This window comes from Magnolia sinica, chromosome 11, assembly GCF_029962835.1.
Source record: "Magnolia sinica isolate HGM2019 chromosome 11, MsV1, whole genome shotgun sequence".
Lineage (NCBI taxonomy): Eukaryota > Viridiplantae > Streptophyta > Magnoliopsida > Magnoliales > Magnoliaceae > Magnolia > Magnolia sinica.
The window spans coordinates 71642422-71786600 of NC_080583.1; the positions used below are offsets into that span (position 1 = coordinate 71642422).

The following is a 144179-nucleotide window of genomic DNA, read 5'->3' on the forward strand; positions in this document are numbered from 1 at the left end:
CTAATTTTACGAGCACTTTAGTTTAGCACTTGCTAAAATTAACCTAATTTTCTAAGGTTTTGGTCTTGGGTGATTTCTGCCTGAGGTGGTACTCGGGTCTTTATATGGATTTTTTCAAGACATTACAATATACTCGATGTCACTACAGGCTTGTCACCTGATCGTACATTGACAACTCGAATATAGTGTCCCATACTACCGTATTCGGCTCACGAGTTTAGGTTGCTCACTGGTCACTGTGGGGAGGCTCGTCGCCCTAGTATAGTTCGACAGCTCGACCACGGTGTCCCATACCACCATGCCCGACTCATGAGTCTTAGCGGATCGAGGTACCAAAGTTAAACGAGGTTTTCATTGGTAAGTTGGTACCTTAGATTCAAGCAATAGCGTCTATACACGGTGAATATACATTAGGCCAATCGGGTTGCTTGAGAAGCTCGACTAGTATGAGCGTACGTCGAGCTGATCGATATGGAGCACATAAGCACTCCGCATGGCCTAACCATTGTCGACAAGCAGTGTACGACTCGGATTCATTAGGCGTATCCGTTGTGGCTAAACAGCTCGGCCATCAATCGTAAACCATTACCGATTGCCTGGACTACATCGTAGCCCCAATCATTCTCAACACAATAAGCATTCATATTTGATAATCAAGACAGCATGTAGCAACCAATTCAAATGTAAATCTCATATAAACATTTTAACGATCACATAGAGAACATGTTAACATACATAGGCATTCGTCCATAAAGCACGTGGTAGTAAGATAGGTCCCATAAAGGAAATTGTAACTATAGATAAGGTCATTGAGAATCCCATCTCAATGCCCTTATTACATGCATTTTCAACAAGCATTTCCTCATTCAAGCATTTTATCAAATACTTAGGCTATACATATCACACGTATGTAATAAATTAGTAAAACACATATTACGGCAAATCTTTTCACATAGGAGTTGCCACATGCACAACAATCATGTATTTACAATCAATAATCTTGGTGAGCACAAGTTCGAATTCCATATTCATTCAAACATTTCAATAAACACATAGAATGCATTAAACACATAGAATGCATTATATATCAACATAGTTTATATATAGACATATTATACGGAAAACCTCGTATCTAAGCACATGTGATAGCAATCGAGCCAATCATAAATCATTACTGACATTGAAAGCCTTGAAAACTATAATCTAAACATTTATAGTTCGCACCTATCGCTGGTAGACTCGTAACAAGCTCAGTTTGAACTCTATATCTTTGTCTACGGCACAGTGACAATTTATAGCATAAAATAGGTTAGCTATTTCATCGTCTACTCTATTTCAATCCCTATAATAGATTAGGGTTAGGATTGCTTACCCAAGAACCGAGTCGGAATCGCCGGACTAGCAACACAGAAGCGGTGGTTAAGCACGTAGAGTGCTAGGGAAGGATCCCAGGAACAGTCTCCCACTTTCTCTCTCTTTCCTTCTCTCTTTGCTCTCTTCTCTCTCCTAGGGTTTACAAATTCGTATAGAGTGAGAGAAGGGTGGGTTTAGGTGCTTATATAGGCCCAGGACTGATGTAAATGGCCCCAGGGCCATGGTATACTTGGGTTATAGCAAAAAATTGGTTGTTTCGGTTCAATGGAGCACACCTGAAGGCCCATTTTCTACGTATGGTCCGGAGTAAGTCCCCTGACATTGTATCTAGGTCCAATTAAGTTTTTGGTCCGATCGGATTTACAGATCGACCGCGGAGGACCAGTTTCAGTTCAACGATCATCGACACTCGATCAGGGCCATAAGTACATCGACATGTGTAGAAAAATTTTCCTGATCCGAGGGTGTAGTTGGGTCAGAATCTGACGGTCTGAAACCTTAGATTTGGCCTACAAGCGAACGACTCAAATGACTTAAGTTTCGGTTCGTTTCCTAAGGATATTCGCATTTCTCACACACCTCACTCCGGGCTCAAGTTGTGCATTTTTGGATACTATCTGGACTTGATTTTCGAGATGGTTGTCAAGTTCAGTAAGGCGGTCACAACCATATAGTTCCGCGGTAATCGGACTTTCGACACGCGGTCCAGGTCCGATACGACGTTTCAAGATGCTCCCGAGAGTAACTGGGTTTTGAAATTGATCCTGCATTTTTAGGTAACGTAGCGTTAACGGTTCTACTCGTTTTGGGTCTTACAGATCGTATTTAAAGTGATTAGAGCTAATTTCACAGATAATTTAGTTTAACACTTAGTTAATCCACGTCTAATTTATAAAGGATTTAATTCTTAAGGATTTCTGCCTGAGGTGGTACTCGGGTCTTTGTACGGATTTTTTCGAGACGTTACAACTCTAATGTTGATTGAGCGGGAAATTTTGATGATCGTACATCTACATCCGCATACGTATGCTTTCTCGGTTCCAACCCCATTTCTTGGAGTTCAAAAAAACAAAGAACTGTAGCAAGATCGTCAACCGAAGCTGAATATAAATTCCTTGCAAATGTAGCTTCAGAAACTATGTAGCTGCTATCACTATTCATAGAACTCGGGTTACCAATGAAAGATTCATTGAAATTGTTATGTGATAATTTGGGTGTAACTCACCTCAGTTTTAATCCAGTGCAGCATTCTCGAATGAAGCATATTCAGATTGATCTACATCATGTTCATGATTTGGTCCAACGTGGCATTCTCAATGTTTATCATGTCAACACTCAAGATCAGCTCGTAGATTTATTGACAAAACCAATGTCACGACACCGCACAAATTTTCTCAAAATCAAGATTGGCTTAGCCGACGGCAGCTCCATCTTGTGGGGGCTTATAACGGAGAACTCCTCAAATCAAGCACAAGATCAATCTTATCCTGATTATTAGGCTGGACATCTGTTATAACGGAGAACTCCTCAAATCATGCACAAGATCAATCTTATCCTGATTATTAGGCTGCACATTTGCGTGTAACAGCTATAAATTTGCTGTAACATTTAGGCTTATTTTTAGCTTTCCTTCCTATAATAGATTTTATATATTTCTATTTAAACAATTATAAAAATTATATTCTTTCAAGACAGTAATAAAAAATTCAGTGTCAATATTTTCAAAATTTATCAGGGGCCACCTTGGTGCATGTATTGTATATCATGTTGATTCACTTTTCTAGCTCATTTTAGGGCACAAGCCCAAAATTTAAGCAAATCCATATCTCAGGTGGACCACGCCACATGAAACAGTGGTAATTGACCATTAAAAACTCATTGTAGGCCACAAAAGTTTTGGATCAATATATATATTTTTTCCATTCATCCTAGTCCATGTTACCTTATCAATAGGTTGGATGCCAAATTAAACATTACCGTGGGCCCTTGTAAGTTTTTAATGGTGGGCATTCAATCACCATTGTTTCTCATGGTGCAGTCCTCTTGAGATTTGGATTTGCCTTATTTTTTGGGGTCATGCCCATAAATGATCTGAAAAATGGATGGACAGCATGGATATATAAATACATACATCAAGGTGAGCCCCATGGTGAAGGCTGCACCACATTGGGTGAGGGTGAGGCCTGACTCTATATAAATAGGGTCGTTGGCCCCTCACCGAGACTTAAAGAAAACTCAAGGGTTGAGCTTCTTCACCTTGCACCTTTTTAAAAGCCCCCGGGTGGGGTATACCCTTCAATGTGGACCATATGCCTTGCAAGGTCCACCTTATGTGTGGGCTATCCATCATGTGGGGATCACCTCAATGTGGGCTATCTATTGTGCTGAACATTAGATGCAGGTAATCCATTATGTGGACCCACCACCTTCAATGCAAGGCATTCATCAGGCGAGGCTTGCCTTGGATGTGGGCCATTCATCATTAGGGGTCAGCTTTTAATGTGGACCACTCATTTTTTGGGGTCCACCTTAATGCGGGTCATCCATCATGTGGGGCCCACTTTCAATGTCCATGCCCATCATATAGAGCCTACCTTTGTTGTAGATTGTTCATTGTGTGGGTCTCACCTTCAAAGTGGGATTTCCATAATGTTGGGCCACCTTTAATATGTATTGTCCATTGTGTGAAAAGAAAGACAGAAGTAAAGAGTTAAAAAACTTTTTTTTTTTCTTTTTCTAATTGATCGCTTATAGATAACTTTTAAGGCTATGCAATTACTTTTGAATGAGTGCTTGCCAAACTAACATTTTTTTAATTTTTTTTTTTACCATAAGTAAAAAAATTTATGTAATTTACAAGTATTTTACAATTTTACAATATTCAAGTATTTTATGATATTCAAGTATTTTACAATATAAAGGCAGTAAACATACAATTTATGTAATGAAGGTTTATTTCTTGATAAAAAAATTGATACCCTGACAGATTATGATTATTGATAAAACAACACTAAAAACAGATACATGGGGTATTAATTAACCTGAGCTAAACTATCCATACTGCGGGCCCTAACCTAGAGGGTTTTTAGGTTGAATAACGTAATTTTTAATTAGTTTATTGATAGATATTCAAAGGACGGTTAAAAATGAAAATGATCCATAGTATAAACCAAGATACCAATGCTCACTAATGGGTAATTAAGATCCTTAAATCAATTTTAATTATAATTGGCGGCATGTCTCTATTGATCCAACGGCTCAGATAATTTAATCGAATTAACAACCGCCACGTTTATAATTTAGGAGCGATTAAGCACCCACCATAACATTCTGACACAATACAAGACAACTTTTTCCTTTATGGCTTTTTTGATTTTTCAATGTAAGTGTAAATACTCAATAAATGGGTAATAATGACACTTTCACCGGTTTGGAAATTTTTAGGAATTCCTACCTTTGAAATCAGATCAAATGTGTTAGCTAAAAATTTTGAACCTCACGGTGAGCTACATGACATAACTGTTCCGTCCATCCGTTTTACCATAACATTTTGAGATATGAGCCAAAAAATTATGTAGATCTAACACTCAAGTGGCCCACATAAAAAAAAAACAGTGGCTCTTAGAAGTTTTTAACGGTAAGTGTTTGATTCACTTTTTTTTTTTTTTTGTAATATGGTCCACTAGAGCTTTGGATATGCCTCATTTTTGGTTCATGCCATAAATTCAACTGTCATAATGGATGCACAATGTGGATAAGCAACACATATCACGGTAGGACTCACAATTATTTTACAACCTTTTTCGTTTTTGCATCCAGAAAGTTAGCCGTCAAATCAAATATAGGAGAGAGTGCGGTCAATATGTACGTAAATAATCATTACGCATTTATACTGCATCTACCACCTAAAAGGAAAATCAAACATGCCCTTATAAATGCTTATCCTCATCCACTCATTTTCAAGTGTGAATCAACCATCCATGCATCACACATTTCGCATCGTATCCATGAATGGATATACAACTCCAACTAGAACCATGGTATTAATGTACTTGATCGCATGCGAACTACTTTTCCTTCCTCACACACGTTTCGCGCAAGCATGTCATGTATATAAAGGGATAAACAAGTCATTTACAACCATAGTAATAATGATTTTTGATGTAACAAAAGATGAAATTTAATGTACAATAACTAGCTGTTAAAATCTTGCTAAAAATCATGATAGAGCCTATCCCAAATAGTTAGAATGAAGTAACATTAAAGATGGCCGTGTCTTCACCATCCAAAGCGAAGACCCACAATCTAGACGGTTTGAAGGAGTCACCATCACTTAAAAAGGACAACAGTGGGTGAGATACTAAAATCGTGTCATGTAATTTGATGGGTTCTAAAAATCCCCATAACCATAAGTTTTATAAAGTTTACTGTGATGACTATGCTACGTCCACTCCATTATTATGAAATATGTACAAGTAGGTAATTTAAAAAATAAGTGCAAGTAGGCTACGCAAAAGAAATGACGTAGGGGTCATATCCACCGAAAAAACTTTCTTGGTGCCCCTCGGAGTTTTTAGGACCAGGCTAATCTCTCTGTTCTCCCTTTTAAGCTGGGGATCCCCCATGAAGGGGGCTTGCATGGCATGTAAACATCACGGTGGTTGCTGGCTGATTAAAGTTTCAATGGTGAATATTTATATTCTTAGTGTTACTGTGGTGTGCTGTGGTGTGCTGCACTTGAATACGTGGATTTGCATTATAATTGCGTTTGTATATTAAAATCAGCTTATGATGGACGGAGGAGTGTATATGATCCCAGTTCATCGAGACCCGGCTACTGCAGGTTAAATTTCCTAATTTCACATGCACAAGAGAGCTTGTGCACATGCACATGTTGTTAATGTGCCAGGACACAACAATTGTTAAATCTGACCTTCCATCAGGTCAACTGATCAGTCTAGATCGTCTATTTTAAAATCAGGCAATTTCACACCTCAGTTGTACCACATCGTATCAAAGCCAATGAATAGCTGTAAAAAGTCTGTGACCGTCAAACCACCTTGTACACTATGGCCCACTTGAAGAGTGAGATTATCTGATCTTTCAGGACTATGATCTAATAACTATTTCCAATTTTATGGAAAGCTTGGATCTCGCACGCGTGTTTCATCTTGGAAAGCGTGCGAATGTGTACGGCTCCTCAGGCGCGTGGAATGAGCAAGCCTATATAATAAGATGCTTTATTTCACTACTTCTCCGCCCATTGGTAAGAAGAAAGCGAGAGAGCGAGAGCGAGAGCGAGAGAGAGAGAAACTCATTCAGAGAGAGAGAGAGAGAGAGAGAGAGAGGGAGAGAGAGAGATGGGGGGAGAAGAGAAGAGGCATCAGATGATGCAGAACCTGTTCGGCGACCAATCAGAAGAAGAAGAAGAAGATGAAGAAGAAGAGCTCGATATCGGCCATGATACTCTGCAACAACCCCCTCATTATCATTCGGTAACATCTCCCTTCCCCATCTCCATCTCTAATTTTGAACTGAAAAAGGAAAAATTCCGATCTGGGGTTTTCAAAAATTTCGATGTTCTTGCTGTTTCCACCCTAAACACATCCCGCTCATCTTTCTTCAAAGCGTGAATCGATGTTCCAGTCTCCTTTTCGATCCTTTTAGATGAAAAATAGAAATAGTTTTTTTTTTTGGAAAATGATTTTTACACCTACCTGTTTGTGCTATTGTATTAGTAGAAAGGGTGGTCGTCTCTGCCAATTAGGGTAGGTGCAAATACAACATCTTGTTTCCCCCCTTCCCCCATTCTAAGCCATTCTCAAATAAAGATCCAATCTTGGGTCCAATTTGATGGAAAATTCATGAATTCATGGTGATGTGGTAGGAACGTGTGGCCTGGTTGTTGGTATCACTGGGACTGCTGGAATTGTTGTCAGAAAACCTAGGTGATGACCGTTCTTCCAGTGGGCCTCACCGCCAATTCCCCCTGTGAGAAGGTCCAATGTCCCACCGATCAGACAGCCCTAATTGTCCAGTCAATGGACTTTTGCTTCTTGGATTGCGAAATGTTTTCGTTTTTAGTTTTGAAAGTTCCATCCTACTAGATATCTAATTGATAGGATTTTGCCACCTTGGGCAATCCATGATGGGGCCTAGCAGGACAAATGGTTCTGATCTTGAGGGTGGGTCCCATGTATATGGAGGTCCCATGAAGGGAATACTTTTTCATAGTGTACCACTGAGAGTTGAGGCCTTTGCAAAGTAGAATTGTAATGGTTGACAATTTTAAAAAGAACTTCATGATACCGAATATGTGCTTCATGTGTTGGGAAGAGGAGGAAACTATTGGCAATTTGGCATATATTTCTTCGCTATCATGTTGCGAAGTATGCTTCCATTTCTTTTCAGGATTGAGATGATAATGCAATCATCCTTGGAAAGGATAGTTTGGGGGTGGTTTAGTGGGTATTTCCTAAGAAAGGCTCGATTATGTGGAAGATGGCGCCTTTTGCTAGTGCACTTGGATGGAAAGGAATATATGGATTTTTGGTTAAAGGTAAATCTTCAACAAGGCCTTCTTTAGTCAAGTGGGCTTTAATAAGGGAAGAATTTATAACATATCCAAGGAGAGACTTGTCATGATTGATGATAAAGAGCTAAGCAACAACATGTTCATAGGATGAGTGTAGCTAAAAATGAGAACGTTGAGATGAATGAGTGGCAAGACGAGGAAGGATAGAATTAGAAATGATGCATTCTAGTGAATATGAAATAAATGAGGGTAAGTGGATTTAGATAGTTTGGTCATGTGCAATGGAGAGTTGGAGACCAAAAATTATGCTGATTAGGAGTGAGTTGGTGAAAGTTCTTTTTTGTTTTTCGGGTAAAATTAGAATCATTTTATTAAAAAAGAACAGAAAGATCCGACAAGCAACTCATAAAGCACAAGTACATCGGATAAATCTGTTATTTGCAGGGGACACTTTGAGTTCTTGCTTTAGCAAGGTTACTAGCCCGATCGTTTGCATTAACTCCAAAGAAAACCATCCTTGATGATGCTAACCACCCTCCAAGGACACCTCTTGGATGTTGTCCATGCCTGGCATTTGCAAATTCACCCTTGAGAATGCTTAGGAGGAAGTACCTAATTGCCGCTTTACCGCATTGAGAACATCTGCCGCCACTGCATAATTCAAGTCCACCATCCTGATTGGACCTGAAAATTCTATTAGGAGGTTCCCACTTCTGTTGAAAACCACCCCACCAACTCTTGTTGGTCCCAGGTTCACAAAGGAGTGCCCATCAAAATCAATTTTGAACTAGCCTTCCGAAGGAGCCAACCATCTCAAGTTCGGGCCTCTCTCTCTCTCTCTCTCTCTCTCTCTCTCTCCTCCCACATCGTTGGTTTTCAACTTTCATTCCACTTGTATTCCAGCAACTGTCTAGGAATACGTTTGAATCTTCAGCTATCATACCTATACCCTCTTGTACCTCTGAAGGTTATGCTATTCTTCTCTAGTCACAGTCCATATAACAACATGGAAACAAGTGGCTTAAATCAGCTTGCCCATAGGGCTCAAGCTGTAACCACCCAGCTATTAAAGGCTTCAACAAAGTGTCCCGTATCGGTATCGGTTGGCAACGGTGCCCTCCGAAACCGATACGGATACGGGGGTGTAACGGCGATACAGGGGCGTAACGGCGTAAATTTTTTTTTTTGCTAAAAAAATATGGATTAAATCCGGAATATTCTAAGCATTCCAAATATGCATTCATTTATAAATTGGAACATGTTTATGGAGGTGTAACGGTCCACTCTTTGGTGAGAAGTTGTATCGGACTGTCTGATGAATTTATGAACCAGATAACCTGAATTTGACTACAAAATTCATATATTTAATTTTCTAAATATCTAATTTATATACTTAACAACTTGATATCATTTCTCCCAATAGTTCTTTAAAAAAATGAAATTAAATTCAGGTAGATGGCGCTGCCAATTTGGGGCTGACTTGGAGGACCAATCTATGCACCAAATCAGCCTCAAATTCATGCAATTTATTGTCATTATCCCACTTATGAATTGGTGGACATTTATTAGATAGTGAATCATGAAAAAAATCAAAAGGCCCTATTTTAAAAAAATAAAAGTCCACAAATTAACAATTAAAACTATTCAAACAATTTGATTTTGGCATTGTGAGTTAGCAATTGCAGTCCATAATTTAATTGCTAAATTTTAAGTTAATATGTCTTGTGTACAATTTTTTAAGGCTCGAATTAGGCAGGACTCAGATTGTGAAGTGTGTCAAAGTTTTTTGGGCCCCACCCATGATGAATGTGTTATATCCACACCGTCCATCCATTTTGCCAAATAATTTTAGGGCATGAGCCCAAAAATGAGGCACATCCAAAGCTCAGGTGGACTGCACCATAAGAAACAACAATAATTAAACGTTCACCATTAAAAATTTATTGGGGGCTACAAAAGTTTTAGATCAAGCTGACATGTGTGTTTTCTCTTCATCCACATCAGTGTGACCCAATTAATAGGTTAGATTGAAAATAAACATTACAGGGGACCTTAAGAAATTTTTAATGGTGAGCATTCTATAACCACTATTTCCTAGGGTGTGGTCCACCTGAGATTTGGATATTATTAAGTTTTCAGATCCTGACCTAAAATGATGTGGCAAAATGGATGGACGACATGGATAAAATATATACATCATGGTGGGGCACACTCGGGTCTGATCAGATCAGATCAGATTGGATGGAAAATAAACGTTACCGTGGGCCTTACGAATTGTTCAACGGTGCAAATCTTATCTCCGCTGCTATTTTTGGTGTGGTCCAGATGATTTTTGGATATAATTCATTTTTTGGGTAGTGCTCTGAAATGATCTCTAAAAATAGATGAAGGTGTAGATGTAATAAATACATCACTGTGGAGCCCATATAACTTTGATCTCCTTTGAACCGTTCATACGACTCGGAGCTCGAGGAGTGTCATCGCTCGTCTTAGCGTGACACGTACCTACAACTAGCTAGTGCACGGTACGCCTGCAAAAAAAAGAAAAAGGGAGAGGGAAACCGAAAAGAAAAAAGAGGGAAAGAAGAGAAAAGAAAAGAGAGAGAGAGAGAGAGAGAGAGAGAGAGAGAGAGAGAGAGAGAGAGAGAGAGAGAAGAAGAAGAAGAGGAAGAAGGCCGCAGCCGCAGCTGCCTGAGAAGAAGAAGAAGAGGAAGAAGAAGAAGAAGAAAGAGAAGAAGAAAAGAAAGGAAAAGAGGTACGTTCTTTTTTTTTCCAAAGCCCGTAACAGCCGTTACGGGTCAATAACGATCGTTACGCCCGTAACGGGCGTTATGGTTGCAAAATTAGCTCATCGCCCGTTACGCTCCCGTATTGCGTAATGGACCCCACCGTTACCGTTACGTATCGGCCGTTACAGCCGATACGTAACCGATTTGGGACACCTTGGGCTTCAATGATAGAGCTTGGGAAAACCCTTTGCATACCAAATCCGGCCAAGACACTGCCCTGGATCTCTTTTATTGTCCCGCAGTGGATGAAGCTATGATTTGTGTTCTCTTCCATTGAGCCACACACGCACACACGCGCGCGCGCACACACACAAACATATATATATTGGAAAGACGAAGATAATTTATTAGAAAAGCTTGATGGGCAAAAGATACAAGAACCCTGCCGACCCTACATGACAAGATCGTGGGGGAATAGGTCCCATTCTTTTCCCCATGCCAAGTTATAAAGAGGCATTCCATCAAACTTGGCACAACCTAATGGACATTGAATTAATTGAAAATTGCTTCCAAACCTTTTGAGCAAACTGACAAGGGATGAATAGGTGGTTCACTGATTCTGCATCCGAAGCGTACATTATTACAACGATTAGTAATAATCATCGAACTTTTTTCTTCAAATTGTCGATTGTGAGCACATTGTTCTACCCCACGAACCGTGTTCAAACCACAACCTTGGGCCTTGGGGGTGCCCTGGATTTCCAAATGTCATATTACATATGGGCTGCCATGGGTCTTTGGGCCTATTAGTTTTTTTTTTTTTTTTTTTTCAGTTTTCTATTTTGCCCTTTTACTTTAAGGGTATTCTATGTAATTTGGCATATTTCATCCTACAAATACAATAAGGGTGGGATGTTCAACCCCATTGGCCTTTCTCTTCTTTCAAAGCTTTTCTATTTCACATTGTATTGGAGCCTAAGTATTGTTCATAGGGTTTCTTTTTTCCTTGTTCTTTCCTCCTTCGATTTTTCTCTCCTTTTCCTCTCTTCTGCTAGTCTTCTTTTTCTTCTTTTATGCATGTATTTCATCTTGTTTTGAGGGTTGTGGGTGTTTTTTACCCACTGATTTGATTTGACTTGAGAGGGGGAGACTTGCATCTAGAGATTTTTTAAGTTTTTTGAAATTTATGAAGTTTGAATTATATTGAAGTTTTCTTTGAGGATTGAGACGTGTGGCTGTTTTTTTTTTTTGGGGAGATTTGAGAGAAGGTTTTGCTGGACAATCATCTCTAATAAAGGTTTTGATTTTTTTCTTGAGTCGAACCTTTGTAGGTTGATCGAGCCTTTCATATCTAGATTTATTGAAATCCATGCACAGTAACCCTTATCTTTTAGATTTGTTAATCTAGCTGTAAGATCTTTCTTCTCTCTTCTTGTTTTTTCGTGAATTGGGATTTGACTATTATTTGAACTTTGTTTTGATCCGTGTTGTGTGGATTCCTTATGGCCTCTTCGTCAAGGTTTGCGACAATTAATTCAATCAACTCTAAGATGGAGAGATTTATTGTTCATTCTAGAAATCCTGCAACATACGAAACACACAAGTAGTGGGATATATCCCACACGTTTGATTTGGTGAGCATCATTTTTTTTTTTTCCCGATCATTTTTTGCTGTAAATCATATTAAATCAGTGTCAAATTGTTACAAATCCATGATTTTTCATGTTTTCATGAAAAATCATGGATTAAGAGCTTCAATTTCTAGATTTGAAGACTCCTGTCACGCCCTAGACTCGGTAACCGGACTCACAAGGAACCTGATGGCCGGTTCTGGCCGCAACAATCTCCGTAGTATCCCATTCTTGGCTCCCGAGGCAGGTTCCGATCCTGGGATCCTACAAGGAGGATTTTTATAATAGTATAATCATTCCATTATGAGCATACCCAAGATCACAACAAGTATATCTGAGAATAATAAAGGCACACATCACAAAATCCACTACGAATTTGAACTTTTACAAATATCCATAAGGTTTAAAAGGACATACATAAGATAATAGAAGAAGGAGAGGAAAGGAAAGTCTGCAACACTAGGTCCTTAAGTTCAGCGCTACTCTAAGCTCCACCACTACGACGCCTACCTAGGATCTCCTGCACGCATCAATCATGCATAAGCTTATAGAAGCTGAGGGTGGTGGAAGCGTGTGATAATGGTGGACAGAAGAATAGGAGTTACAGGAAGAGGAACATGCTTAATGACAATATCACTAGCCTTGCCAAGGCTTATCGTGAATACGATGCAATGAGTACTGGGCGCCATACCAAGGCAATGCATGAAGGGGCTTATGCAGCCAATGCTAATGCGATGCAAGGTAATGCCAGTGCTCATATCCAATCCACATATCAAGTACATTTCTAATCATAAGGAAATCACCGGGGTCCATTACACTGCTGGATGACTGCCGCTCTACAGACCCCGCACAGTCAAACGAGCGTAAGAGACCTCACTACCCGCTTGTGGACAGCCAATCACCAACAAGGCTCAACGATAGCGGAACCATTTCACGAGCTGGTCAGACTCAGCCTAATAATGCCCTCCCTCACAGGCGGATAAGGCTACATCCCTACCCAACCGACTACACGACAGTGGGGGTCGCGGCCTAACGGTATAAGGCCCTTGTGCGCTAATAGTTTCCACTCGGTCACGACGTTGGGGCAGTCCTTTGGTACCATGGAAGTTTTGAGAATTTCACCCATGGACATCTTATGCACCCGGTATGCTTAAGTAATATTTCTGGTGTCCACACATACGGCCATCCACGAACATCCCTGTGGAGGCAAGGCCCTAATGAAGCAAGGGCGGTATCATCATGAAATGCGATGCCAATGCATGAGTCACACGTACAGATCATGCACAAGCTTCAGGCACTCAACATGCACAAGGGGAGAAACTTCGTCCCTCTATGACCACCATATAATGCTATCAATTCACACAAATGATGCGTATGGGGTCACAACGATGTAAGTGTGCTACTTGGAGAATGTATGTATTCCTCCTTCCCAAGGAGGGATAATGACGAGATATATATAGACAAGTACTCTTAAGGAGAAATGAAGTTCTCTTGGTAGGGGCCCAACAGTTTGGAATGACCCACAAGGTAGGGGAGTCCTAAGGCCTCAGAAAGGAAACGGACCTAACAAGGTCCAAAGTGGGCCTTCAACCACCTATAAGGGCCTTGTGGGCCTACCTTAGGGCCACCAAGGAGGACATCTAACCTCAACTAGGTCCCAAAAGGTAGCCTGCTACGTATGTAAAGTAAGGTCTAAGGCCCAAGCAATGCGTGGCCTAATGGGCTATGCATAAAGCCCAACTCATAGGCAATATGGTGGGCCCTCAAGTAAGGTTTGGGCCCAACCATAAAGGTTATAAATCCATATATTGTGGTAGGCTTCATGGGTAGCCCAGTAGTTCATCCTCATGGGCAAATTTCATATTTTAAACAAGTGAGTTGGGCCCCACTTTTTGGCCCAAGTACAGGGTCAACTTAGTGGGCAGCCAAGGGCCCAACTACTTGCATATTATAGGATAACCCTTAAATCCATCACAATAGATATGAGAGTATAGGCCCAAGATTAATGAGCCTATCTAAAAGGATTTAGTCTACAAGGCCTAAGGAAATAGTCTTTCAATCACATGTAATATTCCATTAAAACTCAACTTGGGTGGGCCTCATATGGGCCCTAATTACACTCAATAATATTATAAAAAATGGTAAGATAACTGATTTAAATCCTCCTTAAATCTAGTGGGCCATACTGCACCAAAACAAACATTTATAGGCAACAATTATTGGGCTCATTGCCAAATTCCAGCCCACCCATTTTCTGGGTTGGTTGGAATCCAACAACAAAAATTATTTTATAGCATATGAAATTTATGATGGCCTACATACATAATAGTGGGTCCCACCAGATGAGAGGGGGACATACAACTCATATATCAAGTGGGCTGTGCCATTGGAGTGCAGGCCCAGCAGCAGCCCAATACAGGGATGCCTCATGTGTAGGCAGCCCTATGGGCCCGAGTATTTAGCCCAAAATCTCATCCAAATGGGCCTCAATTGGAAACCACCGAAGGAGAAGATGATCGAGTCCCCTAAGGACCCCACATGGATGGATGATTGGATATACAACACATCTAGGTGGGCCCACAAAGCAGGCTGGACGGCCAGCCAAGGCTAGACGCCCCAGCCTGGGCGTCCCTGCCTGGTGGGCCACTCCAAGCCGCACCGCGGGTAGTACAAGGGCCCGATGGCTCTGAAATTTTGCAGGGTGATACTTCCATGGGTGGGCCACACCCCCACAAAATTTCAGGATTTTTGGACATCTAGAAATACTGTAATTTATTTAAAGAAATCAGTCTGTCCTGAAATTCTGCCTGATCTGGACACCACAATATAGTGGGCCGGTCCAGCCACTGCCATGGTGTGTACAAGTGTCCATTGGCCCCAAAATTTTATAGTGGGTCCTACCATGGGTGGGCCACCTCTTTGCAAAATTTTAGAATTTTTGGATACTCAGAAGTATTTTAATTTATTTATGGAAAACAGTCTGCCCAAAAATTTTGATAATCCTGGACGTCCCAACGTGGTGGGCCAGTCCGGCCCTTGTCACGGTGTGCACAGGGGTCCATTGGCCCCAAAAATTTGTTTGTGGGTCCCACCATGGGTGGGCCACTTCCCTGTAAATTTTCATAATTTTTGGATACTCATAAGTATTTTAATAAATTTCGAAATTATAATCTGTCCAAGGTGAAATATTGCTGGAAATATAACTGTCCTGAATTTGGGCCATCCAAATGGGTAGGTTCTGGGCCTCCAAAATTTCTGAAATTTGGACACAAGGTCCCTTATCAAGCCTACAACAAGGTGGGACCCAGAAAGATCTGAGAAAATATTTTTAAAATTTTGTTTTTATGGGACTATGCTGCTGGACTGCACAGCAGAAATTTCTGGCAGTCCACTATGCTGGCCCACCCTTTTGGATGCCCAAATGGGGTCCATTGGCCCTAAAATTTTGCAGGTAAGTCCTACCATGGGTGGGACACCTCTCTGCAAAATTTTAGAATTTTTGGGATGGTAAAAGTATTTTATTTAACTCATGCAATTTATGGACAATAAGGTATATTGCTGCCTAGGGCAACCTATAAATAGAAGTCTAGCAAGAAAAATCCTCATGTACATCAAGGTGGGGCCACCTAGATGGGCCACACACATCCGGAACATGCTCCCAACCGATCCGGACCTTGCATGTACAAGTGGACAGCAAGATGGGTCTCCATATGTCCAACAAATGGGACATAGGGGCGTCCCATCAAGTGTGGACGGTTGGATGTGCCTTGCACATCAGGTGGGCTACCATGATCAGTAACATTAGAGAGAAAAAGAGGGAGAAGGAGAATAAGAAAGAGACATCGGCCATTCAAGAGGGATTTCGCCACTATAAATCCCCTATGCATAAACAGAGAATCAACCATATAATACTCATCTTATAGATCATGCATCCATGGACCTTCATAGTAAAAATCTGAGGTGGGGATGTCATCCCCACCATAAAACAAAGGTCTAGATGACCTTAGAAGGGCTGAGATTATGAAGTGCATCATAATGGGGTCTATGGAGAATGACCCCATCATGGAGTGACACATGCATGAAGGATGGCCAATGGCCTCATCCAAAGGGTTAGATGGGGCCCCCACAATGATTGGTGGGTCCCACATGTCCCAAGCATGAAGAAACAAAAGAAATAGGAGAGGAAGGAGATCAGCAATTGTAGGAGCACCCACCTTAAGATCACTCCTTCCTTCTTCAAGGACTAATTCCAAAGCTTCAAGGGAAGGCCTCTAATGGTGGTGATGAGGATTAGGTGGGATTGGGAGAGAGAAGAGGGAGAAGTTGCTGGAAAATGGGGAAGATGGTGGACTTCCCACCTTGCAAGAGAGGGAAATGAGACAAATGAAAGAGGAGAGAGAGGGAGGGAGAGTTGTAGAGGGGTAATCACGAGCTCTCTTACCTTGGGTAGGAAAACTCATCATGGCAAAGTAGGGTGATATAAACAAAGTTGTAGACTAATAGGTTTGGGTGGTGTCTAGAATGGGTGGTGTTTGTTCCATGGAATTTGTAGTGTGTGGGTGGTGTGCATGAGAACTTGTGCCATGGGAGTGGTTCATATGCTTCTGTACAAAAAGTGGGTCACATGATGAAATGCTTATAACTTTTGATTTATACGTCGAATGAACGCACAAGACGCGTCGTTGGAACCGCAACGATGATACGAACGAGATGGCATTGGTTTAGGGCTGATCCGAGTTGGATCTACGTGACCGGACTCAAAGATGACCGCAAACACAATCCGAGGGTTGCGGGTCGCCGGAATTTGACTGGTAGGACCACGGGACCAAAATGAACAAGATGCATACTCACACACATGCACATATGGGAACTAGGGTCGGGTCTCACAATCCTTCCCACCAACAAAGAAATTTCGTCACTGAAATTGACAAAACCGGAATAACAAAATGCATAAACATCATATATATATATCTTAATCATCAATCACAAGAGAAAGCAATACAAGTAATACAAGCAATCAATCATCGACTAAATGGGTATAACGCTCTTTAATCTCGGCCTCGTGTTCCCAAGACGCCTCGGCCTCCGAATGATGACCCCATTGCACCTTCACCAAGGGAATCCTGAGGACCTGCTCTTTCCGATCAAGAATACGAATCGGCTGCTTAATGTAGGAAGCATCCTCACGGACCTTGAGTGGCTGCCAATCAATCACGGGAATAGTGTCCGACCCACATTTTCGCAACATAGAAACATGGAACACGTCGTGGATCATGGACAACTCAGGAGGTAAGGCAAGCCTATAGGCCACAACGTCCACGCGCTCGGTAATCTTAAAAGGTCTAATAAATTTCGGGGCGAGCTTGCCCTTCACACCAAAGCGAACCACACCCTTCATAGGCGAGACCTTGAGATATACCATGTCCCCGACTGCGAACTCGAGGGGTCGACGCCGATGATTAGCAAAACTCTTCTGCCGGCTCTGAGCTATGCGCATCCTCTGCCTGATAACATTAATAGCTTCAGACGTCTGCTGCACAAGCTTGGAACCTAAAAGAACGCTCTCCAACCTCGGTCCAACAACTAGGAGATCTGCACAGTCTACTATAGTGCCTCAAAAGGAGCTATGCCGATGGTCGCCTGATAGCTGTTGTTGTATGTGAATTCGGCGAGGCGCATATGATCATCCCAACTGGTCGCAAAGTCGATCAAACAAGCTCTGAGCATATCCTCAAGGATCTGGTTGACCCTTTCGGTCTACCCATCCGTCTGTGGATGATAAGCGGTGCTGAGACGTAAAGTGACCCCCAACGCCTGCTGGAAACTCCTCCAAAACTGAGACGTAAATCTGGAGTCTCGGTCTGAAACGATCGAAACTGGAATGCTGTGCAGCCTCACTATCTCCTCAATAAATACCTTTGCAAGCCGGTCCATAGACCAGGAAGCACGCACCGGAATAAAATGAGTCGACTTTGTCAGACGATCGACGATAACCCAGATGGTATCGTGACCACGCTGAGTCCTCGGCAAACCTGCGATGAAGTCCATCGATACGTGCTCCCACTTCTACTCTTGAACGCTCAACGGCTGCAAGGGACCGGGGGGTCTCTGGTGATCGGCCTTGACACGCTGGCATGTGTCACACTTGGCCATAAAACTAGCAATCTGGCGCTTCATCCTCTGCCAAAAATACTGCCTCCTCATATTACGATACATCTTCGTGGAGCCTGGGTGAATAGTAAGTCTTGATCGGTGTGCTTCAGTCATCAGATCACGACGCAGCTCTAGCACGTCCGGGACACATAATCGGCCTCTTAAGCGTAATCCACCATCGGAACCAATCTACCAGTCTGATTGTTCCACGGATGCAGCCTTTGCTCGGTACTCCTGAAGTGACTCGTCCGTTTGCTGAGCCTCGATCACCCTAGCCATCAAAGAGGGTTGAATCGACAAGCTTGAATGCTGAACGATGGAAGACTGCAGACCGAACTCAATGTCAAACTCTGAAACATCCTCGAACATTTGCCACTCACGCACCATCATTTGTGCCACCGACCCTAGACCTATGCCATCTCATTCGTATCATTGTTGCGGTTCCAACGACGTGTCTTGTGCGTTCATTCGACTTATAAATCAAAAGTTATGAGCATTTCATCATGTGGCCCACTTTTTGTACAAAAGCATATGGACCACTCCCATGACACAAGTTTCCATGCACACCACCCACACACTACAAATTCCATGGAACAAACACCACCCATTCTAGACACCACCCAAACCTGTAAGTCTACAACTTTGTTTATATCACCCTACTTGCCATGATGAGTTTTCCTACCCAAGGTAAGAGAGCTCATGATTACCCCTCTACAACTCTCCCTCCCTCTCTCTTCTTTCATTTATCTCATTTCCCTCTCTTGCAAGGTGAGATGTCCACCATCTTCCCCATTTTCCAGCAACTTCTCCCTCTTCTCTCTCCCAATCCCACCTTCTAATCCTCATCACCACCATTAGAGGCCTTCCTTTGAAAGCTTTGGAGTTAGTCCTTGAAGAAGGAAGGAGTGATCTTAAGGTGGGTGCTCCGACATTTGATGATCTCCTTCCTCTCTCCTATTTTTTTTGTTTCTTCATGCTTAGGACATGTGGGACCTACTAATCCATGGTGGGGGGACAATCTAACCCTTTGGATGAGGCCATTGGCCATCCTTCATGTATGTGTCACTCCATGATGGGGCCATTCTCCATGGACCCCATCATGATGCACTTCATAATCTCAGCCCTTCTAAGGTCCATCTAGACCTTTGTTTTATGGTCCCCACCTCAGATTTTTATTATGAAGGTCCATGCATGCATGATTTATAAGATGAGTATTGTATGGTTGATTCTCTATTTGTGCATAGGGGATTTATAGTGGCGAAATCCCTCTTGAATGGCCGGTCTCTCTTTCTTATTCTCCTTCTCCCTCTTTTTCTCTCTAATGTTGTTGATCATGGTGGCCCACCTGATGTGCAAGGCACATCCAACCGTCCACACTTGATGGGACGCCCCTATGTCCCATTTGTTGGACATATGGAGACCCATCTTGTTGTCCACTTATACATGCAACGTCCGGATCGGTTGGGAGCATGTTCTGGATGTGTGTGGCCCATCTAGGTGGCTCCACCTTGATGTATATGAGGATTTTTCTTGCTGGACTTCTATTTATGGGCTGCCCTATGCAGCAATATACCTTGTTGTCCATAAATTGCATGAGTTAAATAAAATACTTTTACTATCCCAAAAATTCTAAAATTTTGCAGAGAGGTGTCCCACCTATGGTAGGACTTACCTGCAAAATTTTAGGGCCAATGGACCCTATTTGGGCATCCAAAAGGGTGGGCTAGCATAGTGGACTGCTAGAAATTTCTGCTATGCAGTCCAACAGCATAGTCCCATAAAAACAAAATTTTAAAAATATTTTCTCAGAACGTGGGCCATCTTTCTGGGTCCCATCTTGTTGTAGGCTTGATGAGGGACCTTGGGTCCAAATTTCAGGAATTTTGGAGGCCCAGAACCCCACCCATTTGTATGGCCCAAATTCAGGACAGTTATATTTCCAGCAATATTTCACCCTGGACAGATTATAATTCCGAAATTTATTAAAATACTTTTGAGTATCCAAAAACTATGAAAGTTTACAGGGAGGTGGTCCACGTGGGACCCACCAACAAATTTTTGGGGCCAATGGACCCTTGTGCACACCGTGGCAAGGGCCGGACTGGCCCACCACGTTGGGACGTCCAGGATGATCAAAATTTTTGGGCAGACTGTTTTCCGTAAATAAATTAAAATACTTCTAAGTATCCAAAAATTCTAAAATTTTGCAGAGAGGTGGCGCACCCATGGTAGGACCCACTACAAAATTTTGGGGCCAATGGACACTTGTACACACCATGGCAGTGGCTGGACCGGCCCACTATATTGTGGTGTCCAGATCAGGCCGAATTTCAGGACAGATTGATTTCTTTAAATAAATTACAATATTTCTAGATGTCCAAAAATTCTGAAATTTTGTGGGGGTGTGGCCCACTCATGGAAGTATCATGCTGCAAAATTTCAGAGCCATCGGGCCGTTGTACTGCCCGCGGTGCGGCCTGGAGTGGCCCACCAGGCAGGGACGCCTAGGCTGGGGCGTCTAGCTTGCTTTGTGGGCCCACGTAGATGTGTTGTATATCCCATCATCCATCCATGTGGGGTCCTTAAGGGACTCGATCATCTTCTCCTTCGGTGGTTTCCAATTGGGGCCCATTTGGATGAGATTTTGGGCTAAATACCGGGGCCCATAGGGCTGCCTACACATGAGGCATCCCTGTCTTGGGCTGCTGCTGGGCCTGCACTGTAACGGCACGGCCCACTTGATATATGAGTTGTATGTCCCCCCTCTCATCTGGTGGGACCCACTGTTATGTATGTGGGCCATCATAAATTTCATATGCTATAAAATAATTTTTGTTGTTGGATTCCAACCAACCCAGAAAATGGGTGGGCGGGAATTTGGCAATGAGCCCAATAATTGTTGCCTATAAATGTCTGTTTTGAGGCAGTATGGCCCACTAGATTCGAGGAGGATTTAAATCAGTTATCTTACCATTTTTTATAGTATTATTGAGTGTAATTAGGGCCCATATGAGGCCCACCCAAGTTGAGTTTTAATGGAATGTTGCATGTGATTGAAAGACTAGTTCCTTAGGCCTTGTGAAGTAAATCCTTTTAGATAGGCCCATTGATCTCGGGCTTATACTCTCCTCTCTATTGTGATGGATTTAAGAGCTATAATATGCAAGTAGTTGGGCCCTTGGTTGCCCACTAAGTTGACCCTGTACATGGGCCAAAAAGTGGGGCCCAACTCACTTGCGCATATGAAATTTGCCAATGAGAATGAACTACTGGGCTGCCCATGAAGCCCACCACAATATATGGATTTATGACCTTTATGGTTGGACCCAAACCTTACTTGAGTGCCCACCATATTTCCTATGAATTGGGCTTTATGTATAGCCCATTAGGCCACGCATTGCTTGGGCCGTAGACCTTACTTTACATACGTAGCAAGCTACCTTTTGGGACCCAGTTAAGGTTAGATGTCCTCCTTGGTGGCCCTAAGGTAGGCCTACAAGGCCCTCATAGGTGGTTGAAGGCCCACCTTGGACCTTGTTAGGTCTGTTTCTTTTTTGAGGCCTTAGGCCTCCCCTACCTTGTGGGTCATTCCAAACTGTTGGGCCCCTACCAAGAGAACTTCATTTCTCCTTAGAGTACCTGTCTATATATATCCCGTCATTATCCCTCCTTGGGAAGGAGGAATACATACATTCTACAGGTAGCACACGTCGTTGTGACCCCATACGCATCATTTGTGTGAATTGATTGCATTGTATAGTGGTCATAGAGGGACGAAGTTTCTCCCCTTGTGCATGTTGAGTGCCTGAAGCTTGTGCATGATCTGTATGTGTGACTCATGCATTGGCATCGCATTTCATGATGATATCGTCCTTGCTTCATTAGGGACCTGCCTCCACAGGGATGTTCGTGGATGGCCGTATGTGTGGACACCGAAAATATTACTTGAGCATACCGGGTGTATTAGATGCCCATGGGTGAAATTCTCAAAACTTCCATGGTACCAAGAGACTGCCCCAACGCCGTGACCGAGTGGAAATTGTGAGTGCACAAGGGCCTTATACCGTTAGGCTGCGACTTCCACTGTCGTGTAGTCGGTTGAGTAGGGATGTAGCCTTATCCGCCTGTGAGGGAGGGCATTATTAGGCTGAGTGTGACCAGCTCCTGAAATGGGTTCGCTATTGTCGAGCCCTGTTGGTGATTGGCTGTCCATAGGCGGGTAGTGAGGTCTCTTATGCTCGTTTGACTGTGCGGGGTTTGTAGAGCGGCAGTCATCCAACAGTGTAATGGACCTCGATGATTTCCTTATGATTGGAAATGTACTTGATATGTGGATTGGATATGAGCACTGACATTATCTTGCATCGCATTAGCATTGGCTGCATAAGCCCCTTCATGCATTGCTTTGGTATGGCGCCCAGTACTATTGCATCGTATTCATGATAAGCCTTGGCAAGGCTAGTGATATTGTCATTAAGCATGTTCCTCTTCTTGTAGCTCTTTCTATTCTTTTGTCCACCATTATCACACGCTTCCACTACCCTCTAAGCTTCTATAAGCTTATGCACGATTGATGCGTGCAGGAGATCCTAAGCAGGCGTCGTAGTGGCAGAGCTTGGGGTAGTGCTGAGCTTGAGGACCCAGTGTTGCAGGCTTTTCTTTCCTCTCATTCGTCTATTATCTTATGTATGTCCTTTTGGACCTTATGGATATTTATAAAAGTTCAAATTCATAGTGGATTTTGTGATGTGTGCATCTGTTATTCTTAGATATACTTGCTGTGATCTTGGGTATACTCATAATGAAATGATTATACTATTATGGAAATCCTCATTGTAGGATCCCAGGATCGGAACCTGCCCCAGGAGCTGAAAATGGGGTACTACGGAGGCTATTGCGGTCAGAATCGGCCATCGGGTTCCTTGTGAGTCTGGTTACCGAGTCTGGGGCGTGACAGGCGTGATAGGACCGAGTTTCGGAAAATTGAAAAAAATCAAAATCTACCCAATTTATTGCAAATCGGTTGCAATAGTTGTGTCTAAACATAAAATCAAACATGTATGTATCCTAATTTAGTGGTTCTTCTTTTGCTTTTGAATGTATTGCTTGTGTTTCCACACGTCTTCTTACATTTATAAATTATATGAATATACTCGCATCAATGCAGTTAGACAACGCATAGATTAGGACCTCGTACAAAGATAACCTATTACGCATTTTTTTTTTTTTTGTAATGTTTTGATTTGCAAGTCTGTATTGATGTCTTTTTTAACAATCACTGAAATTTCATCGAAAAATTTGACCAATTTTCAATATTTCCCCTTGTTCCAACAACAATGATACATTACGCGATACAACCGATATATCCTATGCGATAACCGATATGCATCTCTGTATCCCAAGGGTGCGATACGTAACACGATACCGATATTTCGAACACTGGATGGCAGTATGCTAGAACCTGCGATGTTAGATCTTTCTTATGAAGATTAGAAATAAAATAACCTGCTCGTCATGTCCTGGCTTATGAATTTTATGGAATTAGAAGTTTTTGAATGCCGTTTCTTATTATCTATTGCTCAAAAGATTTGCTTGATTGCTCATGAATTATATGCTGAGTAGATTAATATGGCTCGGATTTACAATAGTTACTAGGAGATTGGGACTTTGGGACAAGGGGGAGTGTTCATTTTCTGATTATTATGCCGAGATGCTTGGTTTGTGGGAGGAATCTTTCTTGGACATCTCCAATTTGCTTGCACCATTGATGCAGAGGCATATAAACGAAGTATTGAGAAAAAGAGGATCTTCGAGTTGTTAGCGGGTGTTAGTTCTGATTTTGAACCTCTGTGGGCTTAGATTCTTGGTTCACCCACACCAGCCCATATATACTATAACACCAAACATGGAACGAGAGCACTCCACCTCAAGAAGATTCTTAGAAATAAGATCATGGGAGCGCACCAAGAATTGGCTGTTTTCTCCTTGTTCCAAATTGTCAAGTCTCTCTTCTCCCTAAAATGCCTTACACCAAGGCACATTTGTTGGAGACAAATAAATGCCTCCATTTCCTCATCTGAAAGTTTCTACCTGCAAGGAGGGGACCGAGCCAAGCAAGTACCACACCTTCAGAAGCAAAATGTCAGCAAGATCTCTTGATCCACAACTAATAGGCCAATGGATGGAAAAGCATCACAAAGCGGAACATTCTCGATCCACACTTTGCTCCAAAAGTGGATTCTCTTGCCATTTCCAAAGTAGAACCTAACCGTTTGAATTTGGCATCATTCTACATACTGCCTTCCAAGGCCCTGAAGCTCTATAAAGAAAGGACTCTCCCACCCACCACCCATCGTGGGTAGTCCCATATTTTCAAGCAATAATCTTTCCATCTGGTCCACAGTCAGGGGCTTTCCAAAGTAGGCGAGCTACACAAAAGGCCTAACTTTCAGTGGGAAATGCATAGCCCATAACCTGAGGAAGTGCGTGGAGGAAGTAACTCAAGATTCTGATAAGATCTCAGCAAGTGATCTTATTGAATACAAACCATCAACTTGCGGGAACCATTTATGTTTTTCTTGCCCCTTCCAGGAACACACACACACACAGCGTGGTGCAAATAGTCTATTAATCTGCCAAGGTAGTAATTTCCAGATCTTTTAGGTCATGCCTAAAAGTTAGGCACCAAACTGTTGTACTGTTGTTCCTTTGGAAGACTTTTCTCCAAGTCAACAATATGATATAGACCCTTGAATTCCTTGCATAGGGGAGCCATTGAGCACTGGACATCTTCCTAGAACCTAAGCCTGTTGCCATCACCAAACTTAAACCGGAAGTATTTGTTGCAGAAGCCCTAAGCCCATGAGATGGCTCTCTAGATGTGAGATCCATTCCTGAGTCTAGATTTATGTCCCAACCATGAGGATGCCTCTTGTACCTCCAATGTTTGAAATATCGGTATCGCACCCTTGGGATACAGATACGTATCGGTTATCGCACGGGATATATCGTTTGTATCGCATAATTTATCGCACTTTTTGGGAAACATGGAGAAACATTGGAAAAATGTTTGAATTTTTTAATGAAACTATGGGGATTGTTAAAAAAGCCCTTAATACACACTTTTAAATCATAACATCTTAAAAAAAAAATGCACCTAATAAATTTCCTTTGTAGAGTGTCTTAAGCTATGCGTTGTTTCCAGTGGTATGATCCACTTGATCTTTGGACATGCTTCAATTTTGGGATCAACCCCGTCAATTAGATTAAAAAACGTTATGGACGGCGTGGATAGACCACATACATTCTAGGTGGGCCCAACTGAGTTTACTCAGTATGATAAGAGCGTACCAAGCATCTGAGCATGCAATCTGATTTCGCTAGGATGGTAGGTGGGGTCCACCTTGATGTTTGTAAGTAATCCACTTCGTCCATCCGTTTTATGATGTCATTTTATGACATACGCCAAAAAACTAGGTGGATCCACATATCAAGTGGGCCATACGAGAGGGAAATATGGGGAAAGAGTTTTCTACCGTTGAAACCTTCGTAGGCTCCACCTTGATGTTTATATGCCATCGAACTTGTTTATAAGGTCATTCCCACTAGGATGAAGTGAAAACACTGTCCACTTAGCCTCATGCAGGAATCCCAAGTGAGGCCCACTTAAAAATATTTCAGCGGTGGTGATTGAATCCCCACTGTTTCCTTTAGTGTGACAGAGATTGAATTGTTTGGAATTTTGGCTTCCTGACCAGATCCGAGAGGTATATTGCATATATATACACTTAGGATATTGTAGGTTACAAGTGATCTGAATTTACAAACAAAGAGGGAAATAACAATATAATAACAACCCTAACAAACATTTGATTTGAATAAAACCCTAACAAACATTTTATTTGAAATTTAAAATACAAAAGAGAGGTTTGTTAAGGTTGTTGGAGATGATCAAGGGATTCGACTGTCTTTATTAGTGATCTCAGTCAAAGTTACAGATGTTTTCTGCTTAACATCCCCCGCAAGCTGGAGGGGGGGGGGGAGACACACCCGCAGCTTGTCTCTAAGAAGACAAAACCGAGCTGAACTTAACCCCTTAGTGAACACATCAGCAAGCTGGTCTTGTGTGGAAAGGAACCGAAGGGAAATGTCCTTGTTAGCAACCTTCTCCCGAATGAAATGAAAATCCACCTCAATGTGCTTAGTTCTGGCTTGAAAAACAGGATTGGAAGCCAAGGCTAAAGCACCAATGTTATCACACCAGAGAATATGAGGAGCAGCTAGTGGAATGCAAAGAGCCTGCAGGAGCATTCGTATCCAATACAACTCAGCAGTGGCAAAGGCAAGAGCTCGGTCTTGTGTGGAAAGGAACTGAAGGGAAATGTCCTTGTTAGCAACCTTCTCCCGAATGAAATGAAAATCCACCTCAATGTGCTTAGTTCTGGCGAGAAAAACAGGATTGGAAGCCAAGGCTAAAGCACCAATGTTATCACACCAGAGAATAGGAGGAGCAGCTAGTGGAATGCAAAGAGCCTGCAGGAGCATCCTTATCCAATACAACTCAGCAGTGGCAAAGGCAAGAGCTCGGTACTTAGCTTCAGTACTGGACCGAGCCACCACAGGTTGTTTCTTCGCTGACCAAGACACTAAGAATGAGCCAAGGAAAATACCATAGCCAGTAGTCGATCGACGATCATCAGCATTCCCTGCCCAGTCAGAATCACAAAAGGCCTAAAGAGACAGAGGACCTTTTGTGTGCCATAAGCTATGATGAATAGTCCCCTTAAGATATCTTAGTACTCTTTTGGCTGCAAACCAATGAGAGGAAGTGGGACAGTGCATAAATTGGCAGAGTTGGTTGACAGAGAATGAGATGTTTGGATGGGTGAGGGTGCAGTATTGCAATGCTCCAATCGTTTGCCTATATTTTGTCACTTGATCAGCAGTAAGTGGCTCACCACTATTAAGGGACAACCGAAGTCCTGATGAACATAGTGAGGGAAAAGGTTTAGCTCCTGCCATTTTAGTGCGATGGAGAAGATCATTAATATATTTAGTCTGCCTCAAGTGTAAACCAGAAGAGTCCCTATGAGCTTGAATGCTAAGAAAGAAATGCAAGTCACCAAGGTTCTTCATCTTAAACTGAAGCTCGAGCTGACTGATGAGGGAAGAAATCATGGTCTGATGTGTCTTGGTCACTAAGATGTCATCAACATAAATGAGAAAGAACAAATGAACATCATCGTTGTGATAAACAAACAAAGAGGAATCCACAGTGGATGAGGTAAAACCAAACTCCAAGAGTGACTGGGATAGCTTCATAAACTAGGCCCGAGGAGCTTGTTTCAGGCTATAAAGCGATTTCTTAAGTCTGCAAACATAATTAGGAAATTCTGAGTTTAAAAAACCTATAGGCTGCTCCATATATACTTCCTCATGTAACACTACATGTAAGAAAGCATTAGAAACATCCAGCTGAGTGATAGTCCAGTCAAATTGAATGGCAAGAGTAAGAACAATCCGAATAGTTGCAGGCTTGATGACTGGACTAAAAGTCTCAGTATAGTCTATGCCACTTTCTTGTTGATAGCCAATAGCTACCAGCCTTGCCTTTAATCGATCAACCTCACCCTGTTGAGGTTTGTTTTACCTTGTAAACCCACTTGTTATCAATAATAGTATGGTCAATAGGTCTAGGACAGAGAACCCAGGTTTTATTGGCCATCAAAGCATCATACTCCTCTTGCATGGCATGACACCAAGCCGGATCAAGACATGCTTGTTTATAAGAACTAGGTTCAAGAGGTACCATAGTACTGGTTAGAGCAATAGGTGGGTGTTTAGTGGAGTGGAAGGAGGTGAAATTAGGGAACTCACGGGTTCTGAGGGTGCTTGTTTGGGATCTAGTGGTCATAGGATGCAATTTTGGAGGTTGAGTGTTTATAGGAGGCGAGGAAGGTATGCTAGGTGCAAGGGTAGCTGAAATGGACAAAGGAATAGATTGAGATGGAGGGTCAGAAGTGGATATATTGGTAGGAGGAGAATCTGGTTCGGTAGAGGAAGGTGTTTCAGTGACTGCAGGAGAAGGATTAGGATGAGAAAAAATAGGAGGAGAATGAGATAAATCAAAATTTGAAATAAAAGGAATGGGAGAAGATGTACCGATTGAGGAAGACATGCTGTTACAGGTAGAGATGGATTGCACTTCTTCACCGGCAGGAAACTTAGATTCATTAAACATAACATGCCGAGACACATATATCCTGTGAGAAGAAGGATCAAGACACCTGTACCATTTTTTATTGGAGCTGTAACCTAGGAAAATGCACCTCTTAGTTGTAAACATCAGTTTGTCAGAGGAGTAAGGCCGTAGGAGAGGATAACATGCACAGCCAAAAGATCGCAAGGCTGAATAATCAGGATCTGTATCAAACAACTTAAAATAAGGAGTTTGATTATCAAGAATAGCTATAGGTAACCGATTAATGGGAAAAATGGCTATAAGAAAAGCATCAACCCAATAAGTAGTAGATAAGTGAGATTGAGCTAATAAAGATAACCCCATTTCTATGACGTGTCTATGTTTTCTCTTGGCCACTCCATTCTGTTGAGGTGTGTGTGGACCGGTGACTCTATGATGGATCCCATTGTTTTGAAGGAATAATTGAAAGTGTTTGGACATGTATTCCCCACCCGCATCAGTTTGAAGTTTCTTAATTTTGCAGGACAATTGATTCTCAATTAGGAGTTTAAATTTACCAAAGCAAGCATACACATCTGATTTGTTATGAATAGGATAAAGCCAAGAATAACGAGAAAAATCATCAATAAATATAACCTAATAACGACAACCACCAAGAGATTTGGTGGAACAAGACCACACATCAGAATGAATAAGCTCAAGAGGAGAGTTAGAAGTTCGCATAAAATTAGAGAATGGAAGTTGTTTACTTTTGCCAAATTGGCAAGGTTCACAAACATCAAAATTATTTAAAGAACCAACAAAAGGAAGAGAGTATTTGTTCAACAAAAAACGATACAACTGAATTGGAAGCATGCCCTACTCAAGAATGCCAAACTGAAACAGGTGCTTTAACTCATACAATGGCTGCCATAGCAAGCAGCTTATTGAGATCTAAATTCTGCAACTTGAGAGGATAGAGTCCACCACTACTCCTGCCTTCCAGCAATGTCTGCCCCGTGTGATCGTCCTTAACAAAATAGTGAGTTCCAGTGAGTATAAAGAAGCAATGGTTATCTAGACAGAATTGTTTGATGGAAAGTAAATTTGCACAAGCTTGAGGACAATGAAGAACACGATCTAGTTTAAGTTTGGAAGTAGGAGTGAAAAATGGTAGAACCAGTGTTATGGATACTCAAACCTTGTCCATTACCAACAACAACATTCTCTTGACCAATGTAAGGTTGATGGAGTGTCATTTGCTCAAGATTGGCCATGATGTGCTGATTAGTTCCACTGTCAGTAAACCAGGTCTCTTCACCTTCTTGTGTGCCATTAGAGTGTGCAACCATTGCAGCCAGTGGAGCTGGAGGATGTCGGCCTTGGTAAGCATAGTCCATGTGGTGGAAGCAATCAAGAGCTCTCTAATTAGACTTGCCATAGATCTGACAAGGTGATCTGGGGGTGCTGAATGACTGCTGCTGTTGCTGATTGGGTTTTGGAAACTGATAAGGCTGATGGTTGGACTTTTTAGGAGGAGCTGGAGAGTGGTAAGGTGTTTGCAATGAGGGCTGATTTGATTTTCCAGGATATTTGGGCTTGCGGTTAGTGAAGTTTTGGTGCTGGGAATTTTGGTTGGAGCGTGGAGGGAAGTTGTTCTGCTGGGAATTTTGATGCTGAGGTTTTCGGGCAAAAAAGGCAAAGTTATTGGTGTCAGGTGAAATGGTTTTGAGTTGGTGCTTAAGTAAGAGTTCATTGGATAGTAGTTCAGCTTGAAAATCTTCAAAAATCTTCAAAAGAGATGGTTCTATCTCGGGAAGCGATAAAAAGAGATGTGATAAAAGGAAGGAAAGAAGGATTCAAACCAGAGACAATATAATTAATCAGATCATCATCATCAATGTGTTTTCCGGCTGCACCAAGTTTTGCCACAATCTCCTTTGCATTATCTAGATAGGTGGAGCAGTTTCTAGAGCCTTGAGATAGGGACTGAAGTCTTCTCTTCAGATGGCCAATTCGAAATTTGGACTGAGAGGCAAACTTGTTGGATAAAGTAGTTCAAGCAGCCTTTGTAGAAGTGATGCCATAAGCCGAGGGTGCCACCTTATGAGAAAGAGTGGCATTAATCTAACCAAGAACAAACTGATCCTTTTCGTGCCATAAAAGAAAAGCTGGGTTGAGATTAGAGGTCTGTCTTCCCTGATCATTTGAGAGGAACTTATCTGGGCACGGTTCTGAACCATCCACGATGCCCATCAAATCATTACTTTTGAGTACAAGAACAATTTGTGATAACCACATGAAATAATTTTCCCCATCAAGTTTAGCCGAAACAAGTTGATTAAGGTTAGGAGCAACAAAAGCAACAACATGAGAATTTGAAGAAGAGGAAGTCATGAGGATAGGATAGGAGAAAATATATGGATCAGACGTGAGTCAAGGGCTCTGATACCATGACAAAGATTGAATTGTTTGGAATTCTGGCTTCCTGACCAGATCTGAGAGGTATATTGCATATATATACACTTAGGATTTGTAGGTTACAAGAGATTTGAATTTATAAACAAAGAGGAAAATAACAACAAAATAACAACCCTAACAAACATTTGATTTGAACAAAACCCTAACAAACATTTGATTTGAAATTTAAAATACAAAAGAGAGGTTTGTTAAGGTTGTTGGAGAAGATCAAGGGATTTGACTGTCTTTATTAGTGATCTCAGTCAAAGTTACGGATGTTTTCTGCTTAACATAGTGCAGTCCACTTGAGTTTTGAGTTCGCCTAGTTTTCAGTCACATGTCCTGAAATGATCTCAGAAAATGAATGGACGGAGTGGATTTCTCACAACATAAAAGTGGACCCCACCTACAATCCCAACGGTGCTTGGATGGTTTTAAAAGGAAGTGGATTGGTTGGTGCACCCCACACCAACTATATAGCTGCTGTAGGTACGTGTCGTACGAAGACGAGCATTGACACTCCTCGAGCTCCGAGTTGTACGAACTGTTCAAAGGAGATCAAACTTACATGGGCCCCATAGTGATGTATTTATTATATCTACAACGTTCATCTATTTTTAGAGATCATTTTAGAGCATTATCCAAGAAATGAATCATATCCAAAGATCAAATGGACCACACCACAAATAGCAGCGGAGATAATGATTTTCACTGTTAAAAAATTCCCCACTTCTTTTTGCAGTGTGGTCCACTTGATAGTTAGATTTTTCTTATTTTTCGTCTCAAGCCTTAAGACGAGCTCGCCAAATAGATGGGTGGTTTGGATATAACACATACCTCATGATCAGACCCACAGAACTTGCTGACGTCAATACAACAACTATATAGCTGGTGTGAGGTATCCGCTTCTGTTTTAAAAGGGAAAGTTGATTGCGTAGTGAGTAACTCAGTACCCTAAGTGTACTGAGTAAACTCTGTGGGACCCACCATCATTCATTACTTTTATCCAATCCATTCATCCATTTTACTAGATAATTTTAGTGGTTTAACACAAAAATAAAGCATATCAAAATCTCAAGTGGACCACACCAACGGAAACTGTGTGATTTGAACGTTTACCGTTGAAAAGTTCTTGAGGGCCACAGAAGTTTTTTATCAAGCTGATATTTGATTTTTCCCTTCATCCATGTCTTTTTGATATTATGAACGGGTTGGATGACAAATAAACATCACTGTATCCCTCAGAATGGTTTCAACGGTGGAAATAAATACTTACTCTATTTCTCGTGGTATGGCCCACTTGTGCTGTGAATATGCTTCAATTTTGGGCTCAACACCTAAAATGATCTTTAAAAACGGATGGACGGCATGGATAAATCACATGCATTAAAGGTGGGCCCCATAGAGTTTACTGAGTATGATAAGTGCTTACTAAGTAACTCAGTACGATATCCGATTTCTTTAAAAGGGGTTTAAGCCGATTTTGGGAGGGATTCTGAAACCCTTAGCCCCAAAATCACGCGCCCAAATATAACGATTTCCACCTAAATCGCCTCAAATCGGCCAAAATCACGCCCAAATCTTGGAAAATTTTCGATTTTTGGGGCAATTTTCTATGAGATTCACTCACCTTCAAGGCTCAAGCTGCAAACAATCTAATTTTTGGGGAGCTTCCAATCACAGTTACTTCTTTCGATCACGGCCCACCAACTTCCGATCACAGTCCACCAGCTTTCGATCACAGGCCACATCTTTATAGGTACGAAATCGAAAGATTGTTTCGAATGATGAATCTACCAATATCACGCCACTTTCATCGGCGAAATTGGTAGGTGGTTACAGTCAATGTTGTCAAGTCGCATATGCCATTGTATGCGATCAGCATATGCTGTTCGCATATGCGATCATACAATCGCATATGCCATGGCATATTTTTTATAAAATAATAAAAAATTTAAAAATGAAAAAAAATCTAAAAAAATAGGAAAAACTTGCCTAATTAGTACACATGATTGGATTGAGTTATTTTACTTATTTCATTATAGTTTGAGCGTTTCATTAAGTTATATATTTAATTACTTATATTATATTATATAAATTTTAACAAAACAATCAAGCTACATTAAAAGAGAACTAATTATTATAAACTTCGAGCAAAGAAATTTTATTGATAAATGGATAACTTGAAACAACTTACAAGTTATAACTTGCAGCTTAATTTACAAAAAGTAAGCACAACTTAAAAAATACAAAAAATAAACATACTTGAAGTAATTGTAGAGAGATTAGAGTAAGAGAGAGAGAGTAATAGATTTGGAGCTTTGGAGTGGAGAATAGTGAAAATGGAGGGGATATGAGTGTCTATTTATAGGCAAAAGTTCTCCAAATTGAAAAAATAAAAAAATTGCTTCCACTCTGATTATTATGCAAGTATGCGATCGCATTTCGTGTACTTGCATATGCGATCGCATATTTATCGCATACAAAAGTATGCCATGGCATACTTGCCAGGATCGCATATGCCATCATGGCATATGCGATTCGATCCATAGTATGCGCATATGCGATCGCATTTGACAACAATGGTTACAGTAGCCCCGTGCATGGGTAGGTCGCTACAGCGTTAAAAGTTCTAATATCGTCGATATCACACGATATTTTGTGATGTCGTGAGATATTGATCGATATCTGGACGATATCGAGCATATTCTTTTTTTTTTTTTTTCTTTTAAATTTTTTTTTTTTTTATGCCTCTCTACTCGGTTTCGTATCGTTGGAGTGCGATACCGATAATATCGGCCGATAGTATAGATATTACGAACACTGTGTACCTCTTTGCTAATAGCCTTTTAATACTTTCAGCTTCCCCATTATCGATTCTTCACCACCATTTACATAGACTGGCAACATTCACCTGTCTGATTTTCCTGATGTAAACCCCCCTACATGGTGGGGCCTGGTAGACCTTGTCCTAGGCCAACAGATGGAATCTGTGAGCTTCAACTTTGTCACTCCACATGAATTTCTTTTGAGTTTCTTCAAAAGGAACTCCATCTTCTGCATCACCTACACCAAACACCTCAACAAAGACAACATATTCACTGGGATGTTGCAAAGAGTTGCCTTTAGGAGAATAATTCTACCTCTGAAGGGTAGCACTTTGCCTTTCCAAAAACCGAGCCTCCTTCAGATTCATTCTAAGAATCCATCCCAAACCTCCGTACTTGGTCTTTCCACATTAATTGGGAGACCCAGATGCTTACTGGGAGCTTGGTGGCATTGTAGCCAAAGTAGAACCTATTTGTTGGATAAGTATTGCTTCGAGATTAATACCAGTTATGCTGTGCTTCTGGAGATTCACCCTGAGGTGAACATATTTGAAGCAAAGCAAGATATCTTGATACCTTTCCACTCTGACAATCGAGCCTTCATAAAATAGAAGTGTGTCATCCCTATATAGGGAATTTGACAACAAAGCTTCACAGTTGTCCGCATTCATACCTTTGGTGATCCCTAGACTAGTGGCTTTGTTTAACATCCTGTGGTTACGCTTCCACCATGATGGTGCAGAGGAGAGGATAAAGGATCTCCATGCTCGAGCCCCCTTACTGCCTTGAAGAAGCCCTTGGCATATCCGTTAATAGAGTTGGTGCAAGTTGAAGTCTCTAGAAGGGCAAGGGGAAGGCCCAAAAGGACGTGGATAGAGTTTGTAAGAAAAGACTTGATGACCTATGGTTCAACGAAGTTATGGTTCGACAGGATTCGTGTTGCTGGCCCCAATTAGTAGGGATAAACCTTAGATGACGACGAGGACAATAATGGCCCAAGGAGATGCTTCTCTGGGACTGGGAGGTGCCATGATTGAGGAATGGGAGTTTGCTGACACCTAAAGATATATCCTATGCTTAGCCATAGTGCCGCTGGTCATTGTTTCTGCATTGTTTTGTTCTCTTGTGGCCTGGATCCTTGTACGTGGGGATTGGTATTGTAGGTTTTCTCTTGGAGTACAGTAGGGTGAATTGTCTTGTCTCCTATCCTTTGTACTCATTTTTAGTTTTAATAAATTTCATTACCCTTAATTTTTTTCCCCACTGATTTGTGTGAATCACGGACAGTTTGAAGTTTTACTTGCTGAATGAGCTTGATATGTCGCAAAGAGATGGTTTATCATTTGATCAGTTGGTTTGCTAATCAAGTTAGGTACTTTGATGCACCCTATATTATGATTAATTTATGTAGGCCAATCTATTCCAATACTCCAGTTACTTATTTCCCTGACAGCATTGTGGGTGTCTTAGTACCAAGAAAATATGACTGTAGAATGTAGATTAGGTCCAATTTTACCTTGAAGATTTTGTCAATTCTTAGAAGGTTCGATTTCTGTAAGAGCAAGGGGTGAACTTCCAAGCGCTTACTCCCATGGCAGAAGTGTAGGAAGCTGCATACACAGCTTGAGAACTTAATACCATGCACAACTGAAGTTTCGTATTTGTGTGGTCAACTCATGGTTTTAAATAACAGTATGACTCGACCTGCCCAATTCCATTTTGGTCCACTTTTCTGTCTGGTGATTTGTCCCACACGACTCATATCTAACGAATTTTTGAACCATGAGTCAACTGAATCCAGTTCAATTGTTTGGCTGGGATGAAACTGGATTGCATTCTTTTCTAGCACTGAGCATGCAGGTTTTGCACTTCCAGTAACCTGGGTAGATTCCAGTTAATGATTGCTACTTTTAATCAAGGAACTAGAACTCAAGCAAACTAAGTCAAGCCAGATTTGCTATGAGTGAACCAAGCGGCCCCTAACCCAGGAAATGGACGTTTCAGAACAACGCACCATGTGAACCATTGTTTTTGGCCAGAATTGAACGAGCCACAACAGTTTCAGCCTCAGGGCAAGTCTCACTCCTAAATTGAGTTTTAATACCTCTATTTTACTGATTATTCAGCTGCATTGGTGTATGGCTTTTACATCTGTAATTTGTTATTCCATAAAAAGAACTCATAAAAATTTCAGAACTAATAAAGCATGGGATGTTGCATTGCCACCTCTTTTTTGGTAACATTTTATTGTTGTTTTTTTTTTTAAAGGATGAAGGCGAAGGTGAGGCAGAGGTTGAGGTTGAGGGTGAAGCCGAAGCTGAAGCCGAAGCCGAAGCCGAAGTCGAAGCTGAGGCTGAGGCTGAGGCCGAGGTTGAGGGAGAAGGGGAAGCAGAAGTGGAAAGTGAAGTGGAAATACATGATGTAGATCCCAATCAAAGAGAGAGTGAGGGTGAAAGGGTTCAAAGTTCACCCGAAAGAGAAATCAGTGGTCAGAGGGTAGAGAGTGAAGGGAAAGAAGCCGACAGTGAAGACCAAGAGTATGGCCAAAGGGTAGTAACAAGCAGGAGAAGGGAAGTAATTGTGAGTGGATCCGAAAGGTCTGAGGAGAACAATTACGTTGACGATGAAGATGAAGAAGTTGATCAGGCCAGCCCAAGGTAACACTAACATATGCTCTCCTCTTGTTGATAACCTAATGTGTCTCTTGGAATTTCTTTTCAGGTTTCCTTGATCATCCTGGATTTCTCACATATGCGTTCATTGGGTTTCTTAGTTGGCGGGATATCTACATGTAGAATGCAGGATGTTTACTAAGTGTAGCAATGCTTTTCTCAAGTTTGCAAAATTTGGATGCGTCATTGAGTTTTGAGTTTGCAGTCTGAGTGATATATTTCTTTAGGGATGTTTGGATATGTGGAATCTAAAGAAAAGGATGGAAAAAAATATTCTAATGATGGTTTCCATGAGCACTATTGAAACATGGATACCAATTTTAGAGTTCTTATTTGAATATCAAGTGGAAATATCATATGCCTCTCACAACAGTTACCTAGTTTTGTGTGCCAAGAATAATGTAATAATTGCTTTGTGGAATCCACCATTTTCTTTGCTATCCAAACAACATAAATTGTTACATCAAAGGAAAACTCTTTTCCTTTTCCATTGTTTGAGCATGGAATCCTTGGTATCCAAACATGACCTTAGGTTTTGGTGGCTGTGATACTGGGTCTATTTTGCATTGCACTCTGACGGTAGTGCTGTTTCCTCTTCCATATTCTTGAAAGAGTAAATATATAATGTTCGATGAGCATTTGCTTGCCCTGGGGCCACCATTTCATGACTTGTATAATTCAGATGGTGCATCATGGTGGATGGGAGATCCCCAAAAACTTCCCATAGGATGAGACCTTTTGATTTGGTCCCTGTTTAAACATGGCCCAGTGGTTTTAGTTATCCATTTTCTTCTGATGGCTAGAGGGTCTTCTGAAGGGGAAGTGTAGGGCATGATTCATCCATGATGGTTCACCAAATCAATGGCTTAGATTACTGGAAGGACCACCACTGTATCGAGCAATAAATAGCATTTCTTTTGACTGGATGTCAACGCTGCTATAACTTCCAATGGAACTTTTTGCATTTTAGCAATTCGCCACCTTTTCTTTTCATTAATCTTTTGCACGATCATGACTAAACTTTTGCTTTGCATAGATATCTTTATAATTTACAATGAAACTTTTTGCATTTGAGCAATGCACCACCTAACCTTTTGATTTGCTTAGATATCTTTAGACCGGATAATACTGTGCTTTGCATCGTCGATGGATATTCACTACTTGCATTCTTGGCCAGACATCTACTGGTATTTTGACGGGAATGAAAAAAATTACTTTCCTGCAGCAGGTCACCAGGAGAGCAGAAAGATCATGCAGACATTTCACAATCTGCACCTGAGATTCGGGATGTATTTGGAGATTCCGATGAGGATGAACCAGCAGAGTATGCAGCCCAGAATGACCTGGAACAAGATTCACATGTGAGTGTGAGACGTTTTCCACTCTTGTTTCTAACTTTGTGCTTAATAATGTTCAAATGATAGAACCTGGAGACTGACTCCTAATATATCTTGCTGGATGATAAAGAAGCATTCATCATCCAATACCTAGTACTTAGTAGATTGAGGTGGATCCAGTCCATCATTAGGTGCTTCCTGTCTGTATATGACCCTTGGTTAAAAATCACAAGAAATGGATGATCTATCCAATCAGTTTCTCCTGTTTAGTCCATTTTCATCTCAACCGTCCATTTGAAGGCCATTGTCCGTTGCATAGGGTTATCCATTATTTGTCAACTGTGGGCCATTCCTGGGAAGGACCCACCAGATGAATCATCTGGATTCATGCCACCTGTGATGTGTTAGTTGTTGGGCGACAAATGTCCATTCTGGATCTAGTGTGCTGAAGGCAGAACCCGTCGAAACTGATTGTGCCCATCAAAGATCTTTCATCTATGTGACTTTGATATGGGCATGTGTACCAGAGTTAGATATGGCGACAAGGTTTTTGACATGGCGTAAATGGAAAACCAGACACGCCAACTTGTCTGTGGGCCACACGCGCAGATAGATGCAATATTATTTTGAGCATGACCTCAATTGCCTAGAGAGCACTGAGAGTTGGTAGCACATTGCTCCCCTCCATTTAAAGATGGTGGGCATATAGGCATTTTAAAATATGGTTTTTCAAAGTCTATTTTAAAATGTGCGTTAAGATTCACACCCACCATTGTTAGATGGAATGTGTTACTGACTGTCGGTGCCCATCGAGCCCACACAATCTTTTCCCATTGGGCATTCTTACTCATGAAAATGTAGGGCAAAGCGGCATGTGTACAAAAAATAAAAATAAAAATTGTGGTAACCAATTCCGAAAAGAGAAAAGAGAGCACATACTAAATAGCAATTTTTTTGCAAAAAGGGGAAAAAAGATTTATAAGATTTATAAAGAGGGCATAGAGCGCCCAAGAAACAGAAAATCTCTAACTCCGCCCGTTTAGCTAAGGGTTAGTGAGGTCAATAGCCTCCCTTGGGATGAGAAAACAAAAGAATCATTCAACTCTCTAATGATATTGTGAATCTCGTCAATGACAAAAGCCGGACTTCAAGTTTGTTTTCCCTATTACTAGCCCAAGAGAAATCGACAACATGGTTTGTTCTCCTCTTTTCCCTTAGGGCCTGTTTGGATGGAATGCAAAATGGGTAATGCAACCAGTTTGCATTGACATGACATTTTCACTTGCTTAGAAAGCAACGAATGCTATAGCGAAGTGTTTATATTTGCTTTTCCCTTCTCAAAAAGAGTATAGCTTTTATTGTAGAAGTCAAATGGAGGGAAAAGAGTTTATCTCCAATGCGACGTTTTAAATGGCAATTTTGGAAGGAAAAGGTTTCCTTTTGTGGCATTGCAATACATACAGTTGTAAATGCAAAGGAAAAACATTTTTGAGGACTCTTCTTTAGCAAAACAAACAAGTGCAACTGGTTTGCTTCTCGTAGCACTGATGTCAGCTTACCTTCTGTTCATGTCACATTTTTGTTTTCCCTTGCATTTTCCTAGTTTACCTTCAATCCAAACAGGCCCTTATGCACCAATGTCCTCATGTTTGATGCAACATGCTCGGCATGTGCAACTTAAGAAAAAAATGCTCGACATGTGCCCGCAGCTTGGTTTTGTAAAACTGGAGGGTCCTTGTTATGTGGCCTTAATTGGTTGCCTCCAGTGCAATATTGTTCCCTTTTGTATTTAAATTGTCTAAACAGTCCCGTTATCTTCTTCTATCAGAGATCACCTATTGAAGAGGAAGGGAGCTATGAGAAAGAGTTGAGGCCAGAGGATTTAGTTCCTGAGGAAGAAGGCCAGTATGAATCAGAAGAGGAGAATCTTGAGCAGAAACACAAGGAGAAACCAGTTGGCCCCCCATTGGAATTGGAGATTCCATTGCGTCCACCTCCAGGTCAGCCAGATAAGGTGGGTCTTCTTTCTGTTCCTTACCCATACATTTTGTTGTTATTCATCTTTCTTTGAAGTTATGCATGGTTGCTCCCGTATATTGTTTGAGGATATTGGCCATGTATGATGGACATCTAGATCTTGAAGCAATTGCACACAATTGTTTTCTACTTTGTTTTTTGCTATTTTATGGTTCTGATTCTTTTTCTATAAGTAAGGTTTTGCTCAATTGACCTTGAGAGAGGCATTCAGCCAAGAGTTGCTTCTCAGCATGGTCATGAATGGATCCTTATTAGTTCATGCACTTATATCGTTCTTCTCTCTTCTAGATACGGTTGCATGTGATCAAACATCTGGTTACATGTTTGCGAACACGCATGCATATGTGGAGTGTTTTGGCTGAGTTTTTCTTTACCATATTGTTCAAAATTAAACCACATATATGCATATGCATGTTTTTATCTAAAAGCCACGTATAGATTCTTCCTTTAATCCATAGAGAATGAGGACTTTGAAGCAGCCTAAGAGTGCCCTTATAGGAGATACAGTTATGGAGACCTTGAAATGATTCAGATATGTACTACAAAGCCAGAGACAGCCTTGATGAGGAGGGAATTTTGAGTAGGCCTAAAGGGTCTAACAGGAGGATGAGGGGAATACTAGAAACGACTTGGATTGATGTGGTGGGAAGGGATATGATGGCTTGTAAAGTTGTCAAGGATAGGGTCTTGCATAGGAATAATTGGTGCATCAGGATTTGAGAGGCTGACACCATGACTAGCTGGGATGGGCAATGATGATGGCGGTGGCAGTAGTGGTGTTGAAATATGTTTTCTCAAGTCGACCCCAGATACAGACACATACACAGATACATCTGTTCTTTTGCACATAAAGCTTACAAATTTCAGAATTACTTTTTCCTTTCCATCTTTTTAGTTCTATGTTTTCTTTATAAAAGTTCTATTCTTCTTTTTTCAATTTTCAATTTTCAATTTTTTGTTTCCCCCCATCAAAAGACTTACCAAGCCTTGCCCTATTTAATTTTTGGGCTTGTCAAGTTGGCACTTGATATCCTTTTCTTTTGTGATACTTGAAGTTGGAAATCATGCATATGCATGCATATGTGAAGTTTGTCATGTTTTTGACTTATGCATATCATGGAGGATATTGGTGTTATTATGGTCTTGAACTTTGTGCATCCATCTACCTGTTGCTTATTATGTGATAGAGTCTTACACCTTTAACATCATAATTGTCATAACAGTGGCAGTGGGCTGGGTAGGCCAGGCTAAGGTTGGCTCTAGCCTAGCTTTGGCACTATAGGACTGGGCCGGGCCAGGGCTAGCGCTGATGCACAAGCCGGCCTGATTTTTGTGCGAAGTGATCTTCATGGTGGGTGACTCCTGCTTGAATGGTATGTATATTTATGCTGACGGGAAATAGATGGAACATATATCATTAATTAAGTCCTCGATCCAATTGGCCTGCCTAAGAATACCCATGGCTTAAGGCTTACACTGAAAGATCCATCCTAAGTAAAATAATGCTTTAGGGCCTGGATTTTAGAATCAATCCCGGCCCTCAAGCAGAGTTTAGGGCCAAGGTCCAGGCTCTATTGATGAGGACGTTTGACCGAAGTGTACTAGATGAGGAGGATAGCAATGTAGCCTTCTTTGTGGCTATAAGAGCGTTACATGGGGCCTGTGGGTTCCAGATCACATCCCTAGACATCGTAGAAGATCTCATGTGCATGGTTTGTGCATCTTTGAAGACACCACACTGGGTAGATGCACGCGGGTTGCTCCATGTTATTGCTTCTCAAAAACTTCAAACTTTCTCTTCTTTCTCCATGTGATTTGGAGATTAGGATTGGTGAGAGGCCATTCCCATTTGACGGAGGTGCGAGGCTTCCACTTATCTTTCGTATTCTTCTTTTTTCTTTGTCAAGGGGGTATATCTTTCAAGTTTTCATATTTCCTTCTTCCCCTCTTCCCAAAACCTATCAAAATCCCTTCCTTTCTTCCTCTTTACATCCCACCCGTATAAACCCAACCCTTAAAACCCAAACCCTAGCCAAAATAACCCACATGTATGACTGTACGACCACATGTGTGAACCCCTATAGCTGGCCGTATGACTCTTTGTCCCTTTGATTCCTACTTACTTCCACATCAAAACCCCCTTGAATCACATACCTTAATCCTAGCTTAAATCCTAGATCCCAAATATCCAAGTTTCCCCAAATCACCTAAACCCTAGATTCCCAATTTCCCTAATTGGCCATAAATTCCAAACTTCCAACCATCCAAATCTCCAATTTCCTTCTATTAAGACCTGAAGCCTCAAATCCCTTTACCAGTTAACCAACCTAAGCCTTAATTTCACTTTTCCCTAAATCCCATGAACCCTAGGTTGGCCTAAACCCTAATTGAGCAAACCCTAGGTAGCATTAGCTTTTCCTTTTTGAAATTAAACTAATTCCTATGCTCTTGGATGTTCTTACATCCATAAGATCCCATATTTTAGTATTTAATGGTCATGCATTTCGTAGTTTGATATATATGGCTTGAACTTCTCATAGTTACATGCTTGTTTCTTGATCTATTTGATGATTTAGTGTAGTTTGTGAATTTTGATTATTTAGATTAAGTTGCTGATTGATGTCCTATAGGGCTGCCTGCCCTGCCCATTGCCACCCCCGATCAACTACTTTCAGTTAGATCTATGAATCCTGTTTCGCCAATCAATCCTAAGGCCCAACTCATTAAAGGAACAACCCTTCATATCCCTGCTCACCACCTCAATCCAAGTTCATTTAAGGTCTTTCTCTCATTTTACGTTCAAACCCTTTAACCCTAAACCACCCCTCCTTACTGGTGCTGTTTCCAGTCTTTGTCGCATATCATTGAATCATTTGATGCAATTGCCCCACATCCCACGTGTGCACACTCTGCATGTGTGCACAAGAAGATGCCCACTTTCCTTTTCTAGCGCATCCCTACTTTCGTTTTTCTTCAAATCTCTACATTAGGAAATATTTTTACTTTCCATTTCTTTTAAATCTCCACATTAGGCAATTTCCTTCGATATATTTATATTAGGCAAGAAGTAATCTTAGATTCTTTTTATTTAAGTACTTTCTTATTTAAGTGGTTTCTTATTTAGGTAGTTTCCTATTTGTCAGATCTTTGCTAGCTAGGAATTCTATTTTTAGATTTGATAGTTTTTATTGCAAATTGTAAGGATTGATTATAAATAAGGCCTATGCGTATGGATAAGATGTTGAATGATATTCTCTTTTATGAAAATTTTCTTGTTTTCTCTGGGGGGAATACCTAGTCTAAAGACTAGAGGACTGTTGAGCTTGCTCACAATCTTGCATTCGCGGTCTCTAGCATTCGGTCAGTGTTTTAAATATCGATGATATTGGCCGACATATCCTATGATATATCTTGTATACCACCTGTGTGATACGAAATGCACAGGTAGTGCCGATATATCCCACCTATTCAATCCGGTGAGCATTTTCTATTTTTGATTCATTTTTTTGCTATAAATCACGTTAAATCAGTGTCAAATGGTTACAAATCTATGATTCTTCATGTTTTCCATGAAAAATCATGGATTTGGAGCTTCGATTTCAAGATTTGGGGGAGATGGGGTAAGTTGCGGAAAATTGGGAAAAATTGAAATTTCTCAATTTCTCGCAAATTAATTGCAATTTTTGCATCCAAACACAAAATCAAATGTGTATGTCACCCAATCTAGTGATTCTTGTCTTGCTTTTGAATGTATTGCTTGTGTTTCCATACATATCTTCTTACGTTGATAAATTATATGAATAGACTTTAAATATACTTGCATAAGTTCAGTTGGACAATGCATGTATTAGGAGACCCCATACAAAGGAAACCCCTATTTTGTGCACTTTTTTGTTGTTGTAATGTTTTGATTTCTAAGTGTGTATTGATGTTTTTTTCAACAATCCTTGAAGCTTCCATGAAAATTCGACCAATTTCCCAATGTTCCCATGCTTCCCAACAACACCGATACATTACGTGATACAACCGATATATCCCATGCGTAACTGAGGTTGCGATAGTTTGGGTGCGATGCGTATCCCAAGAGTGCGATACATTACGCGATAACGATATTTTAAACATTACATTTAGCTAGGGGATTGTTGGGTCCTTTCCCACAATCTCTTTCTTCTTTTCTTTGATTTATTTGCTTTCCCTTTTGGGGTTTGCATTATTATCTCAATATGCTCTTTTGAGTCATAGACCTTTGAAGTGCTTATCTTCTTACCGGACCTCTATTCTAGCATTCTTTGTTTCATTATCTGCATTTATACTTTGATAACTGCTACTGCCCCTAAAAATAATGGGGTTTTTACTAGTTACAGTTTTAGTTTCCGATGGTTTTCCCATCTTGCAGATGAATATGATCAAAGTTTCCAACATCATGGGCATTGAACCAAAACCTTTCCCACAATCTCTTTGTTCTTTTCTTTGATTTATTTGCTTCCCCTTTCGGGGTTTTGCAATATTGTCTCAATATGCTCTTTTGAGTCATAGACCTTTGAAGTGCTTTTCTAACATTCTTTGTTTCATTAGCTGCATTTATACTTTGATAACTGCTAGTGCCCCTAAAAATGATAGGGTTTTTACTAGTTACAGTTTTAGTTCCTGATGGTTTTCCCATCTTGCAGATGAATATGATCAAAGTTTCTAACATCATGGACATTGAACCAAAACCTTTCCCACAATCTCTTGCTTCTTTTCTTTGATTTATTTGCTTCCCCTTTTGGGGTTTGCATTATTAACTCAATATGCTCTTTTGAGTCATAGACTTTTGAAGTGCTTATCTTCTTACCGGACCTCTATTCTAGCATTCTTCGTTTCATTAGCTGCATTTGTACTTTGATAACTGCTAGTGCTCGTAAAAATAGTAGGGTTTTTACTAGTTACAGTTTTATTTCCTGATGGTTTTCCCATCTTGCAGATGAATATGATCAAAGTTTCTAACATCATGGACATTGAACCAAAACCTTTCCCACAATCTCTTGCTTCTTTTCTTTGATTTATTTGCTTCCCCTTTTGGGGTTTGCATTATTAACTCAATATGCTCTTTTGAGTCATAGACTTTTGAAGTGCTTATCTTCTTACCGGACCTCTATTCTAGCATTCTTCGTTTCATTAGCTGCATTTGTACTTTGATAACTGCTAGTGCTCGTAAAAATAGTAGGGTTTTTACTAGTTACAGTTTTATTTCCTGATGGTTTTCCCATCTTGCAGATGAATATGATCAAAGTTTCTAACATCATGGGCATTGAACCAAAACCTTTTGATCCGAAGACATATGTTGAAGAAGATGTTTTTGTGACGGATGAATCTGGAACTAAGAAGCGTATACGGTTGGAAGACAACATTGTGCGTTGGAGGCGTGTTCGGAATCGTGATGGCATGATGTCTGTACGTGAAGAGCTTTAATCTTACATTCAAACTAATTGCTTCTGTTTCTTCGTCTCCTTTTTCTCTTTGACATTTTTGATTTCATTTTCTTCAACTTGTCACATTTTTGTTTTCTGTATTTTCTTCTTTCTTTCTTTCTTTCTTTATTTTTATATTTTTATATTTTTTTAATGCATGATTTTTTGATGGGTCATTGCTGCTGTGCTTGGTCATCCTGTTTTGAATTCAACAGCTTGGTTTTGGGTTGTAGCTATTGAAATCGAAATACAGCTAACGACTAAAGATTTTACTTTGTTGATTTTATTGACTAGATTTTTACTTTTGGAAATCATCTTATGAAATTAATTGTATTGTAGGCTTATAATACAACTGTTTGCTTTGGACACATGGGACTGCACGCTTCAGTCTGGAATGTGGACTGTCCATTCACCCCAGCCCACTATTATCAGGCCACAATGCAAAATCACACTGATCAGAGATTCAGATTATTTTTTTCGAAAGATGATGAATTTATTAAAAAACCGCACTAAAAAGGGCAGGAAAGAATACAAAAGCAAAAAGAAAAATTAGAAACCCAAAAGGGAAATTAGGACACAAGCGTCCATATCCTTAAACCCAGAAGCCCACTCAATCACTCAAGACACCAACTCGTGAAAAACCCGACCTCCCAGTTCCGATTTGTTCTCAAGGCAACACCTATTTCTCTTTCCCCAAATGGCCCAAAGGGAAGCCATTACCATCAAACGCCACACCACCTTTCCATCTTTTCAGATTCCACCTTTATGCCATGAAGCCAAAAAGGAGGAGATGGAGCCCAACATGACCTAGCTGAAATTCAGAGTCGAAAGGAAGGCTTCGCATATTTTCCTTGTGAAAGGGCAATGAAGAAAAAGTGGTCCACCGACTCCGTGTCCCTCATGCATAATATACTCGATCAAATGATCCTGCCGTTTGAATGTTGACCTTTTTTTTTTTTTTTTTGGTCAAATTTTAAAATACATGGATTGAATGGGTTACATCATCTGATAGTGTTTCCTTCAAATCATACACAATCCAAGGCAGGTCCTGGTGAATAGATCCTTCAAGTTGATGATTGCTCTGATTTTCTCTGCTCAATCCTGTCCCATTCTTAACACTACTGATCAGATCGTTAGGATCATTTAATTGGTGTGATCCATGCATCATCACCTTTCGACTTTTGGCATGAAGAAATGAGTGGTCCAGAATAATATTTGATGGTACCACATGTCCAAAGCAATAGTATTGCATAGGATATGGGTAGTTGTATAAGATCCTTTCCCTGTACATTGATGCATGCATACATGCATAATACATATAGATTTAATTCTTTCAAAAAATATTGGTAGGTTACAGCCATAAAGGTAGGCTGTCAATGAGCTGAGTAGCACATTGGGCTTTGTTTTGTTTTGTTTTGTTTCGTGTTTTTTTTTTTTTTTTGGGTGAAAGTTCTGGATGCTAGTGTTACGAAAGAGGTTTTATTAACTGGAAGATCCCCAAAAAAGGGGCAATTTTTTGCCAAATGCATTGAAAGTATGCGTTGGGGACTACCATATGCATTTGTCATAATGCACTAGACTGGTAATTCATCCATTTATACGTGTTAGACATGCATGCCAATCCAGACCATCCAAACTGTAGGTATCATATTGTGAATTAAAAGTTAAAAACTGAGAGGATGTGAATTTGTTTATTCTTTCAATAAAAGTATGCTTTTATTAGTTGGAATATCATTATATAGTTGGGATAAGGCAATGACCTTAGTGATAAATGTCATTCTTGGCTTTGGAATTTCCCGCAAAACTTTCATAATTTGACCTTTTTCTCATGATATTCTTGTGAAAATATCCTTCAAAAGATATTATTGTGAAAATCTTGCTGAAAGCAAAATTTTAAAAATATTGTAGGTAAATCATCATCATCATCATCATCTAAGACTAATCCCGATTAATTGGGGTCGGCTATTTAGCCCATTTTAGGTAAATTAATAAATAAATTTAGAAATATAAGTACATAGTTATAAAATTAATTATTTTAACTTCTAAATGTTTTTACGTTAAAGAATGTGATAAAATTGTGAGAAATTTATGACTGTTGAGATTTTTAAAACATCGCGACAATGCCATTTTATTTTAACTTCTAAATGTTTTCACGTTAAAAAATGAGATAAAATCATGAGAAATTTATCACTATTGGGATCTTTAAAATATTGTGACGATATCGTTTTATAATTTCTCTATGAGAATATTGCAAGATTTTCAATATCTCAGTGATATTTGTCATAGTGGTTATGACAACGCTGATGATACTAGTTAAATGACGGCCCGGGCCAGGCTTTGTTAAATTTTAATGGATTAGGCTTAATCTAGTAACCACCTCTTAGATTGCGACGTTGCAAGCATTGTTCATGAGTATCGGTATCGTTACATGTATTGATGGCTAGGGATACAGAAACATGTATCAATATCATCCGCACTTGGAAAAGCAACGTTATCTGAGGGAAACATTTGGGGAAAGTTGGGAAAATGGTGGATTTTTTTAGTGAAATTTAAGATATGTTAAAAGGCATATATATATATATATATATATATATATAAAGTTTTCATTTTATAGGGCCCTAATCATGTGTATCGGAAAAATCAGTATAAAATAAATGTATACAAATTTGTAGCCAATCAATAGATTGGCTAACACTCATTGATATTTAAATTTTCCACTTTAATTAACAATGAAAAACACGTTCTCCAATATAAAAATGGGAAAATTAGGATTTCTCCCATTTCTCACTTAAATGTTAATTTTTCGCCACAAATACATGTCAATGCATGAGAATCATGCATAGATATGGATTTCCATTGCAATCCATGTTAACATTTGAAAAAAGGTTCTTATGAATTTTTTGTCACTTTTGAATTTTTGCTCGACTTCATATCGAGTTGATATTTCTTCCCACATCTAAACTGTGATTCAATAAAAACCAAGAGTGATTGAAATCGGCTAAGGAACAAAATTTTAGAAAACCCCAAAAATAGAGATTTTTTTTTTTGGGTTTTTGGAAATTTCCCTAGTTTTTGTCAATTTGAGCCTATTTATGGACGTTTCCCTATTATCGGGGATATTGTCGCTCGTCTGGGGATATTATCAATAGTATTGCCGATACCAAGGAATTTTTATAAGGGATTCTTATCAAAATAATGGTGATAGTGATAATTTCGCCAAATATTCTGATGTTATTGAAAGTATCGGTGATATTTGGAAAATTTTGAACTTCCAGCAGTTGTGGTATCACCGACCTAGGGATACTGACAATATCAATGATATTAATAACACTGCTGATATTTGGGACATTGATCACAAGGAAAATTTGGCATCACTTCTTAAATCTCTTTGGTGTCCCTTGGGTTCTAAAAATATCCATTTTTGCTGTGCTTGTGGGATGGGACAAAGGCCCCTTCCCTCCTAAAAGGGGATATCTTATGGGAAATCTTTCCCTTTGCAATATTATGGGCCTTTGGAAAGTGAGGAACCCTAGAATTGTCAATGAGAGAGACATCTTGTGACTTTTGAGTGGAGCTTTGCTTAGTCCTAGATTTAAGGGAGAAAGTAATCACGTGGGATATTCGTCTTGGGAGTCTCTCGTGGCTGGGGGTATTCTGTCTAGTTGGGCTAATCCCTCTTTGTTTTTCGGAGGGTCTTTGTATTGGAATGATCCTTCATCATCTCATTGTTTTTTGTTGTTGCTGTTGTTGCTTTCATTTTTGGGAAATAAAATATTTAGTTAACATTTAAAAAAGAAAAGAGGAAGGCTTGGGCTTAAAAATTGAAGCACATGATCAGTTCTGCTGGGCTTGTGCTAATCTAAAATTAGAAAAAAGATTAGGTGGGCCGGGTATCGGTGGATCCACTCCACATCTGACCGTTGGAAGATTCTCTTGAGGGGCCCATGAGAAAAGTGTTCCACCATGAAGCATCTTCTCCACTTGTCTCATCCTCAAGCTGGATCCATATCTGCTTGCTCTCCCATTTTTTGATGGATTTAGGGTCTAAAGATCCCACATCTCAAAATCTAATCTTACACCATTGATGTGGTAATCCCTGGGTGATAGATGTCTTGAGATCTTCTTGAAGACAAACCACTTCTCAGGGAAGTTTGACTCAATCAAAATTTGATAAAGCAAAAATTGACTCCCCACCTCTCAGAAGTCCTATCTTTCACCATTAAAGTGTTAATCCTTGGGTGAGAGAAATCTTGACATTTGGCTGAAGAAACACTGCATTTCATGCAGGGTTGACTCATGATGGATTTCTAAGTTACATTGAGTCATCCTCAATCAAATGCTTATACAACAAAAAGTGACACAAATGATGCAGATCTGTCCTATGCCTCCAGTGGAAATGCATATAAAAGATACACCTGTGTTCGATGCTTCTAATGAGGACTATGAAAGTATCCTAGGGATTGTTAAGCAGAAAACATCCGTAACTTTGACTGAGATCATTGATAAGGACAGTCAAATCCCTTGATCTTCTCCAACAACCTTAACAAACCTCTCTTTTGTATTTTAAATTTCAAATCAAATGTTTGTTAGGGTTTTGTTCAAATCAAATGTTTGTTAGGGTTGTTATTATGTTGTTATTTCCCTTTTTGTTTGTAAATTCAAATCTCTTGTAACCTACAATATCCTAAGTGTATATATATGCAATATACCTCTCGGATCTGGTCAGGAAGCCAGAATTCCAAACAATTCAATCTCTGTCATGGTATTAGAGCCCTTGACTCACGTCTGATCCATATATTTTCTCCTATCCTATCCTTATGGCTTCCTCTTCTTCAAATTCTCATGCTATTGCTTTTGTTGCTCCTAACCTTAGTCAACTTGTTTCGGCTAAGCTTGATGTGGAGAATTATCTCATGTGGTTATCACAAATTGTTCCTGTACTCAAAAGTAATGATTTGATGGGCATTGTAGATGGTTCAGAACCGTGCCCAGATAAGTTCCTCTCAGACAATCAGGGAAGACAGACCTCTAATCTTAATCCAGCTTTTCTTTTATGGCACAAAAAGGATCAGTTTGTTCTTGGTTGGATTAATGCCACTCTTTCTCATAAGGTGACACCCTCGGTTTATGGCATCACTTCTGCAAAGGCTGCTTGAACTACTTTATCCAACAAGTTTGCCTCTTAGTCCAAATCTCGGATTGGCCATTTGAAGAGAAGACTTTAGTCCCTATCTCAAGGCTCTAGAAACTGCTCCAACAATCTAGATAATGCAAAGGAGATTGTGGTAGAACTTGGTGTAGCTGGGAAACACATTGATGATGATGATCTGATTAATTATATTGTCTCTGGTTTGAATCCTTCTTTCCTTCCTTTTATCACATCTCTTTCTATTGCTTCCCGAGATAGAACTATCTCTTTTGAAGATTTTCAAGCTGAACTACTATCCAATGAACTCTTACTTGAGCACCAACTCAAAACCATTTCACCTGACACCAATAACTCTTCCTTCTTTGCTCGAAAACCTTAGCATCAAAATTCTCAGCAGAACAACTTTCCTCCATGCTCCTACCAAAATTCCTAGCACCAAAACTTCACTAACCGCAAGCCCAAATATCTTGGAAAATCAAACCAGCCCTCATTGCAAACACCTTACCACTCTCCAGCTCCTCCTAAACAGTCCAACCAGCAGCCTTATCAGTTTCCAAAACCCAATCAGCAACAGCAGTAGCCATTCAGCACCCCCAGATCACCCTGTCAGATCTGTGGCAAGTCTAATCATAGAGCTCTTGACTGCTTCCACCGCATGGACTATGCTTACCAAGGCCGACATCCTGTAGCTCCACTGGCTGCAACGGTTGCACACTCTAATGCCACACAACAAGGTGAAGAGACCTGGTTTGCTGACAGTGGAGCTAATCAACACATCACGACCAATCTTGAGCAGATGACACTCCATCAATCTTACATTGGTCAAGAGAATGTTGTTGTTGGTAATGAATAAGGTTTGAGTATCCATAACACTGGTTCTACCATTTTTCACACTCCTACCTTTAAACTTAAACTAAATCATGTTCTTCATTGTCCTCAAGCTTGTGCAAATTTACTTTCCATCAATCAATTCTGTCTAGATAACCATTGCTTCTTTATACTCACTGGAACTCACTATTTTGTTAAGGACAATCACACGGGGCTAACATTGCTGGAAGGTAGGAGTAGTGGTGGACTCTATCCTCTCAAGTTGCAGAATTTAGATCTCAATAAGCTGCTTGCTATGACAGCCATTGCATGAGTTTAAGCACCTGTTTCAGTTTGGCATTCTAGAGTAGGGCATGCTTCCAATTCAGTTGTATCGTTTTTGTTGAACAAACACTCTCTTACTTTCTTTGGTTCTTTAAATAATTTTGATGCTTGTGAACCTTGCCAATTTGGCAAAAGTAAACAACTTCCTTTCTCTAATTCTATGTGAACTTCTAGCTCTCCTTTTGAGCTTATTCTTTCTGATGTGTGGTCCTGTTCCACCAAATCTCTTGGTGGTTGTCGTTATTATGTTATATTTATTGATGATTTTTCTCGTTATTCTTGGCTTTATCCTATTCATAACAAATCAGATGTGTATGTTTGCTTTGGTAAATTTAAACTCCTAATTGAGAATCAATTGTCCTGTAAAATTAAGCAACTTCAAACTGATGGAGGTGGGGAAAACATGTCCAAAAACTTTCAATTGTTCCTTCAAAACAATGGGATCCATCATAGAGTCACCTGTCCACACACACCTCAATAGAATGGAGTGGCCGAGAGAAAACATAGACACGTCATAGAAATGGGGTTATCTTTGTTGGCTCAATCTCACTTATCTACTACTTATTGGGTTGATGCTTTTCTTACAGCCATTTTTCTCATTAATCGGCTACCTACAACTATTCTTGATAATCAAACTCCTTATTCTAAGCTGTTTGGTACAGATCCTGATTATTCAGCCTTGCGATGTTTTGGCTGTGCATGTTATCCTCTCCTACGGCCTTACTCCTCTAACAAACTGATGTTTAGAACTAAGAGGTGTATTTTCCTAGGTTACAGCTCCAATAAAAAATGGTACAGGTGTCTTGATCCTTCTTCTCACAGGGTATATGTGTCTCGGCATGTTGTGTTTAATGAATCTAAGTTTCTTGCAGCTGAAGAAGTGCAATCCATCTCTACCTGTAACAAAATGTCTTCCTCGATAGGTACATCTCCTCCCATTCCTTTTATTTCAAATTTTGATTTATCTCATTCTCCTCCTATATTTTCTCATCCTAATCCTTCTCCTGCAGTCAGTGAAACATCTTCCTCTACCGAATCAGATTCTCCTCCTACCAATATATCCACTTCTGACCCTCCATCTCAATCTATTCCTTTGTCCATTTCAGCTACCCCTGCACCTAGCATACCTTCCTCACCTCCTATAAACACTCAACCTCCAAAATTGCATCCTATGACCACTAGATCCCAAACAAGCACCCTTAGAACCCGTGAGTTCCCTAATTTCACCTCCTTCCACTCCACTAAACACCCACCTATTGCTCTAACCAGTACTATGGTACCTCTTGAACCTAGTTTTTACAAACAAGCATGTCTTGATCCGGCTTGGTGTCATGCCATGCAAGAGGAGTATGATGCTTTGATGGCCAATAAAACCTGGTTTCTCTGTCCTAGACCTGTTGACCATACTGTTATTGATAACAAGTGGGTTTACAAGGAGAAACAAACCTCAACAGGGTGAGGTTGATTGATTTAAGGCAAGGCTGGTAGCTGTTGGCTATCAACAAGAAAGTGGCATAGACTATACTGAGACTTTTAGTCCAGTCATCAAGCCTGCAACTATTCGGATTGTTCTTACTCTTGCCATTCAATTTGACTGGACTATCACTTAGCTGGATGTTTCTAATGCTTTCTTACATGGAGTGTTATAGGAGGAAGTATATATGGAGCAGCCTAGAGGTTTTGTTAACTCAGAATTTCTTGATTATGTTTGCAGACTTAAGAAATCGCTTTATAGCCTGAAACAGGCTCCTCGGGCCTAGTTTATGAAGCTGTCTCAGTCACTCTTGGAGTTTGGTTTTACCTCATCCACTGTGGATTCCTCTTTGTTTGTTTATCACAACGATGATGTTCATTTGTTCTTTCTCATTTATGTTGATGACATCTTAGTGACCGGGACACATCAGACCATGATTTCTTCCCTCATCAGTCAGCTCGAGCTTCGGTTTAAGATGAAGAACCTTGGTGACTTGCATTTCTTTCTTGGCATTCAAGCTCACAGGGACTCTTTTGGTTTACACTTGAGGCAGACTAAATATATTAATGATCTTCTCCATCGCACTAAAATGGCAGGAGCTAAACCTTTTCCCTCACCATGTTCATCAGGACTTCGGTTGTCCCTTATTAGTGGTGAGCCACTTACTGCTGATCAAGTGACAGAATATAGGCAAACGGTTGGGGCATTGCAATACTGCACCCTCACCCGTCTAGACATCTCATTCTCTATCAACCAACTCTGCCAATTTATGCACTGTCCCACTTCCTCTCATTGGTCTGCAGCCAAAAGAGTACTAAGATATCTTAAGGGGACTATTCATCATGGCTTATGGTACACAAAAGGTCCTCTGTCTCTTCAGGCCTTTTGCCATTCTGACTGGGCAAGGAATCCTGATGATCGTCGATCGACTACAGGCTATGGTATTTTCCTAGGCTCATGCTTGGTGTCTTGGTTAGCTAAGAAACAACCTATGGTGGCTCGGTCCAGTACTGAAGCTGAGTACCGAGCTCTTGCCTTTGCCATTGCTGAGTTGTATTGAATACGGATGCTCCTGCAGGCTCTTTGCATTCCACTTGCTGCTCCTCTTATTCTCTGGTGTGATAACATTGGTGCTTTAGCCTTGGCTTCCAATCCTGTTTTTCACGCCAGAACTAAGCACATTGAGGTGGATTTTTATTTCATTCGGGAGAAGGTTGCTAACAAGGACATTTCCCTTAAGTTTCTTTCCACACAAGACCACTTGCTGATGTGTTCACTACGGGGTTAAGTTTAGCTTGGTTTTGTCTTCTTAGAGACAAGCTGCGGGTGTGTCTCCCCCCCTTAAGCTTGCGGGGGGATGTTAAGCAGAAAACATCTGTAACTTTGACTGAGATCACTGACAAAGACAGTCAAATCCCTTGATCTTCTCCAACAACCTTGACAAACCTCTCTTTTGTATTTTAAATTTCAAATCAAATGTTTGTTAGGGTTTTGTATTTTAAATTTCAAATCAAATGTTTGTTAGGGTTGTTATTATGTTGTTATTTCCCTCTTTGTTTGTAAATTCAAATCTCTTGTAACCTACAATATCGTAAGTGTATATATATGCAATATACCTCTCGGATCTGGTCAGGAAGCCAGAATTCCAAACAATTCAATCTCTGTCAGGTATAGGGCAAAGTACATCTCTCTTTCTTATCTTCATATGAGAGTATAAATATGTTCCTTACCCAAATAGATGTAGTGCCCACCAACTCTTGTCGAAGCAATTGGATGTTGTTTAATTTTAGCAACTAAGTCTATTTCTTGCCAGTGGCCCTTGTCCAACTATCCTGGTGTCTAAAAGCCTATGCTCATCTATGGAAGAACATGATGCCCTTAACGATCCAATACTAGCCAGAACCATACAGCTAATAACCATCTTGGAGATCTAATCACCTTTTCAGACTGAGAGCATGCTTGCCCTCGCTACCATCACCATCAAAATCAAGCTTCATTGAGATCTTGTGATTTGGAGTAATGGTAAGATAGGATCTAGCATTAGTTTTGGTTTTTATTCTTCAAATGATATGAAGGTCCTATTGAACAATTTGAAATTTGAAGCCACTATCTCCTAATCATTTCAGTGATGATACTAATTGGGATTAGATGGTATTATGCTGTGACTCAAAAGTTTGGGGTTGTGACGTGCGAAGCATGGGATCAGAAATATTTGAAGATTGCCCTGTTGGATTTTGCCTTGTGCCAAGGATGGAATAATAATGGCTGGAACTGCTTAGTTCTGCAAGGTGGTGCACGTTAATGTGGTGATTATTCAAAGCATCCTAGTTGAGGATGTGCGACAAACCATGTCTATTCTCTTAGGGAATTAAAGAAAAACTTTCTCCTTATCAATGTCCTATAAAAATCAAAGTGGTTTTTCTATTGCTATTAGTGTATAAATGAAGAATGATGATTGGGTAGCATTAAATCTGAATCGCATGCCAAGATTTTCCAGAAGGCTAGGTGTACAGTTCTTTCTTAGGCAGCGGTCTGTGAAGTCTTTGTTTGGTAGGGCTTTACCAAGGTGGTCACAAAAGCTATAAGGTAAGGGATTGGGGTCTTCCCTTCTTTTTTCCAGAAATTTGATATTGGTGGGAGTCTCATAGAATGTGATTCTTTGGGCACCCAAGACGCACTCTGAATTTTGGAGATTGCTTTATGTTGTTAGGAGATATTCTATAGTGCTTATGGTTATACATTTTGCTCACCTATGAGGGTGGAGAATATTGAGATAGTGGATCTCTAGCAAAGGAAGGTATCTAAAATTTAAATTGGAGACTCTTTTCCTATTTTAATTAAGCGTTTTTATCCATAAAAAGAAAAATCTTATATTTACATATGATGTATCCCTGATCCCCATATGTTGCATAATTTGGAAGTTGGCTACTTTTGTTTTTGTATATTGTGAGTGGTTATTCAGAGGGCGAAATCTCTTGTAGCTGAATGGGTTTCTTGTATTTCCAGTTTGGAAGAGAATGTATTTTGCTTTTTGCTTATTCAGGGTTGCAAGCTCTTAATAATATTCCCTTTTATCTTTCAAAAAAGAGGAAGAAAAAAGCAAAAAGAAAAAAAGACAAGGACTTCAAATTCTTGTATTTGCTTTTATGGGGTAGTCTTACTAGTGACAATTTTATTTTTGCTATTTTTTCTTGCTGATGCAATTCAATTTGTAAATCTCTATCTACATCCTTCACAAGTTCATTTTGCATTTAAAATCAGTAGTAGTCCATCCATGATGCATGCCCAGATTAATCTTTTAGATTTTTCTGTCTCATCATGTTGTCATTGTATTCAACTTTAATTCTGGGGCATTGACTTTGAAGTCTGGTTGTAAAGAAGAATGGTTGCTGAAACAAATATTATTGAAATGTTTTTTTTTTCCTTATTTAAGTATGATTACATGTATTTATTCATATGTTCTGAGATGGGTACTCTTAACTGTTTGTGACACTCTTGCATTTTAGCATAACTGCCGCACACTTTCTGTAGGTTGATGAAGTTTGGTTTTGCAGTATGAAAGCAATGCGCGGTTTGTGAGGTGGTCAGATGGCAGTTTGCAATTGCTAATTGGTAATGAAGTTCTTGACATAAGTGTGCAAGAAGCGCACCACGATCAATCACACCTTTTCCTTCGACATGGAAAGGTGGGCCTTCACAACTTTTGACATGTATGCACAAAATTTTGAGCATATCATTGCCTAATTGCATCTGCAATTGGTGTTGTAGTATGCACGACTTCTTCTTTCTTTCTTTTTAATGAGTTCTTCAAAAGTGAATCAGAACTCGGTTGCGATTTGGTTCTGCTTGGGAATAAGCTCAGCCCCCTCTGCACTCACTTTGGGAGGAAGCCTGGCCAATTGGACACAGTTGTGCTAAGTTCATGTATTTGTTTTCCAGTAACTAATTGCAGATTTTCCTGTTTTGATTGCTAATGCAGGGAATCCTGCAATCACAAGGGAGGATTTTACGGAAAATGAGGTTTATGCCATCGTCCTTATCGTCAAAATCTCATCGTCTATTGACTGCTCTTGTTGATTCACGACATAAAAAGGTCTACAAGGTGAAGAACTGTGTAACTAACATTGATCCAGAAAGGGAGAAGGAAGAGAAAGAAAAGGTAACTAAAGTGTGCAATTAGCTGTTCATATTCACAGTCAGCTAACCCTAGTGAAGATTCCATTTCCTTTGACATTCTCTTGATCAAAACCCATAGCAAAATTTTGAAAAAACTTTTATTTGGTCAATTATGTAGGAAGGTGTCCTTTGCCCTCAAAGATGGGATTTGCCTTCACACGTTGAAACAGTACCCTTTAAACTTACTGTGCAAAACTTTTGAACCTCAAAACACTCCCAACAATCACCAAAAACTTGCGCTGTAAAAATGACTAGTCTTTTCATTGCTTTATATAAAACACTCTTCACAAATCTGCAAGTTGGGATCTGAACTGTACTTGATCATCACCAAATGCCCCCTAGCTTTTCTTTGTAAGATATGTTGATTGATTATTATTTATTTTATTTTATTTTGTGTATGCGTGATCTGTATGAAATGTTGTGTAATTCATATCTATCTGAAATAGAAGCCTATGCATTTCAGGAATGTGCTTGTGAAAGTGCTTTCCTTGGCTTCAAAACCTGATGGTGTCAAGATGCAAAAATGTTCTTTTGCAGGCCGAAGGTCAATCAATTAGAGCTAATGAACTTCTTCAACGGAAGAGGGAGAAAGTGAGCCGGAAATACCCTCAAACGGTGGAGAGAGGACGCCAACTTTCTCCTGGGTTCTTGGAGGAAGCACTAGAAGAGGTCAACTTGGTTTATTTTATTTTTTCCTTTTTATTTCACTGTTTTCACATTCATTAACAGTACATGCATAGATCACAGTGGGCACAAAAACACTAGTAGAACTCTTTCCTCTTCTATTGATATGAGTATTATAATATTATTGCTATCTTTATCTTTCAAAAAAAAAATATTATTTCTGGTTTTTTTTTTTTTTGGCTGATGATTTCGAGCTATCCACATCATATTTGAAATTGATTTTAAATCCATTTCTTATTCTTGCCTTGCATTTTTTTTTTTTTTTTTGGTTAATAGTAATGATGGGCAAAAAACAGTAGGCTTAAGTAACTTTAGCCTTCTATACATAACATTAGCATTCTCTCTCTCTCTCTCTCTCTCTCTCTATATATATATAATTAATTAATTAATTAATTAATTAATTAAACTACACAAAATGGATAGATAACAATGGGACAAAGCACCGCTAGAGCTCATTTTGCTGATTTTGAAGAAATGTGTTGTATTGCTATTTTCTTAGCGATGATTTCAAGATATCCACATATGTAATATTTGAACCCTGCCAGTTGATACTGATTTTAAACCCATTTCTTCTTTCTTGCCTTCCATTTTTTAGTAATAATAAGCCAAAAATAGAAGTCTAAAATTACATGTAGAGTTTTTTATTGTAATTTTACGTTTTTAATTATACATACAGGCTACAAATTTTTTTGTCATTGTGTTTTTTCTGGGTAAATGATTTATGAGTTTTTTTTTTTTTTTTTTTTCCCCTTTAAAAAGTGAAGAAATATTCAATGCTTGATTGAGCTTTTGTTCATCCCAGCAAACTTAGGCCCATCTTCTGGGGATCAAGTTGTATGGTGGAGCCCACTGTGGATAATAGATATGCCAAAAGACGTCCCCCATCAGATGATCCTAAAACCCTTGATCTATCCCTGTTAAATGTGGACCATTGATTAAATGGCTAGGATTGTCTGGTACCGGAGATATTAGGAGATCGTGCATCATGTTATGTGGCCTGTCAGACCAATGGAATTGATTTGAGAAATGAGTGTCACACTGTTTCGATCACTGGGATGAACAAAAAAAAAAGAAGAACAAGAAGAAGAAAAAGAAAGAAAGTTCATTGTTTCTCTCGTGCATCATCTTATAATGTAGCTCGTAAATCGTGCATACCATTCCATTCAAACATGGTAGAGGTTGTAGGAGGGTGTGTTGTGGGTATGAGTATGTGGATGTGCGGGCATTTGCTAGTCAGCATTTTGAATTTGCTTCTTTTATTTTATTTTTCCTTATACTATTGATTTTTTGGGAGTCATTTGGATTTTGATCTTTCTTGGTTTCCATGGCTCTGAGTTGTTGAATGTTAATTGTTTTCTGTTACCTCTTCGTATAATTTGTTCATTGAGAAGTTGGCTTACAAGTGGCTTGTCTTGTATTGACGTGCTGGACCCAAGGTTGTAAAATTCTGAGTTGACTCATGACTCATCATAGACAAATTCATCCAATCGTTGTTTTTATTTTATCACAAATATCCAGCTCGCTCTGGTTGAAATTTTTGAATGGTTACTCAATGATTTTACTACTAAAGGTACTTTCATTTTTTTTTTTTTTTTCATTTATCTATAGTTTCGGTTAGGCTTGCAATCTGATGTCAATAGTTCTTTTTGTTCTTGAAACATTTGGGCCAGCCTGACAACTGATCAGCAACTGATTTGTTGCCTAGTGGCACCCCTCTTGCGAAATGAGAACAAGGGGCTTTCTTTGAATAGAAGAAACTTGGGCATTTCAATTTAGTCCATATTTGCCATGGAGGCCCACTGAATGAGTTGTCATTTGGCGGGCTTGTATGTCTTTGGTATCCAATTCTTTTTGCAAATGGCTACTTAGGTAATTCTCAAGGTTCGTCTCTTTCAACCATAAGAGCATATTTCCATCGTCTCTGTTCATGTGTTCCAGTTTTGTTGATGAAAGATTTAAAGACAAGACAGCTTGGAAGTGATCAACAATATAGGAACAACTTGGATGACAACAATGACCGGCATCTCAGGAGAACTATGGCAACAACTACAAGCCAATGACAAGTTTTGTTGGGTTTCTAAAATGCTGTTTGGTTTAGTTTAATCGAAAAAAACCCCATATACTTAGGTTTCTCAACCAAGATAAATCTAGATTTTGGGTTTTTTGCCATTGATTCAGGTATCTGTCAGTAGGGACAATGGAAAGATGAAAGAAGAAGAAGAAAGGCATTGCTTTCAGTTTTTTTTTTTCCTGATTAACACTAAATGAAAACGAGAATGGAACAATTCTTTATCTAATTTTACTTTCTAAAATTTTCTGTTCTTTAATGGAATTTACTAATATATATGTGTATATTTTATGACCTGGTATATTTCACACACACACACACACACACACATAATGTTATGGAGCTTTGCTATGCCCATGTGTAGGCCTGGCATTGGGTTGGGTCCAGACCTGGATTTTCAACTAGTCTGGTTGGGTCTTTGGGCCGATCCTGTTCAAAATTTTGATTTTGCTAGGTCCAGGTCCCATTGCCAGCCTTATGCGTGTGTGCAATAAAGCTTATGTTCGTACTACACATGTGACAGCATGGCATGCTAGGTCAGAAATCCAATCTATCTGTTAGAATGGCACCACTGTATTCATGCCCTAGTTCAAGAATCAGGTTGATCTACTGGTCAAGCGGGCCACAGTTTGCCAAAAAAAAAAAGTGCAGCTCTGAAAGACTTGGCCAAAGTTTTCTAACGAAAGATCCTCCAGTTCCCAATGTTGGAGTCCACATGCTGACAGACCAGAACATGTATGAGGTCAGACCAACCTGATGGATGCATTGGATCTCACTACTATGTGCCAGGCTGGCACGTTTGTGGTGTGTACATGAGCTTTATTGCACGTGTGTGCGGTTAGCAAAGCTCACTGTTATGAATATGAGAAAAAAAAATCCGACTTGCCTCATTAAATTTTTTTGCAGTTAACCAAGTTGAGGCCAAGTCTCAGTCTTGAGTTCTCCGACCTTCACTTGAACTGGACTTTTTAAGAAAGGTAGTTAGAAATGAAATGCAATCCTTGTCTTAAATTGTGAATCTTTCTTCTCTGTTTCATAGGATGATGAACCCGAGGATTATTACAGCTCCCGTCGTTCAGCAGCTCGCCATCGTTTCGAGGAAGATATGGAATTAGAAGCACAGGCTGAGAAACGAATAATCAATGCGAAGAGGGTGGGTTGAAAATTTAGCGATTTTGAATGCTGCTTTCCTTTTTGGTTGGTTTTGCTTATATGCATGGATTTTCTTGCTTGAATTATCAGTTTACAAAAGATGTCCCGCGAAAATCATCATTGCCAGCTGTCCGTCCATCTCGACGTCCGGTGGAAGAGTCATCTGAGAGTGTGGGAGGGGAATCGGAGTATGAGACTGATGGCGATGAAGGGGAGCAGTCACCGGTACGGAAAAGGTCGAGGGAGCCAGAGCATGAATACGATGAAGATGAACAGGAGGCAGAGGAAACTGGAGCGAATGAAGAATCTGAAGAAGATGAACCTGAGGTATGGAAGTAGTTTCTGTTCCTGACATAAGTTTCCTGTGGGGTTTCTTTCAATGCAAGTCTTTTGCATTATGTTACAGTCAAATGAGGTGTATTTGTTGTGTGGATGGTCCCATCATCAATCCGTCTGACCATCTGAAGGACCCATCTTTGATGGTTCGCAATAGTTCTAATCTGCTATTCTAGCTACCAGATACTGTTGGTTACAATGGGAAAGATTAAAAAAAACCTTTAGCCATCCATTTTGCAAGGCATGGTTTGGAAGTGGGGTTTCTAATTCATGCGATTTTTGGAAAGTGGCCAATTCAACTATTAGATCAGCCATTTGTCCATTACAATTTTTTCACCTCTGTCTGGTGCAGCTTAGCTGAGCAGGATCATTCTCCATTTTCTACAGTTCTTTTCATGCAAATGTTGAAATATCTTGTCCTTGTATATTAATAAACAAAATTTTGCTCCTCTTTTTTCACAAGAGGAATCCCATCATCCTCAACATGAGGATATGCACAATTTGCTCTTGTTTTCCATTTGCATGGGTGGGTCCATGGTTTTGTGATCCGGACCATTGGTCTGTTGGATTCTAGCAACCAATCTTTGACCATTTTTAATTGAATATGGGCCACTGCTGTATTTCTGTTCTCCATCATCTATTTTCGGGCCACAAATTGAATGGTTAGAATTGTCCTACTGGGGAGATTTTTTTTGGGGGCATGGTCTATCCAGGGTGGGTCCAACAGGCTGATGGTTTGGATCCTTAAAACCATGGGCCACACAGAGAAACTGAAAGCTAGAGTATGGGTATGCAAATTCTTGGGTCTAGGATTATATAGTTTCTCTTTTCATAAATTAAATAACAGATTCAAAACTGTTTCCTGAAATATGAATGGATTATTATTTGTCAACATCCATACACGCATGTGTCTGATTGTACATAAGTGTGCATACATCATTCACATTTGTATGTGTGGCATTGCCTAGAGAAAGAAGCATGAAAAAGAAGAGAGGAGAAAGAAAAAGAGAAGAAAAGATGGGATTAGGGTTGGATGTTCCCACCTCCCTCTTCATGTATTCAATCAAGTAAAAACCAAAAATGCCAACCTCGCTTGTTACAACGCCATAAGTACCACATAAGGTGTACATAGTAAGGCCCATTAAGGGACCGTGAACAAAGGATACAAGGAAATGGATCATATGCTCATATGGCTATCACCTTTCAAAAAAAATAAATAAAAATCTTATGGCTATCCACGAGGTGGACTGCACCTAAGCCACAATCAATCTGGACCATGGATCATAAAAGCTAACTCGATCTTTGTAACATATAACAATATGTTACAGGCAAGTGAAGGTGATCATGTATGTTTCTGTTTTTTTTTTTTTACTTTAATTTTCTTGTGATCTGCTGCAGGAGCCAAGGCGAAGGAATAAGGAATCAGTGGGAAGTCTCAAGCGCAAGGAGATCGAATCAGACCCTGATTCTCCACCTAGGAAGCCAGCAGTCCATCGCAGGGCAGTTGTCTTTGACAGTGACGAGGACTGAAAGACCAGCTGTCTTGATGATCATAAGACTTGTAAGTAATCTCTTCAGGTTCATTTCTAACATGTGTCGTGGACTTCATTGCAACCAGAAATGAGATGTTTGAAATTGCATTTGCCACAACCTTGTGGGACTTGCATACACATCCAAGCATGCATTGTTTGTACACGTATATATGTATGCATGCTTGCTCGAATATGTCTTGTATGCCGTATTTTCTGATTACCCTTAAATCCATAACACATGCATGTGAAATGAATTGATGTATAGATAGGAAGAGAACCCCTGCTAGTGCTTGTATCTGAGTTATCAAGTACTCCATCTCTGTGCACATGGAAAGATCCGCGCCATTCATTTGTTGGGCCGTGCATTGTCTATTCCCCAAAATCACTAATTTGTTGTAGTCAGATGGTCCTAGACGCTGGTTAGAGATTTTTCGCTCATTGGATGTTAACCATTTGTTTGATTCTTCTCTCAACCTTCCAGCAATCAAATGCCCTCAATGTAGGGAATGTGAACGTGTGCGCGCCTGCACCATTTATTTTACTTTTCTCTCATCATCCTTCAAACGATCAAATGTGCTCATGTAGTGAATGTGAATGTATCTCTGTGCACACGTGTGTGAACAGAGTGTGCACAGTGGACTAATACAACTGATGCATTTCTCTAAGAAGTCTTCTCTTTCTTTTCCTTCTTTCTCTTCTTCTTCATTCTCACTTTGCCTCTCCCTCTCTCCCTCTGTCTCAGCTTTCTACTTTTTCTACTTGGTATTAGAGTGGGATTCCCGCGTTGATTGAATATCTTTTTGGTGGGGCCCATTGCTTACGTCATTGTCCGTACGGGTAACATCAGCAGTCTATGGTCTGGATGGCCCCGTGGTGATAGAAAATACGATATTCGGAAGATCCAGATTTTAGAAGATTTATGGTAATATTTATGAGATTTTTGGGTGACTTTTTGAAGGAGTTTTAATTAAAATAGAGAAGTCAAAAAAAAAGAAGAAAAGAAACTGTTGATTCCCATTTTTTCTCTACAGTTTTAATTGGGATTTCTTATACTATGTTTTCATAGGGGTTTGGCATGGTTTGGGGCTTCCCATCTATTAGATTGGGTTAGATTTGAGGAAGTTATGATGTTTTTTGTGAGGATAAACAGCCCTACAATCCTGTTTTTGGGCATTTTCTTGTTGTTTCTGATGCGATTTCCTCAAACAGTAGCTTAGATGTGTGTTAAGATAGTTGCCAGACTTTTATATGTGTGGTCGTGGTTAGCCTTGAGTGGTTTTGACTTTTGAGTAGTTTGGTGTGGTGGGCAGTAGTGTGCGTGTAAGTTGAGAGCGTGCTTGGGTGGTCTCTAGCAGCTTGGTCTGATATTTTTTTGGCAAAATGGAAGGTACATCTTCTGATTCAAGTGATATTTCTAGTTCTTTTGTTATTTCAAGGGGTGTTAGTGTACTGGAATAAGTGATAATCCAGGTTGGCAAATTATCAATGTTACATTTGATGCTACGAATTATTTTGTGGTTCTTGTCCAACTTGTATTCCACAACATTTTCTGGCCATGCTTGACTTAAATTCCACAACATTTTCTATTTGAGGCCCCTACGTGAGCCCGAATAGGGCAGTTTATAAATGTCACTTTAGGCCCCTGACCAGAGCCAGCCTAAATTTCAAGCCTTCAGGCTTGAAATTTAAATGAGCTGGGCTTTGTCTGACCTTGTATGACCCAACAACATACAAGAGCAGGCCGAGCCTTGGCATGGTGAAGGGAAAATTGGAGTTGGAGCTTTGATTTCGATATCCATTGGTTCGTCACATTCTCTATGTTTTTTTCAAAATTTTCCTTCAACCAGCCGTCAATTGAGACTAATTTCGATGTATTTAGGATTATTTGATGAAATAATCATCACATACACTCAAATTTTGAAATTTGAGTGAAGGTTGTCCGATTTGGGGAAAAACTAAGAAAATTCAAAATTTCTCCAATTGCAATGTTACACTCCAAACATGAAATCAAGCATGTATGAGGGCTGATCTACCGATTTGTTAAGTCCTTGTCAATTTTCAAAAAATAAAAATTATTCTTTAATTAAAATTTAATATAAAAAATATTAAAATAATATTTTTTTTTACAAAATTTTCCTTCAACCAGCCGTCAATTGAGGCTAATTTCAAAGTATTTATTAGTGTTCGATGAAATAATCATCACATACACTCTAAATGTTATGCATTCAATTTGTATATAGTTGCATTAGTTGAATCAGATAGCACATAGCTTAGGACCCTATACAAAGAAAACCTATTATGTGCACTTCTTTTTTGAGATGTTATGATTTAAAAGTATGTATTAAGGTCTTTTTTAGCAATGCCTTAAGTTTCATTGAAAAATTCAACCATTTCCCCAATGTTTCCCCATGTTTCCCAAAAAGTGCGATAAATTACCCGATACAAACGATATATCCCGTGCGATAACCGATACGTATCTGTATCCCAAGGATGCGATACATAACGCGATACCGATATTTCAAACACTGGTTGGAGGTGAAGACCCCCTTTAACCAAGTTTTTCTTGTTTGCCAAGGCCACGAGTTTGATTTGAGGCAGTGAGGTGTTGGACTTGTTCTAGGCACAGAGCCTGCTTTTGTAGGATTTGAAACAGTGAGGAAAGTGGTTTTGTTTCTTGCTGCTTATTTGCAGGATGAGGACTCCAAGCTTGTGGTTCGTGGGAGACAGATGTGATGTCTTTGGATGTTTGGCTTGAGCCTCTTGCTTTCCTTTTGTCTTCCCCTCTCTCTCATTCACCAAGTTCTGTGGGTCCCTACTTGTAAGTTTCTCTACCTAGTCCTTGTCGGATGTGGTTTCTTCGTCTCATCCTTTTAAAATTAGTTCCATGGTTGAAGAAAGTGTGTCTGCAGATGGTGGAGAATATAATTGAGCCTGAGGCTGTTAGGTTTCCCATGATGAAAATAATGCATAGTTGGGGGAACTGCTGCTTAGAATAAGGGAGAAGGCGGTTGATTAGTGACTTCGGTTGAGGAAATGGAGCTAAGTAATAAACTGGGTCTTACTTTTTAAGGAGCCAATGATTGCTGAAATCTTGATGAAAGGGATGCCCAATAGGTCATAGGCGGTTCTTCCAACAAGCAGGATTAAAACCAGTCCTTGAAAACCTGGTTTCTTCTATCAATTAGGAAGGATCATGGTTTTTAGACTTTGGCTCGGTTCGACTCATTCAGGTCTAAGATGAGTTGTACCCGCTGAGTTAGTTCAAGTTGCTCCTCCTTTAGTTGTGAAATGCCACCTGTTTTTTTTGGCCTAATCTAGACCACCACCCAATAAAGTAATCTTTAGAGGCAAGCATCCATTTTTTTGGGATTGACTTTATTATTTTATCACTTTCTGTCACATGCAATTCATGATTGTTAGTTTTTCTCTGAAAATGACGAAAATACCTCTAATGAATGAGGAGAATACCATTCAAAAAAATTATAGAAACACCTTTCTCTAATTAGGAATAGTGGATCTTGTTAAAAGGATGTTGACAAAATTATGGACCCTTCCAGAGTAAAGGTCAACGATTCGGAATGTTCAATGATCTTAGACAACAATCTAGACCGTTCAAAAGTATAAGCAATTTGGACTGTCAAATGACCTTGGACAATAATTTGGACCGTTCAAAAAAATGTGGTTAGCAATCTGAACTGTCAAATGACCTTGGACAGTGATGTGGACTATTCATAAGTATGTTGTCACCGATTTCGACCATTCAATGTCCTTGGACAATGATCTAGACCATCTAAAAGTATGTGCTTCACAATCTAGATCCTCTAATGAACTTAGATAATGATTTGGACCATTTAAAAGTGTGTGGCCCACGATCTGGAGCCTCCAATGACCTTTGACAACAATTTGGATCTCGACCATTCAGAAGTATGTGGCTAGCATCTAGAATATGTAATGATCGAGGACAATGATCTGGACCGTTCAAAATTATGTGGTCAGTGATTTGGACTGTCCAATGACCTTGGACAATAATTTGGACTGTTTAGAGGTACTTGGTTAGCTCTCTAGATTGTCTAATGGCCTTTGACGACAATATGAATTGGTCAAAGGTACTTGTTCAATGATTGGATCATCGAATGACCTTGGACAGTGATATGGACAGTTCAAAAGTACTTGGTTAGCGACCGGATTGTCCAATGACCTTGGATAGCGATATGGACTGTTAAAAAGTATGTGGTCAATGATCTGGACTGTTTAGAAGTATGTGATCAGTGATCCGAATTGTCCAATGACCTTGGACATCAATATGGGCCGTCCAAAAGTATGTGGTCAACCATTCAAACTGTTCAATGACCTTTGACAACTACATCGACCATCCAAAAGTGGTAACGATTTGAACCTTTGACAACTACATCGACCATCCAAAAGTGGTAACGATTTGAACCATTCAATGACCTTGGACAATTATATGGACTGTTTGAAAGTTTGTGCGGTCAAGGATCTAGATTGTTCAATGGGGATTTGAACTGTTCAGAGTTTGTGGTTTGTGATCTGGGCTAAGGTCACATGTTCAACCATTTGGATTGTCCAATGACATTGGACAACTATATGAACCATCTAAATGCATGTGGTAATGATCTAGATTGTCCATTGACCTTGGACGACTACATGGACTATTCAAAAGTGTGGTCAACAATCTGGACCGTTCAACAGGGACTTGAACCGTCCAATTATGTGGTTCGCGAGGGCCAAGGTCATGAACTTGGATGGTGATTTAGGCCATTTAAAATGCGTGTGTTCAGTGGCTTAGACCAAGTTCATTGTTTTAGACAACAATTTAGATTGTTCAAAAGTATGTGGCTAATGATTTGGATTGTCCAATGATGTTGGAAAGTGATTTGGATTGTTCAAAAGTACGTGACCAATGATCTGGACCATTACTAAGTAGGTTAAATAAGTTTCTAATTTCAATGTTTAGATTACTGGCCACGTACTTATGAACAGTTTAGATCGCTATCCTAAGTCGTTGGATGATCTAGATTGCTGACCATGTACTTTTGAATTGTCTAAAATGCCGGACAATTTGCATTGCTGACCACATACTTTTGGTTCATCTAGATCTATGCGAGGTAGTTGGATGATATAGAGCATTGAATACATACTTTTGAATGGTTCAAATCGTTGTCCAAGGTCATTGGATGGTCCAGATCGCCATCTAACGTTAGTGGAGGGAGCAAACAATTGACTTGGTGCTTTAGAATGATCTAGATTGATGTTTAGGGTCATTGGATGATTTAGATTGCTGATAACATACTTTCGACCGGTTTAGATCATTGTCCAAGGTCATTGGATGGTCTAGATCAATGACCAACTTTGGAAGAGGTCCAGATCATCGTCGACCATCACTAGATGACCTAGATTGCTATCCAACCTCCTAGGGCGAGTCCCACGCATATCAACGACTTCTAATTGGAAGGAGAGAATTTTCGTAATTTCTATGAAGGGAGGAAGGGTATTCATGTTATTCCTTCGTTAGGGGTATTTTTGTCATTTTTAGAGAAAAGTGGCCGCTTTGAAACGCAAGTGACAGGAAGCAGTGAAATTAAGTCAATCTAAAAATGTGGGTGTTGAATTTTAAAAATGATTTTTTTGGGCATTTCTAGCCAGAAAAGGTTGGCATTTAGAATTCCTTTGTCAATTTTGTAAGAAAAAGTAGAAAATTCTAAACAATAAAAAAATGCGTTGTAGGCATTTTTTAGAAGGTAAAATTGTGACTTACCTCTCCATGCTTCTTTTGTGACCCTCGTTTCGGAAGTTGCAGGGGTGGTTAAAATTAAATATTTTCCTTGTACCAACCTAGTGGAAAGGGTATCAAAATCGGGCAAGACCTCTCATCTAGGATGAGATAGGTAATGGGCTGCTAAAATAAATGAATTGAGTCAAGATTCAAGAAAAAGTAGCAGCGAGGCAAAAGCATATGACATGTGAAGTGGAATGTCCTCACATATGTGCTCAAAACAAATGGTTTTTGGTGATCATCTTTTATGAAGCTTCTTTCAACTAAATGAAAATATTGAAAGGCATGTGTTGGTGGTTTTGGGCAAGTTTCAGCGTACAGGGTTAATGTTGCAAATACCGGGGTGGTTTTAAATGATGACAAGCCTCTTCAGTTAGCAACTTGAATGGGATGTAGGAGAGCGGCGTAGTCTTTTCCCTATGTTAGTCACAGTGATCACTAGAGTCCAAAGAAAAATCCAACGATCTAGGATGTGGGGGGAATCGTGTTCCACCAAGAGCAGAGGCCTTTGCCTGGACAGCCTACGCAAATAAAATTTTTACGACATTTGTGGGTGCACAACCATGTCTACTAGGATTCTTTGATGGGAGAATGAAGAGATGCCTGATCATAGCTACCACTGTTTGAGTCTTTTCTTTTCGAAATCTTCTGGGTCTTGTTGGGTGCTTGAAGGTTTAATGGGGGACCTACGGGGGCCATTTCCTCCAAGGGGCTGTAAAAAATTCTATTGGAAAGAGGCAACAGAATCTGCAAAATTATAATGTGATTCACTGGGGGCTGGTTATGGCAAAGATGTGGTTACCTCCAGAAATGATCGTCTTTGGGACTGGGACTGGAAGGTCGCTATCATTGGTGGTGAGGAAAGGTTGATTAGTCATGGGTGCTAGGTGGAACCGTGGAAGCCATGTCTCTTTTTTTTTTTTTTTTTTTTTTTTGAGGTTTTAGTTTCATGACACGTTCATTGGGAACCCATGTCCTTCCATTAGAAGGTGTTATGAGGAAAATAAGGATGAGATTATCTGATGGCCTTTTTGTGGCCTTGCCGCAAAGCAGGGTCTAGTGAGGCAGGGATTCTAGCCCTTAAAGGCCTGCTTTCTTTCTTGGGAACCTCATTATCAAATCTTTAACAGGTGGGCATCTCCCAATCATGAGCAAGGTGTACCGTTGCGGTAACGGTCCCCACTGTTACCGATATGGTTACGACCCGTTTTGGTCGATACAGGGTTGTAACGGTCAAATTTTATAAAAAAAAATCTTTAAAAATTTCCATTAAATCTGGAAAATTCTAAATATTCCAAATATGCATTCATGTATAATTTTGAGCATGTTTATGATGGTGTAACGGTCCACTATTTGGTGAGAAAGTTGTATCGGGCTGTTTGATGAATTTATGAACCTAACAACCTGGAATTGACTACAAAATTCATATATTTAATTTTCTAACTATCTAATATTAATGATAGATATATTAGAATGAATGTAATATTCAAATATCTCACATGTGTAGGTGTTTGCAATTATTTTTCATAATTTTTTTATATTAACATGCATGAGGTGTGATGGCCTGCACAAATTACAATGCACATTCTATTTTAAAGTCTTCAACATGTCAGAGACTTCTCTTATCCATGATTCCTATCCTGTCATCCTCAAGTCAATAATATATATATATATATATATAGTAGTGTCTGATATACTCACCTGAAACTTAATTAAGGATTACTTGATTAGTTGTTAGGGGAGTATTTTAAGTACAAGTTCAATAGTGTCAAGTGTGTGCTTGCTTGGTGAATATATAGGTAATGGACTAATGGGTATATAGCAATACTTACCTTAATAAAAATATATACTTACAGTTACCATAATAAAATTCACGAGTCACCACTCACCGCTAAAATGAAAATATGCTTTGTTGTGGGTGCTCGACCTCCATCTCCACGACATCGTCATCATTATGTTGCGACTGTGGAAAATGTGCTGCATATTCATAATATCCAGTGCCAGAGGAAAAGACTGGGTCAATGAAACCAGATGATGACTGATCTTGACTAGGCAACGACTCAGACCTCGAGTGAGGATATCCACCAATGCTCGTCGAATAGCTGTACTGGTGCCCGTACTCAGGCTGTTGAGAATCTTGGGATTGAGAATGTGTTTGTGATGAATAACTTGGATTTGGATATGGATATCTATATTCATATGGACATGGATTGGGATTACTCCAACATGAATGTAACAGAACGAGCTCCGTATAACTATAATCCCATTGGCCATAAGAATATCTATCATAATGCCCGGGACCATGGGCTTGTTAAATGTTCCAGACCTCCCGGTGCACCACTAGACCTAGCCTCTTGTTGGCTGTATTGTGACTCAGTACACTCATAAGTCCGACCTCTTGTAACCCGCCGAGTTCATCGGCCTCGCGATCTATAGAGGACTGTATGGTGTGCTAAGCAACACTAGAAGTGAGACCAACATCAGCTGCTACTACTGCTCGTACTTTTGTGTTGAACTTGAGCCGAACTTTGCATGAAAGATGGCCATCTTTCTGAGTCCAACACAGCTGCACGACTCTCTTCCTGCGCCGTGCATATTATTGGGTCATCAACTTCCAATTCTTCACTATCTTCTTCTATCCATTTTTCCTTTGCTTCCAACCAAGGTAGAAGCAGCTCTTCGTCATCATAAATATTATCCAAGATTATTGGATAGTAGTCCGTGTCACTGGTGCTTGTAATGCTCCTATAATGTCGTCGCATTCTTAGCCTCATGTTATAGTGTATGAAGACAAGTCTATCAAATGTCATGGTCTACAATTTATTCTTATTCTTTGAATGAATACGTGCAAAACAATTCCAGTTCCCTTCGCAGCTAGAAGAAGATGTTGTCTGGCTCAAAACTTTTACTCCAATTTTTTGGAGAGCCTTTGTACTCTCTTCGAAATTCATCCACCATTCGGTCGGTTTCAACTTAGATACTGTATGCTGTGCAAGAGTATCTCCAAAGTTACCTTGACGATTTTCAAATGTATCTAATTCATTCAACGCCTTTATTTGCATATCTAAGTTAGGCTTTAATATCTTTATCACATTCTTTATCTCGACACAATCTTCATTATCCGTAACAAATGATTGGCCATATCTGTACTGATTTAGGTAGTAACTTGCTGCATGGAGATCATGATGGAGTTGTGTTGTCCATATCTTGTCGATCATCTTTCAATAAGATTCCCAGCTTTAACAATCACGTTGAATTGCCAACTTCGCCTTCTCCATATCATCGTAGAGGAAGCCCATGGTAGGTACTTCGTCGGTTTCAATAAGACGGAGTACCCTCATTAATGGCTCCATCACCTTTAGGATCATCTGGACCTTCCAATATTTGTTGCCCCCTTATGGTGTTCACAACATCAACTGGTGTCCGTGTTGTCTTCTTCCCATGTTTTGTGTTGAGCCAATCTCGGGAAGCGAACATCTCACTCAACTTTCTCTTATGCTGGTATAAACTCTCCAAGGCTATAAAGTTTGTTGCGAATCTAGTCGCCGCAGGCCTCAGCAACTTTCGTCCCTTCGTGAACTTCCTCATTATTGTGACTACTTGATTATGGTTGTAAATAAATATCGTCACTTGTCTTGTCATTTGAACTATTTTCCTTACACTTCTTCCCAATATCTTCCAATATAAGATCAATACAATGGGCAACAAGTGATGACCAAAATATATGTGGTCTCTTTATCATCAATTTTTATCTTACAACTTTATATGTTGCTTCGTTATCCGTCATAATTTGCACCATATTCTCCTCTCCAATCTCATCCACCACTTTATCCATTAGGAAAAAAAAATATAATTAGCATTTTTTGTTTCGGTCGAGGCATCAATTGATATATGGTACCCAATTCCCAAGTGGCAATATACCATGAAGTTGATCATGCTGCGTTTGGTTGGGCTAGTCCAACCATCACACATGATCGTGCATCCTCTGGTCTACCATATGAGTTTAAAGGTAGCAACATATGGTTTCACATTTGCATACCCCGCATCTGTCCATTTCCCTCTAATCTTCCTAGCCGTAGGAGCTTTAATTCATTCGTTTGCTTCTGCTGCAGCATTAATTACTACCTACCAATATGGAGAATTGGCTGTGTTAGGAGGTATGTTGATGTTGGCATGTATAAATAACTTTGTTGTTGCCCACTGTACATTTGTTTTATTTTCTTTTGTTTAGTTGATTCTTTCCTAAACAAGATTAGATCAACAGAGGGTCTCCTGGGCTCATTTACTTTCTCTTCCAAATGTATTTCGGCATCACGCGAAGATGCATCTTGTCAGCTGTCAAACATATGTCGTAATCCACCCAACCTACCCCACCACTATTTGTAGATGTAGTCGCACTCCCAGCTGCACCTGCACTCTCACTCCAAATCTGCATTAAGGTCATTATCTCTTTTGACGCTGGTACATCCCGCAACTTGACCCGTTCGATGTGCCAAATGTTGTTTGAGTTGTGTAATTCCACCAATTATTAGTCTTTCATAATAGTTGTACTATTTGGTGCCTACTACCATATACCTTTTGACAATGCTGCCATCCAATATTCTCATTTCCTCCTTGTTGGCCAGACCCAAACATTTTCTTAGGTAGATATTTGATTATCTAAATTTAAATACAATTTTTATAGGAGAATGAATTACTGAAATATCAAAACATAATGTAAATAGATTAATGAAATTAAGTTCGAACTTCTGAATCTAATCAATAAAGAAGAAATTAAGTTCTAAACCCTACGAAACTCCAAAACCTGTCCAAAATAAAAAAAAATATAAACGAAAAGTCACCAATCCGAAAAAAATAAAAACAATAAAATTAGTTACATAATATGTTAAATACACATTGATATGTTATACTATGATTAACACATTCATATTCAACCATTAAAACAAAAAAAGATGGGAAAATGATTTTTCCTAATTTTTAAAAATTAGCTCAAGATAGTCCGAAAATAAAAAACAAATTAAAAGAAAAGAAAATCAGTTGCATAGTTTGTAAAATGCACATTCTTATGTTTTAAATTGAATAACGCATCATATTCAACCATAACAACAGAGGAAAAAAAAAACGAAGGTATAAATACCCAGTTTTGAAGATTTTCCAGAAAATAACCCATAGAGGTTCAATTCAACAAAATCCTTGAAATAACTCATTTTGATCCTTAAATTCAAGCTAAGAGTGGTTGGAATTTCCAATAGAATGGTTTAAGAAAGAATTTGGAATTGAAAAATAGTAACTTAAAAAGACAAAAAAATATAGCCGTTTTTTGACAGTTATGCCCTTGACTATTACGGGGCTGTAACAGCCGTTAGGATTGTAAAAAACATGGGGTCACCGTTACGTATCGGCCGATAATATAATTGATTTTGATTACCTTATGAGGGATAATGGAAATTTTCGCTTCGCATGAATCTGGAACCAGGTCTCTCTTGCTTAAGGGGAGGGTTTTTTTTTTTTTTTAATAATATTCCAAGGGAGGTCATATAATTGCTGATCCCATGCTGAATGGAGTGAGAAGGGGTTTCACTAAGAATCGCTTCTTGGTTGCCCCTCTCTTAAGGCCGTGAGTTACCCATTCCAAAAGAAAAAAAAGGGGAGAAGAATACTACAAAAGAGCATACGTATGGCATAATTCTAAAACCCCAAAACTCGACTAGCCTCGATGTTGAGATGGGTTGGGTTGACTTGAAGACTTGAATCAACTTGATATTTAATTATTTTAAGTTTGAAATATTAAGGTAATAAATGTTTCAAATAAGTTTTATTTATTTTTTATTATTATTATTATAATTTTTAATATATATATATATATATATATAAGGAATTAAAAAACAGAAACTAAAAAAGCAACATGGCAATTGACAAGCTGGTTATTAGTGCCACCTCCCTCCCCAGAGGCAGAGGGCTCGAATCTCGCTCCCTGCTTCACCGTAAAAAACCGTAAAAAAAAAAAAAAAAAAAAAAAAAAAACCTCGTCTGTGACGTTGCTGGTTCGAGTCATGTTGACTCATTGAATCATCGTGTCAACTTCGTATTTTTTTAATCTGCATGCCTCTAAACAAATATAGGTCCTGCATTGTTGTTGCAGGCTAAATTGGTCAATCCATTCAATAGTCAGGATCACCGGATAAAATGAACCCTCTTGTAGGAACTCTGACCTGAGGGTGTACTATAGATTTCATTGTCCTCATCCTGAACAGCAACATGTATGATTGTCTGATTCTCATATTTTTTTCACAGCATTTGCAGGAAAGAATTTGTATCTCCCTTCTCAAGCATGCTCAGTGTCGTCAATCATCCCAAGTCGGACTCTAAGAGGTGCAGTAACATGGTATGCGATTCTAAACATATGTGCAGAACAGTTCGATCATTATAGTTTTGGCCATCGCGATAATGCCTATTGGTCTTGTAACTCTAGATCATAGGATTGCTTGGATCTCTAAACAATCCCAAAAGATTTGTAGCATCCGAGTCCAGTCGCCCAATCAAAGACGGTTTATAAACTTATAATTCTGTTTTGGTTTTCTGTTGAGATATTATGATCCAAGAAATGATCTCATACGGGGCTTTTATTTTCCACCTGTCACTTCTGTGGAACATCCAAGCCATGGAAAGGGTGGACCATACCATGAGTATTACCTGGAGTGAAAATCGGAACAACCCACGTCCTGGGTAATCTTTATGATGCGGTGCCTTTTGTACAGCTGGGATGTTACTTGTGAATATATATGATAATTTCTCCTTTGTTGCAGCATCAGTTCTCCGCTTAGAAGGCGCGATTTTATATATAATAGTCCAAGTGGGTCCACCTATGATCATGATGGACCTTTTGAGTAGGAGGGTTCCACCGTCCATTGGACATGCCCTCATTATCATATCGACCGGGTGATTACAGGTGTTCAATTAAGGGTCCACAGAATGGACGTATGACCATTTTCAGTCCATTTTGCATGCCTTTAAATGGCATTGGCTTTGATTATCCTGTTATCCTGTCATGGAGTTGATGGTTGTTTCTTCCTATTCAGTGGTCTTTGTTGGTAATACGTGGGAGGATCTTTGTTGGCAATTTGTGGGCCCCATCCGGCCCCCACACAAGAATTAACATCCAAGTATAGCACGAGAGAGAAACGTTATTGGGTCATATCTCTTCTTTTTAATGCCATATTTGTTAATTTCAGTAATTTTGAAGGGATTTTTTTACCCAAAATCGGTCAGCTTTACCAGATGATGCCTCTACCATCTGGAATTTTTGAGCGGTCTTTTAAAAAATTACTAAAATGCCTCATTTTTGTTTCTCTGAAAAAGTAGTGAAGTCGAGAATTGCAGGGCCTCATTTGCATGTCCAGGACATCTAACCCATCCAACAAATTCACCTGCTGTGATGTTTAGATGAACAAAAAGTGTGGTGGATCCAATCATTAGGTGGGCCACACCATAAGAAACAATACACGCCACCCAGAAACATTCAAATTTACGTTTTGATTTGCCATATTTTTTGTTTGGATGATGGTTATGTTCGGTTGGACGGATCGTTTTTATTTTTAAAAGAAAAATAAAAACTGAACAATGGTATTTACGCAATTCTTCACTTTATTTTATAAAACCTGAATTCCAAAGGAATTTTAAATGTAAAAATATTTTTTTAGATTTTATTTATTTTTGAATGTAATTGTATGATAAGGTTTGCTCACTGCTTAATCGTACGCATTTAGAACATCCAAACCATTACGCACGGACCGTAGGGCCATGGGGCTTATAGATGACCTGTAGGGCCCACGAGGAAAAGGGACGGTCTAACAAACACTGCCCAGTCTGCAGTGTAGCCCAGCACCAAATGAATTGAAAATCCAGGCTATTGGCATGGCCTGGCTTACCTCATGCATGGCTCTGACACATCGTAAACTGCAATGTATGGTCAGCGTAGAGTTGCAGGTGTGCCAGCAGAACAACTCATATTACATGTTCCTAGGCCTTAAATTAGCACCAGTGGGACCATTTTGGTGATCCAGACCATCGATCTGGTATGCCATTGTGGATGGCCCATGCCCCCAAAACTCATACCCGTTCTTTCCCACAAGCACATCAGTCTCAAGATTTCCATTGATTGACTGAGATGCCCAAAAGAAACGCCTTAGTAGGGGGCCAGCCAGCCTAGCCTAGCTCTGGTATTCTCGGAGGACTGGCCCTGGGCTTGATAGCGAAGCCTGGTGTTGGGGCTGGAGTCCGGCCAATAATGAATGGCATCAGACGGTCAGATCGTCAATTTGATAACTTATACAAAAAAAAAGAAGAAGAAGAAGAAAAAAGTATAGATGAATTAAAGATATCTGAGTAGTTTACAAGCAACCTTAGATGGAAGACAATGTTTCTAAGATAAAAACCATTCATACGATGGGATTCGTGGTGGATGGAGTGGATGCTCCCAAAAAATTCTTAAACTCTCTCAAAACTTTTAATTATTTTACAAATCAATTTACAGGGCTGGCGTTAGGTTCAGGCCAGGTAGGGCTGCAAATAGGGTGGTTGGGCATCTGGGCTAGATCCTACCTCATCTTGAACTGAATTCCAACCTCAGGTTCGCTGACTGACACTAACCTGGATTCCTCTTTATTGTATCCTAAACTGTCCTAAACCTTAATGGACCCAACCTAACACAAATTGGTTCAATCTGAACCCAACCCAGAGTATTTGAACCCTAACCCGACCTGGGAACCCTGACAACTCAGCCCAACCCGACCTGAACGGGGGCTAAGAACTTTTCAAAACGGTTAGGGCCATGGGTAGGGGGAATAGGGTCAACGTAGGCTATTGACATCCTGCACCTGAGGAACACCTAGTATCTCTCGGCCCCTTTTCTGACTACGAATCTGGTCAATTGAACAATTTTGCTGTCTCATTCGAGCTTTTGAAATGAATTCGTTCAGTCTCAAGTCGGATCAATGAAGGGCTTGGACACAGATTCAGCTAAGTTCATGAAATGAATTTAAACAAGATGATGATGATGGCTGAAGAGGGTACCAAAAAAGCCTGGTTGAAAATCTTAGTTTTCAAACTCGTTAACTCGTCTCGAAACTCGGCTAAGTTGACTCATCATGATTTTGAGCCGAGCTGCTCGGAGCATACTAACAAATATCTTTCTTTCTTCGCCCAGAAATTCTCAGGAGATTTTCAAAATTTGAGGTTTTTCTCAAGAGATTTTATATATATATATATATATATATATATATATATATATATATATATATATATATATATATATATATATATTGAGGAACGCTCAGCTACGCACCAGTTCACACGTCATTATGTATGAACCTTCCTATCAACCGTCGGATCGGGCAAACGGTCTGGATGAAGGCACTCTTAGCGTGAACTTAAAAGAGTGAGTTTCCTTCTCTCGCACGCCCTCTTCGAAGGATGTGGCGGAAGCCTTTTCACATGAAATTCTTCCGTTGGGATGCTAGATGGGTCCCACCAAGATGTTAGTGATAAATTCACCCCGTCCAAACTTTTTTAAAAATAATTTTATGATATGAACTCAAAATTGAGGTAGATCAAAATCTCAAGTGGGCCACACAGTGTTGATTAAACTCTCACCATTAAAAACTTCCTAGGGCTACCAAATTTTTGGATCAAGCTGATATTTGTGTTTTTTTCCATCATCCAGGTCTTTATGACCTAATCTACAGGTTGGATGTCAAAAAAATATCACAGTGGGCCCTAAAAAATATTTAACTGTGAGAATCATTATCACCGCTGCTTCCTGTGGTGTGGTCCACTTGAGATTTGGATTTGCCTCAGTTTTGGGATAATGCCTTGAAATGATAAGGAAAAATGGATGGACGGGGTAGATTTCTCACAAACATTATGTTGGGCCCCAGTTAGGTTTCGGGTGCGCAAAAGGCTTTTATAGGAATAGCGCTGGGAATCTTCTACAAAAGCCTTTCACATTGTGCTGGAAACCTAAGTGGGACCCACCATGATGTTTTTGAGAAATCCAATCCGTCCATCCGTTTTATGAGATCATTTTAGGACCTGCGTTCAAAAACGAGCTGAATCCAATACTCAAGTGGGCCGAAAACGTGAAGATTGAACTAACACAGTTAAAATATTCGTAGGTCACAAAAGTTTTGAATCAACGCATGTAAATATCACTGTAGACCCAAGGAGGTTTCAACAGTAGGAATTTTCCTAACCACATTTTCTTTAGTACGGCTCACTCGAGCTTTGGATACTGTTCATTTTTGGTAAAATGTCCTAAAATGAACTCACAAAACAGATGGACGGGGAGGATTTTTCACAAACATCACAGTGGCCCCCACCTGGGTTCCCATCGCAGGAACTTCTTTAGCAGGAAATTCGCGTCTGACGCCGATTAGCTACTGGCAGGTTGAGTAACCAGACTCCCTAATGAAGTGACATTGCCAAGTTCTATGGGCCACACCATGATGTATGTTTTGTATTTACACCATCCATCCATTTGGAGAGATTATATTAGGGCATGATCCAAAAAATGAGTTAGATCCAAAGATCTAGATGACCCCACCACGGAAAATAGTGGAGAGACTGACGCCCACCATTAAAAAGTTCTAAGGGCCACAAAAGTTTTCATCAAGCTAATATTTGTGTTTTCCCTTCTTTCATGTATGCGTTAACACATGAACATATTGGATCTCAAATAAAAACCATGGTGGACCTTTTGAAGGTTTCAACAGTGGGCGTCACTCTCACCATAGTTTTCTATGGTGGGGTCCACCCCATCCTTGGATCTACGTCGTTCTTTGGACTATATCCCAAAATGATCTCTCCAAATGTATGTACGGTGGGGATACAACACATACATCATGGTGGGGCCCACGGAACTTGGTGATGTCACTTCAGTAGCGAGTCTGGCTACTTAACCTCTGTCAGTATCCAATCCGCATCATCTACTCAACCTTTGTTAGTATCCAATCCCCCTCAGCTACTCAACCTCTGAATCCAATCCGCGTCTTCTAATGACACACGCACTTTACTAAGTTTGTTATAAATCTAGGTGGGGCCTATATTGATGTTTTTGAGAAATTTATCCTGTTTATCCATTTTTTGAGCTCATTTTAGGACTTGAGATCAAAAGTGAGCGGCATACTGTACTCAATTGAGCCGTACCGAAGGAAAAGGGGGTAGAAAAATTCCTACCATTGAAACCTCCTTGGGGTCTACAATGATATTTACATGTCATCTATACCATCAATAATGTCATTCCTACTAGGATTAGCTGAGAACACAAATATTATCCTAATTCAAAACTTCTGTGACCTATAAATATTTCAATTGCGTAACTTCAATCTTTACATTTTTGGCCCACTTGAGTATTGGATTCAGCTCGTTTTTGTGTCCTAAAATGATCTCATAAAACGGATAGACAGATTGGATTTCTCAAAGACATCACGGTGGGTCTCACTTAGGTTTCCAATGCAATGTGAAAGGCTTTAGCAGAAAATCTGCAGCGTGATCTTTTTAAGCGTGGATTTCCTGCTAAAGCCTTTTGCGTGTTGAAACCTAAGTGGGCCTACCATAATGTTTTTGAGAAATCTATCCCATCCATCCATTTTTCCTTATCATTTCAGGGCATTATCCCAAAATTGAGACAGATCCAAATCTCAAGTGGACCACACCACAGGAAGCAGCGGTGATAATGATTCTCATCGTTAAATATTTTTTAGGGCCCACCGTGATATTTATTTGACATCCAACCTGTAGATTAGGTCGTAAAGACCTAAATGATGGACAAAAACACAAATATTAGCTTGATCCAAAAATTTGGTAGCCTTGGGAAGTTTTTTATGGTGAGAGTTCAATCAACACTGTGTGGCCCACTTGAGATTTTGATCTACCTCAGTTTTGGGTTCATACCATAAATTTTTTTTTAAAAAATGTATGGATGGCGTTGATTTATCACTAACATCTTGGTGGGACCTACTTAGCATCCCAACAGGAGAATTTCATGTGAAAAGGTTTCCGCCGCATCCTTTGGAGAGGGTGAAGAGGTTTGCGAGAGAAGGAAACTCGCTCTTTTAAGCTTGCGCTAAGAGCACCTTCATCCAGACCGTTTGCCTGATCTGACGGTTGATAGGAAGGTTCACACGTAATGACGTGCGAAACAGTTCACAGCTGAGCGTTCCTCTCTCTCTCTCTCTCTCTCTTTATATATATATATATATATATATATATATATATAAATTCCTCAATGTTTTTATATTTTCCCAATAATATCAGGGTAGAAATGTAGGTCTGACTCGAACCTGACTTGGGACGACTCGTGAATCTACTTATGTAAATAGGGAGGGAATCGAATTCATGACTTCAGCTATTAGCTACAGGAAAAATGAACTTAGTTAGCATGTCATAATTACATTGTGTTATGTATTTTATATAACTTATCTTGACTATATTAAAGGCCCGCTTGGATACCACCAAATAAGTTACCTTTTCTTCTTACATAAGTCTCTTATTTAAGATAAGTTTGGTTTATGGTTAATTATAAGTAACTTAAAAAAAAAAAAAAAAAAAACAAAAATTAAAAGTACTAAATCACTTCGGTTATTTTTTTTAATAGCTTTTCTACTTTTCTTAAATTGCCAAAGAAAGGCATCGGGGGAGACGAATGAGAGGAGAAGCTAATAAATATGTTATTTATGTACCAAACATACTTATCTTATTAATAAGTAGAAACTAAGATAGCCTACTTGTGGCATAAGTAGCTTATTTTAAGCAACTTAATATTCAAAGGCCCCTAAATATCTACTCCTAGCTAGAATATCTAGTTTGAGTTGAGTTGGGTGGAGCCTTCAAGCCAACCCAGTGGAAGATCGAGCTGAGTTTTCAGGTTTTCAAATTCAGCTGAAGTTTGCATCCAACGTAGATGAAAAGGGAAGAGTTATTTGGTTCTCTGGTAGAGTGCGATAGTTCATACACAGAAGGTTAGAAATCGTTCATGTAACATATTTAACTCAAATTAAACCAATCAAAATATGCAACCACTGTAGATAGGTCATCAAAAATATTCAGATTAATTAAACAAATCTCTCTTACTATTCATGGGTTTTTGTTTGTAGGCCTTGGACCCCCATGTACTTTTCACTTCAACTGTCCACTAAGGGCCTGTTTGGATACCATCAAATAAGTTACCTTTTCTACTTATAGCAGTAGATAAGTAAGTTTGGTTTAAGATCAATTATAAAAAACTTTTTTACTTAAAAGGTACTTGAGCATTTCAGCTTCCTAAGTAGAAACCAAAATAAGTTACTTGAAGCATAAATAACTTAACTAAGTTTAGTTTAAGATCAATTATAAATAAAGGTACTTGAGCACTTCAGCTTCATAAGTAGAAACCAAGATAAGTTACTTGAAGCATAAGTAACTTTTCTTAACTAACTTAGCATTTGGATTGGAAGTTGCTTAAGATAAGTTACTTATGCCACGAATACCTTATCTTAATTTCTACTTATTAAGAAGATAAGTATGTTTGATAAACAACATACTTATTAGCTTCTACTCTCTTTTTGTTTCTCCTTATGCCTTTCTTTAACAACTCATGAAAAGTAGAAAAGCTAAAAAAATTAACTGAAGTGAAGTACTTTTAAGTAAAAAAGTTACTTATGATTAATCTAAACTAAACTTACTTATCTAAAATAAATTACTTATTTACTACTGTAAATAAAAAAAGCAACTTATTAATTTGGTGGTATCCAAACAGGCCCTGAATGTCTACCAATCAGCCAGTTTAAGAGATCATCTCAGTGTAGTTTCCTTTTATCAACCAGTAATCTAACCCATGGTTTCTACGTTTTAACTTAGTTGCTTATATGCCACGGGTGCAACCTTATACTTGTGTATCAGCCCTCGCCCTCTGCCGGAGTATCTAAATGTGCTGTTTGGGCCGGGATTGGACCTCATGCATGGCCCAATCAATGTTTGTCTGGGGTTTGGGCTCGAGTCATTTTAGTCCAATCCAGCCTGACACTACCAACTTTATGTACATGTATTCTATCCATCGTTTGAAAACCAGGAACTTGGACTTGGTTCGGTCAACCAACGATTCAAGATTCGGCTGATTTTGTAAATTTTGAGTAAGTCTATTATATTTTTAGTTAAAAAAAAAAGAATATGATTACATATAAAAAATCATATGATATTAATGTATTTAAAAATACTAATTAATAGTATATATTTTGATAAATTTCCAACTATATGAATATTCATTTTAATACCTATTATTTTCATCAGTACCAAAGCATGGTACTAGAAATAAATACCTTCCTTTTGCATGAATGTTGCATGAACACATACAACAAAATTCAAAATAAAAAGAAAAGGAAAATTTTGCACCCGTACCTTTCAAGAAGTCTAGTATCATGTTATTATTGACAAATAAAGGAGAAGTGTGATTTGAGTAGTAAAATATTAATTTGAACATAAAAGGGATTAGAATCTAATCTAAGCATATTAATTGATATGAAATTGCTATTACGAAATAAATTTAACATTTTCTTCGAAATGACTCGGTGGATCTCCCGAATTAATTAAAAACTTGATGAAGTTGCCTAAAACTCGAGCTGCTGGTTTTGTATAGAAATGATCGATCACAAGGTTTTTGGTCAAATTTAGTAAACTCGAGTAAGTCCTTGGTTTACTCCCTAAGTTTTTGAACAATGATTATATCCAACAAATATACCATTCCAATGCTTAGTCAGACAACTCATCCATTTTGAATGTACACCATTGGTTTCATTCTTCTGAAATGTATATTCCTTTATGCTAGTGTGGCCTACTTGATCAACGGATGAATCAAGAACATTTAAGTGGGAAATAGAGATTTTATTAATTTTCTGGCTGGGCAGGACTATGTTTGAATGACCCAAATAAAATTTCCAGGCTTAGGTCAAAGCGTGCTGTGCTCAACTCATGTTAGGATCGGGCCTTGGGTCTTAAGTCTCGAGTTGAACCCATGCTTAGCCTATCCTGTGTTCACACCCCAAGTGTAGGGTTGTGATGTAGTAATAAACTCAGTAAGACCGAGGTCGAATTCATAGGGACTGATACCTGTACGTTATCTGAAATCAAGTAAAACTAGAACTAGACTAAGATGCGATCTAAACAAAATAGAATTTAAGAAATAATTGTGGAAGAATTATCTAAGACTTTAAGGAATTCAGAAAAAGAAAACTAGGGATTCAGAGGATCCACTTGTAGAGATCAGGGAGATCGTATGCCAGGATCACAAATTATGGAAATTTACTGAACTGCCATTGATATAGGTTTCAAGAGATGATATGAATTAGAATGGATTCCATCACCAAACCATGCCCATGAGACAAAGCAAACAACAGAATTAATCTAATTACCAATCAATCAACATGCCATGAAGGTTAGGAAGGTACTGTCATCCTACCATGCCCATGGGACAATGATGAACAACAGGGCTTCCTGACTTCATAAATATAAAAAGAGGAAAGAAATATTCGAAGCCATTGCAAGCCCATTGTAATTTCAGTCACAACATGCCATTAAAAACTAAAAATATTCCCATAAAATTAAATCAAAAATAATCTCTTCAATCTAATCAAAGGGCACCAGCAACATCTCTCCCATCAGGCTACAAGCTTCACCCCTTAGCCCTAGCTAATAGGATTAGCTACACATGGATGGGTTGGTTAAACAAAATAAAATAAAGAAAAGAAAAAGAAAAGAACAAGAAGGGATGAGAGAGAAAACCCAGCTTTTTCTCCTGTCTTCACTCTTCCAGCCCTTTTCCCCACCACGCACAGCAGCAGCAGAAGAACTACCGTTTCCACGTATAGCAGCAGCAAAACTACCTCCCAGCACGTCCTTTCGCGTCTCCACCCAGCAACCAGCCTCCAAATTCCCGCACACCCCAGTCGTCCTCCCTTCTCTCTCTTTTAAAGACCAAAAACTCCCTCTGGCGCTGCTGCAGAGTCCTGAGGGGATTAGGCTGCGGAAAGCTTCGCAGTCAGGAACGCAAACCGTGTTCGTATGCGGAGTGGAACGCAGATATATTGTGTTTGGAACGAGATTTTGGACGACTGATCATCCAAAAATCAGAATCGGACTTCTTGGGGGTGGTCACGGTTCCCTGCTGATGAAAATGAATGATTTGGATTGCTGATCCGACCACCGTCTTGATCAAGGAACCGCCCGGAAGTCCCGGCTGCGCGCAACAGGGCTTGCGCGGTTCGGACGCTGTACTGATGGTGGGGCCCACGATCGGGTTTCTCCAGATAATCCACTCCGTTCATTATATTACCCTCGCAATTTCGGTCGGAAATGACTAATTTTGAATCTATTTCGGTGCGCCCCACGTAGTTTTCATTCAGCCGTCCATTCTCCGTTTGGACAGTTGGATTGCAATCCTCACTGTCTTCTGAGTTTCTGACACCTAGGCGAGGGTAATTACCCCCTTTTTATCACCTTGGACGGTCCAGATTTTCAGCATATGTGATGGATGGGTCCCACAGTCAAAAAAACCGGAATCGGCCGTCTAAATGCTGTTGCGTTTTTGAACAGGACGCGGGTCAGCGGTGGCTGACCCTTTGTAGGAATTCGGTGCACCACAGGAGTGCACCGTCTATGCACTCGCATGCTCCTTGTGGGGTCCATCATGATGTATATATGAAATCCGCTCCGTCCATACACTCTATCACATCATTTAGACCATGGAGATCGGAGATGAAGCATATCCAAACAGCAGGTGGGCCCAGAATCATGATTCCGAGGGATGATCTATCCATTAGGCCACTTCCACCAGGATACAACAAGCGAAATTCTACATGTACGGTTAATTTATATTCTTCAGGCCGTGTATGAAATTTCGGGACAAACGGATGGTGAGAAACCTATGATCTTGCATTCTGGCTGACTTTCGGGCCACTTGAACTTCAGTTTCTCGATTTTTTTAGATTTCGGCTGTGTAAAATCGTCGATCCCAATCCCCAGGAGTCCGTCCCCTGCTTTTGTGACATCGGAGTGCCGAATCCGTGCTTTTAATACCCAATTTCAGTTTAAGCTCCTGATTGCATCTTGTAACAAAACACAATTAAAACCGGGCGTTAAACAGTATCATACCCGTAAATCCAGGTAATAATTGGGGTCTAATATGTAATATTTGACCCTCAACACAACCCCCAACCAGCATTTTGCTAGTCCCGAGCAAAATATGCGAAAATTAAGTTGAGAATTACGAGATAATTCTTGTGAAGCCGAGTGATATTTTGAAAAACAATCCAGATATGAGAAATCTTAAGATTCATGAATGCTGATTATCAGTTTCTCCTGGCCTCTTATGCACGGTGAATTTCATAATCAAGTTCAAATATTAATCCATAAACTAGAATAATAAACATTGAGTTCCATGGGTGTATAGTGAAATCTCGGTTTACCATCATCAAGAGATTCAATTCTTTATTTCAGGATTTCGTTGGTAATCAACAAGAGAACTCATGATAACTAAAACTTGCCTCACAGATCATTTTTTTCATTTTTCTAGTTTTTTTTTTTTTTTCATTAAAAGTAATGCCAAGAAGGGGAATTGAGTCCTCACCTATAGGGAGCAAACCTATGGTAAAGACTGTAAATCCAATTGTTTCACTTATCATTCATGGGGAATTAAATCTACACCTATAAGGAGCAAACCTATGGTGTAAACCATTCGCCCAATCCTTTCAATTTTCCAAGTTGGTTCCTTTCATGTTTAGTGATTACTAAGTTAATCCTTTAATATCGAACTGAAACCTTAATATGCAAGCGAGATGTGTCCTGCGAATTTATGACTCAATCAATGTCTACAAATTCTAGTAATGGATTAACAATTCAAACTTAGCTCTGAAATTTGATAGATGACTGAATCCAAGAGTCATAAAGTACCAACATCACGCATCTTGTAGTTCTAAATCCAAGATGGCCGTCAAAATCGTTTCGAATTCATATGAAATTCTAGAAAATTTTTTAAAAATTTTCACAATCTCTGCTCAAGACTAGGAACATACTGATTAGGAAGCCTAATCTCCCACCCCCAACCTAAAATCTACATTGTCCTCAATGTAAAAGAAATAAGCATGCAATGCACATGGGACAAAATGAGTAAATGAGAAGTAATGGGAAGATAGTACCTGGATGATGCATAGAGAGACACTTTTCAAGAGATCACAGCCTGGGCACCGATCAGCACGAGAGAAAAGGCAACAAAAATAACACAAAATAAAATCCTACCTATACCATTTTCGTAGGTGCTTTCGATTGCATTTAGCGTATGCAACAAGCCTTTAAACCCCTAGGTTACCCCTAGTGGACGAGTTGTAGTCTCGTGAGGGTTTGCAGTAATGTTACCCACAAACATTGAACTAACTAATGATAAAAATGAAATGAAATGAAGAGCTGGGTTGCCTCCCAGGAGCGCTAAGTTTACGTCTTCAGCCAGACCAAAGCAACTATCATAATCCTATGAAAGCGATAAACCTACCTATACCTCCATCAGACTAGGAGATCAGTCCTGGTAAACAGGATCAGTCAGAGGCATGGACATGTCCTCTGAATCAAATTTCTCGACAAATGGCTTTAAACGATGTCCATTTACTTTAAACTCCTTGCCATTGTCGGGATCTCTTATCTCGACGGCCCCATGAGGATAAGCAGTAACAACAATGTAAGGGCCGGTCCAACGAGATCGAAGCTTACCCGGAAAGAGATGTAATCGAGAATTATACAAAAGGACTTTCTGGCCTGGCGTGAATGATTTTCGTAGAATATGTTGATCATGAAACGCTTTCATCTTGTCCTTGTAAATTCTCGAATTATCGTACGCATCTTTCCGGATTTCTTCAAGTTCATTCAATTGAAGTTTGCGCAGCGAGCCAGCGTTGTCCAGATTGAAATTAAGATTTTTGATCGCCCAGTACGCTTTATGTTCCAGCTCTACCGGCAAGTGACAAGCTTTCCCATAGACAAGTCTAAAGGGAGACATTCCAATAGGGATTTTAAAGGCAGTACGGTATGCCCATAAGGCATCGGTCAGTCGGATTGACCAATCCTTACGATCAGGGTTAACCGTTTTCTCCAAAATGTGTTTAATCTCCCTATTGGAAATCTCAGCTTGTCCACTTGTCTGTGGATGGTATGGGGTGCTCACCTTATGAGAGATACCGTATTTCTTCATTAAGCTCTCGAATGGTCTATTACAAAAGTGTGAGCCCCCATCACTAATGATGGCTCGAGGCGTTCCGAATCGAGAGAGGATGTTTTCTTTTAGGAATTTAATAACCGTGCGATGGTCATTCTTTCGACACGGAATCGCTTCGACCCATTTAGTGACATAATCCACTGCGAGCAAAATATACAGATTTCCAAACGATTGGGGGAATGGTCCCATGAAATCGATGCCCCAGCAATCAAATGCTTCAATGATAAGGATGAGATTCAAAGGCATCATATTTCGACGGGACAATGCTCCCAATTTCTGACAACGCTCACAAGCTTTGCAAAACTCATGAGTATCCCTAAACATAGTGGGCCAGTAAAAGCCACATTGCAGAATCTTGGCCGTGGTCTTTTTAGCAGAAAAGTGACCACCACAGGCCTCTGAGTGACAGAAGGAGATGACGTTCTGATGCTCATTTTTTCGTACACATCTCCTTAGAATTTGGTCTGGGCAATATTTAAATAAGTAAGGATCATCCCAGAAAAAGTTGCGCACCTCGGTGAAGAATTTCTTCTTATCTTGCGCAGTCCACTGTGTCGGTATGGCACCTGTAGCAAGATAGTTAGCAATATCAGCGAACCAAGGTGAATGGGAGATTCTGAACAGCTGTTCATCAGGGAACATGTCATTGATATGGGTCGCCTCAAGGGACTCAGAGGTATTAAGGCGAGAAAGGTGATCAGCCACTACGTTCTCTACTCCTTTTTTATCTTTAATTTCCAAATCAAATTCTTGGAGTAGAAGGATCCATCGTATCAAGCGGGGCTTAGAATCATTCTTAGAAAGAAGATACTTAAGTGCTGCATGATCTGTGTAGATAATAATCTTGGATCCGATCAAGTAGGACCTAAATTTGTCCAAGGCGAACACTACGGCTAAGAGTTCCTTTTCCGTAGTCGAGTAGTTCACTTGGGCAGGATTTAGAGTCCTACTTGCGTAGTGAATGACGTAGGGCTTCTTGTCTTTTCTCTAGCCTAGGACCGCCCCAAGAGCATAATCAGAAGCGTCGCACATAAGCTCAAAAGGAAGGTTCCAGTCGGGTGGCTGCATGATAGGTGCAGTGGTTAATGTGCCTTTAAGCTTGGTGAAAGCTTCCTGGCATTGCTCAGTCCACTCGTACGGAACATCCTTTTGAAGAAGATTACATAATGGACGAGAGAGGAGACTAAAGTCCTTTATGAATCGCCTGTAAAATCCTGCGTGTCCTAAGAAGGATCGCACGTCTCTGATGTTCTTGGGTGGAGGTAGGTTAGAGATAAGATCGATTTTTGCCTTATCTACCTCGATTCCTTTGGACGAGATGATATGTCCAAGGACAATTCCCTTCGAACCATGAAATGGCACTTCTCCCAATTAAGTACCAGTTCTTTTCTTCACATCTTTTCAAGACACATTTAAGACTTTCCAAGCACTCTCTGAAAGAGGACCAAAAAAAGAGAAATCATCCATGAAGACCTCTAGATATTGCCCCACCATGTCGGAAAAATACTAAGCATACATCGTGAAAAGTGGCGGGGGCATTACATAGTCGAATGACATCCTTCGATAGGCAAAGGTGCCGTAGGGACATGTAAATGTGGTCTTTTCCTGGTCTTCAGGGGCTATCTCTATTTGGTTGTAGCCCGAATACCCGTCAAGGAAACAGTATTAGGAATGACCAGCTAACCTTTATAGGATCCGATCAATGAATGGTAAAGGAAAGTGGTCTTTCCTCGTGACGGTATTCAACTTCCTGTAGTCAATGCACATTCTCCAACCGGTAGTGACTCTAGTTGGCACGAGTTCATTATTAGCATTGGCTACGATGGTGATTCCGGGACTTCTTAGGGACCACTTGAGTTGGACTCACCCATTGACTATCGGATATAGGGTATATAATACCCACATCCAATAGTTTAAGAACCTCGGCCTTAACCACTTCCTTCATGTTTGGATTTAGTCTACGTTGTGGTTCTCCGAGCGATCTTTGCATTATCCTCAAGATATATGTGGTGAGTACAAATCGAGGATCGATTCCTTTGAGGTCCGCTATCGTCCATCCTGTGGCTCCTTTATGCTCAATGAGAGTAGATATAAGCATACTCTCCTGTTCTTTCTCCAGGTGGGCAGAGATCACCACCGGGTATGTCTCATCTTGACCTAAATATGCATATTTCAAATCAGAGGGCAAAGGTTTTAGGTCAAGCTTCGGCGGCTTGAGGTTAGACGGCAGAGGCACTACATCAGTTTGTGGTAATTCTTCAAATTGTGGCCTCCATCGGTTAACTTCAAGTACCGGTGCAGTATCAAGTAAGGCGCACGTCTCCCTAATCATGTCATCATCAAAATCATGGGAGTGGGCCAGGCACGTCTCTAGATGGTCGGAGGATAAGGTCAGAGGTGTCGTATCTTCCACGAAAGAGTCAATCATGTTAATGTCGTGGAACTCGTCATCATCCTCTGAATTGCTGCCGTTATTGAAAAAAATGTTTGACTCCAATGTCAAATTTCCAAAAGACATAGTCATGATACCATTCCTGCAATTGATAATTGCATTTGACGTGGCAAGGAATGGGCGACCAAGAATGACGGGAATCTGAGTGCTCATGTTATTGATGGGTTCGGTGTCCAGGATGATAAAGTCTACAGGGTAGTAAAATCTATCAACTTGGACCAACACATCCTCAATTATCCCTCTTGGTACACGAACGAGCAATCAGCAAGTTGTAGTGTGGTTAGGGTGGGTTTTAATTCACCCAAACCTAACTGTTTGTATACCGAGTAGGGAATCAGATTGACGCTTGCTCCTAAGTCAAGAAGTGCGTGATCAATTCGATGGTTCCCGATTACACATGATATGGTTGGGCTACCGGGATCCTTGAATTTCTGCGGCACGTCTTGCTTCAGGATGGCACTCACTTTCTCAGTCAAGAAGATTTTTTTTTGAATAATTTTCCGTCGCTTGGTCGTGCATAAGTCTTTTAGGAATTTGGCATATGAAGGTATCTGTTTAACGACATCAAGTAGAGGAATGTTGACTTTCACCTGTTTCAACACCTCTAGGATATCCTGAGAGTTAGAGAGAGGTTTTGGTGAAACCAACCGTTGGGGGAATGGAGCAACTGGCTTCTCTAGAAGTTCCGGTTCCACTTTTTGTGGGGCATCACTGGATCCATCATTGTTGTCCTCTTTTGGTTCTTGAGGCTTTTCGGGCCTAACCGGAAGAGTTTTATCAATGATCTTCCCACTCCTAAGAGTGGTGATGGATTTAGCATGTCCCATCTGATTTGAAGAGCTGGGATCATTATTCTCGTACTGTGGTTTAGGATTGGGGAGAGGTTGTGCAGGAAGCATCCCCTTTTCTATAACCGTCATACGAGAATCTATCTTTTGCATAAAATCTGTAATTCCCCGCATTGCCTGAGCCAGCTCTTGTATGGGATTTTGAACCGGTTCCTCTTGAGGTTTCACTTGATTTGGATTTTGATTGAAGAAACCTGGAGGAGTCGCCGTTTGTCCATTCCTCCAACTAAAGTTTGGATGATTTTTCCAGCCAGGATTGTATGTGTTGGAGTTAGGTCCAGTAAAAGGTCTTTGATAGTTATTTACGGCATTGGCTTGTTCATTCAACACTCCTCGAAAGGCAGGTATTGTAGGACAGTTTTCAGTTGTGTGAATGTTGCAATCACAGATGCCGCAAACAATTTCATTGACCTTTTCCTTCTTTCCTTCCATGGCCTCAACTTTCCTTATGAGCGTAGTCACTTTACACTTGAGATCATCCTCTTCTTTCAAGAGATATAATCCACCTTTCTCTTTTAATTGAGTCGGCCTAGACGTGGTGTTCGACTTTGGGTAATAGTCCCAAGATTGTGTTGGTGCAGCCAACCTGGCGAGGTAGTCCCATACCTCGTCGATATCTTTATTAATGAACTCTCCATTACACATTGTCTCGACCATTTGGCGCATGGAAGATGTCAGTCCATCATAGAAAAAATTTGTAATGCGCCACGTTTCAAATCCGTGTTGTGGGCATGAACTGACCAAATCTTTGAACCTTTCCCAACATTGGAAGAATGTTTCATCTTCCTTTTGGGCAAAGTTCATGATTGCTTTTCTGAGGGTAATCGTTTTATGATGTGGGAAGAATTTTTTTATGAATTCCCTCTGCATGTCGTTCCATGTGCCAATGGATCTAGGACGCAGTGAATGTAACCACGTCTTAGCTTTCTCTTTTAAGGAAAAAGGAAAGAGTTTCAGCCTAATTGTATCCTCAGATACATTAGGAAAACATAATGTAGCTATAATCTCATCGAACTCTTTCAAATGTAAATATGGACTCTCTGATTCAAGTCCATGGAATTTGGGAAGGAGTTGGATAACTCCTGGCTTGATGTCCATTTGTCCTGTATTTTCAGGAAAAATCATGCATGAGGGCGTACTCACTCCCGCCGGTTGTAGAAAATCTCGTAAAGTACGAGGCGGGGGTGCCTGTTGCACCTCATTTTCATCCTGGATACCCTCCACCCTAGGTGGAAGTAGAGTCTTGTAAGACCCGTCAATTAACTCAGGGGATTTCGAGCGGTGTCTAGTCCTGCGATGGATAGTCAACCCCTCAACCAATCCTCCTTCAGTCAAGAGACGTCGAGTGTCGTCACGGGCCCACTTGGGCATGAAAACACTCGCAGCCCTCAATTAAAAACCTAATCCTAAGAAAGGAAAAGAAAATCTAGAAAGAAAGAGAGAGTTGGAAAGAAGTTACCAAATCGAAGTCCTAAGTTAAAAACCTGCAAAATAAAACAAAAATAAGTTAGATTCTAAAAAGAAAAATAGCAGTAAATTAATTTCTAAAAGAAGGAATTTTTAAAAGAAAGTGGAGATTTCTAAAATAAATTAGGAAAGATCTAAACTAGAAAGTAGATTATTAAAAGAGAACTGAAAGATAGGAAGTAGGGAAAGAGCTTACCAAATTAGAAATTTCTATCTTAAAGGCCTACAAAATAAGAAGGTTAGTTCCTAAAAAATATTCTAAAAATAAATTAGGAAAATAAATTAGATTTTAAAAGTGCTAGAATTAGAAAATTTCTAAAATTTAAACCCTAATTCTAAAAATATGAAAAAGTAGAGAGATTAGGAAGGAATTACCAATTGAGAAACTTATGTCCAGATCCTATAAAATAGGAAACAAGTTAGTTTTGAACCCAAATAGAAATAAATAAATAAATAAATAAAAACTAAGGTTAGTAAAATCCTAATCTTAAACTAATCCTAAAACCAATTAATTTCAGAAAATCGTAACCGTCAGTCCCCGGCAACGGCGCCAAAAACTTGTTCACACCCCAAGTGTAGGGTTGTGATGTAGTAATAAACTCGGTAAGATCGAGGTCGAATCCACAGGGACTGATACCTGTACGTTATCTGAAATCAAGTAAAACTAGAACTAGACTAAGATGCGATCTAAACAAAATAGAATTTAAGAAATAATTGTGGAAGAATTATCTAAGACTTTAAGGAATTCAGAAAAAGGAAACTAGGGATTCAGAGGATCCACTTGTAGAGATCAGGGAGATCGTATGCCAGGATCACAAATTATGGAAATTTACTGAACTGCCATTGATATAGGTTTCAAGAGATGATATGAATTAGAATGGATTCCATCACCAAACCATGCCCATGAGACAAAGCAAACAACAGAATTAATCTAATTACCAATCAATCAACATGCCATGAAGGTTAGGAAGGTACTGTCATCCTACCATGCCCATGGGACAATGATGAACAACAGGGCTTCCTGACTTCATAAATATAAAAAGAGGAAAGAAATATTCGAAGCCATTGCAAGCCCATTGTAATTTCAGTCACAACATGCCATTAAAAACTAAAAATATTCCCATAAAATTAAATCAAAAATAATCTCTTCAATCTAATCAAAGGGCACCAGCAACATCTCTCCCATCAGGCTACAAGCTTCACCCCTTAGCCCTAGCTAATAGGATTAGCTACACATGGATGGGTTGGTTAAACAAAATAAAATAAAGAAAAGAAAAAGAAAAGAACAAGAAGGGATGAGAGAGAAAACCCAGCTTTTTCTCCTGTCTTCACTCTTCCAGCCCTTTTCCCCACCACGCACAGCAGCAGCAGAAGAACTACCGTTTCCACGTATAGCAGCAGCAAAACTACCTCCCAGCACGTCCTTTCGCGTCTCCACCCAGCAACCAGCCTCCAAATTCCCGCACACCCTAGCCGTCCTCCCTTCTCTCTCTTTTAAAGACCAAAAACTCCCTCTGGCGCTGCTGCAGAGTCCTGAGGGGATTAGGCTGCGGAAAGCTTCGCAGTCAGGAACGCAAACCGCGTTCGTATACGGAGTGGAACGCAGATATATTGTGTTTGGAACGAGATTTTGGACGACTGATCGTCCAAAAATCAGAATCGGACTTCTTGGGGGTGGTCACGGTTCCCTGCTGATGAAAATGAATGATTTGGATTGCTGATCCGACCACCGTCTTGATCAAGGAACCGCCCGGAAGTCCCGGCTGCGCGCAACAGGGCTTGCGCGGTTCGGACGCTGTACTGATGGGGGGGCCCACGATCGGGTTTCTCCAGATAATCCACTCCGTTCATTATATTACCCTCGCAATTTCGGTCGGAAATGACTAATTTTGAATCTATTTCGGTGCGCCCCACGTAGTTTTCATTCAGCCGTCCATTCTCCGTTTGGACAGTTGGATTGCAATCCTCACTGTCTTCTGAGTTTCTGACACCTAGGCGAGGGTAATTACCCCCTTTTTATCACCTTGGACGGTCCAGATTTTCAGCATATGTGATGGATGGGTTCCACAGTCAAAAAAACCGGAATCGACCGTCTAAACGCTGTTGCGTTTTTGAATAGGACGCGGGTCAGTGGTGGCTGACCCTTTGTAGGAATTCAGTGCACCACAGGAGTGCACCGTTTATGCACTCGCATGCTCCTTGTGGGGTCCATCATGATGTATATATGAAATTCGCTCCGTCCATACACTCTATCACATCATTTAGACCATGGAGATCGGAGATGAAGCATATCCAAACAGCAGGTGGGCCCAGAATCATGATTCCGAGGGATGATCTATCCATTAGGCCACTTCCACCAGGATACAACAGCCGAAATTCTACATGTACGGTTAATTTATATTCTTCAGGCCGTGTATGAAATTTCGGGACAAACGGATGTGAGAAACCTATGATCTTGCATTCTGGCTGACTTTCGGGCCACTTGAACTTCAGTTTCTCGATTTTTTCGGATCTCGGCTGTGTAAAATCGTCGATCCCAATCCCCAGGAGTCCGTCCCCTGCTTTTGTGACATAGGAGTGCCGAATCCGTGTTTTTAATACCCAATTTCAGTTTAAGCTCCTGATTGCATCTTGCAACAAAACACAATTAAAACCGGGCGTTAAACAGTATCATACCCGTAAATCCAGGTAATAATTGGGGTCTAATATGTAATATTTGACCCTCAACAACCTGCTAAAACCTGGCCCATTGCCACCCCTAATCGCAGACAGAACATTGCCCAAAAACTCACTTGCTGAACTATATGTACATCTTTGTTGAAATTAATAACTTAGTTATTGGAGTGCAGATCCTCTGTTTGGTGGAAACAGCGAGCAGCTGAATTCAATATTCTTATTGGTCCACGTCAATATAAGTGCCACACCCACTTTTTTTAATATATAAAAAAAAATTTACATTTCAGTAAAAGTCTAACGCGATTAGACGGTTTCGTTTGGAAATAGGATTGCATACCGGTAAGGGTATGCTCTTGCTCTTACCGTACTGAGTAAACTCAGTTGGCCCACGTTGTATGTACGTAGTCTATCCAGGCCGTCCATCCTTTTTTACATCTAATTTAAGGCGATGAACCCAAAATTGAAGTATATCCAAATATCAAGTGGATCATACCACTGTAAACAGTGGAGATAATGATTTCCACCGTTGAAACCTTGCTAGGTCCCACAGTGATGTTTATTTGTCATCCAACCTTTCCATAAGATCATACAGGCATGGATGAAGAGAAAACACAAATATAAGCTTCATCTAAAACTTTTGTAGCCCCCTGACAAATTTTCAACGGTAAACGTTCAATTCAACTGTTTCCTATGGTGTGGTCCATTTGAACATTGTATATGGTTCATTTTTTGATCTCGAGCCCTAAAAATTATCTGGTAAAATTGATGGACGGCTGGTAAAATTGATGGACGGAGCAGATAAAATACATAAATCATGGTGGACCCTGCGGAGTTTACTCAGTACGCTAACGTAGTGGGTTACTCACTCACTGCGCCCGCTTCCTTACATTTTGGGATTACGCGCACGGGTTGAGTAGCGACACTCGCTACTGAAGTGACGTCACCTAGTTACCTGGTTCCCACCATGATGTATGTTTTGTATCCACACGGTCCATCCATTTGGAGAGATAATTTTAAGGCATGAGCCATAGAATGTATCATATTCAAAACTCGGGTGGAGCCCACTATAGAAAACAGTAGAAAGAGTTACACCCACCATTAAAAACTTCCCAGGGTAAAAAGTTTTCCATCAAGCTGATATGTATGTTTTCCCTTCTTCAATGTCTGTGTTAACTTAAGGTCCACCGTGATTTTTATTTAAGTTTTTATATGGGGATTTATGTTGAGTAGTGAGACTCGCAGCTAAAGTGATGTCACGTAGTTATGTCGGTCCCACCATGATGTACGTTTTGTATCCACACCGTCCATCCATTTGGAGAGATCATTTAGGGTATGAGCCAAAGAATGAATCAGATCCAAAACTTGAGTGGACCCCACCACAGAAAACAGTGAAGAGAGTATGCTCACCATTAAAAACTTCAAAGCGCCACAAAAGTTTTCGATCAAGCTGATATTTGTGTTTCTGCTTCTTTAATATCCGTGCTAACTTATGAACATGTTAGATCTCCAATAAAAATGACGGTGGACCTTGAGAAGGCTTCAACAGTGGACGTCATTCTCCTCACTATTTTCTATGGTGGGGTTCACTCCAACTTTGGATCTACCTCATTCTTTCGATCATACCCTAAAATGATCTCTCCAAATGGATGGACAATGTGGATACAACACATACATCATGGTGGGCCCCATAGAACTTGGTGGTGTCACTTCAGTAGTGAGTCTAGCTACTCAACATGTTGGTAGCTAATCCGCCTCCAATATCTTTATTCTAAAATTTAATTAGGCCATGTCATCTCACAACAATTTTATAAGACAGAAAACATATTTACAAAATTTGCTTGATTAGCAAGGAATGTTAACTGTGACACAGGATGAGTGATGTTCATAGGATCCTCATCGTGGGCCCACCTTGATCTATGCATTGTACATCTACTCCATCCATCCGTGTTCTCATATTATTTTAAGACTCGATCCGAATCGGTACTTGTGATCGTGTCATATTCAGTCCGGATTAGTCCAGGATAGATCCGGACTTAGATTGGGTTAGGCACGCTGGACTCGGTACCGAGTTAGGTCGAGTTTAGGTCAGGCCTATTTCAAAACCAAATCGAGTCGGGTCAGCCCTAACTCAGTTTGAATCAACTCGATGCCCACCTCTAACCATGATGGTTGGCTTTTATCCACATTGTTTATCCATTTTGCCCACTTAAATTAGGGCATGAGTCTAAAAATAGATAGATTGATATCTGAAGTGGACCACACCATAGAAAAAGTGGTGATTGAACACATGCCATTATAAACTTCGTAGAGACCAATGTAATGTTTATTTTCCATCCAACTAACTTATAACGTTACAAAGACATGGATGAAGAGAAAATACAAATATCAGCTTGATCCAAAACTTTTGTAGCCCCCAATAAGTTTTTAATCTTCTAATCACCAATGTTTCTTGTTGTGTGGTCCACTTGAGATTTGGATCTTCCTCAATTTTGTGCTCATGAACTACAATGATTTGTAAAAATGGATGGACGACATGGATAAAATACATACATTATGGTGGAGCCAATAGAGCTTTTCCAATAACACATAGTACTGCAGCTGGTGGTATATGCTACCAGTGTCCCCTTTGTCAAAGCCACTGGTATGAGCAAATAGTTAGTGGATCAGGTGGGCCGTATTGTGATGTTTTCTGAAAAATCAACCTGGACCACAAGTTGCGTCACCCCATTTTAGGCCACAGGCCGATAAAATTAGTTCTATCTAAAATTCAGGTTGACCACATGATTGCAAATAGTGTATAGGCAATCCTTGGCTTCCAAATTGTTTCCATTAGTCTGGCCCAAGTGATTCATGTATCCGTGTAATTTTTGGTAAAATACTTTAATTTATTTAAATTTTAATAATATAGTTGTTGAAGTAGATTTTGAAATAAGTATAATGTTTGAACCTTTAAAATAAAGGGTGGACATCTCTCTCCCAACTATTTTCTTTAGTGCATATCTCTAGGCTCAATATGGGACTTAATAGCCAATGGTTATAGTGGATATTAAATAAACATCGCAGTGAGCCTCGAAAAAATCAAGATCATACCCCATACAAATATATATATATATATATATATAAACTCTCTTTACAATTGGAGAAGTATGGGGGATTGAATTTTTGGCGGGGACCCACCATGATGTGTATGCAAAATCCACTCTGACAATTAGATGCGTAATCATTTAGGCCCAAATCCCAAAAAGAAAAAGGTTAACATGAGATTCATGTGAGCCACACCAAAGAAAATATTTGGAAGAGAGACATCCACCTTTGAAACTTATAGGACCCACCATGATAATTATATAAAATGGACACATTAATTTATCTAATGGAACCCCATCATTTTGTCTAATGGAACCTTATCACTTTGTCAAATGAACTTGTCACTTTGTCTATTGAAACCCCGTCATTTTATTTGACAAGTCGCCACTTTATCTAGTAAAATTCTGTCACTTTACAGAATAACATCGTTACTTTGTCTAGTGGAACCAAGTCACTTTATTCAAAAATTCGTCATTTTATCAAGCGAAACCCTATCAATCTATCTGGCAACCCCATCACTTTATCCAGTAGAACATTGTCACTTTGTCTAATGGAACCTCGTTACTTTGACCAATAATTACGTTTGCAACACCTTGGTTCCCGAAACCCGAGTACACTACTCGTTTTTCAAAAATTTGAGTGATAACTTCTAAAGATAGCCTAAATTTCAGGTACATTTTTTTCTTTATTAGACTTAGCAATTTAGTAGAATAGAAACAAATTAAATATAAGAGGAATTCCAAATATACATAACAAACTAATCGAGTGGCTACCCGAAGGCTTATACAAACCAATGTCTTAAGTTTTAACACTACACGATAGTACAAATTAAATACGAATAAAATCATGGGATACAAGATATATCATGAGATGATCGGACGGGTAGGAGCATGCACTGTGATTTGAGGGTTAAGCTGTTTAAGCATTTCAGAAGGAAGCGGATTATCTTCACCGTAACAACCGTGAAAGCGAACTTTTTTGGATGGCAGACAACGAAGACGAAGCCTGGCATGAGGTCCGACGTCCCAAGGGGCCACGGAAAAACTTCCATACCCTCTTCGTGGGGAACATTACATTCGACACCACGGCGGAAGATCTTTACAGAATTTTCGGAAGGTACGGAAAAATTGTGGATGCGTTTATACCTTCTAATCTAGGTTTAAGACGATCAAAAGGGTATGGTTTTATTCGGTTTATGTATGAAGCGGATGCAAAAGCAGCTCTAGACATCTTGGATGGGAAAAGGGTAGATGGCATAATAATAACAGTCAAGAATGCGAAATTGTGATCCCGTCCGGTGCCTCCTATTTGCCCCCCGACGGCGGGGCCCATCCCTGCAGCGCCTGCTCCAATCGGTGCCTCCACAAGGGATGACAAATCGTTCAAGGTGGTGGTTAGGGGAGCAGAACATTCGGACCCGGCTAATGTTCGACGAAATGCCCTATTGGTTATCCTGCTCCATCCACCACCCGCGTGAGACAGTGAGAGAGTGGCCAATAGGCAGGAGGCGGACTCTAGCCCAGACGCGTAGCAACAGATGCAAAGTACTGATTACAGATCAGGTGTTTGTAGCAAGGACAAGACCAATTGGCTTGTGGTTGCAGACAGTCAAAGTGTACAGTGAAAGCAGAAGGAACTTAAATTAGCTGTGGTTGCGCAAGCCATGAACTCAGAGGTCCAAATTCCCACTCTAGTTCACGCCTTAGCGCGAGCAAACTACAGATCAGAAACCGTGTCCATATCCAAACTCTGCAAAGACATGATCCTATTCCACTTTAATGAACGCACAACCCTCATATCTTTTTTCTTGGATACAAATCTACATATGCAGATGGACATTCTCAACTTGGAACCATGGTCCCCAAACTCCATTCAGCTAACTCAAAGCAAATGGATCAAACTGCAGAGCATTCCAGCCCATGCCTGGATAGAATCAGTCTTTAAGGACTTGGGGCGTACATTCGGTGAAGTAACATAGATAAAGAGGAGTGCTCTCTCGGGGCTGCCCCAGGAGTGTGTTAGAATCAGAGTGTTTATCCAGCCAGGGGTGGATATACACTCGCCTAGAGGGCTGCAAGTTGCGGGGAAACTGTTCTCAATCTTGCCTTCCATCGAAGCCGATCCGAAGCTCAACACTCCAGACCTCTCCCCTATGCCTACCCTACCAAACCCTGGATCTACTAGGCAATGGGTCGAACAATCATTCCCACCCCAGGCCCCGCACTCTAGTCCCACCCTACCCCCAGAGCTACCTCCTTCCCCGACCCATAAGCCGCCAAACCTCGACCCCCCCATCTTGCAACCTTCACTTAACCAGGGCCACTTCACCCTTCAACCCACACCTGTACATCCCCACTCCCCTACTAATTACCTGGTTCAGAACCAATCCACATTTAATCCTCTTATCCCACCCCTTCCAACTTCCTTGGATTAGCTTTGGCATAACCCTCAGATTCACGCCCTTCCGCCTATCAGAAAAGCCCTCTCAGTAGGCTGTAGCCCGCTGAGAGCAGGATCCAATTTTGAAGAGGACCTGGAAGATACTCAGGTTGTTGCTTGGAATGCGGCCAAAATCAGGAAGTGCCCTGAGCAAGGGGGTCATTTGGTGATAGACTTATCGCCCTACTTTCAAGGGAATTCTCCTTCAAACACTCCTCAGACTGCTATCCAGAGAGGCTCTGCATCCCAACAACCTCCCAATAATTTTTCCATTGGCTGACACCAGCGGTATCAACACATTCATGAGCCTCAAAGCCCAGTGGTTTTCCCTCTGCACGACAGACCCCCTGTTTCTCTTTTAGCCATTACTTCGATTCCCAACATCTTGGAAGATCCTATTCAGGGGGCATGGAAAGGGCTAACTCTGTCTACTCCCAGTGAACCAGTTGGAATGATAAGTGCAGTCCACGAACCTAACGAACAACTTTTCCAATTCACAGAGATGTTGGTAGGATCAAAGACTTTTTAACCCAAACGGAGAGCCAAGAGAACCTTCAAAGTTATAGATGTGAACTGGTATGGCAGACTGAGAGCCTGGAAGAGACGGGGCGAGACTACTTCCAAGGTGATCAATGCTTAACATCTTTGTTTGGAATGCGAGCGGGGTGGGGAATTCTCCCACGATTAAGACTCTTAAAAGGCTTATCAGGCACTAAAAATCAGTCATTCTAGCTATTCTAGAGCCGATGCTCAGGGACGAAAAAAGAGTTAGAACAGGGCTGAAGTTAGGGCAGTCTGTGACGATTTTAATGCAGTATTGTCGCAATCTGAGAGACTGGGCTCCACGGTCTTCGATGCAAGGAGTGCAGCTGACTTTGTGGAGGGTCTGAATGATGCTGGTCTAGTGAACGCTCTATTCTCAGTTAACAGATTCACGTGGGGTAGTAGCTAGTTGGGTCAGCCTAGGGTTTGGGCCAGGCTTGATAGAGTGTGTTGCAATGATTGTTGGCTACAGAAATTTCCTTCATTTCAAGTGAATGACCTTCCCAGACATAATTCCGACCACGCTCCGTTGCTTCTGCACTTTCCATCCCCTCAACCAGGGGGCCCAAAAGCCTTCAGGTTCCAAAGAATGTGGTGCTTGCACAGTAGATTCCAGGAGCTAGTGTAAGCGGTTTGGGCAGCTCCTTCAATTGACAATCCAATCCAAATTGTGATAGCAAAATTGAAGGCAGTGAAACAGGCTCTCAAGCATTGGAATAAGGCCACCTTTGGTAACATCTTCAGCTAAATTCAAACTACTTCGGCTGAACTTATCCACGCTGAAGAAGCGGCTCTTACATCTCTAGGCTAGGATACTCAGCAGGATTTGCAGAGGCTCAGGGATAACCTCGCCCAGTTGGAACTCAATGAGGAGATTTTTTGGAAGCAAAAAATCCAAGTCTCATTGGTTGGACGAAGGAGATTGTAACACCAAGTTTTTTTCACTCGGTTGTGGTGGCCAAGAGTAGAAGAGCCGTAATCCAAGAAATCAAGCAAGCTAATGGTACGGTAATCTCTAACATTATAGAAATCAGAGAAGCTGCGGTGGATTATTTCAAACATCTACTTCAGGCAGAAGATAACCTCGATCCCCAGAACTTCCTTCAATCCATCACGACAGTAGTGTCTGCCCAAAACAATGCTCTCTTGCTAGCTGAGCCATCCGTGGAAGAGCTTCTTCAGGCGGTGAAAGCTATTTCGCTAGACGTAGCAGCTGGCCCAGACGGCTTCTCTGGGGTGTTCTTCAGGCCTGTTGGTCTACGATTCACCACGACCTCCTCATGGCTGCTAGATACTTCTTCAATGGTGCTGATCTCCCTCAAGCCCTCACGACTTCTCTAATTTGCCTAATTCTCAAGGTAAGTGCCCTAGTTTATTTCTCTGATTTTAGACCAATTAGTCTTTGTAATTGTTTATACAAAATTTTTTTAGGCATTATTGCTGCGAGACTGGGAGGCATTCTCCCCAACATTGTCGCCGTAGAACAGGCTATATTTGTGCAAGGATGATCCATGGCAGAAAGTTGCACCCTTGTCCAGGAGACTTTCAGGGACATAAACAAGAAAGTCAGGGGAGACAATTTTCTCCAGAAGTTAGACATGGAGAAGGCCTACGACAGACTCAACTGGAACTACTTGAAAGCGGCCCTCAGCCAATTCGGGTTCCACAGGGATTGGATCCAGCTGGTGGAACGTTGTTGGTCAGAATGTTGGTTCTCAGTCCTCATCAATGGCATCGCGACCGGCTTCTTCCACTCCTCTAGGGGTCTAAGGCAGGGTGATCTAATTTCCCTAGGACTTTTCATCCTTGCAGCTGAAGCGCTTAGCAGAGGTTCCATCGGTTGGTCGCCACGGGCGTGTGCCAGCCATACAAGACGCGTCCAAATTGCCCCATAGTCTCCCATCTTCTATTTGCTGATGATACGATCCTCTTCGCCAACGGATCCAGAAGGTCCCTCACCCAAATCAAGATTTTTCTTACCCAATATGAGAGGTGCTCGGGTTAAAAAATCAATGTCACAAAAAGCTTTTTCATCCCTCCTTCTACAACGTTCGACTCGCAATGCACGGCCGTCGCCTCCATCTTTGGTTTCGCAAAAGCATCGTCGCCTTTCTCGTACCTCGGTGTCCCTATTTTTTAGGGGAGGCCTAAGAGAACCTATTTCCAAGCCATAATAGAAAAGATTCAGGCCATAATTTCTGCATGGCAAAACAGAATTTTAACTTAGGCTAGGAGACTCACCCTTATCACGCATGTCCTCAATAGCATCCCGGTACACACTCTTGTGGCCATGGAGGTCCCTTTCAATGTCTTTGCTGAATTAGAGAAACGGTTTGCCGACTTCTTCTGGGGCTGAGATGGGCCGAAGAAGAAGTGCCATTGGCACAACTGGAAAAGTCTTCTGTTGCCGAAATTTGAAGGTGGTCTGGGCCTAAGACCCTTAAAATTGGTGATGCAAGCTTGCCGATTAAAGCTTGCTTGGGCGGCCCTGTTCCGAGGGAAGGACAGTTGCTGGTGCAAGTTTGTGAGAGCCAAATACGCTCAGGATTTTGCTGCCGAGCCATCCTCGCCTACTGGCCCCAACGCAGCTCCGATTTGGAAAAGGATCAGGACAACATTTTCCCTACTCAGGGAAAAATCCAGATGGCTGATCGGGCGTGGCTCCATTGATTTCTGGGAGGAGGATTCATCCAGCCTTGGTGTCTTGCGTCCTCTACAGCTGCATCAACAGGCCAGCACGCCAGCCAGTGTCCGGGACTGGATTGGCCCCGCAAGTTGGATAGATAGTGAGAAGGCCTTGCAGGTCTTGCCCCTGGCCGTGGTGGATCACATATCCCTTGAAGGGATCTACACGTCTGACTCTGATGACTGCAGAATATGGCTTTTGTCGGGGAACGGGGAGCTCACGGCTGCCTCAGCTTGGTAGATCATCAGGCCCATTGCACCAAAAACCAGCTGGTCTCCTTGGGTTTGGCACTCCAAAGTCCCTCCTAAGATCTCCCTCCTATCCTGAAAAATTCTTCATAATGTAGTCCCAGTCAACGCCAATATCCAAAGGAAAGGTATCAGTATTACCTTTAAGTGCGCCTGTTGTCCTCTGCCTACCCATCTAGACTGTGAATCGGTGGACCACCTGTTTGCCACGGGGTCTTTTGCCAGCGGGGTTTGGGAGTGATTTCGTCAGGATTGTGGGATCCCCCAGCCTTTGCCCCCCACCCCGGCTGGCCGAGCTGCTCTATGGTGGGATTCTTCCGCGACATTATCTTCTCCTCTGAAGGGCCTCATCCCCAATTTCATCTTCTGGGAACTGTGGCAAGCCAGAAATGCCAACAGATTCGACAACGCCTGTTTTGGAGTCTCCATAATTGTCAAGCGAATTCTCCACAAGGCAAAGCTAGTCAACTCCACGCTTCCCACTACTAAAACCCTCCTAAGATCGGTCGCTACCATGAACACAGGATGGAGAATTAGGAACCCGCATCTGCGGCCGCCAAAATTCTCTGTTGTGAAATGGAGCAGACCTCCCTCGGGCTGGATAAAGCTGAACGTGGATGGTTCCTCTAGGGGAAACCCGGGGCCTGCGGGGGGAGGTGGGGTGGGGAGAAATGAAACAGGCAGATTCTTGTTTGGGTTCGCCAGGGGTTATGGTATAGGTATGAACATGAGGGCTGAGACTAAGGCAATTTTGGATGCTCTTGCTCTGGCGCACCAACTTGGCTACTCTCGAATAGTTCTTGCGAGTGACTCTTTGGTGGTGGTGAAGGCCCTATCAGACTCGGCTAACATTTCCTGGAATCAATGGGTTGAGTTTACTCGGCCCAATAACACCTCGACCCAAGCTTTCTCTTCTTCCTTCGTTTTCCTTCTTCTCTCTTCCCTTTTCTTCCTCTTGCTCCTACTACTGGAATGTCCAGCAAGAAAACCTGGTCCAGATGGTGTCTGCATGGGACCAGATGCACCCAACTCGGTCCCGACTCAGCCCAGACCTGGTAATGGCCCGGTACAACAGCAGACAAGAAGAAGAATGAGGACAACATCCTCACTCTCTCTCTCTCTCTCTTGTTTTCTTTCTTCCTCCCTTCTTTTTCCTCCCTCTCTCTTCTTCTCCTGCTTCTTCCCTTCTTCTCTTTCAAACAAGCACCCTAGGCTAGCCAGTGCCTGCACCGTGCTTGACTCGGCTGAGTCGGGTTGGTGCCACACCTCGGCCTGACTCAGACTCCCTTTCACTTCCTACTCTCTCTCGCTCTCTGGATCGACGGAGGACCCAACTCAGATAGCAGCTTGGCCGAGTCTGAGCGAATCCGCAACCCAGCTAGAATCGAGCTGGTGCAGCAGCAATGTCTCGAACAGCTCTCTTTCGCTTCCTCTCTTTTATTTTCTCCCTTCTCTATTTCTCTCCATTTTCTTCTTGTGCGGCATCTAGCGATCCCTAGGCTGAGATGAATAGGCAAGACATGTCCAGACTCGGGACGAGTTGATACAGTGTGGCAGCGGTGCTTTCACCTTCTCTTATTTTTTTTCTTTTATTCATTTCAGATGGCAGCCCTGGCTAAAGAGAGCTTAATTAGGGCTATTTTAATCAGTTTTCTAATGCGCCCGACTCCACTAATCCCGGTTAGTTACACGGTTGGCTCTAATCCGAGCAACTCGATCATTTGAATGGATTAATGCCCCTAGTCTGTATGGTCCTTATCAGACACCGGGGATGAAATTCTGAGTTCCTGGTCCACCTACTGGACAACTCGGATTGATGAATGGGCCCCATCATCGGGTGATGGGTCCTTTCAGCCAACGGAGAAGACGGCTCCTCCTCCAATGGTGGATTTGGATCCTATAGATGATCTTATGATCCAGGGAATTTGGATGGTGTGGATGGGTCCTATGGTCGCTGTGGGACCCACTTAATGGACGACGATTAGCAGCCCTTAAGTGTTTGGCTTCAACATCTGCGGTAGGAGAGAGCCTCAAGCATAGTCAAGGGAAGCCCTACTTTAAAGGGCTGAGATGTATTGCAATGAATGACTGGGATAGTCAGGAGGCAACGCACATGGATTGCCAGAGTGTAAAGGCAAGGAAAAAAACAATCTTTCCGTTTTCGAAAAACCAGCCGCACATGGACGTTTCGTGCTCGAATTTGTGTGCACATCTGTGTGATCCAACAGGTGAAACTGTCAGGGGTTAGATGTATTTAGGTTTCCTATAGGATGGATGGTTTGGATCATCAGAAAGACCTTCAAGGTGGGCCAAAATCCTTCCCGAACGGATACGGTCCGTTTGAAAGAGCTGAAGGCGGGAAAACCTCCTGCTTTCTTACCGCTTCCATCGAGTCAAACCCAATTAACCGGGTTTCCCGGTCTGGTGCACAGCGGGTGTGCACCATCCGTGCACATGCGCACTAGTGTGGGGTCCTCTATATTTCTTTCGACAGATCCACACCGTTCATCAAGTTCTATGGGTCCTCTTAGGGCCTTTGGCCAAAGGTGGGGTATACTTGTGACTTGGGGTCCTGAATTGTTGGTAGATTGCCCCAACACAGATTGTTAGTAATCCACTGGGATGTGTACGTGAAATCTAGCCCACCCATTAGCCCAAATAACTTAAGATGGGCCACTAATATGACTACTTGGTAGATCCATAGCCCAAGTAGACCTTATTAAGTGGATATCTGTTTTAACTATTGATCTCTACTGATCTGACGGGCATATCAATTCTAATTGCATATTAAGGGTTCCGTGAGTCCAGTGGCTATCCATGTGGGCACTAATAGTAGGTTTTATAGCCTTTTCAACCATTCAATCCTAGATTTCATCCTGAGTGGTTCATAAGGCCCAATTAACGATTCGATTTGTCTAATGAGATGATCAAAATAGGTTTTGGGATAATGTGATAGCCCATTTTGGGAATCAATGGATGGATAGATTCTTTGGACGGGTGTTATCCCATTGGTTAGATTTAAGTTAGGTCGTATGGCTTAGGTGTGGATTATCATTTAAGCTACTAAGGATGCATTGAACGGTAGATGATGTAACTTACATCCTAAAAGATGTGATGGCTCCTCTTTATAATTAACAGATGATTGGGTTGGTCTATACCAACCATTAGATCAAACCAAAATGACGGCGAACGTTCAGATACATCAAGTTGTGCTTAGATTGAATTAGGTTCTCATGGTAACGCTCAAGTACTGGAAAGTACTGGGTGTTACAATCTACCCCCCTTAAAAAGAATTTCGTCCCCGAAATTCAACACTTCTAAATTAAATGGAATTGTTGATATCTTACTACTATGTAAGAGAAATCTCATGTTCTAATTATTTAGGCAACACGGAAGGACGGTTATAGTAGGTTTAAGACTAGTAAGCCAAACTTCTGCCTAGCCGGGTAGTGAGTTTACTAGTATCCTTCTTAACCCCAGTGAGTATCGATCTTTTGGTTGATGAGGGCATTAAGATCATTGTAATCACTAGGATTTAGAATTCACGTCAAACCGTGTATACTTCGCTTAAACATGGTTCCATCGGTTCACGTTCTCGATCATTTCAGTCTTTTGAGATAGGTTATTTAATTTCCTACTTAAAGAATAAGCTTAAATGATTCATTATACTTCAACATTGCAATTTAGTTATCTAGGATACTATCTTAAAATCTATAATTTAATTATTTCTAATTGTTTTAGTTGCATTACTACGCAGTCTCAAAAATTTATAATCCTTATAAACTACCTTATAACTACTAAGGAAGATTTATAGATATCATACCTTGGTGGGTTTGCTCAATGTTCGGTATATCCAAGGCATACATGTGATGAGTTCCTTGTTATCATGCTTGAGGTCATGAGGCTTGAGCAGGATTCAAAGAAGTCCTCTCATCTCGCTGTTTCTTAAAATACTGCCTTAAGATATGACCCGATTTGCCATAATAGCTGCAGAGTTTATCCTGACTCAAAGAATGAATTGGGTGAGATTCACATCTTACCCTTTTCTCAGGCATGTGAGATATAGATGGTGCTAACCTAGCTTTATTTGCTGAACCTCGAATAAGAGTACGTGTTTTGGCCATAAGCTTAAAGTTTTTTTCTATTCGCATGACTTTGTCCATGATGTCAATGAAGTCAGTAATGTCGAAAGTGCACAATCTCGACTGAATTTCGGGTCGGAGACCTTCCTTAAACTTTTGCAATTTATATTCCTTGTCCTTAACAGCCTTTGGTGCATATCGTGACAATTCGTCAAGGTGCGCTTCATTTTGAGACACTGTCATATCCCCTTATTCCAACTTAAGAAACTCAGATATTTTCTCGTGACGATAGCATGAAGGAAAGTATTTTTCATTGAACCTCTTCTTAAACTCAGTCCAGGTCCCCTCATAATCAGATGAGACTCTTCTTAGCACGCTTTCTCACCATATATTAGCCTCGCCTTCCAAGGCATGAGTGGCGAGAATAACCTTTTGGGCGTCCGAACAACCTAACGGTTTGATCATCTTAGCCATTCTATTCAGCCAATGTTCTGCTAGAACTGGATTTGGTACTCTTAAGAAGGATGGTGGCCTTAGCCTCTGAAACCTTTCAAATAGATTTGCCTTACTAACTTTTTCAGTCTTCAAGGCTGATGCATGCATATTATGTTGAAGAGCTTCTAACAGTGTGGTGATCGAAGCCTATTGTTGTTGTATGATGGTATTCAGCTGACTAATAACATCACCAGGTGGGGCTTCATGCTGCGCATTTGATGGGGGTGTTCCAAAAAGACCCATAGGTGGTTTAGATGGGATAGTTCCTGATGCTGACTCTCTTTCTGGACTACTTGGCCTAACTGGAGGTATAGGAGGGCGCTCAGGACCCTCTTCTCTAACAAGGTCGTTTGTCGGCGAAGTTAACAAATGAATAGTCTGCACTCTTGGGCGATGAGATTTTGGGGTCATAATCATGTTAAAAGAAAGGATTCATCATGGTCATATCCTCATAAGTTTAACAAGTCTTAAACTAAGATCGTAAGGCAGCTTATATGAATCATACAGCTGAAGTATTGTTCAAATTGATAAGTGCTCGACAACTCCCTATCCGTTGCGATTAGATGCAACAAGACTCCAAGGGCGTGTTTGGGAAGTGGGATTAGAAGGGACTAGGTGGGATGGGATTCATGTGGTCCCATGCCAATTCCACTCCATGTTTGGGAAGAATGGAAAAGCTTGGAATTAGATTAGATGGAATTGCATTGGTACCGTTCCAATTTCACTCAATGTTGGCAAGTTGTGTAAGTCCCACCATGATGTGTGGGCTATATCCACACCGTCCACCCATTTTTTGAGATTATTTTAGAGCATGGGCCAAAAAATCAGGTAAATCTAAAGCTCAAGTGGACCCCACCATAAAAAGCAATGGGGATTGAATGCTTACAGTTGAAAAATTCTCTGGGGCCACATAAGTTTTGGATCTATCTCATTTTTAGGCCCATGCCATAAAAAGAGGTTACAAAACAAATGAACAGTGTAGATATAACACATGTATTATTCTCAGTAATTTCAAATGATGGTGGGTATATCCATTCAATATACCACTGTCTTACTAACAAAGCATGGCATTAATCTTATCCCATGGCAATAGTGACAATCCCGGTCATGTTAATAATTATGTTTTTTTGAATCCCATCCCACGTAATCCCTTCTAATCCCACCGCCCAAACACGGCCCAAAGATCTTAAGATGACCATCTAAGTATCCTTATACACACGTCTTCTAGTCTTCGACCTAAAGGTAAGGTCCTACGATAATCTTATACTTATATTTGTGTCCTAAGATAGATTACAGGGGGGCTAAACTGGTGAGTTATTGAATTTAACCAAACTTTTCACAACACCAAAAAGTTTTGTTTCTACGTTCAACAATTATCCTAGATATTTTCATGGGAGCCTAAAATTTTGGATTTCTATATTCACAAGATACCCTAAAACTAAGAGAATTAAACCTAGTTTTTAAGTCTCTAATTTTATCAATGCAACTTTTGAGTATTTAAATTTGTCTAAGTCCTGTTTTTTCCCAAGGCCTGGTTTATCTAGACTCTCTCTGATACCACTTGTAACGCCCCGATTTTTAAAACTCGAGTATATGACTCATTTTTCAAAAACCCGAGTGTTAGCCTATAAAATTCAATATAAATTTGAACCGCTTATCATTAATTAGAGTTAGCAGCAAACGTAACTAGAGTAAACCATGCATTATATACAAACATTTCAACCATAATAAAAATCCAAATGTAGTGTCCATACAGGACTTATACAATCCCAAATAACAAAGTTCGTTAAATAAAAATAGGAATCTATCACCTAATGATAAAACTTAACATGGGCCATAGGGACCCCGTCTAGCTCCTCAGCTACCCGATCTGCTCTAGCGACCCAGTGAACGGCATTGGCTTGCTCTACACTTGTATCAATTGTTACGATTTGATAGCGTCAATGACTATCGCAGTGAGGAGCACCCTCTAAGGTTACGCACTCATCATTCATAATCCAACATAAATCACAATGTATAAGAAGAGACATATTAAACAATGCAATTCAAAATTATAATCATATATTCAGAAATAAGCTAGTCAACGTAATCTCAACATCAAGGAAATGTAATAGAAATCGCAATGAAAGGGGACGTGTTCAGATAGTCAAATAATAATCTTACAAACTCCATAAAATGATTAGAAAATTAAGCTTTAAACCTCTACTTTACCCAAAAATTATATCATATGTGAACACCGCAAGATGATTAGAAAACTGATAAATGAACTCCCACTCCACCTGAAAATCATAGAATGATTGAACACCGCAAAATGAAGAAAGAACAATCTACAAACATCTACTTCACCTGAAAACATATCATACGTGAACATCGCAAGATGAAGAGATAAGCAACATATAAACTCTAGACCACCCGAAAGTCATATCGTATGTGAACACCGGAAGATGGCTAGGAAATTGATAAACGAACTCCCACTTCATTCAGAAATCACAATACGATGAACACCGAAAGATGGCTAGAAAACCAACAAGCCACAAAAGGGCACCAATAATCAATCAAAGCCACGAGGGCAAATATGCGGTCCAAGCTGTGTAAGGCAAATATGCGATCTAAGCCGTGTAAGGTAAATATGCGATCCAAGCCGTGTAAGGCAAATATGGACCTTAAGATGGTGAGCTCATGACAGGTTTCATTCATTACATCACTTAATCGCAGATGACAAATAGATAGTTAATTAACAATGTTATGAGGTATGTCAAGTAACTCATTTCAGTTTACGAGATATGCCTATTTTAAGGTTCTGACAGTCTTGATGACTTTTGCCTCTGATCGGACCTTCTCTGGTCCATCTTGGACATGAAAGTGTCTGCGACCTGCTCTACATCAGTCCCCTCCACTTCAAAAGAATTCATCCTTGAGTTCTCATGTTGCTTCGGTTCATGATACTCTGTCTGGTGCCCCATAACGATACCCAGATCAAAAGTTATGATCAATTTACGGTCCACCTTCTTTTGGTTCAACATTGTTAGGAATGTATCCGTGACATATTCTACATCAGAATGATTGCTTATGTATTTTGCTAATGATTGATATTTAAAATCTTTTAATCTGTCATAGACTAAGGGCATGATAAATGCTTTGAATTTCCTTTGATAAATACTTTGATGCTTAATGTGAAAACCAATTCAATTGAAGTTCAAATATATTTTTATATATGAATGATAAATTAACCGCTCTATTGTCCGATCGGATAGGATAGAAGTTCGATTCCAGTTGTTAAATGATTGAATTAAATTAACTAGATCTTAAGAAAAGCTATAAGTGGATCTGTGGCACTCTAGTGTTTTGCTCTATCGAATTCTTCTTAGTTTCAATCATAATTCTTCTTAAAAATCCAATCTCATAAGTTAGTTATAGTTCTAGTTTTAAAGTATTATAGAAATACACAAATATAAGTCCTTGTAGGTTCGACCTCGGTCTTACCGAGTAAAGCTACATCGCGACCCTGCACTTGGGGTTTACATTAACAACAATCAAGGTCTAGATCCAAGCCTCTCAATCCAATCCTTGTGACACTACCATCTATCTAATTGTTCAACTTTCAGTCAACTTCATTTAAACCAAGTATTAGCATCGTGCAACACTTATTCCCCTCTCAACCCCCTTGCTCATCAAGTTCATCATTCTTACATTGTATTATATCTTACACCTAATCAATATAAGCGTATGCTCTGTGGCTTGTTGACATAGTCGAATCCTGTCCATCAGAAACTTGTGTTGATTGGTTGATCGCTTTGGTAAGTGGAGCAGTCAGGGCCAATTTATCTCACTCGAACCAAAGCTTAGAGGAGATATTGCATTCAAAACAATGGTTCACACACACACGCACACACACTGTTTGCATCATTAGTATGCGAGAACTAATCCCAACCTTCAGAAGTTAGTCAGATCTTGTGAAGTATAGACCATACATTTGTATGAGCAGAGTGGGTGCCTAACATTGTAACCATGGTACCTTACCCTGAATCTCATGTCGCGGATCAAGGAGTCATCTTAGGATAAGGAATCCTCATATTTCCTATCCTAACTTTATATAGGGTATAACCGACTATGGAATCAAATTAATTGGCTAGTGATGACTCCAGTCAGATATAACACTCTTTCAAACACAATGCAAAGCCCTTAAAAAAGGCACCTATGAAAGCCACTAGTCAATCCCACTCGAGATCCAGAGTCCACAGTTATGTTAGTTGTATGGATTGGGCATATTTTCTGAATTAACATTGTGGCCTACCATTATCTTTTTGAACTATACAACAAGATGTGAAATTTTTTAGATGCATTATAAGTTCATTAATGTTCTAGGCATATATTTAAAAGAGCATGTGAGTATTTTTATCTAGTGGTTTGTTTAATTTGGTGGTTGAAAATTTCAATTCTTAATGAACTGTATTTTCTTTTTCAGATAGTTTATTGTATAAATGCAAACTTACAAATTTAATGAAAATTTCCAATCTCTATTCATGATTTTATATTATACACTATGGATAATAGGAAAGCTAATAAATTTTGGTTGATATACTGTGTTTGCAATCAGGTAAGATGTATGATTAACATTCAAAATCTTTGCGAATCTCGGGCGACAGTTTTACGAATGTTCATTGCATGTAAGATTGTTGGAGTCTTTGAAAAGTAGAATAAGTATAGGATATTTAAAATTTTCTAATTCTTAACGGCAAATGTTGTATATTAAATGAATACAAAATTTCCTATTTTATAAAAAAGGAGTTCCCTGTTGTAAAGGTTTTTTGGGTTGATCAATGACATACAAAGATTTGTTGTTTTTTTTTTTAAAATAAAAAATAAAAAAATGAATACAAAATTTCTGCTGGTTTTGTTGAGATGAAAAGTATGATCCAAACCAGGTAGCATGTTTATCGATGCATCAGGTAAAAAACAAAGTTGAGGAATTGAAGAGACAGTTGGAAGCCAAGGAGTAAGACATACTAAAGAAAGAAGTGAACATTGTGAAGAAAGAGTTGAAAGTTATTAAAAAAGAAATGAATTTATTTTAAATGACAGGGGAATTGGAACAATGACTACATAGTTTGTCAATTGCAACTGATGTCAACGTGAATGTGAACTAAATATGCTAATAATTGTCGTAAAGAAAGCTCTTTCTCAAGGTTATTTTCTTAGTGATATATAGTTTTGTTAAAATAGTAAGGCACTTTTAACCAAACAAATTTTCTACATCCTTTAAGTATGACATTTTTCTTATTGCTGTGATTAGCAATTGGTAATTGGAATATGTTAAAGTGCCTTGATATACATTGATTCTTATCACAGTGATTGGTAATTAGTAATTGGAATATGTTAAAGTCTTTTGATAGATATTGATACACCATCCTTTAATGGCTCGAGCTTTTAGAGAAATTAGTTGTTTGACATGGAATCATAGCGGAATGTCTTCTGTTCGAATCCCAGGAGTAGCGAATATGGCTACCTAATATATTCTCCTGGGGGAGGGGGGCATTTATGGTGTGAATTGTGAGTGTTCCTTCACCTGGGTGTGAGTTGTGAGTATCCCTCCACCCTTGCCGGGTATGTTCCTGTACGGAGTTCCACCCTGCATGTGTGAGGGAGTGTTAAAGTCCCTTGATATACATTTAATACACTATCCTCTAATGGTTCTAGCTTTTAAATTAAGTGGTGATTTGACAGAACACTTAGGTGAGAATGTTTGAATGTTAATATTTATCCCCAACTAATAGATTTCTTATGGTATGGTTGAGATTTTCTGTTAGTGACTTGGACTCATCACCTCTTTTGTTCATCCCAATCCACTAATAGACGATCTGCTTCTTTTTACAAAAAAATATATCAGCTGCAGTTACTGTAACTTTTTTTCATACCAAACTTTACAACGGTGGAAATTTTAATTTGCCACTATAAGTTGTGGATACAACGATGGATATAACATCGCCACTGTATAAATTTTGATGGTTTTCTGCGGCAGATGTATCAACCGCTACAAGAATATTGTTGTATAATGATTTTTATTGGAAGATAGATTATGGTATTTAGAGGCATATAAATCCGTTGATAAAATATTTTCTACTACAAAAATAATTCATCGCCACTATATGTTAATGACATATAAGGGCGGACATTTGTGCTGCAATAGCTCAGAAACAATGGCGGATGCATTATCTGCCGCTATATATATAGCAACAAAGGAGACCAAAAGATTTCAGTTCCACCGTCGATTCACCGCTGCATATTACAGCAATGGATTTTCATATTTACAGCGGCAGAAATATCTGCCACTGTAGCTGATCACTATTATTATAGTGCTGTGTTTGGCCAATTATGAAAGAACTAACCCTCTTGTTCACCAAGTAAATTGTACTGACAATAGTAAAAATAAGCATGCATCTACATCATACATTCATGCTCTGAACATTATTGCAAATGTACCTTTTTATTTTAAATTCTAAAAATCATTTGAATCTAGATTATGTTACAACATAGACCTAGCAATTTAGTGTATTTTGATGAATGATGATTGTTAAATATTGAGTTTTTGAATAAGTTAGATAAAGTCTTTTTTGTTTCATTAGGTATTTATTATTAATTTTGAGAATATATGGTTGTGAATGTTGAATTGCGGATGCTTAATGCTGCACTGTATATGGCATTCCTTAATAAAACAGGGTTGGTCTTAACTATGGTTCGGAGGGATCCTACTATGGAGAATGAATCGATCTTATGGGTGGCTCGGCCGCTCCCATTTTCTTTGTGTTTGTCGCCTGATAATAATAGATTCTTTGGACGCTGAATACAAAGCCACTTGAGGGTGTGATATCCGGGAGCGGATTGGATACTGAACGCTTCAGTAGCCAAAACGCTACTGAAGTGACGTGGTGAAATTCAGTTGGTTGAATGCCATGAGAGTGTTCCCTCACAGTTAATGCTCTTTTCTTTGGAGTTCCGTTAGCGGCTCTCTCCGTTTGCCGGTGCACGCACTCGACCAAACAAGGGGTAAACGTTATTTTCAACTCATTTCTTTTCTTCGCTCCCCTAATGAAATGACATCACCACTTTCCATGGGTGCCACCATGATGTATGTATTGTATCCACACCGTCCATCCATTTCGTGATATCATTTTAAGGCATAATGTAAAGAGTGAGAAAGATCCAAATTTCAAGTGCACCCCACCATAGAAAACAATAGAAATTGAATGCCTACCATTAAAACCTCTTTGGGCCACAAAAGCTTTCGATCAAGTTAATGTTTATGCTTTACCTTATTCTACGTCTTTTCTAGCTTATAAAAAGGATGAATCTCAAATAAACATCATGGTCGGCCCAGGAAGGTTTCAACGGTAGCAGTCACCTCCTACTATTTTTTGTGGTGGGGTCCACTTGAACTTTGGATCTGCCTAATTCTTTTGTTCACTCCCTAAAATGATCTCTCCAAATGGTGTGGATACAACACATACATAATGGTGGGCCCAAAGAACGCGGTGACGTGACATCGGGAGCAATAATAGTTACTGTCTGGTTCAGTAGCCAACCGGCGCCCCAACTCTATTTAATTTAAAGAATTAAAAGTCTCATCATCTGCAAATTACAAATATGCGGTCACTTGAGTATTAAAAGTAGAAACATGTCTAGGTGGCACCCACCATAATGTTTTTGATAAATCTATCTGGCCATCAGTTTTTCTAGATTATGTTACAACATGGACCTAGCAATGATATTGATCCAAACTTCTAGTGGGCCACACGATAGGAAAAGGCAAGGATTAAGCTTCTGCCATTGAAATATTCAAATGGCCACAAAAGCTTTGGATTATGTTAATGTTTTTATAATTTCAGTTCATCCAGTAGGAATGACCTCATGAACCATATGGATGACATATATACATCATGGTGGACCCAGGAAATTTTCAACCACAGAATTCCCCCAGTTACTGTTTCCAATCCGTACGGCCCACATGAGTTTTAGATCTACCTCATTTGTGAGCCTACTTTATCAGATGGTATGAAAAAAATGATGGACAGAGTGGATTTCTCACAAATATCATTGTGTGCCCCACCTAGCTTGCCGTGGAAGGAAGTTCATGCGGATGGCTTTGGCCGCAGTTGGAAACGGATTGAAAAAGGAAGCTGGTTGGCTTCTGAACCAGACGGATGTTACGGCACCAAGTTCTTTGGGCCCACCATGATGTATGTGTTGTATCCACACCATCCATCCATTTGGAGAGATCATTTTAGGGAGTAAGTAAAAGAATTAGGCAGATCCAAAGTTTAAGTGGACCCCACTATAGAAAACAGTGAGTGATGACGGTCACCCTTGAAACCTTCCTGGAGCCCACCATGATGTTTATTTGAGATCCAACCTTTTTATAAGTTCAAAAAGACATGGAATAAGGTAAGGCATATTAACTTGATTGAAAGCTTCTGTGGCCCAGAGAGGTTTTACTGGTAGGCGTTCAATTATCTCTATTGTTTTCTACAGTGGGGTGCACTTGAAATTTGGATCTTTCTCACTCTTTAGATTATGCCCTAAAATGATATCACGAAATGGATGGACAGTGTGGATACAATACATACATTATGGTTGCACCCATGAAAGTGGTGAAGTCACTTCAGCAGGGGAGCACAGGGAAAAAAAAACTTGAAAATAAAGTTTACCATTACGTGGTCGAGTGCGTGCATGGGCAAATAGAGGGACGTCTAGCGGAACTCCGAAGAAAAGAACATTAATTATAAGGAAACATGCTGTTAGCATTCAACCAATTGTATTTCACCACGTCACCTCAGTAGCATTTTGGCTACTGAAGTGTTCAGTATCCAATCCGCTCCCGTAATATCCACGTTTCACAGATAGAGGAGAACTCATCCGGTAACATGAATCACTCCTGCTCTTTTATTATTATTATTATTATTATTTTAATGAAAAGCATGCAACTTACCAACCCTAATGCCACTGAAAAATTAACCTGTACGAATCCTTTCGCCTTACTAAGTTTCAAATCCGTATGTGGTAAGGTTAAAATTCCAATGTGTGGCGCATGTGGACCCAAACGTTACTTTGTTGTACCAATGTATTTGATGGATATGCCACGGACTGCACATGAGGTTGGAATAAACCACATTAGATGATCACAACCATTAAAATTCTGCAAAATAGACAACATGACAATTTTCACTCTTGCTAATCATCTTATGCCATATCTTCAATGGTTCTGATTATCCACTTGGGTCCATGCCCGGACCGCGTTTGATTAATCGCCAGCCCGCCATCTAACGGTAGTTGTGGTCATAGGAAGGCAGACTTGGTCCATCGAGGAATTTGCACCGTGATAAGGTACCAAGAACTCGTACTATTATATTGATAACCATGCATGTACTAGTAGGTAAAGGTACGGACCTCGTGCAGAACCTTCGAAGCCTCCGCACGCTAAACGAGCAGCTCGTATGGTGCTTCGATTACAAGACTCCCTCCACCAACGCCTCTATAAAGAAGGGATTACATCTTGCACAAATCACTGTGCTTCTGCATTGGGTAGAGAAAGGAAGAAGAAGAAGAAGAAATGGAGAGCGTAGCAGTGAAATTTGGGTCAGTTTTCATGCTTCTAGCGCTCTTCATCAACTGCTTTGACTCGGCCTCTGCCACCACATGCACTGACATCGGAACAAACCTTCAGCCATGCCTGGGGGCGTTGAATGGCTTGATGCTTGCTCCACCAACTCCATGCTGCAATGGATTGAAGGTGATCGTAGAACTAGAGAAAGATCTTGGAGTTGGTGCTACGTGTAACTGCACAAAAGGACTCCTGATGAACATCCCTGGCTTAGATGTGGACGTCAAGGTCTCCGGTGAACTCCAAAACAATTGCAATGTTAATATTGGCTTTAGCTTGGCATCACGTGATAGCTGTGCTTCTTAAGAAGGACACCTGGAATAAGGTAGACCCATCATCCATAAGTATATACATGGCAGGAATATCAATCTGGTCATCCATATATCATGGATTGAATGCCACAAAGACTACACCTCACCACCACACACACACAAGTGCACACACGTGTGTGTGGAAATGGTACTATAAGGTTGACCTTATGGGAACTTGCCGTGAGGTTGAGCAATGTGGGCTCCACGGTGATGTGTGTCGGACATGAACACGGTGCATTTGATGGGTCCCCTTTAGTTTATGGGATATCCTAAAAGTCAGCTTTACACGGAACTCAGGTGGCCCATACCATCTAAAACCATGTGAAAACATGCCTAAAACATATAAAAGTACTTGGTGTGGCCCACCTGAGTTTTGGATGCAGCTGAAACTTGGTATGACTCCTCATCCAAGTGAGACACACATAATGGAAAGGCTGCATTTTTGAACCACATCTCGATAGGTCCAATAAATGATTATGAATGTTTTAATGGGAGGGTAACTCCTCTCAACTATTGCATGTGGTGTGGCCCACCCAACTCATGGATTGACTTTGATTTTTAAGCCCATGGGACAATATGGATGGTGCATATGATTGATGGGGTAGATGTCCAACATACATCATGGTGGGCCCACACAGCTCGACCTTATGGGGTATATATATATGATTTGCTAACATTTTCACCTTTCCAGCAACATAGTAACATCCAAAACCTTTTAAATGGCACATGGGATGACCTTCATGGATCTAACCATCCTTCTGATCAGATGGCCTCTGAGCCGGGCTAAGTTGTTACCTATGCCAGTTTTTACATCACATGGTTATTTTGGATTCATAAGCAACACAAAGTGGGATCGATCCATTATATTTTTCAAGATGAAGATTAAATCTATTTTGATTCTACAATTAATCTTAACTATTTTTTTTTTCCATGCAATTGATCATATGCTTAAGATCATTCAATTGGTGTGATATTTACATAATGCCTTTGTACTAGTTGTATGAACGAATGAACGTGCAGATTGAAAGAGGTCAATCCATGTGCCATTCAAAAGTTTTAGAGAAGTTGCTAACATCTCATGAAGGCGGGGAGTTAGCAAAAACTGTTTATGTAGTCTTTTATGCTATCTAAACAATGGCAGTGCTATTGTAGAGCCTATAGAAGCTAAGGTGGATACTAACGAAATAATGACAGCTGGCATGTACGGGTGCTGTTGGATGCCGGTTCTCGCTACCTGATGGGTCTTCTGCCTTTTCTATAGGCTACACTGCAACGTCTCTCGAGAGGAAACAGCTAATGATTTATGTATTAATGTAAACCCTATGCGTAGGCCTACTAAATTGATGGACACGATTAATAGATACCCCTGCCGAATGTACCGTGGACGAGATGTCTCTACCGTATGAGTGGTTCTCCAGCTTTGTCATGTCTCCCACTTAATAAAATTATGTCTTGGCCATCATACCGTAGTGTTTGCTTGTATTCTTTTCGCTTTTGTCTTCGTACAAAGAGTTTACGTGGCCGTTGGCCAACAGAAGTACTCTATTTCCTGTTGTTTGTTTTTTTTTTTTTTTGTTTTTTGTTTTTTTTTTTTTTTTGGTTTTGGTTTTGATTTTGTTTTTGTTTTATTTAAGAAGGTAGATCGGTTCGATCAAGGCATGTATTAATAAGAATTGAATGTTTTATACTCAGGGCCACAACCGTTGGGACTTGTGGAAGCACACAAAGCAATCACATAAAGTAATTAGACAACAATACAAATTTTCGTGGAAAAAATCTTACGACCATGGCACAAAGTGAGAATGCACTATGAAAAATGAACTTATAAGAGATAAACATTACCGATCAAAGCCCTAAGAGGAAAAGCCATAACCTTTACCCTTGAAAACCCTCCCAAATTATTAAGCACATCTTAGAGAACCCTAATCATGATTATACCCGATATATATACTACCACAACTGGAATAGAAAACAAATCGTGCACTTACGCAGTTTTGCGCGCACTTTTAATTGAACCTTCGATGGCATCAAGAGCCATCAAGGACCAGTCGAAGACATCGAAGAACCTTCGATGCCATCGAGTAGTAACCTCCAAAACTAGCCAACAATCAACACGAATTTTTTCAAATTTTCATGATGGGATCGAGCATCTGTCGATGGCATCGACAACTGCTTGATGGAATCGAGTGTTCTATTGATGACATCGACAGACTCTATTACAAACAAATTTAAGACATTAGACAACAATCTCCACCATCTCTTCATTCTTCATACTCCATTGCTCCTTTATCGTACTCGATCCTAATATCTACTTCATCTCCATCATAGTTCTACAATCATTGCTTATTGTGTACACGCGACTATATCTTTGCTAGACCCAGAGAAGTACAGAACTTGAACTTCTCTGTAAGAACCATATTCGTAAGCATATCAGCCGAATTTACACTTGTGAGGATCTTCTTAAGAGTACGTAACGCCTCTTTCCTCAAGCGCCTGTCGGATAACATGATGACGCACATCAATATTTTTAGTTCTATTATGATAAACCGGGTTCTTTTCTAAATTGATTGTGCTTTCGCTGTCACAATTAACTAGCACGATGTTCTACTGAATCACATGCTAATTTATCATCCATCTCAACTAAACAGCTTCTTTTAATGCTTTTGTCACCGCCATATACTCAACTTCGGTTGTAGAAAGAGCCACCACAAAATTAAGTTTTGACATCCAACTGATCACTCCACCCGCTAACAAAAATGAGTAATCGAAAATCGACATTCTATTATTCATATTGTCACGCCCCAAAATTTGGATACAGAGTGTGCACCCTCAGACCTGAGTTTCGACTCATGACACGTACACCGAGTGTACTTCATTCATTCTCCACACAATTGTCTAGAGGCATAATTTAATGAATTCTAAGTTCACATCCAAATTTAACATCCATTCATCCACAGTTGTATTACCTTCCTATAATTTCCATCATCATATATTCAAAAACACATCGTTTGAACAAGAATAATCTGAGTCCACTCATTGAAACTTCATTCAATAAAAAAATAAAATAATAATAAATCGAATATTATTTAACATGATCATTTTATAAACAATGGCAAATCATATTTATGTACAAATAGATATAAAAAGAAATCAAAATTCTAAATAATTTATTAATCCGGCCAACGTAGCAAGTTCGTCATTTGCTAAATATGACACATGGTCCCGTGATTCATTTGGAAATCGGTCCTCATTTTTCATCACTTAGTTTGAATTTCCTGTTTCATTTGTCTCTGTACGATTGACAATTCACAACATTAGCTGGCCAGGCTAATGAGTGAACCCATCATGGTTCATACACGTCATAATTAAAATAGAAATGCATGGATGTCATAAGATGCATGGATGCGTGAATGCATCAAGTGGGTAGATTTGTCCACTTGCTTGAGTTGGATTCAATCAACCTGCATCTCCCCTTTTTGGGTAGGCTTCTACATATTGTGGGCATCCAGGGATGGTCCCCTTTGTCACTCAGTACTATAAGTACCTACAGGTCTTCTGGGGTGTGCCTATAGGATTCAACGTAGGTGCGCTATGCATGACATGAATGAATGAAAATAATCGATACATCATATTAGCATGTTGTCACGTATATCATAATGTCATATTCATATACTTTCAAGCTTAAACAAATATAATAAAACAACCAATACAGAGAATTACACTCAACATATCAATTAAATAACTACTTTAAGTAGAACGAAGAGGAAATAGGTTGGGATCACTCACCTGTACTTGATAGAGGCAAATCCATCGAAAATCTTACATGTTTGAATATAGGATCCCTAATGAATAATGTAAATAAAATCATGAATTAATCTAATCACTCCATTCAATAGAGCTCGCTTTTGACTAAATCAGAGTAACCCACCTTCATTAATTAATTTACAATTTAATTTAAGGTGAATTATGTATATTATGAACTTAATCTGTTTTTGAATTTCAGCAAATGATAGATCGGTCCAGGATTCTATCGATCGATTCCTTTGATCAATCAAGATCAATTGAAGATTCCTCAATTGAATCGAACATTGATCGATTGAGAAATTTTGGATTTTCCTCAATTTTCAACTTTGAAAGGTTTTATGATTTATACAAGGTTGATTTGAACCATCCATCAATTTTCACAAAATCAAATTAGGAAACGACCAACGAATTGTTCAGATCTAGACCATTTAAGATCAAAGTAATCATATAGTATCATAACTAGTTTTCAATTGTTGTGGACCGTTTAATGATCAGATCCATCTAAGATTTTGAATACAATCACAGATCTAACCTGGAGTCTATTTATATGGTATAGATCAGATCTCATGCATCTAAAAATCCATTGAATTAGTAAATATATAAGGCAATGATCGCGATTTAACTTGATCGGTGTGACCCACCTAATGGTCGAATCACTCCAAATTTTGAGGCCTTGATATATTTTAGCCTTAGGAATCATATGGTCAACATGGATCTAATCTAATTCAACCAGACGATCTCACACCAATCTCTATAGCAAGAGATTTCACCTAAGATTTACTATTTTCATCATATGCATCAATAGGCCGATGCGATAAACATGTGGTCAATCCAACTCATTCATTGCATAGATCTTAAAGAATAAATCTGAATTATTAGAAAATAAAATTAAAATATCCATCACTAATTTGTATCAAAGGCGACTTAAGGTTTTCTCATCTCTCTCTCTCTCTCTCTGTCTTTTTGTTGAGAAATGTTTTGAAAAGAGAGGTTTTCATAAAGCTTCGGATCCAAGTCTGAAAGTTTCATTAACAACCGAAGATATGGATTGAGTTGTGTCAGTTTACACGGAATGATTCCAGTGTAGGTTTTATCAGTGTATTCTTAATGCTATCTGATTAATCTGTATCCTTATCATTTAAATAAAATCTTATGTTAAAAGATTTGTGATTGGATACTAATGTGATGGCCCACTCGAGGATCGAGACAAATTTCCAATTGGTGCATAGACGAAGATGTATGGTCGTAGTTTCTTGATCGAAGGAGATAATGGGGTTAATGAAAAATTTCACACTACAATGTATTTCTTTATTTTGGCGACATTGGATGGTTTAGATGGGACCCACAAAGCTCATGTGGTCCACAATTCAGAGGTTAAGGGCGGTTGTATCAATGGGTTGCATAAAAATCTTTTATGGTGTTTTCATATGTTGTCGCAAGAGACAGTTTCTGGTTGCTATCTTTGGATTGGTTGGAGTCTTTAGGATTCTGTAACAGTTTTGGCATGGATTTGATGATATCGAGTGGTTAGGATTCAACTCTTGACTCCAAGTTCTCTCTCGAAACAACCCACCAATAAGAAAACACAAGTAGAGACTGCCAAAGGATGTATTTTGATTTAATTAGGGTCCAGAGATGATGGAGAACATCCCATATGGATGGTTGGGATTGGATGGATGAGTTTAACCTAATAGACAATTATGATTAACTCATGAATGACTCATATTAAAGATCAGGAGTATCTCCTAAAGATAAAGGAGAGTCGATCTTGAATAGGGAGTGAAAATAGGTTGTTTCCATTTGAAGCTTTATTTATGTGTTGGATAAAGCTATTATTTAGGGAACTGTTTTAGAGGACTTCTTTCATACAAATACGTGCTTTTCAATTGGTGGCATTCACGAACATGTTATGAGAAATCCACTCTGTCCATTCACTTTGCCTAATCATATTAGTACATGGGTCCAAAAATGAAGTAGAACTAGTACTTGAGTGGCCTGCTTGATTATAGACAGTGAGCAAGAAGAACTACCATTAAAACTTCTACCCGCATGTGTGTGCACACGTGTGAAGGATGGAAACATTGGTGACGTGTGAGGATGAAACGGTGAAGCTGTTTCCTACTACTAACATTCTTTCCAATTTTTTTCTCTTTTTTCTTTTTTAAATGGATATTATTATCGTATAAAGACCAAATGTTTATCTTCCTTTTTTTTTTAAGATGCGGGACCTACAACGATGTGGACCAAAATCCACTCCATTCATCAGTTTTGTCATATTAAGTTGGGCCACTAGCCCAAATATGAGACAAATCTGAATCTTAGGTGGGATGCATCATAGCTAGAAAATTGTTTACCATTGAAAACTTTCCTATAATAATTCAAACATACGTAAGACACCCTTTACACTAGTTGTTACAAATTTGCCATTTTTATGGCTGAGTTTTTCACCTCGAGTAAAGTATGAATGCACCGTCCATTAGGGACAAAATTTTAGTATAACCTACTAATTTGCATGCTTTATTAACATATTAAGTTTAGGCCTTAATCTCACAAGAATGACCAAGATGGCATTTAATGGGTTCTCACACTTCATGATCCAAAATAATGTTTACACACATCTAATGGAAAAGTTAGCTAGTAGATTTAAAGTATATCCTACGATCTTCTAAATGATCGGTTTATTTAGGAATTTGGATGACCCAGTTGGTATATTAGACTATGATGGACGATCAATTGATAGTAAAAAATTTAAGTAATTAGATAGTGATGATATTAATAATGTATATGGGTTATTGTATGGTTGGTTTCACAAACAAATATGTATAAAGTGATTTTTGGATATAATTTAGGTAAAAATGTATACCGTTAAATTCAAGCGATTGGTTCACGAGTGTAAAATACTTAGATCATAGTTTTGACGGTAAGTTAAGCATATTTATAAGTGATGAAGAAGATGAGAGGATTCAAATTTTAATTTGATGTGTGAATAAGTGGATATGAAGATCTGGTAGTTACTTTACTTTGATCGAGTGGTCCAAATTCAAAGCGTCTTTATTCGATGGTGATAGGTTGTATCAATGGTGAGTTTTAATCTACGGATAAGAATACTAGGGTATTTAATGGTTCATCCTATTAATCAATAGTTAAAAAGTACTCCCTATGGTTTAGATTCAATCTAAAGTACAGATAGACGATTAAAATTGACAGATCTACAAATATACAATTGAACAAGTGTAATCTTATATTCTTATGTATGGGTAAACTAGTACTCTAAAGTTCGGGTCATTACACATATTGTCCACGTAATCTGAATTCACATACCCTACTAACTTGTCCTATGATTTTTCAAATGTCGAAATGTATTTTTGCGTATCTCGAATGTATTGAAATAGTCATTTCACTGCCTCCCAGTATTGTTTTTCAAGGTTAGCTATGTATCTACTAATGACACCCACCACATGTGAAATATCCGGTCTTTGACCATACCATGACATACTTTAAATTGTCAACCACACTTAAATAATATACATGAGACATAACTTGTTTTTCTTCATCTGTTTCATAACACTCATTAGAACAAAGCAAAAAATGAGCCGCGTGGGGAATGCTGATCGGTTTTGCCTTGTCCGTCACATACTTCACCAATACCTTCTCAAAGTATTGAGTTTGAGATAATTAGAACATTCTCCTCTTCCTGTCACTGTATATGTCAATGGTGAGAACTTTCTTTGCAGCTTCCGGATCTTTCATCTTGAATGTCTTTGATAGTTGAGCCTTCAGTATTCAATCTCAGACATGTTATGACTATAGGGGTACACGAGTCGAACTGAGTCGAGCTGGGCACATCTCGACTTGGCTCGGCCACTTGCTGACCTCAGCTCAATCCTCGAGCCTGATTGTCTAACTCGGCTCGGTTCAGTCAGCGGCTTGGGCCAGTTCGAGTCGAGTTCGCGCTAAGATCGAGACAAGTTTGCCCATGCAGCATTTTCACAAACACATGGACTACACCTTAAAAATCTCACTATATGTAAAACATCAGCAGTGTTTTTACAAGTATTTCATCAAACACCTTCTAAGTAACATAAAAATCAAGAAGAAAAAATGGTGTTTGTTTCATATACATACCTTCCTTGCCACCAGCCACACTTTATTGAGTCATTTCATTAAACACTTGGTGAGCAACATCAATTTCAAAGTAACCGAGTCAACGAACTGGTTCGATCCGAGTTCGATTTGAGGTAGGTTCGATCCAAGTCGAGTCAAGCTTGGGCAAGCTCGAACTCAGTTCGAAATTTTTTCAAGCTCAAAAAATCAGCTCAACTCGGTTTGAACTCAGTTTCGAATCCAGTCGAATCAAGCTTTTTCAAGTCGAGTCAAGCGAGCTAACTGAACTAACTCGGTTCATGTACAGCCCTAGCTATGACTGGTAATGAGCATGTCATCAACATATAATACCAAGATAATGAACTTCCTCTCACTCGATATATTAAAATAAACACAATGATTATACTCAGTCCCAGTAAACTTCTGATTCATCATGAAATAATCAAATTTCTTGTATAGTGCCTAGGAAACTATTTTGTGCCATACAACGACCTATTCAACCTACAAACCATGTTCTCTGCCCCTTGTATTTTGAAACTTTCTTGTTACTTCATATAAATCCATTTTTCTAGTTCCCCGTACAGGAAAGCAGTCTTCACATCCATATGCCCTAACTCGAGATTGTATTGGGCAAATAACGTCAATACAAATCTGATAGATACTTCACCATAGACGCGAAGATCTCAGTGAAGGTGATACATTCTCTCTTAGAATATTCTTTTACTACTAACTTTTCTTTATACCTATCATGTTTCTCCCTGAATATCCACTTACACTTAATTACTTTATGGCTAAAGGGAAGCTCCACCAGCTCCCATGTCTCATTCTTGTACAAGGAGTTCATCTTATCATACATCGTCACTTTTCACTTTTCGGCATTTACATCGTCAAGAGCCTCCTAAAAAGTAGATGAATCCCTATCATCCATAATGAGGGCAAATGCAACATTTGATTCATCCTTATATCTCGCTGGTAACTTATGATCCCTTGAGGGATTCTTTCTCGCAGGTGGCTGCTCCACCTACTCTTATACCTCTGTTTGTGTCTCAATATCAGCCTGTGTCTTATTTCTATATATCTGAACGTCCACAACTAACTTTTCTACTTGTGCTTATCCTTACGGAACAAGGATCCCTCATCAAATTTGATGTCACAACTAAGGATAATTTTTCGTGTGGCTTGGTCGTATAACTTATATGCCTTCACACCATACCATATCCGACAAAGATGTACCTTTTTATACTTCGGTCCATCTTATCTCTCTCAACTAACTGTATGTGAGAGTAATCATCGTAACCACTTGCAGCCTTGAGTAGTTTATCTACTGACTACTCCACACTTCATTTGAAATTTTACAATCAATAATTGTAAAAGAGGACCAAGTCAGTAACAAGCCGTGTTAACGGCCTCAATCCACATTTTCTTACCCAATCCAACATTACTCATCATGCATTGGGCCCTCTCCAAGAGAGTCTGATTCATCCGCTTAGCCACACTATTTTTCTCTGGTGTGTGGCCTATTATGTTGTGCCTCACGATCCCTTCATCTTTACAAATATAATTAAATTCCCAAGAAGTGAATTTTCCACCATTATATGTCTTCAACACTTTCACTTTTCACCTTGACTGTTTTTTCACAATCACTTTCTACTGTTTGAAGTTGGTGAAAACCTTGAATTTACTTTTTCAGAAAGTAAACCCACACATTTCTGGAATAGTCATCAATGAACGTAACGAATCATAACGAGACTCCACCAGAAACTACGGGCGATGACCTTTATACATCAAGATGCACATAATGTAGAACCCCCTCACAAACATGTTTACCAGACTTAAAAGATAACATCAATTGTTTTCTATATATATAATGCTCGCATATATAAAATCAATGCTTGTAAAACTGAATCCAACAGTCAGAAAGTACCTTCATGCTTTGCTCACTCATATAACCTAGGCACGTATGCCATATGCATGCAGACGTGCAATCCGCTACAGACGTTGCAATTCCACTCGATGAAGTGCTCGTGATCAACCTGTAATGGTTACCATTCCTTGGTGCTTTTCATGACTAGGAGTGCCCCATTTGAAACCTTAAGAACACGAACAAACCCGATGAATTTACATCCAAGTGCCTCGAGTGCATTTTAAGATACCAAACTCTTTCTCAACTCAAGAACCATCAAACATCTTAATGCGCATTGATTCAACACTAACCACGTTTCAGACATTTTCATTTCCCATAAACATTTGGCCACCATCGTACTCGCTAAAACTAGTGAACCAACTCTTATGAGGGGTCATGTGATACGAAGCCCCCGTATCTAAAATCCATTCACCGTCAAAGTACCCGAATTTTGATGCGGTCAACACATCACTACCACTTGCCTCCTCACTGGATTCCACAGTGTTGGAGTCTCTGATTTCTCTTTCCTAAACTTAAGATTCTGACAATCCTTCTTCATGTGCCATATCATGCAATAATTCCAACACTTTAGCTTGCCTTTTCCTTTGCCCTTACCCTTCGATTTGAATCTCGATCATGAAGATCCACTTTCTGCTTAGAATTTCTCCCCATCGTAACAAGTGCATCTGTAGAAGTACCCACATCACATCTTTTCTTTCTCATCTCCTTCAACTGAAGGATTGAAATAATGATTTTAATATTAATGGTCTTCCTACCAGTGCACAAAGAGTCTTTGAACGACTCATACAATTCTGAAAGAGAATTCAACAAAATACATGCTTGATCTTCATCATTCATCCCCTCATCTACATCCAACAATTTATAAATTAGCCTATTGAAGTTACTAATATGGGTCTCAACATCAACCCCCTCTATTATCTTTATATTGAACAACTGTAGCTTTAAATACAAACAATTCTCACGAGAATTCTTTATATAGGTGTTCTCTAACTTGGCCTATGTATCAGCCATAATCTTCTCTCTCATAACATTGTAGAGGGCCTCATTTGTTCACTACAAAAAAACTGATTAAAGCTGACGATCATATAGTTGTTTCCCCGATAATTTTTAGTTATCAGCGAATCACAATAAACCTGTCAACAAAAGTTAAGAGGTTTTTAATGGTGGACATTCAATCGCTATTGTTGTCTTATGGTGTGGTCCACCGGAGATTTAGATTTGGTTTATTTTTTAGATAAAGCCCTAAAATGATCTCTAGATTTTGGCCTTTTGATCTAACTTGTTCCACTCTTTTTCTTTCATAGTTTTTGGTCGCTTTCCAAAGAGTGCATCTTCCAATCCTTGTTGAATTAAAAATCCCTTCATCTTCACCTTCCATAATTCAAAGTTGTCTTTCTTGGAATAGTTCTCTGTATCAAACTTCATGTTAGATGTCATAGATACATTATCTTAAGATTCAATCTGCTTCCCAACGTTGTCTCTAATACCACTTGTTGAGACTTGCAGAATCACACAGAGAGGAATCAAACAAAGTAATCACAATCACATAAGAAAAATCCAACCAGAGAACAAATCGAATTTACGTGGAAAAACCTTTGCGGGAAAAAATCATGACACAAAGTAAGAATGCACTATGAAAAACGAAGTTACAAGAGATGAAACCTTACTGATCAAAGTCCCAAGAGTAAAAGCCATAGCCTTTGCCTTTCAAAACCCTCTCAAACCCTTAAGGATGCCTTAGAGAACCTTAATCCTTTCCTTAATCCCGTTTACACCCGATATATATACTACCGCAACCAGAATAGGAAACAAGTTGTGCACTTACATAGTTCTTGTCGTGCCTATTATAGACAAATTTAAGACATTAGAGAACAACAACCTTATCCTGACTTAAAAGGAAGCGGATTGAGTGGTGTGTTGGCGTTACCAACTTCTGTAGACCCCACCATGATATATGTGTTATATCGACACCATCCATCCATTTAGATAGATCATTTTAGGGCATGAGCCCTAAAAATGAGGTAGATCTAAAGCTTAAGTGGACCACACCACTGAAATCAATGGGAACAATGATTCCCAATGTTGAAACCTTCCTAGGGCCCACCATAATGTTTATTTACCATCGAACCTATTCATAAGGTCATACATAAAATGAAGGAAAAAAAAACAAATATTAGATTGATACAAAACTTTATGACCCTAAGAAGTTTTCAATGGTAGACATTCAATCCCATTTCTTTTTATGGTGTGGTCCACTAGAGCATTGGATCAATTTCATTTTTAGGCACAAGCCATAAAACGATCTCACCAAGTGGACGAACAGTTTGGATATAACACATGCATTATAGTGTGGCCCACGTAAACGCCAACACACCATGAGGTTGGCACAACACGCAATCCACTTCGACTAAAACACCCTGCATTTTAACTTTTCCAATCCCAATTCTATCCAAGGTAGAGGCTTACTTATTTTGTTAGAAGGTGGGGCCTTTGGGGAGCATAACGTGTTCAACATAAAAGATTGTTTATCAATTGCTTCCCCAAGAAACAGATGAGACTTGTTAGAAGAGCTAGGTCTCTCCCAAGCCAATTAATTTTAGGAGAGTTGTGCCTTTGAAATTTCATGGAAACATTAAGGTGGGGTTTAGATCATAAGTTACTTTGGATAAGCTACTTATGCCATAAGTAGCTTATCTTGGTTTTTACTTATCAGCCGAGAAGTATATTTGGTAAAAAACATTCTTATCAATCAAAAAGTAGAAAAACATGTTTGATTTCCAACATCATACTCAATTATCCCTCAAGTCTGTTTGGTCCCCCTCACATCCACCATCTATCATGGGGGGCCATCCTTTAATATAGACCATTCATTGTGCGGGTCCCACCATTGATGTAGGGCATGCATCATCTGGAGTCTACTTTGGATGTGGGTCTTTCATCATTATGTCCTGACCTTCAATGTGCACCATTAATTATGTAGGGTCCACCTTTGATGTTGTTCATCCATCAAGTGGGATCCATCATCAATGTTATTGTCCATCATATGAGGTTCACCTTCGATATCCACCACCTATCATGCAAAGCCCATATTTGATGTGGACCATCCATCATGTGGGCTCGACCTCTAATGTGGGTCATCCATCATGCAAGGCCCGCCATGGATATTAGCCACTTATCATTAGGGCTGACCTTTGATGTGGACCATCCATCATGTGAGGCCTACTTGATGTGTATCATCCATCATGTGGGGTCCACCATTAGTAATTATCCATCATGTGGAGCCAACCTTTGATGTGGGCTGTCCATCATGTGGGCGGCCCATCATGTAAGGCTTGCCTTGAATGTGGGTCATTCATCATCCAGAGCTGACCTTTAATGTGGACCGTCCATCATGTAGGCCCCACCTTTGAAGTAGGTCGTCCATCATACCAGCCCACTTTGGATGTGGGCTTTTATCATTATGGGATGACCTGTGATGTGAACCATCCATATGTGGGCCCACATTAATATGAGTTTATTCATCATGTGGGGCCCACCTTTTATGTGGACCATACACCATGTGAGACCTGCCTTCAATGTGAACAATCCACCATATGCGGCCTCCTTTGATTTTGATCATTAGAGAGAGCCTCCTTTAACATGGACCATGAGAGAGAAGTAGAAAAGAAAGCTAGAAAAAAGTTACTTATTAAGATAAATAGCTTTTAAATATTAACAAATAAATTACTTTTACATTGATGCTAACCAAACTAACTTATGTGCAAAAGGAACTTAATTACTTAACAGAAGTTTTAAAAAGTAAATTATTTAGTGGTATCCAAATGGCCCTAAGGGGGTGTTTGGATCGTAAGTTTCTTAAGATAAGCTACTTATGCCACAAGCAGCTTATTTTCATTTCTCAACTAGAAAGTAGAAAGACATGTTTAGGTTCTAACAACATAAGAATTTATGCTTTTTTTTTTTTTCATTTCACTTGGAAATTTACAGCCATTCAGGAGGGTCCCAACCAAAAAGGAGCGGACCACTGCCATCATATAACTCAAACTGCACATGAACCGCCCGAGAAAAGAAAAAAATAGGGAAAAAAATGGAGCCCCATCTACACTAGTCTAATGTTCCCAATGCCAACATTATCAATGACTAGGGAACCACGCACTAGTCTCAGAAGATCAACACGAGAGCCATACAATCAATTTGGGCATCCTTCACTAGCCATTCTGGCCAAGGCATCTGCAACCGAGTTCCCTTCTCGATAAATGTGGCTGAAATTAAGGTTAAGGGATCGCTGTTAAAGCTGAATCTCTCCCAGCTTGTACCAAATGTTCCAAGAGCTGGGACAGAGAGGATCTTCAACCGATTTAGCAATGGTCATCGAATCTGTTTCCACAATTATGTTGGAGAGGCCGAGGTTGGAGCTAGCATATCGTTATGCCATCTAGCATGGCTTGGACTTCAGCAATAGTGTTTGTAGAATGGCCATAGTTTCTGTGAAAGGAAAAAATAAGCTTGCCATGGTGATCCCGGCATACTCCTCCCCCTCCGCTCGGACCTGGGTTACTCCTCAAGCAGCCATCAACGTTCATCTTCAACTAACCCCGAGGGGGTTTAGACCAATTAACTTTGATGTATTTTCTAGTGGGAGGAAACTGAGCTTTATTGATCCTGAGGGCCTGAAGGGTGATGAAGTCCGTCATAGAGTTCCTATCTGGAGCTGAGATGCTTGAGCCGAATTCATTCAACCAGCGGTATACCTTGAAAGAGATCTGATTCGCTGACATTGTCTGACCTTCAAATCGAGCCTGATTTCTACTTATCCAATTCTCCCAAATTATGATGCTAGAGGCAAGACCAATGAGATGAGAGATTCTAGTTTTCTTACTTTCTTTGGAAGTCCAGAGTTGAATACGCTGAAGAATTGTCTGATTTGGAGAATTGGCAACACCAAAGAGCTAGTTGAAGTGGCTCCAAATTTGTGTAGCAATCTCCCCTTGACTAAAGAGGTGGTCCAGATTTTCCACTCCACCGGATCCAATAATAGGGGAGTCCTGCTGTCCCCTGTTTGGCCAACTTTAAAGCAGGTCTGATGGCAATTGGCGAATCTGCTGGCTTCTGATTGACAAATGGTGATGGGCGATTGGGCTGGAGTTACACTGCTGTTGGCCGTTGATGGATATCTCAACCTCTGATTAGTCTCTGATCCGTTGAGTTCCTTGCTGGCTTGAAGTAGGATTTGATAACCATTGCTGAGAATGGGTTAGCTCTACTACCGGGATCTGGTGGCGGGTAGACGTCAGCCTGCAACACTCACAACGTCATGCTAAAGCAATGCCATGATTTTGCACTGCTTGGTCCACTGGGACGGCTTCATGAAGGACTTTCCAAGCGAAGATGCTCATTTTCGAGGGAAGGGTTTTGTTCCAGATCCATTTGGTCCAATGAAGGGTTGGCAGGTGATGCCTGATGTCATTCCAAGCCGATTTGACCGAGAACTTACCGGAAGTGGATAGGTCCCAAATGAGCCGATCAGTCCTAGTTGTTATTGCTATTGGGAGAACTGTGATTGTTTGCATTCCTACTGTGGATATAAAAGGTTGAATATCTGTCAGATTACGGGAAGCAGGTGGAGCAAAGAAGTCTCTAATTGAAGCTTCCTTGAGGTGACACGGGATGGTCTTGATGGCCGCACCAGCAAGAAGGCCACTACTTGTCCAGTTCTAGGACCATATGTTTATCTTCCCTTCCCCTATCAGCCATCTTGAATGGTGAATGGAGAATTGCAAAGATCTGAACATCTCTTTCCACGAGGATGAGTAGGCTGACCCATTTGTTCCTTTAGATGCAATAATCTTTTGTAAATATTTGGCTGAATAGAAGTTGGCCCATAGAGACTTGCCCTGAAGGAGACGCCATCCCATCTTTATCTTGAACGCCTGCGTGGTGTCTCCAAAAGTTCCGATGTCGAGACCTTCTTGAACGGGAGTGCACAAGGTCGACCATTTAACCTAATGCATCTTCTTGTTTTTTTTTGATGAGCCCCAGAAGAAATTTGCAATCGCTCGTTCAATAGTTTTGGAGACAGATTTGGGAATGCTAATGGCCGATAGCATGTGGATGGGAATGGTAGTCAAGATGTGTTTAATCAACACCAGTTTAGCTGCCTAGTTGAGAAGTTTGGCCTTTCGACCATCAATTTTGCTGAGAATCTTCTGGATAAGTTGATGTAAAAGAGGGGCTGGACTTCTTCCTTTTGATAGGGGAACACCAACATACATTGAAGGGAGCAACGCTTGCCTGAACCCCATCAAGTTGCGAAGCTTCTGGGTCTTTTTTCTGGTTGATTTCTTCGGAGTTATGAAGGATGTCTTGGAAGCATTCACTTTTTGACCTGATGCATTCTCATATTGGGTGATCTATTTGAGAAGAGTTCACATATTGGATAACCTGCCATTAAAAAATAAAATAGCATCATTAGTAAAAAAGAGGTGGGTGATCGTTGGGCAATTCTAGGGCAATTTGTATGGTTGGCAACATCCTGAGGAGAATAGCTTGGATAGGCCCCTGCTGAACACTTCAGCAGCTAGGATGAAAATGGATGGAGATAGTGGATCTCCCTACCTCAAACCCCTGGTGGATCTGAAGACACCAAAGCTTCTTCCATTGATAAGTACGGAAAACCAAATGTCTTCCCAGCAACGTTGAACTCCCAATATCCACTGGGGATCAAACCCGAATTTTTTGAGATTCTGCGTGATGACACCCCATTCAAAACAATCGTATGCCTTCTCCATGTCGACTTTGATTATCAAGTTGCCACTGAAAACCTTGCGGTCAATTTCATAGGCCATCTCTCTGGCAATAGAGATATTCTTGATTATGGACCTTCCTTTGATGAAGGCACCCTGCTCTTCGGATATCAGGTCTGGGAGGATGTTGGCCAGCCTTACCACCATGATTTTGGAGAAAATCTTCATGATGTAGTTGCACAAGCTGATGGGTCGGAAGTCTGTGATGAACTCTGGATTCTTTTTCTTGAGGATGAGGCATAATTGAGTGCTTTGGAATGCTCTGGGAATCGGCCCTCCCTGAAAGAAGTCCTTGGCTGCTTCATATAGATCATTCCCTATAATGTCCCAGCAAGATGAATAAAAGGCTCCTCCAAATCCATCAGGACCAGGGGCACTGTCGATCGGAATGGATAGCGCGGCTTCCTTGACCTCTTCAATCATAAGGGGCTTCTTAAGATCTGCATTCATCTGGCTTGTCACGATCTGGGGGATACAGTTGATGATATCCCCAATCTAATTGGAGGCGTTGGAGGAAAAAAGTTCCTTGAAGAATGAAACTGCTTCCTCCCCTATTTTCTCAGTCTTCTCTATTGGTTCTCCTGAGGCTCTTCTCATCTTCTTAATTTCCAGTCTCCTGCGTTTGTCTAGCATTGAATCGTGGAAGAATCGAGTATTCCTATCTCCTTCCGATAGCCATTTGATCATGAATTTTTATTTCCAGAAAATTTCCTCTTGGAGATAGGCCATTTTCAGGTTGGCATGGGCTTGGTTGAGCTTGAGGGTATCCTCTTCTGTTTGCGAGTTGAGCAGGGTAAATTCAGCCTTGAGAACTTCTTTCTCGGCGTCTTGGACATTTTTATTGACATCTCTGAAGACCTCTTTGTTCCAAGATTTCAGCACAGTCTTCAGCTTTTTCATCTTGAGAACGAACTTGAGCATATGAGTTGTGGTGATTTCATCATTCCAAGAAGCCTTAATTGTTGAGAAGAAATTGTCATGAGTTGTCCATATACGCTGAAATCTGAATGGGCGGGGAAATGGTGTTGGTTGAACTTGAAAGGTGAGAAGGATTGGGGAGTGCTTAGAGTATGCTCTTGTTAGTTGATCGACTTTACAGCTCGAAAAATTTCGCATCCATTCAGGATTGATCAGAATCCTGTCAAGTCTCACCCATCTCCTACTTCTCCCTACTCTATTGTTACACCACGTGTAGGGAGTTCTTAAGAATCCCGCGTCCAGCAGCCCTGAATCACTGATAGCCTCATGAAAGCCTGTCATAACTGTTGTCATCTGCAGCGGGCCGCCTAGCCTCTCGTCAGGGCTGGTAGTGGTGTTGAAGTGTCCACAGACTACCCATGGGCCCACCATGGAGCATGAAGTGTTTCTTAGCTCATCCCACAAAGCCATTCGAAGATCTTTGAAGCAACTAGCATACACAGCCAAAATGAATAGAGGGTGAGTGAGACTTTCCTCAGATACCCTGAGAATAATGTATTGCCTAGCTGCCCGGATTATTTGGATTTGAATGTTCCCCTTAGCCAGAACCCAGATTTTGTTGTCCACCGGTTCTTCAGATATCTGATTGTCGAATCCCAGCTTGGCAGCCACAACTGGACGCTTCGATTCTCTGATCATAGGTTCCTACAAGAGTAATATCCCTATGTTGTGTTTCCTGCTGAGTCATTTCAAAAATCGGGTAGTCTACGCATTACCTACCCCCCATACGTTCCAAGAAAGAAGACTAATCATCCGTAACCCATCCTTTTTGCCCGGCCCGTCGTTGTAAGCTCTTCAGTTTCTGGCTTTTTCGCTTGCTGAAGTTCTTTTTCTGCAGGTTTTTTCATATCTTTTTCTCCTTGGTTTTGTTTGCATCTTCTTCCTGGGAGCTTTCTGAAGAATCTGAGTTGCCTGTGTCAGAAGCTATGGTTTCGCCTCCTATGTCCACCCATAAATTGATTTCCTCCTGAGCTGTCCTTTTTCCCTTAATTACATCCATTGCCCATCATGTTGGGCCAACCTTTGACATGGACTGCTCATTTTGTGGTCCACCTGAGACTGGAGTCCTTACGATTTTGGGTTGTACCATAAAGTGAGCTGGAAAGGAAAAAAAGAAAGAAAAAGGAATGGCCAGCTTAGTCACACAACACATACAACAACATAGCTACATGGGCCTAGGGGGTTTTCAACGTTGTGGGTTTAAATCCCCACTGTTTTTCTATTGTGGGGTCCACTCACTAGGCCCCAGAGTGTTTCAATGGTAGAGATTCTATCCTCATTGTTTTCTGCTGGTGGGACCCACTTAATTAGTTTGGATGGCAAACATATTACAGTAGGTCCCAGTTGCGGGTACCATTTCAGTGGACCCTAGGGAGGTTACAGTGGTGGGCATCACATAAATAAGAAAACGGATGGAGGAAATGGATATAAAACACATACTGAGAGGTGAGCCATTAGGGCATGTGCAACGGTGGTGTCATTGCTTCCTGCTACTAGTGGTGGGGTTAATTTGATCGACAGTACTGTGGATTCCTCAAAATTATATAGTGGGTCCCACATGGTGGGACTCACACTAAAACAATTCTGACGAAAGGGATGAACAGTGATGATCTGACAGATATGGCAGGGCGGTACTACAAATAGAGGTTTCAGTGGTAGGTGCTTGGTCACCACCATTTGCAGATGGTAGGGCCCACATCTGAGATTTAAATCTGCCATAGTTTGGGCTTGAAAATGGATGGTCGGTGTGGGCATCACATACGGCGGTGGCGTCCACAAACTGATGGTCCACTGGTGATACATTAAGCTGGTATTAGCGTTCAGGTCAGCCAGATTTGTATGTCCAGCAACAGGTTGGGTTTTTTTTTTTTTTTCAAAGAAAACTTCATTTCATTGCATATCATAACCAGAAAAAGCTGTTTACAAGGACTGTACTTTGGGATGCCCATTCATCCAAAAAAATGACAATGGACAGCCTATCATAAGAGACGCTATACATGGACCACCCTCCTAATGTTCCCGACCCCCACCTTATCTAAGACCACCCTCCCCCGAATATCATGTGGAAGGTCCTAAATAGATGTGTAGATACAATGTGTCTGGGTCCTACTACCCGCTTTGGCCAGACCATCTGCTGGGCCATTTCCTTCTCGAAAAATGTGTGAAAAATGGAACGAACCGAGGTTGGTTAGGGAAGCGATACGGGCAAGCCAGTGAGACCATTTCCAACCCACCTACGAGCCCCCATTGATGAGATCCACTACCAATTTGGAATCCGACTCGACCAAAACCTTCCGCAGACCCATGCACACACATATGGAGACGCCCTCGTGAATGGCCGAGAATTCTGCACTATTGTTGGACCCCTGCCCAAAACCAGAAGAGAATGTGAAAATCATATTACCATCCTCCCTCCTACAGATGCCTCCTCCTCCACAAGGTCCTGGGTTGTTCAAGGCCGACCCATCGACATTTAGTTTGACCTAATGGGAGTCCGGTCTTCCCCATTTAACCACCATGAAGCGAATGGCAGGGGGAGAAGATTCAGGAATTCTCAGGCTGATGAGAAGCATCTGATTCAGCCAAGATTTGGGCCTCATGTGTGGGTTTTCTTTTAACACCCAGACTAGCCACCATTTGGTCCTGGAAATCACATTCCCAACGACAATCTTCTTACCCTCAAATCTGGCAAAATTTCAAGCTCTCCAAATTTCCCAAATAAGGAAGACTGGAAGGAGACCACGAATTAGGATATTTGGAGTCCCATGGACCAGCGCACCCCACCAATGATTCAGCTTGCCGAGAATGGGTTGGTTGGATGCACCTGAGAACTCCAACAAGCTGTAGAAGTGCCGCCACACTGCGATTGCAAGGTGGCCCGAAGAGAAGATGTGATCCAGCGTTTCAACATTAGGCTGAGTGTCTTAGGGATCGCAGCAAACACAACAAGAGGCGTGGACTGCACCTTTCCGCTGAACTCTATCATCGACCGGGATAGCACCTTCCATTAGCTGCCAGATGAACATAGAAATCTTGGGCAGGATTTGCTGATGCCACACCCTTCTAGACCAATGCCAAGCATCACCTCTAATTCTGATCTCCGCCCAAGCTGTTTTAATCGAGAAATCCCCTGACGGGGTCATGGTCCAAATACATCGATCCTCCTCACTTGTGGGATAAAAACCACTGTCAAAGATATGTTGAATAGTTTCTTGTGGGAGAAATAAAAAACAATGGAGGGGGGCAGGGGGCCCTGACGCCCAATGAAATCCCTGACCTGCAAATCCTTCAGGTTCAGAGGGACTTCCCTTGTTATGATGTTGATGAGCGGGCCTAAGCCAGTCCAATCATCAACCCAGAGGTTGCGCTCACCTGTGCCAATCAGCCAGCGTACTTTGGTTGAGAGGTGAGGGATGGCAGAGATAATCTTCTTCCAAAGGGGGGAAGCCATTGCATTGCGAAGCCTGTTGCTTGACGAGGAAGGGTTGGCAGTAGGCTCTCTGTATTTAGCCTTCATGAAGAGTGCCCATAGACTGTTTGTGCTGCTATAGGATAAATTCTAAGCCATTTTTAGACGCAATGCGTCCATCATTTCACCTAACCTTCTGATACCCAGCCCGCCTTCCGAGGTAGGGGCCGCAATCTTCTTCCATTTAGTCCAGTGTAGCTTCTTTTTGCCGTTCGCCCATCCCCAGAAAAAATTGGCGAAATAATTTTCCATATCTCCCAAGGTCTGGGATGGGACGACCGTGGCAGCCCTCATATGCACTGGGATACTTCCCAGCACATGCTTGATTTGGGTGGCACGACCCACCTGCGAAAGAATCCTAGCCTTCCACCCCTCTATTTTGGCAGTAATTTTATCAAATAAGGGTTTGAATGCGGCTCTGGATTGCTTCCCGCTGAGGATAGGAACACCCAAATAAGAAGCACCTGGACTTGCTGTAGACATGTGCAGCTTCTGCTCGATGGATCTAACTCGACGATTGGCCAGCTTGGAAGAATAGAAAAAGAAGCTCTTGGACCGATTAATCTTTTGACCCGAATTATTTTGATACTCGCTCACGAACTCGTTGATAGCTGATAACGAGGAGGATCTCCCATTAGCAAAAATCAGAGTATCATCTGCATAGAGCAGATGGGAAATGAGAGGACAACCCAATTTGAGCTTGAAAGGCTGACAGAGGCCCTGGTTGAACAGATTTTTGATGCCCTTACTGAAAACTTCTGAGGAAAGAATGAACAAGCTGGGGGAGATAGGATCTCCCTGCCTGAGCCCACGAGAGGATTTGAAGTAACCCTGAGCCTATCCATTAATGAGAATAGAAAACCAGCAGTTGCTTCAACAATTTTCCACCATGGCTACCCAGGTAGGCGAAAAACTAAGACGGAGGAGAACAAGCTTCAGAAAGTCCCAATTAACACGGTCATATGCTTTCTCCATGTCAAACTTAATGGCAATGTTACCCCTGTGGATTTTTCTGTTAATCTCCCTGAAATTTTCCCAGGCAAGTGCCACATTTTCCACAATTGCCCGGCCTTGGATGAAGGCTCCCTGTTCGGGGGAGATGAGTTTGGGGAGGACAGTAGCCAACCTGGCTGCAATTAACTTAGAAAAGATCTTGTAGCTACAGTTACATAAACTGATGGGCCTGAATTGATCAAAGGATATAGAGGTTGTAGACTTGGGAATGAGGCATATCTGGTTAGAGGTAAAGGCTCTAGGAATTTCACCCCCATTGAACATGAAAGTGGCAGCTCTGTGTAAATCTGGACACACAATATCCCAACAGCTGGTGAAAAAAGCTCCCCCGAAACCATCAGGGCCCGGAGCAGCATCAAGCGGAATGGAGAAGACTGCCTATCTTACTTCCTCAAGGGATGGAGGATGCATTAGGGACAGATTATCGTCATTCGATAGGAGGTGGGGGATGAGATTTTCCAACATATTCGAGGTCTGGCAAGTCTCAGCTGAGAGTAATCGTGAGAAGAAAAGGACCGCTTGAGCTTTGATTTTGTCTGGATCTGTTATAATGGAGCCCACCTGTGAACGAATTTCACGAATTTCAGCTTTTCTAACCCGGTTCATCGCAGCAAGATGGAAAAATTTCGTGTTCTTGTCGCCTTTGGCCAACCAGTTATTTCTGGCCTTCTGCTTCCAAAAGGTTTCTTCTGCCAGCTCCCACTGCATTAGCCGATCCTTTGCCTCTAGCAGAGCTTCAGAAGGGACAGAATTCGAAGAAGACTGCGCGCTGGCTTCTGCCTGCTCAAATGCTAATTCTGCCTGCTTCCTATTGGTGGAAATATTATCAAAAACTGACCTGTTCCAAGCCTTGACTACGAGCTTTGTCTTTCTAAGTTTCAGCAGAAGATTTACCATCGGCGAACCTTGTAAATCCCCGGTCCACGCTTCCTTAATTATCTGCAAGAAACCCTCATGGAGGAACCACATGCGTTGAAATCTGAATGGCCTAGCAAGCACCTTATTTGGGGCCGGGAAGTTCAGCAACAATGGAGCATGATCAGAATTAACTCGGGGAAGATGCACCACATGGAACTTAGGGAAGCACCTGATCCATTCGTCATTACACAGAGACCTGTCGAGCCTAGCCCAAATCTGAGAATTTCCATCATGGTTATTACTCCAGGTGAACCTGTTGTCTGAGAAACCAACATCTAGCAGCCCCGCATCATTAATCGCCTCCGCAAATTCATCGTCCCCAGTATTTGGCTGTCTTCTCCTTTCGAACCTTTCCGTTGAGTTGGCCAATGCATTGAAATCCCCCGCCACTGCCCAAGGGCCTGCAATGGAGTTGCTGATGGAGATAAGGTTGCTCCATAGAGAACGCCTAAGGATTCTTGAACACTTAGCATATACAATCAAAAACATAATGGGGGCCTGCAAAAACTGCAGAGTTATGGTAATGGACAAAACTTGGTTAGATATCGAATGAAGAGCAACAGTAGAGGGAGAGTCGTAAAAAATCCAAAATTTGCCTCCCTCATTTCCATTTGATAAGGAAGAGTGGAAGCCAAGTCTTAAACCAATCGCCACTCTTCTCTCCTCCCTGATTATTGGTTCAAGGATAGCGACGACATGCGGCTTATGGATTACGATTAGCCGCCTTCCTGTCCTGATGGTAGGGGCGTTCCTTATCCTGCGGGCATTCCACACAAGGATGCTATCCATTAGTGATACATCCTGAGTAAACAGCCCAATGCTGCAGCCTTCTAACCTTGCCTCGCCATTCAGCAGGACAAGGAATTCTGATTGGGAGGCCTTTGGATCGCACAATGGTCATGGTGGTGCCTCTTTTAGCTCCTCGAGTAGTTGTTCTTTGAATGGAAGATGACCTCTCTAGTTCTGTGCGCATTGGACAGACCTCGGTAGCCATTTCCTCACCTGCACCAGTCAGGGAGGAAGAACGAGTAGCAACCTGCCCTATATCCCGGATCGTATTGGCCAACGATGTGGCTGAGGGGTCACAAGCCACATGGGGAGTCATTGGCTTCGCCTTTCTGTCGGACAGATGAGTGGGGACTTTAAAGGGGGACAAATCCACCATGAGATGGATCGCCCCATCATGGGTGTCTGCCTCTTTTAGATTCTGCCTAGGGTCAGGCACGTTAGGGCATGGGACAATAGATGCAAATTTCCAGAGCTGTCTTGCTAATTCTGAATCACTATCATTCCTTGGAGATAGAGGTGAGCATCCAATTGATCTAGCTTTTCTCTTCTCCTTCAAGTCAGAGCAAATACACCTGAAAGGAAGGATAGAGGTTGGGGTAGCAACCGTCTTGATGGGAGAACGTGGACACTGTTCAACATGTGTACCAACGACATTCATTGAATAAGGATCAGTCAGTTGAAGAGGATGTTCCGCATCGCTGTTCTCGTCTGAGTCACTTCTTGATCCATCTGCGTTCATTGAATAGAGGACCGTTTGTTGTTGGGGCTCATATGCATCACTGTTCCCAACTTCCTGGACTTGCATTACTTAACTGCATCCATGATATTGTTATCGATTGTCTCACCTGAATCTACCTTTGTATACTTTGCTGATAGGGAGCTCCCCACATCATCGGCAGTCACCCCTGCAGTGTCAGTAGTAATGGGTAAATCTGAATTTTCTTGAGCCAATATACTGAGTGTACCCCGACCAATAGCGACCGAATCACCACCGCACCTGGTATCCACAAGCTGTGGCAGCTGGAATGACAAGGGTGGGACAGTCCCCGTTTGTTCCTCAAAAGTAAGACATAACATCTTCTCAGGGAAGGTTCTACACACAGAGGGGATGTGTTCCTCGAAAGTCAGGGCCGACACTTTCTCAGGGGAATTAGTACAAACAGGGGGTAGGCATTCATGACCAGCGTTACCATTTGGCA

General features: G+C 40.4%; 3 protein-coding genes and 2 non-coding genes across 7 annotated transcripts; 3 read left to right on the plus strand and 2 right to left on the minus strand.

Moving 5' to 3' along the window:
- Positions 1-6675: 6675 nt before the first annotated feature.
- On the plus strand, positions 6676-75534 carry LOC131219328 (protein LEO1 homolog). Of its 3 annotated transcripts, none has more exons than XM_058214407.1 (12): positions 6676-6869; positions 36159-36547; positions 37788-37923; positions 39728-39913; positions 45193-45369; positions 56716-56847; positions 57141-57320; positions 57875-58006; positions 61129-61242; positions 61332-61568; positions 62976-63138; positions 75198-75534. In XM_058214407.1, exons 1-11 carry the CDS (start codon positions 6735-6737, stop codon positions 63105-63107), a joined length of 1950 nt encoding a protein of 649 aa, XP_058070390.1. In that variant the 5' UTR covers positions 6676-6734; the 3' UTR covers positions 63108-63138; positions 75198-75534. The 3 variants fall into 3 exon arrangements, with proteins under 3 accessions (XP_058070390.1, XP_058070391.1, XP_058070392.1); XM_058214408.1 differs by having other exon boundaries at positions 75207-75534; XM_058214409.1 differs by having other exon boundaries at positions 37791-37923.
- LOC131219826 (small nucleolar RNA Z247) lies at positions 50696-50820 on the plus strand. The gene has a single exon (XR_009158469.1). It is a non-coding gene; the product is annotated as a small nucleolar RNA Z247 (small nucleolar RNA).
- A 16672-nt stretch (positions 75535-92206) lies between the features above and the next one.
- LOC131219614 (small nucleolar RNA R71) lies at positions 92207-92313 on the plus strand. Its single transcript, XR_009158264.1, has one exon. It is a non-coding gene; the product is annotated as a small nucleolar RNA R71 (small nucleolar RNA).
- Positions 92314-136505: 44192 nt separating this feature from the next.
- Positions 136506-137429, minus strand: LOC131218158 (uncharacterized). Its single transcript, XM_058212839.1, has one exon. The coding sequence runs from the start codon at positions 137427-137429 to the stop codon at positions 136506-136508; it is 924 nt and encodes a 307-aa protein (XP_058068822.1).
- Positions 137430-140349: 2920 nt separating this feature from the next.
- LOC131218159 (uncharacterized) lies at positions 140350-143785 on the minus strand. Its single transcript, XM_058212841.1, has 5 exons — positions 143174-143785; positions 141661-143070; positions 141476-141560; positions 141190-141389; positions 140350-141096 (listed from the first exon to the last, which is right to left on the minus strand). Exons 1-5 carry the CDS (start codon positions 143783-143785, stop codon positions 140350-140352), a joined length of 3054 nt encoding a protein of 1017 aa, XP_058068824.1.
- Between the last annotated feature and the right edge of the window lie 394 nt (positions 143786-144179).

What these genes read in the sequence shown, in the direction of transcription:
- LOC131218158 (XM_058212839.1), bottom strand. Translation starts at nt 137,429, where the DNA reads ATGATCAGAGAATCGAAGCGTCCAGTTGTGGCTGCCAAGCTGGGATTC.
- LOC131218159 (XM_058212841.1), bottom strand. Translation starts at nt 143,785, where the DNA reads ATGCAAGTCCAGGAAGTTGGGAACAGTGATGCATATGAGCCCCAACAA. An exon ending in ATCCTCCATCCCTTGAGGAA is followed by an intron (nt 141,561 to 141,660) that starts GTAAGATAGGCA and finishes TTGTGTGTCCAG; the next exon opens with ATTTACACAGAGCTGCCACT. An exon ending in CAGATATGCCTCATTCCCAA is followed by an intron (nt 141,390 to 141,475) that starts GTCTACAACCTC and finishes AGTTAATTGCAG; the next exon opens with CCAGGTTGGCTACTGTCCTC.
- LOC131219328 (XM_058214407.1), top strand. Translation starts at nt 6,735, where the DNA reads ATGGGGGGAGAAGAGAAGAGGCATCAGATGATGCAGAACCTGTTCGGC. An exon ending in TTTTCCTTCGACATGGAAAG is followed by an intron (nt 56,848 to 57,140) that starts GTGGGCCTTCAC and finishes TTGCTAATGCAG; the next exon opens with GGAATCCTGCAATCACAAGG. An exon ending in CTGAAGAAGATGAACCTGAG is followed by an intron (nt 61,569 to 62,975) that starts GTATGGAAGTAG and finishes GATCTGCTGCAG; the next exon opens with GAGCCAAGGCGAAGGAATAA.